General features: G+C 38.3%; 3 protein-coding genes across 3 annotated transcripts; 2 read left to right on the forward strand and 1 right to left on the reverse strand.

The window, feature by feature from the left end:
* Positions 1–37,829: 37,829 nt before the first annotated feature.
* GCSAML (germinal center associated signaling and motility like) lies at positions 37,830–97,421 on the reverse strand. The gene is made up of 5 exons (XM_047731770.1): positions 97,302–97,421; positions 82,617–82,676; positions 74,006–74,055; positions 38,990–39,018; positions 37,830–38,066 (listed from the first exon to the last, which is right to left on the reverse strand). The coding sequence occupies exons 1-5, from the start codon at positions 97,328–97,330 to the stop codon at positions 37,830–37,832; spliced, it is 405 nt and encodes a 134-aa protein (XP_047587726.1). The 5' UTR covers positions 97,331–97,421.
* LOC125101104 (cyclin-dependent kinase 2-interacting protein-like) lies at positions 40,143–41,232 on the forward strand. Its single transcript, XM_047731769.1, has one exon. It carries the CDS (start codon positions 40,156–40,158, stop codon positions 40,600–40,602), a length of 447 nt encoding a protein of 148 aa, XP_047587725.1. The 5' UTR covers positions 40,143–40,155; the 3' UTR covers positions 40,603–41,232.
* Positions 97,422–118,186: 20,765 nt separating the features above from the next.
* LOC125101258 (olfactory receptor 2C3) lies at positions 118,187–119,150 on the forward strand. Its single transcript, XM_047731835.1, is given in 2 exon segments — positions 118,187–118,821; positions 118,823–119,150. Coding segments are annotated over 2 exon segments (963 nt in total).
* Positions 119,151–144,179: the final 25,029 nt, after the last annotated feature.

The following is a 144,179-nucleotide window of genomic DNA, read 5'->3' on the forward strand; positions in this document are numbered from 1 at the left end:
ATTTTTCGTTTTGCTGTTCTGCTTGGGTGCTTTCTATTACCGTGTCTTCCAGATCACTGACTTATTCTGCATCTTGATCTGCTGATGAATCCTTCTAGTGTATTTTCATTTCAGTTATTGTGTTCAACTCTGTCTTTTACTTATATTTTAATTTCTTTTTAAAGTTCTCACTGAGTCCTTTCAGTCTTCTTTCCAGTCTAGGAACGTCTTTATGATCATTTATAATCATACATCTTAACCTGGAATACTGTTCATCTCTATTTCACTTAGTTATATTTCTGAGGTTTTATCTTGTTCTTTCATTTGGAGCATATGCCTCTATCTCCTCAATTTGCTTGCCTTTCTGTCTTTGTTTTTTTTATGAATTAGGTGGTACTGCTATTTCTTCTAGACTTGGAGAAAAGACTTGGAGAAAAGGGGGTCTATAGTCACTCCCTGTTTAAACTGTGCCTGGAGAATTTGGTTGGCTAAATGGAGCTGTGTCTAATATGAGCTGGGGTTCCTGGGGTTTCCAGAGCACTCTATGTCAGAGCTGCTATGGGAGGGTGGCCAGAGGTAAAGTGGGCATAGGCCAGTGTGGTTGCTGGGCTCTCCATGCAGAATACAAAGTAGCAAAACAGCTAAAACTTGTGCAGATGCAAGCTGGGGAGCCCAAGGATCTGCACAGAGGGTACCTGGCAAGATAGCTGAAGGAAATGTGGGTACAAGCTATAGTTCCTGGAATGCTCTATATGGAGCATATGGAGATTCACTGGGGCTGAAGCACAATGTGGGCTAGGGCATCATGAGATGCCTTTTGGGTGGAAAACCCTGCTTAAGTGGCTGGATCCGAGATGGATTAAAGTCCTGGGGGTCCCAGTGCACTCCACGTAGGGCTTTGCCCTGTGGACAGCACTTTATCAAGTGGGTGGAAGCAGGGGTGGTACCAGGTCTCTTCACACAAGGACACCCTGGAAAAATAGCTAACGTTGAAGTGCATGTACACTGTGTTCAGTACAGTGAGTACCCTGGCATTGTGGCTGGTACTGGAATGGGTGTGGGCTGAGTGCATGTGTGGTGCTGGGGGCACCCTGGTATTGTGGCTAAAGCTGAGAGGGACAAAGGTTGGAAATATGTGGAGTGCTCTGAACACTGTCAAGAACTGAAGCAGGCATAAGCTGGGAATTCCCTGAGCACTCTGAGCAAGGGATGCCTTAGAAAGATATTTGGAGCCCAAGGTGCAGGCCTGGAGTGTTTCAGGGTGCTTTGCACGTTTGTCACCTTGGCAAGAGGGCTGGAGCTGTAGTAGGAACTGACCAAGTGTGTCCCTGTATGCACTATGCTAAGGATGGCTGGGGCTGGTGTGGGGTAGTAGTCTGAGGCTTACTGAGGTTGTAGGTGAAATAGAGCATCTGGACCCTGCTCCCATCCATGCTATAGGAGAATGTAAATCCTACCACTCACTGGTTCCTCAGACCCAGAGTGAGTTCCAGCCACTCCCCTGCCATTTAGCAGAGTTTGGGGCTAGTTCCTTCATAGTGTAGTAGTTCTTTTAATCCATGGCTTTTTCTTTCTGTCTTCCAAGGCATCTGAGGTTGCTATGGTCTAGAAGCCTAGAGTTTGTTTATGTGGCATGCTGCCCATAGCATCCAGATCCTGCTCCTGTCTGCACTGTCAGTATGGAAGAGGAACATAAGCCATCATGCTCACCAGCTTTTCTGACCCAGAGAGAGTATAAGTAGCTCCTCTACCATTTGGCAGAATTCTGGAGCTGGGTCTTTTCTTCGTTCAGTTGTTCTTTTAAACCATGGCTGTTTTCTGTGTCTCAGGGGAGATGAATCTGCTCCTATTCTATCAGTACTATCACTCCCCACTGCAGTTTGCAGCAGGAGTGAGCATTCCCTTTGTTCCTGTGTCTCCATCTCTCCTCCTATTCCTTATGCAGTCTCTCTTTTGTTGAGCAGAAGCTGTTCAGTTGATTAGTTCTTCTTCAGGAGGAATTGTTCTATAAATAGGTGTATATTTGATGTTTCCACAGAGGATGTAAATTCAGAGTTTTCCTACATCACCATCTTGGACCAGGATATATTTTTTTTTTCCAATCAGAGTACATAGTTTATAATATCATTTACTTTTGGTGTTGAATTTTGACAAATATATAATAACATTCATCACCATTATAATATTCTGCATAGTAGTTTGCAACCCCCCAAAATCCCATGTTTCACATATACATCCCCCTGTCTCCTTACCCCTGGAAACTACCGATATTTCATTGCCTTAATATTTTTCCATTATATTATGAAATTAGAATCACAGTAGTGGGGGCACCTGGGTGGCTCAGTGGGTTAAGCCTCTGCCTTCGGCTCAGGTCATGGTCTCGGGGTCCTGTGATCGAGCCCCACATGGGACTCTCTGCTCGGCAGGGAGCCTGCTTCCCCCACTCTCTGCCTGACTCTCTGCCTACTTGTGATCTCTCTCTCTCTCTCTCTCAATAAATAAACAAAATCTTTATTTTATTTATTTTTATTATTATTATTATTATTTTTTTGCTAATACAACATTTTTTTCCCAATTTTAATTATTTTATATTTTCAGCATAACAATATTCATTATTTTTGCACCACACCCAGTGCTCCATGCAATCCGTGCCCTCTACAATACCCACCACCTGGTGTCCCCAACCTCCCACCCCCCACCCCTTCAAAATTCTCAGATCGTTTTTCAGAGTCCATAGTCTCTCATGGTTCACCTCCCCTTCCAATTTCCCTCAACTCCCTTCTCCTCTCCATCTCCCCTTGTCCTCTATGCTATTTGTTATGCAAGACAAATAAGTGAAACCATATGATAATTGACTCTCTCTGCTTGACTTATTTCACTCAGCATAATCCCGTCCATGTTGCTACAAAACTTGGGTATTCATCCTTTCTTTTTTTTTTTTTTTTACAGCTTTATAAACATATATTTTTATCCCCAGGGGTACAGGTCTGCGAATCGCCAGGTTTACACACTTCACAACACTCACCATAGCACATACCTTCCCCAATATCCATAACCCCACCCCCTCTCCCAAATCCTTCCCCCCATCAACCCTCAGTTTGTTTTGTGAGATTAAGAGTCACTTATGGTTTGTCTCCCTCCCAATCCCATCTTGTTTCATTTACTCTTCTCCTACCCCCTCAACCCCCCATGTTGCATCTCCTCTCCCTCATATCAGGGAGATCATATGATAGTTGTCTTTCTCCGATTGACTTATTTCGCTAAGCATGATACCCTCTAGTTCCATCCACGTCGTCGCAAATGGCAAGATTTCATTTCTTTTGATGGCTGCATAGTATTCCATTGTGTATATATACCACCTCTTCTTTATCCATTCGTCTGTTGATGGACATCTAGGTTCTTTCCATAGTTTGGCTATTGTAGACATTGCTGCTATAAACATTCGGGTGCACGTACCCCTTCAGATCACTACGTTTGTATCTTTAGGGTAAATACCCAGTAGTGCAATTGCAGGGTCATAGGGTAGTTCTATTTTCAACATTTTGAGGAACCTCCATGCTGTTTTCCAGAGTGGTTGCACCAGCTTGCATTCCCACCAACAGTGTAGGAGGGTTCCCCTTTCTCCACATCCTCGCCAGCATCTGTCATTTCCTGACTTGTTAATTTTAGCCATTCTGACTGGTGTGAGGTGATATCTCATGGTGGTTTTGATTTGTATTTCCCTGATGCCGAGTGATATGGAGCACTTTTTCATGTGTCTGTTGGCCATCTGGATGTCTTCTTTGCAGAAATGTCTGTTCATGTCCTCTGCCCATTTCTTGATTGGATTATTTGTTCTTTGGGTGTTGAGTTTGCTAAGTTCTTTATAGATTTTGGACACTAGCCCTTTATCTGATATGTCATTTGCAAATATCTTCTCCCATTCTGTCAGTTGTCTTTTGGTTTTGTTCACTGTTTCCTTTGCTGTGCAAAAGCTTTTGATCTTGATAAAATCCCAAAAGTTCATTTTTGCCCTTGCTTCCCTTGCCTTTGGTGATGTTCCTAGGAAGATGTTGCTGCGGCTGAGGTCGAAGAGGTTGCTGCCTGTGTTCTCCTCAAGGATTTTGATGGATTCCTTTCTCACATTGAGGTCCTTCATCCATTTTGAGTCTATTTTCGTGTGTGGTGTAAGGAAATGATCCAATTTCATTTTTCTGCATGTGGCTGTCCAATTTTCCCAACACCACTTATTGAAGAGGCTGTCTTTTTTCCATTGGACATTCTTTCCTGTTTTGTCGAAGATGAGTTGACCATAGAGTTGAGGGTCCATTTCTGGGCTCTCTATTCTGTTCCATTGATCTATGTGTCTGTTTTTGTGCCAGTACCATGCTGTCTTGATGATGACAGCTTTGTAATAGAGCTTGAAGTCCGGAATTGTGATGCCACCAACTTTGGCTTTCTTTTTCAATATTGCTTTGGCTATTCGAGGTCTTTTCTGGTTCCATATAAATTTTAGGATGATTTGTTCCATTTCTTTGAAAAAAAATGGATGGTACTTTGATAGGAATTGCATTAAATGTGTAGATTGCTTTAGGTAGCATAGACATTTTCACAATATTTATTCTTCCAATCCAGGAGCATGGAACATTTTTCCATTTCTTTGTGTCTTCCTCAATTTCTTTCATGAGTACTTTATAGTTTTCTGAGTATAGATTCTTAGTCTCTTTGGTTAGGTTTATTCCTAGGTATCTTATAGTTTTGGGTGCAATTGTAAATGGGATGGACCCTTTAATTTCTCTTTCTTCTCTCTTGTTGTTGGTGTAGAGAAATGCAACTGATTTCTGTGCATTGATTTTATATCCTGACACTTGACTGAATTCCTGTACAAGTTCTAGCAGTTTTGGAGTGGAGTCTTTTGGGTTTTCCACATCTAGTATCATATCATCTGCAAAGAGTGATAGTTTGACTTCTTTGCCGATTTGGATGCCTTTAATTTCCTTTTGTTGTCTGATTGCTGAGGCTAGGACTTCTAGTACTATGTTGAATAGCAGTGGTGATAACGGACATCCCTGCCGTGTTCCTGACCTTAGCGGAAAAGCTTTCAGTTGTTCTCCATTGAGAATGATATTTGCGGTGGGTTTTTCATAGATGGCTTTGATAATATTGAGGTATGTGCCCTCTATCCCTACACTTTGAAGAGTTTTGATCAGGAAGGGATGCTGTACTTTGTCAAATGCTTTTTCAGCATCCATGGAGAGTATCATATGATTCTTGTTCTTTCTTTTATTAATGTGTTGTATCACATTGATTGATTTGCGGATGTTGAACCAACCTTGCAGCCCTGGAATAAATCCCACTTGGTCGTGGTGAATAATCCTTTTAATGTACTGTTGAATCCTATTGGCTAGTATTTTGGCGAGAATTTTTGCATCTGTGTTCATCAAGGATATTGGTCTGTAGTTCTCTTTTTTGTTGGGATCCTTGTCTGGTTTTGGGATCAAGGTGATGCTGGCCTCATAAAATGAGTTTGGAAGTTTTCCTTCTGTTTCTATTTTTTGGAACAGTTTCAGGAGAATAGGAATTAGTTCTTCTTTAAATGTTTGGTAGAATTCCCCCGGGAAGCCATCTGGCCCTGGGCTTTTGTTTGTTTGGAGATTTTTGATGACTGTTTCAATCTCCTTACTGGTTACGGGTCTGTTCAGGCTTTCTATTTCTTCCTGGTTCAGTTGTGGTAGTTTATATGTCTCTAGGAATGCATCCATTTCTTCCAGATTGTCAAATTTGTTGGTGTAGAGTTGCTCATAGTATGTTCTTATAATTGTCTGTATTTCTTTGGTGTTCGTTGTGATCTCTCCTCTTTCATTCATGATTTTATTTATTGGGTCCTTTCTCTTTCTTTTTGATAAGTCTGGCCAGGGGTTTATCAATCTTATTAATTCTTTCAAAGAACCAGCTCCTCGTTTCGTTGATTTGTTCTATTGTTTTTTGGTTTCTATTTCATTGATTTCTGCTCTAATCTTTATGATTTCTCTTCTCCTGCTGGGTTTAGGGTTTCTTTCTTGTTCTTTCTCCAGCTCCTTTAGGTGTAGGGTTAGGTTGTGTACCTGAGACCTTTCTTGTGTCTTGAGAAAGGCTTGTACCGCTATATATTTTCCTCTCAGGACTGCCTTTGTTGTGTCCCACAGTTTCTGAACCGTTGTGTTTTCATTATCATTTGTTTCCATAAATTTTTTCAATTCTTCTTTAATTTCCTGGTTGACCCATTCATTCTTTAGAAGGATGCTGTTTAGTCTCCATGTATTTGGGTTCTTTCCAAATTTCCTCTTGTGATTGAGTTCTAGCTTCAGAGCATTGTGGTCTGAAAATATGCAGGGAATGATCCCAATCTTTTGATACCGGTTGAGACTTGACTTAGGACCTAGAATGTGATCTATTCTGGAGAATGTTCCATGTGCACTAGAGAAGAATGTGTATTCTGTTGCTTTGGGATGAAATGTTCTGAATATATCTGTGATGTCCATCTGGTCCAGTGTGTCATTTAAGGCCTTGATTTCCTTGTTGATCTTTTGCTTGGATGATCTGTCCATTTCAGTGAGGGGAGTGTTAAAATCCCCTACTATGATTGTATGATTGTCGATGTGTTTCTTTGATTTTGTTATTAATTGGTTTATATAGTTGGCTGCTCCCACGTTAGGGGCATAGATATTTAAAATTGTTAGATCTTCTTGTTGGACAGTTCCTTTGAGTATGATATAGTGTCCTTCCTCATCTCTTATTATAGTCTTTGGCTTAAAATCTAATTGATCTGCTATAAGGATTGCCACTCCTGCTTTCTTCTGATGTCCATTAGCATGGTAAATTCTTTTCCACCCCCTCACTTTAAACCTGGAGGTGTCTTCGGGTTTAAGATGAGTTTCTTGTAGGCAACATATAGATGGGTTTTGTTTTTTGATCCATTCTGATACCCTGTGTCTTTTGATTGGGGCATTTAGCCCATTCACATTCAGGGTAAGTATTGAGAGATTTGAATTTAGTGCCATTGTATTGCCTGTAAGGTGACTGTTATAGTATATTGTCTCTGTTTCTTTCTGATCTACTACTTTGAGGGTCTCTCTTTGCTTAGAGGACCCTTTTCAATATTTCCTGTAGAGCTGGTTTGGTATTTGCAAATTCTTTCAGTTTTTGTTTGTCCTGGAAGCTTTTAATCTCTCCTTCTATTTTCAATGATAGCCTAGCTGGATATAGTATTCTTGGCTGCATGTTTTCTCATTTAGTACTCTGAATATATCATGCCAGCTTTTTCTGGCCTGCCAGGTCTCTGTGGATAAGTCTGCTGCCAATCTAATATTTTTACCATTGTACGTTACAGACTTCTTTTCCCGGGCTGCCTTCAGGATCTTTTCTTTGTCACTAAGACTTGTCAATTTTACTATTAGGTGATGGGGTGTGGACCTATTCTTATTGATTTTGAGGGGGGTTCTCTGAACCTCCTGGATTTTGATGCTTGTTCCCTTTGCCATATTGGGGAAATTCTCTCCAATAATTCTCTCCAATATACCTTCTGCTCCCCTCTCCGTTTCCTCTTCTTCTGGAATCCCAATTATTCTAATGTTGTTTCGTCTTATGGTGTCACTTATCTCTCGAATTCTCCCCTCGTGGTCCAGTAGCTGTTTGTCCCTCTTTTGCTCAGCTTCTTTATTCTCTGTCATTTGGTCTTCTATATCGCTAATTCTTTCTTCTGCCTCATTTATCCTAGCAGTGAGAGCCTCCATTTTTGATTGCACCTCATTAATAGCTTTTTTGATTTCAACTTGGTTAGATTTTAGTTCTTTATTTCTCCAGAAAGGGCTTTTATATCTCCCGAGAGGGTTGCTTTAATATCTTCCATGCCTTTTTCAAGCCCGGCTAGAACCTTGAGAATCATCATTCTGAACTCTATCTGACATATTACCAATGTCTGTATTGATTAGGTCCCTAGCCTTTGGTACTGCCTCTTGTTCTTTTTTTTGTTGTGAATTTTTCCGCCTTGTCATTTTGTCCAGATAAGAGTTTATGAAGGAGCAAGTAAAATACTAAAAGGGTGGCAACAACCCCAGGAAAATATGCTTTAGCCAAATCAGAAGAGATCCCGAATTGTGAGGGGGGAGAAAGGGGATAAAAAGGAGTTCAGAAAGAAAGAAAAAAAAAAAGAAACTATTAAAAAAAAGAAACTGATAAAGAAAAAATATATAAAGAGGAAAAATAAAATATATATTAGATAAACTATTTAAAAAACGTTAAAAAAAGAAAATGGTAAAAGTTAAAAAAAATTTAGCAGAAGAAGAGAAAAAGAAAAAAAAATTGAAAAAGAAAAAAAAATTAAATGAACTGCAAGGCTAAAAAATCATGGGAAGAAAGCCATGAGTTCTGTGCTTTGCTTTCTTCTCCTCTGGAATTCCGCCGCTCTCCTTGGTAGGTGGTTTAACTTGGTCCTGGCTGGGTTTCCCGTTGATCTTCTGGGGGAGGGGCCTGTTGTAGTGATTCTCAAGCGTCTTTGCCCCAGGCGGAGTTGCACCGCCCTTACCCGGGGCCGAGCTGAGTAATCCGCTCGGGTTTGCTGGGTTTGCTTTCGGGAGCTTTTGTTCCCTGAGCGCTTTCCGTAGAGTTCCGGAGGACGGGAATGAAGATGGCGGCCTCCTGGTCTCCGGCCCAGAGGAGCCAAGAGCCCGGGGCCCCACTCCTCAGTGTGCCCTCAGAGAACAGCGCCCAATGACTCCCGTCACCCTGGCCTCCGGCCGCGCTCCGAGCTGACTGAGCCTGCGACCGGTTCAAGGCAACCCCGAGTTTAGAGCTCACTCCTCGGCTCTGTCTCTGTAGCCGGCTTCCCCGTTCTAATACTGGTAAGCTCTGCGACACTCAGACACCCCCGATCCTTCTGCGACCCTGCGGGACCTGAGGCCGCGCTGACCCCGCCTGGGCTTCACCCCAGTTAAGCCTCTGGAGCGATGTCCCTCAGCGGAACAGACTTTTAAAAGTCCCGATTTTGGGGAAGCCTGGGTGGCTCAGTTGGTTAAGCAGCTGCCTTCAGCTCAGGTCATGATCCCGGTGTCCTGGGATCGAGTCCCACATCGGGCTCCTTGCTCTGCAGGGAGCCTGCTTCTCCCTCTGCCTGCCATTCTGTCTGCCTGTGCTCGCTCTCTCCCTCTCTCTCTCTCTCTGATAAATAAATAAAATCTTAAAAAAAAAATTAAAAAAAAAATAAAAGTCCCAATTTTGTGCTCCCTTGCTCTGCCGCTCGCTGGGAGCCGGCCCCTCCCCCCGCGGTCTATCTTCCTGTCGCTTTGGATTCACTTTTCCGCCAGTCCTACCTTGCAGAAAGTGGTTGATTTTCTGTTTCTGGAATTGCTGTTCTTCTTCTCTTCAATCTCCCGTTGGATTTGTAGGCGTTTGCAATCTTTAGATAAACTATTTAGCTGATCTCCCGCTACCTGAAGTAGTCTCAGCCTGCTACTTCTCCGCCATCTTCTAAACAAAATCTTAAAAAAAAAAAAAAAAAAAGAATCACAGTAGTGTAGCCATTTCAGACTGGCTTTTTTACGTTGTAATATACATTTAAAATTCATCCATGTTTTTCATGATTTGATAGTTACCTAATTTTAGCACTGAATCATGTGCCACTGTTTAGATAAACCACAGTTTATATATCTTTTCACTTACTTGAGGACATGTTGGTTATTTCCATATTTACACTACTAAGAACAAAGTGGTTATAAACATTTCTGTGAAGATTACTCTGAGGACATGTTTTCAACTCCTTGTGTAATTATCAAGCAGCATGATTGCTGGGCTGTATGGTAAGAGTATGTTTACTCTTGTAAGAAACTGCCAAACTGTCTCTCAAAGTGGCTATGCCATTCTGAACTTTCATCAGCAACAAACGAGAGTTCCTATTACTATACATATTCTCACAAGCATTTTGTATCATCCATATTTTGGATTTTGCCATTCTAGTAAGTTTGTAGTGGTACTCATAGGAGTTTTAATTTGCAATTATCAAATAATACATCTAATGATTTTGAGCATCTATCCCTATATTTTCTAGCTACATGCATGTCTTTTTTTTTTTTTTAAAGATTTTATTTATTTATTCCAGACAGAGAGTAAGAGAGATAGAGAGTAAGAGTGGTGGGGGAAAGGACAGAAAGAGAAGCAGATTCCTTGCTAAGCAGGGTCTCTATCCCAGAAATCTGGGATTATGACCTTGATTGGGAAAAACTATACTCCAAGATGGCTGACCAAACAAGCAAGGGAATTCCAGTCCCTGTCTCAAAGCCCTTCCAGGTTCTTCTTTCCTACCCTGTTTCCCCACGCGTGCCAAAAGTACCAAGTATGTGGAAGTAGAAGGGTATAAATCTCCCTCCCTGCTTGTGCTCAGGACTCAGACCTTTGGAGAACAACCCCATCTGAGCCCACTGGTGTTAAATAAACCACTGATCCTCCAATCCTCCAAAGTCTCCAAGTACCGCTTGGTTCTTCCACCAGCATCCAGTCCAGGTTCTGCAACAACCTGAGCCAAAGACAGATGCTTAACCGACTAAGCCACCCAGACACCCCTATCTACATGCATGTCTTCTCTAGTGAGTTGTTTGTTCAGATCTTTTACTAACTTTTTTTATTTGTCCAGGTTTTTATTTTAATTCCAGTTAAATTAAATTAAATTAAATTAATTAATCAGATTTAATTAATTTAAATTTAATTCCATACAGTGTAATATTAGTTTCAGGTGTAGAATTTAGTAATTTAACACTTTCATACAACTGGTGCTCATCACAAGTGCACTCCTTAATCCCCAACTCCTATTTAACCCATCCTGTCAGCCCCCACCCCTCTGGTAACCCTCAGTTTGTTCTCTATAATTGAGACTATTTCTTAATTTATCTCTCTTTCTCTCTCTTCTCCATGTTCATTTGTTGTTTCTTAAATTCCACATATGAGTGAAATCCTATGGTATTTGTCTTTGTCTGTTTGACTTATTTCAATTAGTATAATATTCTCTTACTCATGCACATCATTGCAAATGGCAATATTTCATTTTTTAATGACTAATATTCCATTGTATATACCACATCTTTATCCATTCATCAGTCAATGAACATTTGGGTTCTTTCCATAATTTGCTATTGTTGAGAGTGCTGCTGTAAACACTAGGGTACTGCTTATTATTTTTTTAATTAGGCTGTTCATTGTTTTATTTTGAAAGTTAATGGGATGCCTTGATGGATCAGTTAATTAAGCATCTGCTTTGGCTCAGGTAATGATCCCAGGATTCTGGGATCAAGCCCTGTATCAAGCTCTCTGCTCAGTGTGGGGTCTGTTTCTCTCTATATTTCTGCCTGTCACTCTCCTGATTGTGCTCTCACACACACGCACTCTCTCTCTCTCAAATAAATAAATCTTTAAAAAAAAGAAAGAATGTTAAGAATTGTGTGTGTGTGTGTGTGTGTGTGTGTGTGTGTGTGTGTGTTTTAGAAAGCAGTGCTTTCTTTACCAGATTTGTATTTTGGAATATTTAGAATATTGGCCTCTGACTTATGCCCCCATACTCTTGAAATTACCTTCTACAGAAGACAAGATTTTAGCTGCAATGCCAATCATTTTTTTTCTTTCATAAATCGTGACTTGTTATTTTACCTAAAATGTCATGGATAACCCGAAGTCATCTAAATTTTTTGCCATGTTAACTTCAAGGAGTTTTATAGTTTTGCATTTAATATTTAGATCTATGATCCATTTTGAGTTAATTTTTATAACAAGTATGTCAATCTACATTATTCTTTTTACATATAGGTGACCAGTTTTTCCAGCACTATTTGTGGAAATGACTATCAGTTTCCATTGATTTAGCTATATTTGTATGGGTCTATTTCTGAACTATCTTCTGCTCAATTTATCTATTTTACCTATTCTTTAACCAACACCCAACACCGCACAATAACTCTTTATTACTATAACTCTATATTATGTCTTAAAGTTTTATAATGTGAGTCTGCCAGTTTTGTCTTTTTCCTTCGAGATTTGTGACCTTCCTGGGTCTTTTGTTTCTCAATATCAACTTTAATAGTTTGTTGATATCCATAAAACAATGTGGTGAGATTTTTATTTAGGTTGCTTTTAATATATATACCAATTTGGTAAGAACTGACATCTTGGGGCGCCTGGGTGGCTCAGTGGGTTAAGCTGCTGCCTTCGGCTCAGGTCATGATCTCAGGGTCCTGGGATTGAGTCCCGCATCGGGCTCTCTGCTTGGCAGGGAGCCTGCTTCCCTCTCTCTCTCTCTCTCTCTGCCTGCCTCTCTGTCTACTTGTGATCTCTCTCTGTCAAATAAATAAATAAAATCTTAAAAAAAAAAAAAAGAACTGACATCTTGATGGGCTGGTTCAACCTATTAAAAATCAACTAATACAATGCATCATATCAAGAAGCAAGAGAAAAAGAGTCAAAAAATCATATAAACTGATGCAGGAAATAAAAACACACTTGATAAAACCAAAGACCCTTTCCTAATAAAAACTCTCAGTATACAAGGGATACAGGAAAAAGATTCATTACTTTATAAATAATATCTAAGGATTAAAGAGTCTCTTAATCTCAGGAAACATATTGAAGGTTGCTGGAAGGGAGGGGGATGGCAGGCATAGGGTGGCTGGGTGATGGACATTGGGGAGTATGTGCTATGGTGAGTGCTGTGAATTGTGTAAGACTGATGATTCACAAACCTGTACCACTGAAACAAATAATACAGTATATGTTAATTAAAAAAAAAAAAAATATATATATATATATATATATATATATATATATATATATGGAAAATCTACAGCTAACAGTGTACTTAATAGGTAGAAACAAGAAACTTTCCTACTAAAATTGGGAACAAAACTCTGTTTTAACATTGTACTGGCAATCCTAGGTGATGCAATAAGACAAGAAAAGGAAATAAGAGATGTAAACTTTGGAAAGGAAGAAATAAAACTGTCTTTGTTTGTAAATGACTTAACATCTACCTAAAAAATCCAAACAAATTAACAATAAGAAAAAAATTCAAAAGAAAAAAAGATCCCCCTGGAACAAATAAGTGAGTACAGCAATGTTATAATATGCAGGCTAATATACAAGTCAAACACTTTCCCCTAAACCAGTAATGAACAAATATAATTTAAAATTCAAAAGACAATCCATTTATATTAACACCCCCCCAAAATGAAATACTTAAGTATAAATATAAGAAATATAAACAAGATTTATATTTGGAAAAGTTCATTAATAAAAATTTGTTTTAAGTGTTTTAAAAATGTAAATGGGGGTGCCTGGTTGGTGCAGTTGCTTAAATGTCTGACTGTTGGTTTCTGCTCAAGTCATGATCTCAGGGTCATTAGATTGAGCCCTGCATAGGACTCCACTTAGCACACTCTGCCTAAGTTTCTCTCCCTCTCCCTCTGACCTTCCCCCATCTCTTTCTAAGATAAAAATAAATAAGCCTTTTAAAATGTAAATATAAGATCTAAAACCATAAAACTACTCAAAGAAAACATAAGGAGGAATTTCCTTGATATCAATCTTGACAATTATTTTTTGGTTATGGCTCCAAAAGCACAAGCAAGAAAAACAAATTCAACAAGTGGGACAATGCCAAATTAAAAAGCTTCTACATAGCAAAAGAAAAAATTAACAAAATTAAAAGGCAACCTACAGAATTGGGGAAAAATTTGCAAACCTTGTATCTTATAAGTGGCTAATATCAAAATGTATAAGGAAATCATAGAACTACATGATGAAATAAAGAAATCATTTAAAAAATGGTCAAAGGACCTGAATAGATAATTTTTTTTTCTCAAAGAACTCATCCAAATGGCATATAGGTATATGAATATTTGCTCAACATACTTAATCATCAGAGAAATCCAATCAAAATCATGAGATATGACCTGACAGCTATTAGTATTTCTATCATCATGAAGAATAGAGATAATTGTTGACAAGAATGTGGAAAAAAAGGAAACTTGATGTCCTGTCAGTGGAAATGTAAACTGGTGCAGCCACTATGGAAAACAGTATGGATATTGCTTAACAGAAAGCAAAACAAAACAACAACAACAAAAATTAGAACTACCTAAGATCCAGCAATCCTATGTCTAGGTATTTATCCAGAAGAAATCAAATCATTATCTCAAAGAGTTCTGTACACTCCTAACAAATAGATCATATATATATATATATATATATATATATATATATATATATGCACACACACACATACATATATACATTACACATACACACACAAAACATGTATTTCATATATACAATGGAATAGTATTTCACCATAAGGACAAAGGACATCATGCTATCTGTGACAATATGAATGAACCTTTAGGGCATTATGCCAAATAAATCAGAGAAAGATGCATACTATATGATCTCACTTATTTGTGGAATTTTAAAAATCTGATTTCAGAGTCTTAATTTAAATATTTCACTAAATCAATATAGAGAGGAACTTGGGAACTTGAGTGGGAGGACCCTGAGCTCAACCTGTCCCACATTTATAAGTAGATATCCATATCCAAATCAAGGAACCAGAAAATAATCTGAAGACTGGAAGTACAAACTCCACAACTAAATATAAAGAAGAAGCTGCATTTAAAAGGTAAGGAAGATTGGGGAGCCTAGGTGGCTCAGTCAGTTAAGCGTCTGACTTCTGCTCAGGTCATGATCCCAGGGTCCTGGGATCAAGTCCTGCATCGGGATCCCTTCAGAGGGAGCCTGCTTCTCCCTCTCTACTCTCTCTTTTTCTGTCTCTCATAAATAAATAAATAAATAAATAAATAAAATCTTAAAAAAAAAAAAAAGGTTAGAAAGGTCAGAAATACAAAGGGAGAATGCCTGAAGGAGGGAGCTGCATGCATGAAAAGAGCAGAGAAATGGGCCCTCACACCAGGGAGCTCACTTGGAGAGGATTAATTCCATAACATATGACTTTGAAAACCAGAGGGGTTAAATTCCATGATTTTGTATATCCAGTGGGGCATGGAGCCTGGGCTTTCAGTGTCAGCTGACTCAGCAGTGGGCAAGTAGAGATGGTGACTGAGAGCTAAGTTACCATTCTTAAAAAGATAGCAGCCTGCACAAAGAGGTAACATGCAAGCAGCAATTTATACACTATTGGGAGCAAATGAGAGACAAATCTGTCTTACTGATTTTAGAGCTTGTTGAGGTCTGCTCCAAAAATGAGGGAGAAGGAAGGCATCATTTTGCTTCCCTGCCCCCAGCATAAACACAGGACCATAAGCAGTAAATGGTACTGGACAGACTCTTGCTACCTTTCCTGCTAGCCCTATGTCACATCCACAAGTGTTCCTAGGAACTCAAATACTCCAAGCTTGATAGCCTTGGCCATGGGCTGAGGACAAATTTTGTTAAAGATATGCATACAGCCCAGCTGCCAGGTATACAGATGTCACCACATGCCACACCAAGACTCCTGTGCCAAGCCACCTAGTGTGTAGCTCCCAGCCACTGCAGCACTTCAGAGGATCCAGCATAGTACTGATGCCCCAACACAAATTTTATTAACATTGAAGGCCTTCTTCAAAGTTCCCCAGCAGGCACACCCCCCAAGAGCAGATATAACTCGGTCCCATTAACATCACAAAGGGCAAACAGAGACTGTAACAAGCAAAGAATCAGTGCAGATTACTGCTCTGAAAGAAAAAAATGACTCAGACACAGCAGCAGGGTATAAACAACACACATAGCATACTTTTCTGAAGAGCTAGTTTCTGATCAATAGGAGACACTGCACTACAAAGCACTTCATGACCTCTTCTGCATAAAATCTGAACTTTCGGGAGCAGAAGACACAGTTGAACTTCTTAACACAAAGACACAGAGAGGCAGATAAATAAGGAGACAAATTTATCTTAAATGAAAGAATAAGACAAGGCCATGAGAGATCTAAGCCAAACAGATATAAGTAACAAGCTGACAGAGAATTTAAACCAATGGTCATTAGGATACTAAAGGACTTGAGAAAAGTGGGAGGACATGAGTGAGACCCTTACCACAAAGATAAGGAATAATGCAACAGAGATAAAGGGCTCAATAAACAAACAGAAATAAGCTTGATGGAATGAATAGTAGGCTGGAAGAAGCAGAGGAATGAATTTGTGGTCTAGAATACAGAGCAATGGATGGTAATCAAGCTGAAAAGAATAAAGAAAGAGAAAAAAAATATGTAAAACAAAAATAGAGAACTCAGTGACTCCACCAAGTATAATAACATCCATACTATAGGAGTCCCAGAAGAAGAGAGAGAAAAGGAGGCAGAACATTTATTTAAATAAATGTTTCATGAAAACTTCCATAATCTGGAGAAGAAACTGATATCTAGATTCAGGAGCCACAGAGAACTCCCATCAAAATCAACAAAAGCAGATTCACACAAAGATACATTACAATGGCAAAATGTAGCAATAAAGAAAAAGTTTTAAAGCAGCAAGACAAAAGAAGATAGTAACTTTGGAGAGAAAATCCATAACATAAGGTTACCTGGAGGTTTCTCAACACAAACTTTGAAAGTCAGAAGGGAGTGGCATGATGCATTCAAAATGCTGAATGGGAAAAATTTCCAGCCAAGAATATTCTATCCAACAAGCACATAATTCAAAATGGAAGGAGAGATAAAAAGTTTCCCAGCAAACAGAAACTAAAGGAATTCATGACCACTAGACCAGCCCAGCAAGAAATATTAAAGGGGAGTCTTTGAATAGAAAGGAGAGTCCAAAAATGACAGAATAGAATTAAGAAACACAAAAGAAGTAAAAATAAAAACTTCTGTAAAAAATTAGTCAAAGGACTTATAAAATAAAAGGACATAAAAATAAATGTAAATTAAAATGTTACATATAAATGTTACATATATAAAATATAATGACACATAAACAATAATAAAATAGAAAATAAATAGAAAATATAAAATAAATATAATATAAAATATAAATTATTATAAAATATTATAAATTATTATTATTATATATTTGTATAATGTATATATATGGTATATATATATTATAGTCTTATAATTATATAATTAGATATTTATATATTCTTTATTTATAATTATAAATTATAAACATAAATATAAAATAAATATAAAAAACAACAATAAAATATAACAACACACAAAATGTGAGAAGTTGTAAGGACCCATTTTATATTTTTATTTTAGCCAGAGGTTTCCATGAGGTTTAAACAATAACTTTGTTGTTTACCCTTAATGTCCCTGCTCCCCTTCCCCCAGAAACCAGCTCCAGGTAACAAAGCCCAAGTACAAGGGTGGATAAGGCCAGGTGGAGATATTTAATCAGTGAGGGCACATACTGTCTCCTAGCTACCAAGGTGAAGGGCTAGTTTCCATGGCTACTGTGGGGTGAATTGTAATTCAATTAGCCACCTGTGTGTGGCCAGGCCCAACCACATGAACTTTGCTCTATAAAAGTTAGTCTGGAAAGCAGGGAGGGGTCGTCCTCTGTAAAGGGGTGTCCCCGACCCGTCTGTTTGACTGTCGGTCTGATCTTGATGCTTGGCACGAAATAAAGCTTTGCTTAACCTTCGCTTTGTATCAGTCTCGCTCCTTTAATCATGGACCCATTATTGGGGTACCCATTTTGGGGGGAGTTAACAAGAGGAAGAGTAAGAATGGGTTCCAACTTAAATGACTATCAACTTAATATATACTAATAAACATAAAAAGTTTATGTACAACCTAATGGTTACCATATACCAAAAACTACTCATAAAATATGAGGAATAAAGAGAAAAAAATCAAAATATATCACTGAAGGAAATCGCCAAATATGAAAGATAGAAAGACAAGAAAGAATCAGATAAAATCTTCAAAACTGTAAGGTTTATAAGCGAGATAAACACGACACCAGGCGAAGTGGGTGCAAGGTAAGATTTATTAAAGGCCTCTCCCGCGAAGTTTCAGGGCTCAGGAGAAAGGGAGCCAGGAAAGTTGTGCCAGGAGGAGGTGGACACCCTCAGGCAGGTTCCTCGACTCCAGAAAGGGGAGTGGGGGAAGTCGCACTGGGAGGGAGTTGGTGGGGTCTTTTATCTGTTTCCTGCATAGATATCAGGTTACCTATGGAGGACATGACCTGGGCATACATCCTTTTGGTGGGAGAGTCAAGGGTGAAGGAAAGGGGGGGGGGCCTGGAAGACGGCGGACCCGGTGGTCATTTTTATTTTTTTCTATTGTTCCTCCTGCACTCCCGGAGCCCACGGACCTAACATTCCAACCTTTTTGGTATAATAGGGGTGGCAACTCAGATCTGGCTACTTCCTGCTGGCAAAGGGTGTCGTCATAGGGTCCTTTGGATGTGGGTAGATGGGTATAGGGGATGCAGGAGGAGTTGGTTGACAGTGATCCTGGAAACCTCACGGATGCAATCCTGAATGAAGCGAAGAACACAGGGGGTGATTAGTGCTAATAGGCAGAGGAGAATAAGGGGACTTAGGATTGGAAGGAGCCAGGTCATTAAGGAGGAGAGCCACCATTGAGAGGGGGTTTATTCCAGGGTGATGCCGGCCACCAAGGGAGTCGCAGATTTTTGCCAGGGCACCGATATTGGTTTCGACTATACCGGATTCATATGATATAATAGCAGTATTCTTCAATGAGGAATAAATAGGTTCCTCCATTGTCTGCAGTGAGCAGGTCCAGGGCTCATCAGTTCTGTAGGCTACCTGTCATTGTAGGGATGCCAAGGACTTGGCTGAGGCCATCCACGGCTGTTCAGAGCTGTTTGGATAAATCACGGGTAGTGTCTATGGAGTGAGCTAGGGCCCCAGTGCCCAGCCCTGGTGGCCCCTAGGGAAGATGCCAAGGAGACCTTGATAACCAGGGGGAAGAAGCAACAGCCTTTTTCTGTTGCAGGAGTAGGGTGGAGAGGACAGCCATTCTGCTAGGCCTGGCACCCTCCAGGCTGGCAATCTGTGGTAACCAGCTGACTAGACCATGTGGTGTCCCCATGGGTCCAAGTTTCCACTAGGAAGAAGTGCTACCTGAACCCAGGGTCACCGGAGGAGCAGCTATGGGGGAGGGTAGAAGGAGGAGGGTGAGGAGAAGTGGAGTGGGAAATTCTCAACCACGTGGGCCCCAGGGTTTGGGAAGTCCAGCCATCCTGTTGTGGGGCTGGTTTTAGAGTGGAGATGTGTACCCACGGGTGGTGTCCTAGGAGTTTTGCCACTGTGGGAGTTGTGAGAATAATAGTATGGGGGCCAGTCCACCTGGGCTGTAAGGACTTTGGGTGAAGTTCTCATAGGAGAACTTGGTCCTTAGGATTTAGGGCCTGGGGGAAGTCTCCACCCAGGCTGTTGGGGGAGGGGATGGTTGCCTCTTCATGAGCCCTTAGGAGGGCTCCTAAGAGGGTCAGATAGGGCAGATAAGATAGGAGGGGTGGAGGAGAGGCAGGCAGGTTGTGATTGAGTGGGAAGGGCCTGCCATACAGGAGCTCAAAGGGGCTGAGTCCTGACTGGCAATGAGGAGAGGCCCTAAGGTGGGTGAGTGTTAGTGGGAGAAGGGTTGGCCAAGAGAGGCGGGTTTCAAGAGTGCATTTGGTGAGTTATCCCTTGAGGAGGCCATTGGCCCTCTCAATCTTACCCCAGGACTGGGGGGTGATAGGGGATATGGAGTTTCCAGGTGATGTTGAGGCTCTCGGAGATTTGTTGTGTGATGCTGGAGATGAAGGCCAGTCCATTGTCTGATTGTAGGGTTCGAGGGGGTCCAAACCTTGGGATGATGTGCTCAATGAGAATTGCGGTGAACACGTCTGCTGTTTCCCTAGCGGTGGGGAATGCTTCAATCCAGCCTGTGAAGGTGTCCACAAGAGTTAGTAGGTATCTGAAGGTTTTGTATCAAGGCATGTGAGTGAAGTCAAGTCCAGTCCTCGCCTGGCTGATGCTCTCGGAGCTGGTGGGTGGGTCCGGGTCTGTGGAGGCCACCCTGGGCGTTGACCACAGAACAGGTTCTGCAGGCCTGGTGTACCTCCTTAATGGTCTTTTGGAGGAGGGGGTGGTGAAAGAGAGGTCAGAGAAATTGGTATAGGGCCTTTGGACCGATGTGGAGAGACTGGTGGATGTCAGTAATGAGGGTGTGGATTAGGCTGTTCAGGAGGGCAATTTTGTCCTGGACAAAATACCATCCTTTGTCATCCAACCTGCCACCTAATGTTTTAAGGGCCCGAGTCTCCTCATCAGTGTATGAGGGACTGCGAGGAGTGTTGAGAAACAGGAGAGGGGCTGGAGAGGAGTTTAATGCCATCTGTCAGGCAATAGAGTCGGCCTTGTTGTTCCCCAAAGATATGGGGTCATTGGAGGCCTGATGGCCATGGCAGTGAACAATAGCCACCTCAGTAGGGTAATTGAGAGCCTCGAGGAGTTTGGCAATAAAAGGCCCATTGACTATGGGGGTTCCCTTCGTTGTGAGAAATCCCCTTTCTTGCTAGAGGACAGAGTGAGTGTGGATAATAAGGAAAGCATGTTTGGAGTCAGTATAAATAGTGACCCATTGGCCCTCAGATAAGTGAAGCGCCCTGGTAAGAGCCATGAGTTCTACCTTTTGAGAAGTAGTCCCAATGGGAAGGGGGTCCGCTTCTATGACTGTGTCCATGGTGACCACTGCATAGGCCACATCTTGCCATTCATCTGGAGCTATGAGGGAGCTCCCATCCATGAACAGAGTGCAATCGGGGTCAGGCAGCAGCTGGTCCCAAAGTCCTGGATGGTAGGGAGAGAGTTCTTCCAGGAGTTGAGAGCAGGAATGGGAAGGAATGGGGGTAGACAAAGGTGTTGGCAAGAGAGTGGCAGGGTTTAGGCAAGGGGAGACAGAGAGTGTGACCTGGGGGTTTTCTGTGAACAGCAGGTGGTAGAGTTGGAGACAGGAAGGAGTGAGTTGTGCCAAGGATTCGTGGCTGACTAAGTCCATTAAGCAATGGGGGGAGAAGACCATGACGGGCTGTCCTAAGGTAAGTTTGAGGGCCTCTTTTGTCAGAGAAGTGGCTGCCGCTAGGGCCCTGAGGCAGGGCTGCCATCCCTGGGCGGTGACATCTAGTTGCTTGGAGAGTTAATCTGGATAAGGAGACCCTGCTGTGGGCGGCAGTCGATGATGGGCTTAAGTCCTCGGTGGTGGATTGATACTATAGATCTGAAAATGTCCCATACCTGAGGGTCTATGGAGGGGAGACTGTCTGGGATAGAGGACGAGTCACAGGGAAGTAGAGGAAGGACGAGGTGAGCAGAAGTCAAGGGAGAGAGAGAGAGACGAATGGTGGCCTGAAGTTTGTGGAGGATGTCCCTGCCTAGTAGGGGAATGGGGAACGGGGCAGGAAGGGATAATGAGGAAGGAGTGTGAGAAGGGGAACCCACCCAGGCTGCACGTAAGGGGTGGGGTGGCCTTTGGAGTAGAGAAAGTACCATCAATTTCCATAACTGCAACTGGGGAGGGGCGAGTAGGACACGAGTAGGAAGGGAGGACAGAATAGGTAGCCCCCATGTCCAACAGAAAGGAAATGGACTTACCCGCTACCTGGAGCATGACCCTGGGCTCGGCATAGGTGAGAGGGGTGTCCAAGTCTGGGCTCCATCAGCCATCTTCCAATCCGAGAAGTTGGAAGACAGGACTTACCATCTCAGGGTCTCCCCAGTGTGGAGGCACCAGGAATCCCCTGAGGCTGGGGCTGTCCGATTTCCAGTGGCCCATCATGGGGCATTGAGGGCACGGCCTAGTAGGCACTTTTGGATTGGGGCATTGATGGACCCAGTGTCCCTCGACTCCGTACTTGAAACAGGCCCCCGGAGGGACATGGTTAGGTGCTCCCTTCTGTTGACCCCCAGAACCTGCCAGCCTCAGGGCTGCTACCAGGGCTTGGGTCTGCAGTTGGACCTTCTGTTGGAGTCTAGCTTGGCACTTAAGTTCTGCTGCCTCCTCTTGGAAATTAAAGAGTTTAAATGCCATTTTCACCAGATCAGAAATGGGAGTTTGAGGGCTCTCTTCCACTTTCTTTAATTTTTTTTCCAAATGTTGGCAGCTGACTGAGAAATATAGTGGGTAGTTAAAATGGCCGCCCCTGCTGGAGAGGCCTGGTCTAGGCGAGTGTATTGAGTCAGCGCCTCAGTAAGTCGGTTAAGAAACATGGCCAGGTTTTCATTGGGTTCCTGAATGATTTCCCTTCACAAACCTTCTACAACTTTCCTTTGCATTCAGGTTTTGTCCCAAACAACCATCTCATTTAGGACAAAATTATCTCCTTTTACTTTCAATAAAATGTACTCCCATTCCTTAAATCTTTCTTATATATCTTCTACTTTCCTACATACAGAGTTGCTTCCTTTATTTCCATCAGTCTTACAGTTAGCAGAATTTTGTACTCTTAGAAACACCTTTAGTTATTAACCTCTAGTCAGTTATTAATCAATTGTGAATGGTTATAACAGAATTCTTTAGATGCTAATTTATGAATCAGTTAAGCACAAACCATGCTTACTAACAGATTTAAATATTCTTATTTTCTTTGCTGTTAAGAAGTCAAAAGCAGGGGCGCCTGGGTGGCTCAGTGGGTTAGGCCGCTGCCTTCGGCTCAGGTCATGATCCCAGGTCCTGGGTTCGAGCCCCACATCGGGCTCTCTGCTCAGCAGGGAGCCTGGTTCCTCCTCTCTCTGCCTGCCTCTCTGCTTACTTGTGATTTCTCTCTGTCAAATAAAAAAAAAAATCTAAAAAAAAAAAAAAAAGAAGTCAAAAGCACAAAGCTATGTCAGTAATCAATGACTTGGCATTTTATCCTCTTTGGAAAAGACCTAAATGTCCAACAAATTTAATCCATTTGTCATCCAAGCAAACTTTAAACTTTCAAGTTACCAAAGACTTTGAAAGCTATCTCAGCAATTACCCATTAAAACTTTGAGAAGACAATTAACCATCAGTTTAGTCATTTGTTTGCTAACAGATTTTAACAAATAACAAGAGCTTATTTGACCTTCAGTAAACTTTGATTGAAGTTTCACTTTTACTGCGGATAACTTTGTCCTGAGTTCCGATAGGAGTGGGGAGGGGAAGGGAGAGGGGTAGACGAGGGCGCTGGTTCAGAAATCCTGAACTTAAGGGACCTTGGTCCAATCTGCCTTGGTGTCTGCTGAGGTTATTTAGGTCCATGAAAATCTGATAATTAAATGTGCCTTCTGGAGGCCATTGGGACTGATTGTCTAATTGGTTATTGTGGCCAAGCAACAGTACAGTAACATAGTTTTTCACAGGTCCTGGTCCAGTTACAGGGTTTAAGATTGGCCAACAGGCCTAAAACACCCCCGGGAAGTGTTAAGTTTGAATTTGGATTGGGAGGTCCCCACGATTCGTTGCCAGGAAACCCGAGGGCTGGAGGAAGGCATCCCCTCCTCCACCACTGGGTTGCAGAAAAACTGTGTCGACTGCCATAGAGGTTAGGACATCTCCAATCCTCTCGGAGTCACAGAGTTCACCTGGTGACCAGCGGGTCCACCCTGACGTGGCCGCGATTAGGGCAGGGCTTTCCAGACGGAAGCGCGGAATCAGGGGAAACTCACCATGGCTTCAGAAGTGGTGTTGGGAAAGGCAGGTCCAGGTCTGGCTAGGGAGAGGAGAGAGCCTCCTCACCGGGGTGGGGGCTCAATCTCCTCCAGGGTTTTGGGCACCAAATGTAAGGTTTTATTGGCGAGATAAACACGACACAGGTGAGGGAGGTGCAAGGCAAGATTTATTAAAGGCATTCTCCAGAAAAGTTTCAGGGCTTAGGAGAAGGGGAGCCAGGAAAGTTGCACCAGGAGGAGGTGGGCACCCTCGGGCCAGGTTCCTCGACTCTGGAAAGCAGAGTGGGGGAAGTCGCCCTGGGAGGGAATTGGCAGGGGTTTTTATCTGTTTCCTGCATAGGTATTGGGTTACCTATGGAGACGTGACCTAGGCATACATCCTTTTGGCGGGAGAGTCAAGGGTGAAGGAAAGGGGGGGGAGGAGGCTGGAAGACATCGGGACCTGGCCGTCATTTCTATTGTTCCTCCTGCACTCCCGGAGCCCGCTGACCTAACAAAAACAACCACAAAACAAATAAGAAAATGACAATAATACATATCTATCAATAATACTTTTAATGTAATTTGACTAATACTCCAATCGAAGAAATAAGGTGGCAGAATAGATGGAGAAGAAGAAGAAGAAGAAGAGAAAGAAGAACGAAGAAGAGAAGAAGAAGAAGAAGAAGAAGAAAGAAGAGAAGAAGAAGAAGAAGAAGAAGAAACAACAAACAAGGCCCATCTATATGTTGCTTAGAAGAGGCTCATTTTAGACCTAAAGACATCTGGATATTGAAAATGAGGAGATGGAGAAATATTTATCATAAAAATGTACGTAAAAGAAAGCCAGAGTAGAAATACTTATATTGAACAAAATAGACTTTAAACAAAGACTGTAACAAGGGAAAAGAAGGACACTATAAAATAATAAAGGGGACAATCAAACACGAAGATATAGCAATTGTAATATTCACACACCCAACATAAGAGCGCCCCAAATATGTAAACATTTAATAACAAACATGAACTAACCAATAGAGTGTTAGGGATTTCAACATCTCACTTACATTGATGGACAGATCATCTAAACAGAAATCAACAATGAAACAATAGTTTTGCATAACCAACTAGATGAATGGACTTAACAGATATATTTGGAACATTCCATCCTAAAGCAGCAGAATACACATTATTTTCAAGTGCACACAGAACATTCTCCAGAATAGATCACATATTAGCCTGAAAAACCAGCCCTCAACAAATTCAAAATCAAAGTCATCTCATGAATCTTTTCTGATCATAACACATTGAAACTGAAGAAAAACCACAAGAAAAAATCTGGAAGAAACAATAAATAAATGAAGGTTAAGTATCATACTACTAAACAATGAGGAGTCAACCAGGATATAAAAGAAAAAGTTAAAAAGCACAATGGTCCCCAAACTTGGGATGCAACAAAAGTGGCTCTAAGAGGGAAGTACATAGCAATATCAGTCTACCTTGAGACAGAAGAAAAATCACATGTAACAATCTAATCTTGTACCTAAAGCAGCTAGAAAATATTAACAAACAAAACCCCAAACCAGTATAAGGAAGGAAATAATAAGATTAGAGCAGAAATAAATGATACAGAACTTTTTTAAAAAAATCACGAAACCAGGAGGTGGTTCTTTGAAAAAATTAATAAAATTGATAAGCCTGTAGCAAGATGTATCAAGAAAAAATGAGAAAGAATTTGATTACACATGACAATATGCCAAGAAATTGGCACATTCTTAAAAGAAATGGATAAACTCCTAGGAATGTATAAACTACCAAAACTGAAACAGGAAGAATAGAAAACGTGAACAGATCAATAACTAGCAAAGAAAATGAATCTCCCCAACAAACAAAAATCCAGAACCAGATATCTTCACAGGAGAATTCTAACAAATATTTAAAGAAGAGTTAATACCTATTGTTCTCAAACTGTTCCAAAGAATGAAAAGGAAGGAAAACCTCCAAATTCATTCTATGGACCAGCATTACCCTGATATCAAAACTGACAAAGACTCCACAAAACAAACAACAAACAAACAAAAACTATGGGCTGATAATCCTAATGAACATAGACACAAAATTTCTCAACAAAAAAACTGGCAAATTAAGCCCAAACAATACATTGAAAACATCATTCACAATGATCAGTGGTATTTATTCCTGGCTTGCAGAGGTGGTTCAATATTTGCAAATCAATCAATGTAATATATCACTTCAGTAAGAGAAAGGTAAGAACCATCTGATCATTTCTATAGAGTAGAAAAAGCACTTGACAAAGTATACTATCCATTTATGATTTAAAAAAAAAACACCTCAACAAAGTAGATTTAGAGGAAACATACATCAACATAATAAAGGCCATTTGTGAAAACCCACAGCTAATATCCTCAATGTGAAAGGAATGAGAGCTTTTCCCCTAAGATCAGGAAAAATACAAAGACATCCATTCTCACACTTTTATTCAACATAATAGTGGAAGTTCTAGCTCCAGGAATCAGAAAATACATAAATAAAGGCATCTAAAACAGTAAGGAAGAAGTAAAACTCTCACTTTTTGCAGATGACATATGATATATCACACTATATAGAAAACCTGAAATTTTCCACCAAAAAACTGCTAGAACTGATTAAAAAATTCAGTGAAGTTGCAGGATATAAAATCAATATACAGAAATCTATTGTGGTCCTATACACCATAATGAAGCAGGCAGAAAAAAAAAAAAAATAAAACAATGCAATTGCAAATTGCACCCAAAATAATAAGATACCTAAGAATAAACCTAACAAAAGAGATGAAAGACCTGCACTCTGAAAGGTAAAAAAACATTGATGAAAGAAATTAAAGATGACACAATGGAAAGACTTTCCATGCTTATAGATTGGAAAAAAAAAAATTTTTATTCTATATTAGCCAAAGAAATCTACACATTTAATGCAATCTCTAACAAAGTATCACCAGCATTTTTTCCACAGAAGTGGAATAAACAATTCTCTAAGTTGTATTGATGAGGGAGCAGGAAACTGGTTGAGGACAAAGCAAAAGCTGGTACCTTGCACCCGCTCTCTATCCGCTCTCCCTAGGTAATATGTGTAGCATTCCTCAGGCACCCCTGACTGCCATAAATGATAAACAAATAGTTAACTTGCAGAGATCACAATCCTGCAAGACAGGAGTCTCCCTTGATTTACAAATGTCCTAGAGATCTACAAACAAAGAAGTTACCTTATCAATAGCACAATTTCCAGAGGCAAAAACTCAGTTCCTCAAGCCCTGATGTCACCCTCCCCTCCATAAACAAAACTGAAGGAGGCTGAGGTAGAAGGGAATGTAAATATAGTTAAATCTCTTCTGAACCTAAATCTAACTAACAAAGACACTTGATAGCAGGATGTGACATCCCACCAAGAATCTCCCAACTATTTTGATGTTAATGGCATTTCCTTTTCTTCCCATCTTCCCCAACACTTGTTTTTTCTTGTCTTTTTGATTCTCATAATTCTGACAGGTATAAAGTGTTATCTCATTGTGGTTTTGATTTGCATTTCCCAGATGGAAAGTGATGGTGAACATCTTTTCAGGTGTTTCTATGTTTTTGGAGAAATGTTCCCTCATATTTCTCATATTCCTCATATTTCTGTTGGTGGAAATGCCAGATTGGTGGGCCACTGTGGAAAACTGTTTTTCCACTTGGCCTTCTGTCAATTATCTACCCTTCTTTAATCTCTCCTCTCTGCTAGGGAAATGCCACTCCAGTCAATGAAGGGGAGATGAATGAGGCACAAACAAGTCAGCTGCAAGAGAAAGGGAGCAGGGGACAACAGTAGAAAAGACTGTTTGCCCCGAGCAACTCCTCAGTCCCGCTTTTATTAGATAGAAACAGTAACCAAGAGAAGAGCCAAGAAGGCGAAACATTAGTCACATGCCTTGTAGATAAACAAGAAGGAAGGCAAAATATGTCTATACAAGCAGTATAAAGTTTATAGTTGAACAAACACATTCAAAGGGCTTATCTAGTAGCCACAGGCACTTTTGCAAGGAGAAAGGGGAGATAACGGAAAAATGAAGCAGGTGGCATTAAGCCCTGAGCAGGCCAGGCGTTCCCAGCCTCTCAGCTTCCATGAAGCAGGCAGCATTCACATTGAGTGAGCCAGGCATCCCCAGCTGCTCAGCTTCAAGGCTGTATATCGTGCTCTCCCCAGAGACCTGTTGCCAGTATGTGTTTTTTCTTAAGGCTGTATCTAAATGTGCTTGGTAACTAGTAAAATTTCCCATGAGTTATATTTTAAGTAATACATTGTTCTGAGGGGCAGTTGCAGGAAAGCTGATCCCTATGGACTGTATCTCAGATTTACCTTCTTAGTGATTTTGATTTGGAACTCCTGAATCTAAGCAATTCAAAGCACCAGGAAGACATAAACAAATTTAGAAGGAAAGCCATCAGGATAATTTCTCCCAACTCTGTCTCTGTTTAAATGCATCTCTGAGAGTGGCAACATCCCTATAGTATGCTCAAAGCAGCTCCATCCACAATTCTCTGTAGCCCTCTACATGAATGACTCTTTCTCCTTCCATTTGTCTTTCAGACATTATGGACCATGCTTTCCCCTGAGCCTAATTTCTTGATCCCTTACCATCCCTTCTCTATTCCCAGATTCCCACTCAAAATTGTAGGTATACCTTCATTAGACATTAGATTCATTTTATCTAAACCATCCAGGATGATGTATCTTATATGTAAAGTCCCTCTCCCTTCCATACTTAAATGATTTCTAATGATATCATTGAGCCACCAACCTACCAGACTACTTTTTTTGCCTAAGAAACATAGCCCATCTGACATTTAAACTGTAATTGCACAGATTTCCTCTTCCTTGCACCAAAACTCACTCCACTGTCCTATACAGGTTTTATATTAAATGCAACTTCCTCTGGGAATAAGTTCCTCTCAATACTGTCAGTTTTGCATTGCCTGTAAACCCCCATTGTAATCTCTCTCTCATTTGAATTGTCTTCAGAAGTAGATTGTTCTTTGGTATTCTTCACTGATCATCAGAATTGTATTTCAGAATAATAACAAGCACTTATTAACATTGAAAATTTATGAAAACATAAATAAAATATTTATGAATTGAGGTAAACATTTTAAAATTATTATCAAATAGAGTTTATACAAGCTTTCCAAAGATGAGTCAATCACAGTAAATATAAGAATATAAAGCAGGGAAAAGCACCTGATAGAGTTCAACAGCAACATGTGATTTTTTTAAATCTCAGAAAACCAAAAATGAAGAGGAAATTCTTGTATCTATTAAGAATTCTATGCCAAAACCAACTTTTTTTTTCCCTTTTTTTTAATATATATTTTTTATTTATTTGACAGACAGATCACAAGCAGGCAGAGAGGCAGGCAGAGAGAGACAGGAGGAGGAGGCAGGCTCCCTGCTGAGCAGAGAGCCTGATGCGGGACTCGATCCCAGGACCCTGAGATCATGACCTGAGCTGAAGGCAGAGGCTTTAACCACTGAGCCACCCAGGTGCCCAAACCAACTTTTAATAATATATTTAGTGGAAAAAACTTGAATGCATTAAAGACTTAAAAAAAATAATAAAATTACCTGCCATTACTGCTCCCTACAAAGGCCCAGGTCAATATAAGATAAGGAAAAACATGGTTAATACACAATTCAAAATTATGAAATAATTGAGTTTTACCCTTAACTTTTTATTGCTGACATATAAGGAGGAGTGTGTTTAACATAGCACTGTTATATAGATGATTATTTATGTTAATATAGCATTGTTACCTAAGCAATTTATTGAAGCTAAACATTATTTATTTGAATCATTCAATATTCAGTAAGTATTTATACAGCCTATTGTAAGCAAATGACACTCTTTTAAGTTAGACTAGATATGATGGTAAACTAATTTGAGGAGCATAAGGAGACATATCCATGGATATAATGGTTGATTAGATATGGAAAGTGGGAAAAGAGAGGACTCACAGATGTCTCCTATGTTTCTGGTTGAGGCAGCCAAGCAGAATAAAACTTTAAGTGTTTTTTCTTGCTTTATTGTGTATTTTACAGAGACGTATATAATGGTTTCTATCAGGAGAAAGAATACTTGGTGGGAAAGATACAAAAGGACTTCAGTAATATGTGTAGTCTTCAGAGTTATGAACAGTTCTGAAAGTACTATTTCTATGGAGTAGGGGTATAATTTATAATGGCCACTGCTTATTCTTAGTGGATGTGGCAGATTCCTGTCTGTCAATGATATTACAGCCATTTTATTTTCTACAAAAACAGAGAGGAATGCCTATACGAATTAAGTAGAAAGTAACATAACAGTTTTTAAATCAGGGTGGCTTTTAGTAAAATATATTCATGGAATGTAAAATACAAATTCAGCCTGCCCTACTATGTCCATATAAATCAACTTGATCAGAAAGTTGATTTGTTGAAGCAGATTTTTCAAAAATTTTAATTAAATTTAAATATAAATACCAGGATTGTGATGAGTTGATATCATGATACCAAGAAATAGTTTTAAATGATTATGCATTCATTGAAAGAAGTTTTATAACAAGTACAGACAATCCCTGACTTACAATGATTTGACTTACAAATTCTTGAATTTACAATGGTGCAAGAGTGATTCATAGAAACCATATTTCAAAATATTTCATATTTCAAAACCATCACCAAGGACACATTACAGCTACCAACACAGCCACCAAAACTTATTGGTATTTATCAGGATAACAACATGTGATACATTAGTCTCATGATGCTGGGCAGAACAAGAAGCCAAGGCATAGCCCCAGTCAGCCATGTGATCATGAGGTGAAGAACTGATACACTCACAAACTGTTCTGTATCCATACAATCATTCTGTTTTTCACTTTCAGTGTAGTATCAAATAAACTACATGAGATATTTAACACTTTATTATAAATGGGCTTTGTGTTAGATTATTTTGCCCAGTTGTAAGCTATTTAAGTATTCTGAGTGTGCTTAAGGAATGTTAGGCTAAGTTATGATGTCCAATAGTGTCAATAGGTTAAATGCATAAAGTGCATTTTTTACTTACAATATTTTCAGTTTATAATGGATTTATTTGGGGTGTAATCCATCATAAATGAGGAAGATTTGTGGTTTATTCCATATTTTGAAAATGTTTAGGTAAAGGGAAGATGATATTTTCAAGAAATTTTTTTTTCTGGCTTTGCAAGCAAAGGCCAAATCAATAAGATTGAATTCATACAAAGGCAAATATCCAGCTAATCTAATTAAAAAAATTAATGAGCATATATTTCAAACTGGGGGTATATACCTTGGGAATAAAACAGATTTTGTGGGAATATTGAAACAAACTTGAATGATTACTACTCAAAAGCATTTGACAGGGATTTTTATACTAGATAATAATAGTATATTTTTATACTCTAAAGCCCCTACCGACTTGAAGATTGTTTACATTTAAATAAACTATCTTATCATATGGTTTCACTTATTTGTGGAGCATAACAAATAGCATGGAGAACAAGGGGAGATGGAGAGGAGAAGGGAGTTGAGGGAAATTGGAAGGGGAGGTGAACCATGAGAGACTATGGACTCTGAAAAAAACGATCTGAGAATTTTGAAGGGGTGGGGGTTGGGAGGTTGGGGGCACCGGGTGGTGGGTATTGTAGAGGGCCCGGATTGCATGGAGCACTGGGTGTGGTGCAAAAATAATGAATACTGTTATGCTGAAAAAATAAAAAAATTAAAATTGCAAAAAAATAAAAATAAAAATAAACTATCTAAAACTAACAGTAACCCCTCCAAATTTTATGTAAGATAACTTGTGTTTTATATTTTCAGGTTATAAAACATTACTTTGTCTAACTCCATCTTCAAAATAGACACTCTATTCAATAGGATGGATATTTTCATACCTATTACAAATAATAATGACAATAAAGAAATTACTAGTTGAGCATTGTTATGTAAACTAGTAGATAGTAGAGTGAAGGTAGATGTAGCTAAACTCATTGGTCTATTCCTTGTAAATAAGCTGTAAAAACATAACATTATAAAATGCATTCTGATACAGGAGATTGGCCTACTCAGAAATAAAATAAACTTGATCATTTCTTCAGAATTAAAAACATCTCATGAATCATTTGCATTAACGCAATTCTCCAGTTTCCATCATCTCTTCATACTCCTTTTTGAAAATCTTTCCCTATCATCTTCATTAGTGCCCCCTTTCACATCTTTGTTACATAACGTGTAGATGAAGGGATTAGAGTTGGAAGTGACAATTCCATAGAGTAAGGCCATGAACTTGTCCCGATTCTGGAAGGTATCTTGCAGTGGGCTTCAGGTAAGTGGCCATAACAGTGCCATAGAACAGAAACACCACCACCAGATGGGAAGAGCAAGTCCCTAGGGCTTTTTGGCGACCTTCAGCAGACTTGATCTTCCACACAGCCTGGGCAATGCAGCTGTAGGAAATAAGAATGAGAGTGGAGAGGCACAAAAGTAAAAGTGCACTGACCAGGAAGAGTTCCACCTGATTAAATGTGGTATCCACACAAGCGAGTTTGAGGAGAACTGGTACTTCACAAGAAGACATGATCTATGATGTTCCTTCCACAACGGGGAACCTGTGTGGTGAGCACAGCTCTGTTACCAGTGAGCTAACCAAGCCAGTCACGCCAGGTGGTGGCTGCCAGTTGCCAACAGAGGTGTGGATGCATGAGAACAGTGTAGTGCAAGGCCGGCATACTGCCACATAGTGGTCCACAGCCATGACTGCGAGGAGAATGCATTCTATGAACCCATTGCCAAGGACACATACAGCTGACCAACACAGCCACCATAGCTTATTGTCTTTTCTGGGCCTTGCAGGTTAAACAGCAGCTGGGACTGTGCTGGTGGTATAGCAGAGGTCCATTAAAGACAAGTGGGTGAAGAAAAAATACATTGGGGTGTGGAGCCAGGGATCCAGATGAGCCAGTATAATGATGGCCATATTGTCAAGCAGAGTCAGCAAGTAGGAAAACCACAATGATAGCAAAAAGGGTCATCTCTAGCAGAGGCTGCTCAGAGAAGCCCAACAGGAAAAATCTACCAAAGGAGCTGGCATTAGGAATAACCATTACTTTTCATTGCATCTAGTGAGACTGAATAGAATCTATACCATCATCATCTTTCCTGGGTGCCAACCTAAAACATGCAAAGAGAGCACATTCCTTTCTGAACCATAAATATCAATTAAAATTTAAACCCTCACCCTTCTCTTAGCCTACATTAATATTTTCTTGCTGCCTTCTTTAGAATTTTCACCATTTGCTTATTTAATATATTTCCATTGTCTGGAACCTGACTACTCCCATTTTTGTTACCTTTACCTTCAAACATGCATATCTCTCCCCTATTTGAAAATTGAGAACAGAAATTTTCATTCTGAACTGAGATAATGACTCCATACATGTTGTAGCATGCTTGGAGCTTTGTCAGAAGGTTTCCATCTGTCAGATCCTTATTGCCAAAGAAATTCCTTAAGCATGATCATAATACAGAATAGGCCGAGAATGAAAGTGCATTGGCCACTTAAAATGGATTGGTCGGTATACTCACATGAACATCATCCATATTTTAATTTCCTAAAATTTTTTAATTGGCTTATACTTTCTGAAAATTTAATTGAACTATGTGTTGTATGACACATTTTGTCTACATAATAACATTCATATATTGGAAAAGGACAGAATTATTGAAAATATTTACATGAAATTCAAGTAACATTGCTTTCAAGTTAGCACTTCCTCCATGACAGAGAGTGAACAAATTGGTAGTTTTGGATCTATGTGCAAATAATTCATTCAATTAACTGACATAAGAGAAACATATATCTCTCTGGTAAAATACTGAAAAATAATTGTATTAGCTTCCCTTAAATCTAATAAACAAAGAAAACTTTATTCAATTATGTATTTATTATAAAAGAGCCATAAAAAATATTGCTTTATATTCCATAGAGTCTCTTGTTGCAAGATCAATGAACACATACATATGAAGAGAAATAAGGGCATTGTTACTGACACTGTTACCTGAGGTCAAAAAGCAGACACCAGCAAAGAGAAAATGAGTCTACTCCTGGAGTAGACTCTCCTTTGTCTCTAAAATGAGATATCAAGGAAGTAAGGAAGAGGGATATATAGTATTGTTTACTTGGCTGAGGTCACAGGGGCAAAGAACCACAAGGAAGTAATTAAGATAAGTGCTTCAGTAGTGTGGGCTTCCTTGGCTTGATTTTGTTGGAGGCTCCTGTGCTCCTGGATGTGTGTGTTTCCTTCTTCAGGTTAGGGAAACTTTCAGCTATATTTATTTAAATAATTTTTTTGCCCCCATATGTCTGTCTTCTCTTTCTGGGATGCTAATTGTTATTAGGTTTGATGATGTTACCTACTCATCCCTTAAATTTATTTGTTTTAGTATTTTTTTTTCTAATTGTGCTGTTCAGCTTTATTACTTTCCATTACACCTGCTTTGCAGATCACCAATTTGCTCTTTTGTTTCCTCTAATGTTTTTGTTGAACTCCCTTTAATGTATTTTTTTTAAATTTCAGTATCATATTCTTCTTTCTAGTTCATTTGCATATACTCCTATTGAAGATTCACAAGATTATCCACTCTTAAGTGATATGAGTACATTTCTGACCATTACTTTGAATTATTTATGAGGTATATCCTATTTCATTTTGCTCTTTTGCGTGGCTTTGCCCTATCTTTTATTTGAGACATATTCTTCTTTCTTCATTTTGTCTAACTCTCTTTTCTATGTATTAGGAAGTCAGCTATGTTCCAGATCTTGAAATAGTGTGCCTTATAAAGAATAAATCCTATGGTGCCTGTCATACAACATCCCCTATTCACCAGCTAACTACTTGAGGTGTGTCTCCTTGTAGGTTGTATGTGCTAACTCTTGTGGCTGAGCCATGTTTTATTTCAGTCCAGTTGGCTGCAATAGCCGGACACACTAAGCCGTTGTTTGGTTCCTGTTCTGTTAATGGGCCTGTCTGGAGCCACCATGGGCTTGTAGTTTGCCATATCACCTGTCAGAGCTGATGCCTGCCTCAGCCTGTTTTCTGGGACTGCAGTCACACTGAACTGCAGGCACTCTCACTATGCTGCCCCCTAAAGACTTCTGTGCTGGGCTAATCTAGTAGCCAGATGCTATTGGGACCCATCTATTGGGACTGCAGTCACACCATCTTGCAGATTGCCTTTCCTGATATTGTGCCCTGAAAGTCTTTCATTGCTGAGTGGGACCAGTCAGACCAGATGCCTGCCCCAGTTCATCCACCAGGGCTGCAATTGCACTGATAAGCAGTAGGCTTTCTCTGTGCTGCCAGCTATAAGATTCAGCTGCTTGGACTGCTGGTACACTGGTCTGATTATCTTTTCCTCTCCGCAGAGGCAGGAGTCCCTTCAATGGTGCTGGTCCCTGATTGTGGGTTGCTTCCAAAGGTATGAGTGATATGTGTCAGGTTAGTTCTTTGGAGGAAAGCCTACAGAGTGGGGTGGGTGAATGGAGTGCATCTACAGGGAAGAATGTGGGTAAGGTGCATGGTGTTAGCAAGGTAGGTGGAGAGTATTCCCATTGATCCTCAGAAATGTCTGGCTATCTAGAATATGATGTCTTCTTGTTCTTGGAGAAGTATTTATTTACTGGAGATTAGTAAATAAATCTCCTCTTGTATATTCCAGGCACTTTTCAACTGATTCTTCCCATGCTCTATCTCAGCAGGGCTATTTAAGGGTGGAGACTCAGTTTTCTATTGTCCTCCAGCTCTCCTGGAGCTAAGTCCACTGTTTTTTAAAAGTTCCTGGAGTTAAGGACCACTGATTGCAGAAACTCACAAATTTAAGCCCCACTTGTAATTAAGGCCCAATATCATGCGGGCTGGTCTTAGTGTAGGTCCCCCATACCTGGAGTGCCTGGTGTGGAAGTCTTATCTGCTTGTTTTGTTAGGTCTGTAATCGAAGGAGTGAGACTGATACAAAGTGAAGGTCAAGCAAAGCTTTATTTTGCACCAAGCATCAAGAATCAAACTGACCTGCCAGGGCCATCTCTTACAAAGAGGCGACCCCTCCCAGCCTCACAGACTAACTTTTATAGAGCAAAGGCCATGTGGTTGAGCCTGGCCACACACAGGTGATCAGTGATCAATGAAATTGCAACACACAGAGAAAACTGCACAGTTATGCTAGGTCACACACGGGTGGCCAATTGAATTTCAATTTATCCTAGTAGATATTTGAACTAGCCTATCACCTTGGTCAGAATTGGTGCCCAAAAGGCGGGGCCCACTATCCTTGGTAGCTAGGGAGATAGTATACACGCCCCACTGATTGGATGTCTCCACCTGGCCTGATCTGCCCTTGTATCTGGGCTTTGCTACTTGGGACTGGTTTCCCAGACTTGCTTTTAAGAAAGTTCCTCTGGGGGGTGCCTGGTGTGGCTCAGTGAGTTGGGCCACTGCCTTCGGCTCAGGTCATGATCTCGGGGTCCTGGGATCAGGCCCCGCATTGGGCTCTCTGCTCAGCGGGGAGCCTGCTTCCTCCTCTCTCTTTGCCTGCCTCTCTGCCTCCTTGTGATCTCTCTCTGTCAGGTGGATGGGTGGAATCTTTGAAGGAAAAAGGAGGAAAAGGAATGAGAACGACTGTGGCAAATTATTAAAAAAAAAAAAAAAAAAGGAAGTTCCTCTGGGAGGGGCAGGGTCAATCTAAGTTTACTGCATAAACAACAAAATGGTTCCCTCTGGCTAAGTAGGCCCTTATAGTTTCACCATACTTTTGGTGCCCCCTTTGTTTGTGGTTAGTCTTGCCAGGTACTTATTTCCCAATGTATCTGCCCTTCCTACCTTTTCTGATATGATCTTTTCTTGATAATTAACTATGGAAAATCTGTTTTTCCAGCTTCTAGGTCCTTTCAGAATTAGTTACACTAATGTGTCTATTATCTCAGTGTATTTGTGAAGTGAGGTGATCTCAGGATCTTCCTACACTGCCATCTTCCCAGAACTCCCAATATGCCTGAATTTTTTTTTTTAAAGATTTTATTTATTTATTTGACAGACAGAGATCACAAGTAGGCAGAGAGGCAGGCAGAGAGAGAGAGGAGGAAGCAGGCTCCCCGCAGAGCAGAGAGCCCGATGCAGGGCTTGATCCCAGGACCCTGGGATCATGACCTGAGCCGAAGGCAGAAGCTTTAACCCACTGAGCCACCCAGGCGCCCCCCAATATGCCTGAATTTTAAGACCAAACATTCTTGACAATCCTTCAGTAGAGTTAACTAGTAATAGATTAAATTAACTAGTATGTTGTAAACAAAGTTGTATGCACAAAATTTACTTTTTTGTTTGTTTGTTTGTTTTTACTAATCTTTTAACAGAATCCTCTGATTCACCATTGGAGAAAAAGACAGTGGGTAACTAAATTTGGCACATTTTTTCATTTTTTAATGACTTTCAACTTCCCCTCTCAGGAAGGTCAGTATCAAAACCTATTGATTCTTGGAACTCTTACCACAATTTACAAACAAGAATTACTAATACATGAAAAAAATCAAAATTTAAGTAAAAATCAGGTTAACAAGGGTCTTATATTTTAAAAGTTTATTGAGTAGATTACACCTCAAAAGTGAAATGGAAAATTATGAGTGGAAATATTTGGCATTTGAAATTTGGGGAACTGTGTTGGAATTGGATATTAGGTCATATATCTATGGATGTACATTGTCCTAGGAAGGTTCCACCATCTCCATGTCTTTAAACCTTATAAACAAAAAGATATAGAATACTCTATGTATTTTTGTCAATTTATATGGCTTTTTTTTTAATTTTATTTATTTATTTGAGAGAGAGACAGTGAGAGAGAGCGAGGAGAAGGTCAGAGGGAGAAGCAGACTCCCCATGGAGCTGGGAGCCCGATGTGGGACTCGATCCCGGGACTCCGGGATCATGACCTGAGCCAAAGGCAGTCGTCCAACCAACTGAGCCACCCAGGCGTCCCTCAATTTATATGGCTTAACCCAAACCACAGAGATGTCATGTTCCAAAGGTGCAGAAGCAATACCCTGTAGGTCAGTATTTTGTATCATCTTTATTAGTGTAAAATGATGAAGCATGAGATTTCTAGTGGGGAAGCACAAGTTCATAATCATGCTCGAGGGTACAGGAAGAAGGGCTAGTAACACATGTCATCTTAACAAGGGCATATTCTGTTTCTGACCCATTTCTAAATGGTTTCACTCTTTTTATGGTAGAGTCAATATTCTCATAACCATCATCATTGGAGCTCAGGGAGGGCCTCCGACAAGGTCTGTGGCTAATGATGGAGTAGCACAGTTCCTCAGAACCATTCTCATTTTCCTGCCAAGCACAAAAATAATATTAATAATAATAAATCAAGGATCTAGGACCATCCATCAAATTTGAATTAAGTGACTGCTCCTCCTTTCTTCTTGTTTGACAGTGATTTTACATATCGAGTGTCCAAAACACTTTCTCCAAATCCTGATATCTTACAGACTTCATTTTAGCAAATGTGTACTGTGCTCCAAGCTACTATTCATTATGTTTTCATTTCACTTCAAATAATAAAAGAGAAAAGAAGGATATTATTATCCTTCTGAATATCTAAAAAAAAAGGTAGTTGTTTTTATTGTCACACATATTCAGACATAATATATGCAATAATCATACCTCAAATAAGTAATTTATCAAACTACATAAAAATAAAGTTTTATAAGACAAATTAAAATTAAAATTTTGAGCTTAAATACATTCTCAGCTGCACTGGCCATAAAAGGAAAATGAAAACATTAAGATACTCTACTGTAATTAAATCAATAAAATGCTTGTGATGTACTATTAAAAGGAATAAACATTTTTATGTCTGTTAATTTCCACCATATTTGTAAATATAAATACTAATTCTTGGGCTTAAAAATTAGAAGGCAACATGGAAAACTGAAAAGAATTAATGTTTTATGGTTGTCAAATTATAAGTGTAAATTTATTTAATTTTATTTTTGTTATGATAGTTTTGAAAATTAAAATAATAAACTTCAGTAAAATTGGGTCAACAATAAGAATTTACTCGTCACTAAAATCAGTCAAAATACTGTTTTTAAAAAATTTTCTCTATTTCTCCATTAAAATTATAAAGAAAATTATTTAAAGCATAAAATACTTTGATAAGCTCATTCAGAAATTAAAAGAAATCCTGCAGCTATCCTTAAATTAAATCATCTATATTTTGACATTTATCACATAAATTAGTTTTTTATTACCTGATTAGAAGTAGATGAAGCATCTTTACCTGAAGGATTAAAAAAAAAAACCCTGTTTTTTTTTTTTGTTGTTTTTTTTTTTACTATCACAAGTTGAGGAAAAAGGGGAAAGGGATAAAATACAGTGATAAAACTACAAGGAAGTCCACCATTTAAGTATGTGACATCTCATATTATTATTGACGTTCTCAAGCTGAATGACAAAATCGGAAAGAAGATATGTGAATATATGTAAATATATGTTCAGGAAGCATTAATGTCATGTTTCTGTGTAATTTACTAAAATAAAGTAAATTTGCCAAATAAAAGCAGATTTCAGAATTGAGTAATGAAATTTTCTTCACAAACATGTCATGACTATAAAGTATGGCAAGTTCAAAGGAAGAACAATTACATATGTAATTTAAGATATAAATTCTATAAAGCTATCATAGGAAAGTCTTAATTCTTAAAGACAATCATTACAGAGGTAGATACTGAAGTAAAAGTATTAACTATTTCAAATTAAATACAAATATAAAGATTCAGGTTAATAGCATCTATAAGTGCTAAAGTAAATTATATTTTTGTTGTTAATCTGAAATACACAACTAGTAATTTTAGATAATTATTTATTTGTTAATATCCATTGTTTAAAGTTTATTTTTGTTTTCATTTCCCTTGCCTCAGGAGACATACCTAGAAAGAAGCTGCTATGGAAAATGTCAAAGAGGATAGAAAACTTAGAAGGCATATATGGAATCATAGAAGATATTTGCAAATGACATATTTGATAAAGGGTTAATATTTAAAATATAAGACTCAAAAATAAATAAAAATACTAATCTAATTACAAATGGGCAGAAGATATGAACAGAAATTTTTCCAAAGAGGACATGTAGATGGTCAACAGACACATGAAAAGATGTTCAACATCTCTCATCTTTAGCAAAAAGCAAATAAATACTACAGTGAAATATCACCTCACACTAGTCAGAATGGCTAAAATCAACAACACAAGAAACAAAAGGGGTTAGTGAGGATGTCGAGAAAAGGGAACCTTCTCTCACTGTTGGTGGGAATGCAATCTGGTGCTGCCATTGTGGAAAACAGTCTGGAGGTTCCTCAAAAAGTTAGTCTTCATTTTAAAGTATAAATAAAGTGTCGCCCGGGATATCTGCGGACGCATGGCAGCAAACACTCTTGGAAGTGCAACGCCCAGAAAACCTGTCTTATCTGTCAGAGAAAGAAAAATTAAGGACAATGCAGCTGATTGGCATAATTTGATCCTGAAATGGGAAACCCTCAATGACGCGGGCTTTGCTACTGCAAACGGCATTGCCAACCTGAAGATCCGGTTGCGGAGTGAAGATAAGACAGAGTTACAGAGCAGCAGTCCGGCTTCCAGGGAAGATACGGACAAGACGCTTCCAGAATATAGCAAGGAGCTCGAGACTCTGTGTGAGGAGCTGCAGACCACCTTGGAGGCTTTGGCCAAAATACAGATAAAAATGGAAAAGCTATCCTCGACCACCAAGGGGGTTTATGAGCTAGAGAACTACCATTACCGGGATGGGAGGCCTCGCCCCCCACTATTTCACACATGGCCCACAGCCCATTTCTCTGACATGTAGAATCCCATAGAGCTAACTGAGTGAGAGAGACCGGCTGGTGAAAACTACCTGCAGCCGTCGCCTGTGTTTGCAGACTGAGGATGGGACAGGCCACGGGATTCTTCCAGGCACAAGCACTAGGGTCTGACAACGTCCGCAGCCCAACCCTGGGGGCTCGAGTCTACCATTGGCTTCCCGCAGAACTGTGAGGAACTTGGTGCTACAGCACGGATGGGGTACGTGACCCAGGATGTGGCCCTCCTCTCATGGAGGCTGCAGCGTCCCAGCAACAGGGAAAGAGGCAAATATTCCAGTAAAGACCCTACACGACAGGGATGTCGTTTGGGAGAAAGTGAGCCTACCTCGCTGTGCAAAGTGTTGTGTCAGAAAGCACTGAAAGGCAACACTTCCTAGCGTCTCCTTCCTCTGCCCCTGGGGCACTCGCTGATGGCTCACTACCGTAAAGGCCGCCCCTCACACATCTCACAGCCAGGAAGCCCGCGTTTAGCACGTGGTGGAAAGGGTGTTCTGCTCCAGGCCGCCCTGCCCGGCAGGCTGTTGTCAGGAGCCCCAGAGGCAGGTGGGCAGGACTGGGCCCCCAGAACCACTGGCAGTTTTATGCTTCCGGCATACTTAAAAAAATAAATGCTCTTCAGGGCGCCTGAAAAAATATAAATAAATAAAGTATAAATAAAGTGTAAATATTGTTACTCTGGCTTTCTTCTGACATGCATTTGCATGATAAATGTTTCTCCAACCCCTCACTTTCAATTTCCAGGTATCTTTAGGTCTAAGATGAGTACCTTACAGGCAGCATATAAATAGGTCTTTTGTTTTGGTTCGTTTTCTCACTTTTAGAAACTATTTTCTGTCAACCTTATTTCAATTTTGGCTTTGTGGAGGAGCAGCTTAATACCACCAAGTGTTTCAGTGGCCTGGGCGGTGGGAGGTGCACACCAGTCTTCAGTGGCAGGCTGAGTGCTCTAGTCTTCAGTAGGGAACTGCTGAACAGGAACAGTGGGCACCTGCATGCCTTCAGACCACTTTGGGACCTCAGGATGAGTAGTGATGAACTCAGCAACTGGAGCAGTGTGTTTAACCCTGAAATTCCTCTTTGGTCACAGCCTTTTCAGCAGTGGCCTGATCTTTCTTTTCAATCTCTTCAGAATCTCTGTAAAAATAAAGATCAGGCACGAGCTTCCATGGTGTTCATGGGAAATGGTGCCACACATGTGCAGAACTTCGCCAGGGCCAACATCCCCCACATCAACCCACCTGTTGAGTGAGCTCCACTGTTGTTATAAGGGATGGCAATGTCCACATAGCACAGAGGAGAGTCTGTGTTACACAGGGCAGCTAACATAAGGTACCTCTGTGAGGGGCTTGGTCAGCCCTGGGATCTATAACCACCAGAAGTCTCAGCTCCCAGAAGGCTGTCTGGATCTGGTTAGTGAAAGTTCCAGGAGTGAAGCCACCAGAAATAGAAGTGGCTCTGGTAGCAGCAGCAAACTTCAGCATAGCTCACTGGCCAGTATTCCTGGATGTTAAGACACTGACATCAGCTGGGTTTTCAATGGCAAAATAGGCATGAGCTGCCAGCAGAAGCCTCTTCCATGTTCTCCTCAGATTCATGATATAGATGTCATCACTTTTCCTTTTGTAGATGTACTGTTGCATTTGGAAATCAAGGTTGGTGCCACATAAAAGGGTTCCTGTTACAAGGAATTTGAGGACAACTTCTTTTTTTTTTTTTAATTTATTTTTTTTTTAAAGATTTTTTTATTTTATTTTTTTTATTTATTTGACAGAGAGAGAGAGATCACAAGTAGACGGAGAGGCAGGCAGAGAGAGAGAGGGAAGCAGGCTTCTTGCTGAGCAGAGAGCCCGATGCGGGACTCGATCCCAGGACCCTGAGATCATGACCTGAGCCGAAGGCAGCGGCCTAACCCACTGAGCCACCCAGGTGCCCCTTGAGGACATCTTCTTCATTTATTTTCAGACATCAAGGGCTCTGGACTTTGTGATATTTTCCTTGTAAGTTATGGTGGGAACACAACCAATGCTGTAAGAACCCCTCCCTGGGTACAGTGGAAAGGGATGGGGCTTGTTTTTTGTTTTTGTTGTTGTCGTTTTGTTCTTTCTTAATATTCCAAAACCTATGTCTTTTGATTGGAGCATTTAGTCCATTTGCATTCAAAGTAATTAATCAAAGTAATTAGTGATAGATATGTATTTAGTCCCATTTATTACTTGTTTTGTGGTTGTTTCTGGAAACTTTCTCTGATCATTTCTTGTTTTTCTATTTTTTAGGCTTTGCTGATGTTCTTTAGTGATATATTTGGATTTCTTTCTCTTCATCCTTTGCATGTTCATTAGTTGTCTTTGATATATGGTTGGTATTACATTTGTATACAATCTTTTCTGCAAATAGCAGTCTATATTTAGTTGATTATCATTCAAGTTTGAATCCATTCTTTTCTTATTTACCCACACATTTGAAGTATATATTATTATATCTTATATCTTTTTTTTTTTTTTTTTGGTGTATGTTCCTTAGCTGATTTTTACAGAAACATTTATTTTTACTGCTTCTGCTTCCTGTCTTTATATTGTCACTTCTGATCTTTCCTTTCCGCTAAAAGCATCCTCTTTAATATTTCTTGCAGGACTGGTTTAGTGGTTATGAGCATCTTTCATATTTGTTTGGGAAACTATCTCCTCTTCCATTCTGAATAATAACTTTGTTGTACAGAATATTCTTGGCTGCATATTTTTCCCATTTAGCACATTGAATATATCATGGCACTTGCTTATGTCTTGCCAAGTTTCTGTTGAGAAATATAAAGCTAGACTTATGGGTCTTCTCTTGCAAACTAAGGACGTCTGTCTTGTTGCTTTTAAGATTTTTTTTCTTTGTTGTTATATTTTACAAATTTAATTACAATATGTCCTAGTATTGTTCTGCTGCTTTTGTTGATTTTGAAGGGAGTTCTGTGTGCCTCCTGGATCTGGACATCTGTTTCCTTCCCCAGATTAGGGAAGTTTTCAACTATTATTTCCACAAATAAACTTTCTTTGTCCTCTTCTCTCTCTCTCTTTTTCTTTTGTAAGATTTTATTTATTTATTTGAAAGAGAGTGAGAGAAAGAGCATGAGCTGGGGGAGGGGCAAAGGGAGAAGTAGTCTCCACGCTGAGCAAGGAGCCTGATGCAGGGCTCAATCCCAGGACTCTGGGATCATGACCTGAGCTGAAAGCAGTTGCTTAACCAACTGAACCACCCAGGTGGTCACCCTTTTTCTCTCTTTTCTTCTGGGACTCCTATAAGACAAATAATATGTTTGATAGAGTCACTGAGTTCCCTAGGTCTATTCTCCTTCTGCATAATTCTTCCTCCTCTCTTTTGTTCAGTTTCATTGCTTTCCACTACTTTGTCTTAGAGGCCATTAATTTATTGCTTTGCTTCCTCTAAGCTGCTGATCATTGAATCAGGTTTGTTTTTAATCTAATTTATTGTGCTCATCTTCTCTGACTGATTCATTTTTATGCTTTTTGTCTCTGTGGTAAGGGTCTCACTGATGTCTACTATTGTTTTCTCAACCCGATGTGTATCTGTATGATCATTGTCTTGGATCCTCTATCAGACATGTTGCTTATATCTATTTTACTTAGATCTCTGGATAAGTCGTCACATTGTTCTTTCCTTTGGGATAAATTCTTCTGTCTTTGAATTTTGTCTAATTTTCTGTCTTCTTTTGTTTGTTAGAAAAGCCAGTTATGTCTCCTGCTCCTGAAAATAATGACCTTGAGAAGAAGAGGTCATGTAGCATCTAGAACTTCAGGAAATGTCTCTGGTGTGTGCTGTGTATGCTCTGCTATTCTGTTTTTGGCTGCTGTGTCCTATAGGCCAGTTGCCTGCAGAGGCTTTCCTTGCCTGTTGTGGGCAGTATTTGGTCTCTGACTTGAATATGGTGAGTTTTAACTAGCTGTGCTCTAGTCTGCTTGTGTAATGAGACTTGACACCACCTCCACTGGAAGCGAGGCCCTGCAAAACTCCCTAGTTGGGAGACATGGTGTAGGGAGGGTTTTGCTGGTCTTCTGGGGAAGGGCCCACTGTACTGGAACTGAGGCAAGTATGACTGAGAAGTGCAGTTCCACCAGAGTACAGGTGTATGGGTCTTAGGGTAAGCAAGTTAAGCAGCCTGCATTGGGACTGCTGTGCTTCCCACAGATAGATCTGTATTTATGTTGAGGTGCAGAGGACAGAAATGGCACTGACATGCTCCATTTTTCCCAGAAGGGTATGTCCATGAATGCTCTTTCTCAGGGAAGTGCTAGGAGAGGAGCAAATAATCTCCCACCTGTGTGCCCTAGGTGTTCTCCAGATTGCTTCTTCCATGCTGTCTGCTCCCCAGTTATTTGCCTGCCTTCTCTTCAGGAGCAGCACAGTGTCTGCCAGTCTCTATTCCAGCCTAGACCTGGCCTTTAAAACTCCAAGCTTTAAGCCTTGCTGGTTGCAAGAACCTATGATATTCAGGCACTCCCATTTTCCAAGCCAATGGCTTTGGGGAAACATTCTTTTTGTAGGTTCCTCTATTTGATCCTTTCTCTCTCTTGCCCTTGTCTATGACCATGGCTCCCTCCCTTCCACAGCACCCATGATCTGTTTCTCCCCTAAACTACATCTTTACACTTCCTATCTTCTTAAAGGTGGCTTCTTCCTTCCCTTTAGTTGTTGAATATGTCCCATCAGTGTTCAAGTCTATTTCTGGGGTATTTAAGATGATTTGCTTGTTTTCTAACAATCGAGAATGAGGGTTGTCACAGAACACTAAATAGGGCAAAAATACCAATTTATAAGAGGAATATTGAGTAATTCTGAAATTTACCATTAATAACCTTGATAGTGACCCTCAGTATATACTAGATAAATTTAACAGATTATATAAAACAACAATATGTTAATTTCTCATAACTCACTATTTTTTAAAAATAAAATGTCATGTTCAATGAACCCATTTCATATATGGGACTGACTGATTTATTTATTCATTTACTTATTTATAAATGTATTTATATAAAATGATTTAATTAAATAAAATTTCAGTATTAATATTGTTTTATAACCATAAATTGAAGGATGTTCAATCTCACCTCTTATTCAACATGGTATTGGAAGTCTTAGCTGCAATAGTCAGACAAAAAAAAATAAAGCACATGCAAATCAGTAAGGAAGAAGTAAAACATTCACTACTTGCAGATAATATGATGTTCTACATAGAAAACCTGAAAGACTCACCCAAAAATCTGGTAGAACTAATAAACAAAGTCATTAAAGTTACAGGATACAAAATCAATGTACAGAAATTGGTTGCATTTCTATACATTGATAATGAAGCAGCAGAATCAATCTCATTTACAATTGCACTGAAATAAGATTGCACTGAAAATAAGATACCTAGGAATAAACCTGACCAGAGAGGTAAAAGATCTGTACTCTGAAAAATATAAAATACTGATGAAATAAATTGAAGAGGACACAAAAAAAATGAAAAGACATCCCATCCTCATGAATTACAAGAACCAATATTGTTAAAGTGTCTATACCGCACAAAGCAATCTACAGAATTAATGAAATCCCTATCAAATAACAACAACATTTTTCATAGAACTAGAACAATTTAAAATTTGAATGGAACTGCAAAAGACCCTGAGTTACCAAAGCAATCTTGAAACAGCAAAGCAAAGCTGGAGGCATCACAATTCTGGACTTTGTTGTATCATAGAGCTGCAGTAATCTGAGCAAAATGGTTTGGGCACATAAATAGACACACAGATCAATGCAACAGAACAGAGAACCCAGAAATAAGACTGCAATTATATGGTCGATTATTCTCACAAATCAGAAAGAATATCCATGAAAAAAAAACAGTCTCAACAAATGGTTTTGGGAAACTGGGCAGCAACATCCAAAAGAGTAAACTTACCAGTTTCTTATGTCATACACAAAAAATAAATTGCAAAATGGATTAAAGACCTAAATGTGAGTCCTGAAACCTAAAAATGCTAGAAGATAAGACAGGCAGTAACTTCTCTGACAGTTGTCATAGCAAATTTTTCTAGGTATGTCTCCTGAGGAAGGGAAACAAAAGCAAAAAATAAACTATTGTAACTTCATCAAATAAAAAGCTCTTATACAATGAGGGAAACAATCAACAGAAGTAAAAGGTGATCTACAGAATAAGAGAAGATATTTGAAAATGACACATCTGATAAAGGATTAGTATTGAAAATATAGAAGGAACTTATAAACTCAACACCCAAAAACAATAAGTCAATTTAAAAATGAGTAGAAGACACGAACAGACATGTCTGCAAAGAAGACATCCAGATGGCCAACAGAACAACTGAAAAACTGCTCCACATCACTCAGCATCAGTGGAAGTTCAAATCAAAACCACAATGAGATACCAACTCACACCAGTCAGAATGGCTAAAATTAACAAGTCAGGAAATGACAGATGTTGGTGAGGGATGCAGAGAAAGTGGAACCCTCCTACAACCGTTGGTGGGAATGCAAGCTGGTATAGCCACTCTGGAAAACAGCATGGGAGGTTCCTCAAAAAGTTGAAAATAGAGCTACCCTATGACCCAGCAATTGCACTACTGGGTATTTACCCTAAGATACAAATGTAGTGATCAGAAGGGGGATGTTCACCTGAATGTTTATAGCAGTACTTTCTACAATAGCCAAACTATGGAAAGAACCTAGATGTCCATCAACTGATGAATGGATAAAGAAGAAGTGGTATATATATACAATGGAATAATATGCTGCCATCAAAAGAAATGAAATATTGCCATTTTGCAAGATGGATGGAACTAGTGGGATTATCTGAGTGAAATAAGTCAAATCAGAGAAAGACAATTGTCATATGTTCTCTCTGATATGAGGAACTTCAGAGGGATGGGGGGGTTGTGGTATGTTAGGGAAGGATAAAATGAAACAAGATGGGATCAGGAGGGAGACAAACCATAAGAGGACTCTTAATCTCAGAAAATAAACTGAGGGTACTGGGGGGGTGGGAGAGTAGGGATAGGGTGGTTAGGTTATGGACATTGGGGAGGGTATGTGCTATGGTGAGTGCTGTGAAATGTGTAAGCCTGATGATTCACAGACCTGTACCCCTGGGGCAAAAATACATTGTATGTTAATAAAAATAATTTAGAAAAGATTAAAGCAGAAATTAATGATATAGAAATGAAAACCAACAGAATAGAATAATAAAACTAGGAGCTGTTTTTTTGTTTTTGTTTTTCCTCATTTCTTTTATTTAAATTCAATAAGTTGGAGTGGGATCTCTGAAAGAATTAACAAGATTAATAAACCTCTAGCCAGATTTATCAAAGAGAAAGGACCCAAAAAATAAAATCATAAATGAAAGAAGAGAAATCATAACCCACCCAAACACAAACAATTATAAGAGAATATTATGAGCAATCATATCAACAAATTAGGCAGTCTGGAAGAAATGGATACAGTCTTAGATACGAACTACAAAATTGAAACAGGAAGAAATAGAAAATCAGATCCATAGCCCACAAAGAAATAAATCAGTAATCAATAAAAATCTCTCAACAAACAAGAGTCCAGGGACAGATGACTTCCCAGAGGAATTCTACCAAGCCTTTGAAAAATAATTAATACCTATTCTTCTGAAACTGTTCCAAAAAATAGAAATGGAAGTAAAACTTCCAAACTCATTCTATGAAGACAGCATTACCTTGACCCCCAAATGAGACAAGTCTCCACCAAACAGGAAGAATTACAGATATAATCCCTGAAGAACATGGATTAAAATTCTCACCAAGATATAGCTAATGGGATCCAACAGTACATTAAAAGGATTATTCCACCATGACCAAGTGGGTGGATAAATTTCCTGGCTGCAGGGATGGTTCAACATCCTGAAATCATTGTGATACACCACATAAATAAAAGAAAGGATAAGAACCATATGGTCCTCTCAATACATGCAGTAAAAGCATTGAGAAAAATATAGCATTTTTTTCATTATAAAAACTCTCAACAAAGTTGGGATAGAGAGGGTACGTACCTCAAACACCATAAAGGCCATAGACAAAAGACCCCACAATAAATATCATTCTCAATGGGGAAACCTGAGTGCTTTCCCCTAAGGTCAGGAACATGATAGTATGTCCACTCTCATCACTGTTGTTCAACATAGTACTAGAGCCCTAGCCTCAGCAATCACATAACAAAAAGAAATAAAGACATCCAAATTGGCAAAGAAGAAGTCAAACTTTCACTTTTTGTAGATTACATGATACTTTATACAGAAAACCCAAAAGACCCCAGCCCTAAATTCCTAGAACTGATACAGAATTTCAACAAAGTTGCAGGATATAAAATCAACACACAGAAGTCTATTGCATTTCTATACACCAACAATGAAGAAGCAGAATGAGAAATCAAGGAATTGATCCTATGTACTATTGTACCAAAAACCATAAGATACCTAGGAATAGACCTAGCCAAAGAGGTAAAACATCTGTGCTCTGGAAACTATAGAATAATTATGAAAGAAATTGAGGAGGACACAAAGAAATGGAACAACACATCGTGCTCATGGATTGGAAGAACAAATATTGTTAAGACGTCTATACTACCCAAAGGAACCTACACATTTAATACAATCCCTATCAAAATAAACAGCAGCATTTTTCGAGAGAGCTAGAAATAACAATTCTAAAATTTGTATAAAACCAAAAAATAACCCAAATAACCAAAATAATGTTAAATGAAAAACCAAAAGTTGAAGGCATCACAATGCCAGGCTATCCAACCATATTACAATGCTGTAGATTGTACAAAGCGAACACATAGATCAATGGAACAGAATAGAGACCCCAGAAAGGGACCCACAACTCTATCATCAAATACCATCAAAAAAGCAGTAATGAATATCCAATGGAAAAAAAGACAGTATCTTCAACAAATGGTTTTGGAAAATTGGATGGCCATATGCAGAGGAATGAAAAAGGGAGTACTTTTTCACGCCATACAGAAAAAACAATTCAAAATGTATGGGGAAGACCTAAATTTGACAAAGGCACCCATCAAAATCCTAGAGGAGAACACAAGCAACAACCTTTTTGACCTCAGGTGCAGCAACATGTCTCCAAAGGCAAGGAAAACAAAGCAAAAAATGAACTATTGGATTTCATCAAGATAAAAATCTTTTGCACAGCAAAAGAAACAATGAACACATTAAAAGACAACCTATGGAATGGTAGGAGATATTGCAAATGACATATCAGATAAAGGGCTAGTATCCAAGATCTATTAAGGACTCATCAAAACTCAACACCCCAAAAAACAAATAATCCAATTCAATAAATGGGCAGATGACACAAAGGACATTTCTCCAAAGAAGACATATAAATGGCTTACAGACACATAATAGTTGTTCAACATCACTCATCATTAGGGAAATACCAAGCAAATTAAACCATAGTGAGATATCACCTAACCTCTGTCAGAATTGTTAAAATTAACAAACTCAGAAAACAACAGATGTTGGGGAGGATGCAGAAAAAGGGAAATCCTCTTAACTGTTGGTGGGAATGCTAACTGGTGAAGCCACTCTGGAAAATAGTAGGGAGGTTCTTCAAAAGAACTTCAAAAGTTTAAAATAGAATGATCTTAGGACCCAGTAATTAGAATACTTTGTATTTATCCAAAGGATCCAAATAGTGATTTGAAGGGACACATACACCCCAATGTTTATAGCAGCAACATACACAATAGGCAAAACATGGAAACAGCTAAGATGTCCATCAACAAATGAATGGTTAAAGATGTGGTGTATATATACAATGAAATATTACTCAATCATCAGGAAGAATGAAATCTTTCCATTTGCAATGATGTGTGTGTAAAAATTATGCTAAGGTATTATGGGTATTAATGCTAAGCAGAATAAGACAGTCAGAGAAAGACAAATACCATTTGATTTCACTCATATGTGGAATTTAAGAAAACAGAGGAACATAGGGGAAAGGAAGGAAAAATAAAATAAGATGAAAATAGGGAGGGAGACAAACTATTAGAAACTCTTAACTATAGGGAACAAATTGAGGGTTGCTGAAAGGGATTGGGTGGAGGGAAGAGGTAATTGGATGATGGACATTAAGGAAGGCACTTGATGAAATAAGCACTGGATATTGTATGCAGATGATGAATCACTAAACATTAGCCCAAAATTAAAATACACTATATGTTGAGGAGGAGGGGGAAGATGGCAGAGAAGTAGAAGACTCTGTTTAAATTGCTCCCCTAAACTCAGCTAAATATCAACCAGAACACTCTGAATACCCAGGAAATCAGCCTGAGATGTAAGATTATACACTTCTGGATCTCTATGGGGGCAGAAGACGTCAGTGGAGAGGTAAAGTAGAGAGGGAACACTTGGACTGATATCAGAAGATAAACGGATGAGGAGGGAGCCACCAGAAGTGACCCACTGGAAAGTAATGCATCAATACAAAAGTGCCCTGTGGTTGGGGACCAGTATTAACTTGGAGTATGGTTAAAAGCACTCAAAAAAAGCAAAAGATCTTAAGGGCTAACTGGTGGGATCAGTTGGGGATGGCATGGGCTTAAGCCCACGGACCCAGGATGGCCACCACAGGCAACCACCATGCCAGAGATAGTGTGGCGGAGCCTCTGTGGTGCCTGAGCTCACGGCTTTCTGCTGTTTGCACCACTGCTTGGCTGGGCACACTCCTGCCTGTGCCTGAGAGAGCCTGATGTGTGCACTAGCCAGCAGTCTCTAGGACTGGCCAAGGGTCTGCACACTCCCAGACCATGCCTAAAAGGACCCTGTGTGATCTCTGGTCAGGTTAGCCTTCTTGACCGCATGGCAGCAGAGTCTGAGAGCACCCTGCATGGGCCTGGACTCCAGAAACCAGTCTCGGCAAAGGTGGCCATTGGAAATGGGTTCCCTGAACCAATATCGCTCATGGTTTTAGTGGCACAGGGGTGCAGAGACAAGTGGGCACCTCCAGCGACCACTGACACAGTGACTAAGGGTGTAAACCACCTGTAGGACGTTGTGCCATTCACCAGAGTTTGCAGAGGGGGAGTCTGTATGTTCTGGACCACCCAAAAGAGAGCAGACTGAGGCTTCTCTCTGAGGTGGAGGCTTGGGTGCAGTTTGCTTTACACCAAACCTCCAAAAAGCCACAAAAACCTACCAAAAAACAAAAACCTCCAGGGAATGAAAGCCTGAAAAACTGGTTTCCACATAGCCCAGACCCTTGGGAGGGGACAGGGTGACTCAACCCAAGCAAGACTGACTAATAAAAAATGCAGCAGGACCCTCCCCCAGAAGGCAAGCCAAAAGAACGAGAGGACAACCACCATAGGGTCCCCATAAAACTGTAAAACCCCCAAATCAGGGGGAAACAACGTATTAAGCTCACGGTATTAACCTAAAACCTGTATATTTCATAGTTACAACTTTTTTTTTTTTAAATTCATTCTACAATTGTTGTTCTTTTAATTTTTTTAACCTACTTACGTTACAACTAGAGGTTTAATACAGCATATTCCATAATAACATTTTAACTTGAACTTATTGAATACATACACATGTGTTTTTCTTTTTTCTTTTTTTTTCTAATATACATATAAGCTTCAAAGTAATCCATTTTCCCTATTCAATACTACCCCTATATATAAACCAGTTTTAATCTCCCTTTATCTCTGGAAAGTTGAGTACTTTAACAAAGATATCAAGATACACCCAGGAAGAATCAAAATAACCTTCCTCTCCCACACAAAATTTATTAACACCCTCCCATCTTTTTCTTCTGTCAGTGTTTCTGTGTATACGTTTTTGTTCTGGTATTATATAAATCTTAGTCTTGGGGTTCATTTTGGCTGTTTTATTTTATTTTTTTTTTCTTTTCATTTACTTTTGTCGGTCTTTCTGTTTGTCTGCTTTTGTTTCCATACCTTATAAATCTTACTTTGGGGGCTCATTCTGCCTGGGTTTTCTCTTTCTTTCTCTCCCCCTTTTTCTTTTCTCTTTCTTTTTTGGCGGTGACTTCCAAATGCTCTGAAACTTTCCAGGGTGCACCTTGCCTGGATTGTGATTAATATATTCAGCTGTAGATCCCTTCAACCACCTCTCACCAAAATGCCTCGAAGGAGGAACACCCAACAGAGGAAAAATTCAAATACTGTGCCCTCTGCCACAGAACTAGTGTATATGGACATAAACAGTATGTTGGAAAGGGAATTCAGAGTAACAATTATCCAGGCATTAGCTAGGTTGGAGAAAACCATTAGTGACAGCATAGAATCTCTAAGGGCAGAAAAGAGAGCTGACCAGGCAGAAGTTAAAAACACTATCAATGAGATCCAATCTAATCTAAATACTCTAACAACTAGGGTAATCAAGGCAGAAGATAGAATTAGTGATCTATAGGACAAACTGATAGAGAAAAAGGAACAGGAGGAGGCATGGAACAAACAGTTTAGAAGCCATGAAAAAAGAATCAGGGAAAGAACTGACCCCATGATACATTCTAACATCAGAATTATTGGGATCCCTGAGAGAGTGGAGAAAGAGAGAAGACTAGAAGATATAATTGAACAAATTCTGGATAAAAATTTTCCCAATCTGAGGAGTGAAACAAACGTTCAAGTCCTAAAGGCAAAAAGAACACTCACTGGATCAACGAATCTAGAAAGACCTCAACACATTTGATAGGAAGAATCACGAATCATAATTTTAGACCCAAAGTGCTTCTGAGGGCATCTAGGGAGAAGAGATTCCTTATGTACAGAGGAAGTTCCATCAGAATAATGTCAGACTTATCCACAGAAACCTGGCAAGCCAGAAAGGTATGGCAAGGCATATTCAGGGCACTAAACGAGAAGAACATACAGCCAAGAATACTTTATCCAACAAAGTTGGCATGCAAAATGGATGGAGAAATAAAGAGCTTCCAAGACCAGCAAGGTTTAAAAGAGTATGTGATCATACAGCTGGAACTACAAGAAATATTAAGTGGGATTCTATAAAAGAAGAAAGAACTCAAGAGTAACATAGAACAGAAATTTACAGAGATAATCTATAGAAACAAGGACTTCTCAGGCAACATGATGTCAATAAAAACTTATCTTTAAATAATCACTCTCAACGTGAAGGGCCTGAATGCTCCCATAAAATGGTACAGGGTTGCAGACTGGATAAAATGACAGGACCCATCCATATGCTGTGTACAAGACACATGTAGAACCTAAAGAAACATTCACACTGAAAGTGAAAGGATGGAGAACCATCTTGTACGTCAACAGGCCTCAAAAGAAGGTTGGGGTAGTGATTTTGATAACAGATAAATTAGATTTTAAAATAAAGACTGTAGTCAGAGATATAGAAGGACATTATATCATTCTTAAAGGGTCTATCCACCAAGAAGATCTAACAATTGTAAATATTTATGCCCCCAATATGGGAGCAGCCAACTACATAAGACAACTGTTAATCAAGATAAAGAGTCATATTGATATGAATGCATTAATAGTAGGGGATCTTAACACACCACTCTCAGTAATAGATTATCCAGGCAGAAACTCAATAAAGAAACAAGAGCTTTAATGACACATTGGACCAGATGGACCTCAAAGATATATACAGAACATTCCAACCTAAAATTACTCATTCTTCTTGAGCACACATGGAACGTTCTCCAGAAGAGACTACATACTGGGTCACAAATCAGGGCTCAACCAATACCAAAAGATTGAGATTATTCCCTGCATATTCTCAGACCTACAGTGCTTTGAAACTGGAACTCAACCATAAGAAAAGGTGTGGAAGGAATTCAAACGCTTGGAAGCTAAAAACTACCCTACTTAAGAATGTTTGGATCAACCAGGAAATCAAAGAACTTAAACAATTCATGAAAACCAATGAGAATAAAGACACATTGGTCCAAAACCTATGGGATACAGCAAAGGCTGTCCTAAGGGGGAAATACATAGCCATCAAGCCTCCCTCAAAAAAATTAAAAAATCCAGAATACATAAAATATCCTTTACACCTTAAAGAACTGGAAAACCAACAACAAATTAAGCCAAACATACACAAGAAGGGAAATAATTAAGATTACAGCAGAGATCAATGAGATAGAAACTAGAGATACAGTAGAACACATCAATGAAACTAGAAGCTGGTTTTTTGAAATGATCAATAAGATTGATAAAACATTGGCCAAATGAAGCCAAATGAAAAGAGAGGGGACACAAATTAATAAAATAAATAAATAAATAAATAAATAACTAAATAAATAAATAAATAAATAAAATAACAAAATAATAAAATAAAATAATAAAGAATGAAAGGGGAGAGATCACGACTAGCATCAAGGAAAAATAAATAATTATCAGAAATTATTATCAACAGTTATATGCCAATATGTTAACCTACCTAGAAGAAATGGTTGCATTCCTGGAAACCTATAAACTTCCAAGACTGAATCAGGAAGAAATTAACAACCTGAGTAGACTAATATCTAGTAACGAGATTGAAGCAGTGATCAAAAACCTCCCAAAAAACAAGAGCCCAGGACCTGATGGATTCCATGGGGAATTCTATCAAGCACTTGAAGAAGAAATAATACCTATTCTCCCAAGCTGTTTCAAAAAATAAAAACAGAAGGAAAACTCCCAGACTCTTTTTATGAAGCCAGCATTAGGCTGATCCCCAAACCAGCTAAAGACCCCAGCAAAAAGGAGATTTGTAGACCAATACCTAATGATATTATCTATCTAATATCTAATCTATCTAATGGTATTATCTATCTAATATCTAATTATATCTGATGAATATGGATGCCAAGATTCTCAATTAGATTCTAGCTAATAGAACCCAACAGTACATTAAAAAAGATTTTCCACTGAGTGGGAGGAGATAAGATGGCAGAGAAGTAGGAGGCACTGTTTCAACTGGTCCCCAAAGTGAGCTGATTACCTACCAAAGAACTCTGATGACCTATGAAATCAGCCTGAGATTAGCATTATACACTCTGGATCTCTATGGGGGCAGAAGACACCAGTGGACAGGTAAAGTGGAGTGGGAACATCGACTAATATCTGAAGATATACAAAAGGGGGAGGGAGCCACCAGAAGTGACCCACTGGAAAGTAATACCCCAATATGAGAGTGCCCTATGATTGGGGACCAGTATTAACTTGGAGTCTGGTTGAAAGCACTCAAAAAGAGCAAAAGATCTTAAGGAACAATTGGTGGAATTGGGCGGTTAGGGACAGGGAATAAAGCCCACTGACCCAGGATGGCCAGCATGGGCAGGGAACCAGAGAGTACAGTGAAGAAGCCAGGTCTTGGCCCCTGAGCCACCAGTGTGCCTGAGAGCGTCTGGGTGGCAGCACCTGTGAGGGAGTCTGATGTGGATGCCAGCCGGCACTCTCTAGAACCACAGCCATTTGTGCTCTACACATGTGCTGCGAGACCATGGTCTGAGTTGCACTCCACATTCTCCCCTAAGAGAGGCCCATACAAGCACTAGCCAGTGCTCTCAGGACTGGGAGATTCTGAACACTCTCAGGTGGGCCAGCATGAAAATCTCTGTGTGCTCTCTGGTTGGGACCTCTCTGGTGGTCTGGACTTGCCCAGACAGCCGCAGCTAGTATTTCTTGTAGTTTTGGGTACAAGTGGGTGTTCCTGTGACCCCAGAGACCATGACTGGGGACGTGCTCTGCCAGTGGAAGAGGGGGAATTTATGTGCTCTGGAGCACCCAGAGGGGAATAGACTGAGGCTTCTCTCTCAGAGGGAGGTCTGGGAGTAATTTGCTTTCCTCTAAACCTCCAAAGAACCACTAAAAGCTGCCAAGGAGAGAACCAACCAACCAACAAACAAAAAACCCTCCAGAGAACAAAAACCTGAAAAACCAGTTTCCTCAGAGCCCAGCCCCTCGATGGGGGTAGGAGGACTCAACTCTAGCAAGAATTCCTGAAAACCCTCCCCCAGAAAGCCAGCCAAAACAAACAAACAAACAAACAAACAAACAAACAAAAAACAAGAGGACAACCACCACTACTCATCAATACAACTTTTATTTTTAATTCATTCCCACTATTCTGGTTCTTTTCTTTTCTTTTTAAATATAACTTTTTAACTTATTTAGCAACACAATGAGATGTTCAGTACATCAAATTCCATAATAACCTTTTTTAAAAGATTTTATTTATTTATTTGTCAGAGAGATAGAGAGAGTACAGGCAGGCAGAGTGGCAGGCAGAGGCAGAGGGAGAAATGGGCTCCCCACAGAGCAAGGAGCCCAATGCAGGAATCAATCCCAAGGCTCTGGGATCATGACCTGAGCCGAAGGCAGCCGCTTAACTGACTGGGCCACCTGGGCATCCCCCATAATAACCTTTTAATCTGAAATTCTCTGATATATATACCTGTGTTTTTCTTTTGCTTTCCTATTTTTTTTAATTTATTTTATTTTATTTAATATTCATATAGAGAAAAGCTTCATGGTAATCCCCTTTCCCCAATCAGTGCTAACCCTATATGTAAACCAGTTTTAATCCCCCTTTATCTTAAGAAAGTTCAGTTCTTTAACAACAATATGAAGATACATCCAGGAAGAATCAAAATAAACTTCATTGCCCACACTAAGAATTTATAACCACCCTCCCACCTTTTTTTCTGTCAGTGTTTCTGTGTATTTGTTTTTGTTCTGGTAGTATATAAATCTTATACTTGGGGTTCATTTTGACTGGGTTTTTAATTTTTTTTTCTTCTCTTGTCATCTACTTTTGTTGGTCTTTTTTTTTTTTTTTTTTTTTTTTTGGTCTGTTTTTGTTTGTATACTTTATAAATCTTACCTTTGGGGCCCATTCGGGCTGGGCCCTCTCTTTTATTTTTCTTTCTTTTTTCCCCTGCCTCTTTCTCTCTCTCTCTCTCTGTCTCTTTTTCTTCTTTCTTTCTTTTTGGTGGGGACTCTCGATTACTCAAAAGCATTCCAAAGTACATTTTGCCTGCACCACGGTAGATACATTCAGATACACATCCGTTCAGCCATCTCTCACCAAAATGGCAAGGAGGAGAAATGTTCAACAGAGGAAAGATTTAGAGAATAGGCCCTCTCCATCAGAGCATTTGGATATGGACATAGAAAGTATGTTGGAAAGGGAATTCAGGCTAACAATTATCCAGGCAATAGCTAGGTTGGAGAAAGCTTTTGATGATAAAATGGAATTGATTAGTGCAGGAGTGAAAGCCACCAGGGATGATGTTCACAATGTGCTCAATGAGTTCCAATCTAATCTAAATTCTCTAAAAGCTAGGGTAACTGAGGCAAAAGATAGAATTAGTGATCTGGAGGGCAAAATGAGAGAAAAAGGATAAGGAGGAAGTCTGGAACAAACAGCTTAGAAAACATGAAAACAGAATCAGGGAAATAAATGACACCATGAAACGTTCCAACGTCAGAATTACTGGAATCCCTGAGGGGGAGGAGAAAGAAAGAGTACTAGAGGATATAGTTGAACAAATTCTCCATGAAAGTTTCCCAGTCTGGCAAATGGAACCAGCATTCATGTTCTAGAGGCAGAAAGGTCTGTTCCCAAGATCATAGAATCTAGAAAGACCTCGAGACACCTGATAGTGAAAATGATGAATCATAACTGTAGAGAGGAGCTCGTGAAAGCAGCTATGTCAAAGAAGCTCCTTACGTACAGAGAAAAGCCCATCAGAATAACGTCAGACCTGTCCACTAAAACCTGGTAAGCCAGAAGGGGCTAGCAAGATGTATTCAGGACACAAATGAGAAGAACATGCAGCCAAGAATACTTTATCCAGGAGGACTGACATTCAAAATGGATGGAGAGATAAAGAGCTTCCAAGACCAGCAAGGTTTAAAAGAGTATGTGACCACCAAGCCTGCCCTGTAAAAAATATTAAGGGGAGGAGTGCTATAAAAGAGGGAAAAATCCAAGAATATCATTGAACAGCAGCATATGGAGACAATCTATAGAAACAAAGACTTCACAGATAACACGACATCAATAAAAACATATCTCTCAATAATCACTGTAAACATGAATGGCCTAAATGCTCCCATAAAATGGCAAAGCATTGCAGATTGGATAAAATGACAAGACCCATCCATATTTGTCTATAAGAGATCCATTTTGAACTTAAGGATACACCCAGACTGAAAGTGAAGGGATGGAGAAGCATCTTTCATGCTAATGGACCTCAAAGGAAGGCTGGGGTAGTGATTCTCATATCAGATAAATTAGATTTTAAACTAAAGACTGTAGTCAGAGATACATAAGGACACTACATCATTCTTAAAGGGACTATCCACCAAGAAGATCTAACAATTGTAAATATTTATGCCCCCAATACGGTAACAGCCAATTACATAAGTAAGTTGTTAATCAAGATAAAGAGTTATATTAATATGAATACATTAATAGTAGGGGATCTTAATACACCACTCTCACTAATAGACTGATCATCAAAGCAGAAAATCAACAAAGAAACAAGAGCATTGAATGACACATTGAACCAGATGGGCCTCATAGATACATACAGAACATTCCACCCTAAAACAACAGAATACTCATGCTCCTCAAAAGCACATGGAATGTTCTCCAGAATAGACCACATACTGGGACACAAATCAGGGCTCAACCAATACGAAAAGATTGAGATTATTCCCTGCATATTCTCAGATCATAGTGCTTTGAAACTGGAGCTCAATCACAAGGAAAAGTTTGGGAGGAATTCAAACACCTGGAAGAGAAAGACCACCTTGATTAAGAATGCTTGACTCAACCAGGAAATCAAAGAAGAATGTAAACAATTCATGGAAACTAATGAGAATGAAGACACATTGGTCCAAAATCTATGGGATACAGCAAAGGCTGTTCTAAGGGGGAAATACATAGCCATCCATTTCTCCCTCAAAAAAATTGAAAAATCCAGAATACACCAGCTGTCTCTACACCTTAAAGAACTGGAGAATCAAAGGCAAATTAAACCAACACCACACACAAGAAGGGAAATAATCACCTTAGAGCAAAGCTCAATGATATAGAAACTAGAGATACAGTAGAACGCATGAATGAAACTAGAAGCTGATTTTTTTGAAAAAATAATCAGTAAGATCAATGAACCATTGGCCACACTAATCCAAAAGAAAAGAGAGAAGGCCCAAATTAATAAAATTATGAATGAAAAGGGAAAAATCACAACTAACACCAAGGAAGTAGAAACAATCATCAGAAATTATTATCAACAGTTATATGCCAATATTTTAAGCAACCGAGATGAAATGGATGCATTCCTGGACAACTATAAACTTCGAAACTTGAACCAGGAAGAAATTGACAACCTGAATAGACTGATATCTAGTAATATGATTGAAGCAGTGATCAAAAACCTTCTAAAAAACAAGAGCCCAGGACCTGACAGATTCCCAGGGGAATTCTACCAAACTTTCAAAGAAGAAATAATACCTATTATCCAGAAGCTGTTTCAAAAAATTGAAGCAGATGGAATACTTCCAGACTCTTCTTATGAAGCCAGCATTATCCTGATCCCCAAACCAGGAAAAGACCCCACCAAAGAGAATTTCAGACCAATATCACTGATGAATATGGATGCTAAGATTCTCAACAAGATCCTAGCAAACACGATCCAACAGCACATTAAAAAGATTATCCACCATGACCAGTTGGGATTCATCCCTCAGTTTCAAGGATGGTTCAACATCTGCAAATCAATCAGTGTGATAGAACAAATCAATAAGAGAAGAGAGAAGAACCACATGGCCCTCTCAATTGATGCAGAAAAAGCATTTTACAAGATACAGCATTTGTTCCTGGTTAAAAACGCTTCAAAGTATAGGGATAGAGGGAACATTCCTCAACTTCATAAAATCCATCTATGAAAAACCCATAGCAAATATTATCCTCAATGGGAAAAAGCTCATAGCCTTCCCATTGGGATCAGGAACATGACAAGGATGCCCACTCTCGCCACTCTAGTTCAGCATAGTATTAGAAGTCCTAGCAACAGCAATCAGACAACAAAGAGAAATAAAAGGTATCCAAATTGGCAATGAAGAAGTCAAACTCTCTCTCTTCACAGATGACATGATACTTTATATGGAAAACCCAAGACTCCACCTCCAAACTACGAGAACTCATACAGCAATTCAGTAATCTGGCAGGATATAAAGTCAAAGTACAGAAATAAGGGTGCTTTGTTATGCACTAACAATGAAAATACAGAAAGGGAAATTAAGGAATCAATTCCATTTTATATAGCACCAAGAACCATAAGATACCTGAGAATAAGCCTAACCAAAGAGGTAAAGGATCTGAATTTGAGGAACTACAAAACACTCATGAACAAAATTGAAGAAGACACAAAAAGATGGAAGACCATTCCGTGCTCATGGATTGGAAGAATAAACATTGTTAAAATGTCTATACTGCCTAGAGCAATATAAACTTTCAATGCCATTCCAATCAAAATTCCACCAGCATTTTTCAAAGAGCTGGAGCAAAGAATCCTAAAATTCATATGGAATCAGAAGAAACCCCGAATTGCTAAGGAAATGTTGAAAAAGAAAAACAAAACTGGGGGCATCACGTTGCCTGATATCAAGCTTTACTACAAAGTTGTGATCACCAAGACAGCAGAGTACTGGAATAAAAATAGACACATAGACCAGTGCAACAGAGTAGAGAGCCCAGATATGGACCCTCAACTCTATGGTCAAATAATCTTCTACAAAGCAGGAAAAAATATACAATAGAAAAAAGAAAGTCTCTTTAATAAATGGTGCTGGGAAAATTGGACAGCTGTATGTAGAAGAATGAAACTCAACCATTCTCTTATGCTGTACACAAAGATAAACTCGAAATGGATAAAAGACCTCAACGTGAGACAGGAATCCATCAGAATCATAGAGGAGAACACAGGCAGTAACCTCTTCAACATTAGCAACAACATCTCCTTTCACGACATATCTTCAAAGGCAAAGGTAACAAAAGCAAAAATGACCTTTCAGGACTTCATTAAGATTCAAAACTTCTGGGGGTGCCTGGGTGTCTCAGTGGGTTAAAGCCTCTGCCTTCACCTCAGGTCATGATCCCGGGGTCCTGGGATCGAGCCCCACATCAGGCTCTCTGCTCAGCCAGGGCCTTGGTTTCCCCTCTCTCTCTGTCTGCCTCTCTGTCTACTTATGATCTCTTTCTCTCTGTCAAATAAATAAATAAATAAATAAATAAATAAATAAAATCTTAAAAAAAAATCCAAAACTTCTGCACAGTAAAGGAAACAGTCAACAAAACAAAGAGGCAACCCACAGAATGGGAGAAGATATTCAGAAATGACACTACAGACAAAGGGTTCATATCCAAGATCTGTAAAGATCACCTCAACCTCAACACCCAAAAAGAGATGATCATGTCAGAAAATGGGCAGAAGGCATGAACAGACATTTCTTCAAAGAAGACATGCAAATGGCTAGTGGACACATGAAAAAAATGTTCATCATCATTAGTCATCAGGGAGATTCAAATAAGAACCACATTGGGTGCCACCTTACACAAGTTAGAATGGCCAAAATTAACAAGAGAATAAACAACGTGTGTTGGAGAGGATGTGGAAAAAGGAGAACCCTGTTACACTGTTGGTGGGAATGCAAGTTGATGCAGCCACTTTGGAAAACAGTGTGGAGATTCCTTAAGAAACTAAGACCCTTCAATTGCACTACTGGTTATTTACCTCAGTGACGCAGATGTAGTGAAAAGAAGGGCCATCTGTACCCCAGTGTTCATAGCAGCAATGGCCACAGTCACCAAACTGTGGAAAGAACCAAGATGCACTTCAGTAGATGAACGGATAAAGAATATATGGTCCATATATACAATGGAATATTATGCCTCCTAAGAACAGATGAACACCCAACATTTGTATCAACATGGACGGAACTGGAAGAGATTATGCTGAGTGAAATAAGTCAAGCAGAGAGAGTTAATTATCATATGGTTTCACTTACTTGTGGAGCATAAGGAATAACACAGAGGTCATTGGGAGGAGAGGAGAACGGTGTTGGGGTAAATTGGAGGGAGAAATGAACCAAGAGAGATTGTGGACTCTAGAAAACCAACTGAGGGTTTTTTGGTGGGGGTGGTGGGGTGGGGGGTGGGGTGAGCTTGGTGGTGGGTATTAAAGAGGTCTTTTATTGCATGGAGCACTGGGTGTGACGCATAAACAATGAATCTTGGAATACTGAAAAAACAAAGTTAAAAAAACAAAATACACTATATGTTAATAAGCTTTAATTTAAATAAAACAAGAGAATTAATTTAATTAATTAATTACAAATAGTTAACATGCTAATGTGTTCTATTGGTTTCATATATATGATACAGTGATTCAAAACTTCCATTCAACACCTGGTGCTCATCACAAGTACACTCCTTACCCCCAACTTCTCCATTTAATTTCCCCTTTTGGACAGTTTCACAAATTTATTTATTTATTTTTTTTTAGTTTATTTTTTTAAATTTTATTTTTAATAAACATATATTTTTATCCCCAGGGGTACAGGTCTGCGAATTGCCAGGTTTACACACTTCACAGCACTCACCATAACACATACCTTCCCCAATATCCATAACCCCACCCCCCCTCCCAACCCCCCTCCCCCCATCAACCCTCAGTTTGTTTTGTGAGATTAAGAGTCACTTATGGTTTGTCTCCCTCCCAATCCCATCTTGTTACATTTATTCTTCTCCTACCCCTTCAACCCCCCATGTTGCATCTCCTCTCCCTCATATCAGGGAGATCATATGATAGTTGTCTTTCTCCGATTGACTTATTTCGCTAAGCATGATACCCTCTAGTTCCATCCACGTCGTCGCAAATGGCAAGATTTCATTTCTTTTGATGGCTGCATAGTATTCCATTGTGTATATATACCACCTCTTCTTTATCCATTCGTCTGTTGATGGACATCTAGGTTCTTTCCATAGTTTGGCTATTGTAGACATTGCTGCTATAAACATTCGGGTGCACGTGCCCCTTCGGATCACTACGTTTGTATCTTTAGGGTAAATACCCAGCAGTGCAATTGCTGGGTCATAGGGTAGTTCTATTTTCAACATTTTGAGGAACCTCCATGCTGTTTTCCAGAATGGTTGCACCAGCTTGCATTCCCACCAACAGTGTGGGAGGGTTCCCCTTTCTCCGCATCCTCGCCAGCATCTGTCATTTCCTGACTTGTTCATTTTAGCCATTCTGACTGGTGTGAGGTGATATATCATTGTGGTTTTGATTTGTATTTCCCTGATGCCGAGTGATATGGAGCACTTTTTCATGTGTCTGTTGTCCATCTGGATGTGTTCTTTGCAGAAATGTCTGTTCATGTCCTCTGCCCATTTCTTGATTGGATTATTTGTTCTTTGGGTGTTGAGTTTGCTAACTTCTTTATAGATTTTGGACACTAGCCCTTTATCTGATATGTCATTTGCAAATATCTTCTCCCATTCTGTCAGTTGTCTTTTGGTTTTGTTCACTGTTTCCTTTGCTGTGCAAAAGCTTTTGATCTTGATAAAATCCCAATAGTTCGTTATTGCACTTGCTTCCCTTGCCTTTGGTGATGTTCCTAGGAAGATGTTGCTGTGGCTGACGTCGAAGAGGTTGCTGCTTGTGTTCTCCTCAAGGATTTTGATGGATTCCTTTCTCACATTGAGATCCTTCATCCATTTTGAGTCTATTTTCGTGTGTGGTGTAAGGAAATGATCCAATTTCATTTTTCTGCATGTGGCTGTCCAATTTTCCCAACACCATTTATTGAAGAGGCTGTCTTTTTCCATTGGACATTCTTTCCTGCTTTGTCAAAGATGAGTTGACCATAGAGTTGAGGGTCTATTTCTGGGCTCTCTATTCTGTTCCATTGATCTATGTGTCTGTTTTTGTGCCAGTACCATGCTGTCTTGATGATGACAGCTTTGTAATAGAGCTTGAAGTCCGGAATTGTGATGCCACCGACTTTGGCTTTCTTTTTCAAAATTCCTTTGGCTATTCGAGGTCTTTTCTGGTTCCATATAAATTTTAGGATTATTGGTTCCATTTCTTTGAAAAAAATGGATGGTACTTTGATAGGAATTGCATTAAATGTGTAGATTGCTTTAGGTAGCATAGACATTTTCAAAATATTTATTCTTCCAATCCAGGAGCATGAAACATTTTTCCATTTCTTTGTGTCTTCCTCAATTTCTTTCATGAGTACTTTATAGTTTTCTGTGTATACGTTCTTAGTCTCTTTGGTTAGGTTTATTCCTAGGTATCTTATAGTTTTGGGTGCAATTGTAAATGGGATTGACTCCTTAATTTCTCTTTCTTCTGTCTCATTGTTGGTGTAGAGAAATGCAACTGATTTCTGTGCATTGATTTTATATCCTGACACTTGACTGAATTCCTGTACAAGTTCTAGCAGTTTTGGAGTGGAGTCTTTTGGGTTTTCCACATACAGTATCATATCATCTGCAAAGAGTGATAGTTTGACTTTTTCTCTGCCAATTTGGATGCCTTTAATTTCCTTTTGTTGTCTGATTGCTGAGGCTAGGACTTCTATACTATGTTGAATAGCAGTGGTGATAACGGACATCCCTGCCGTGTTCCTGACCTTAGCGGAAAGGCTTTCAGTTTTTCTCCATTGAGAATGATATTTGCGGTGGGTTTTTCAAAGATGGCTTTGATAATATTGAGGTATGTGCCGTCTATCCCTACACTTTGAAGAGTTTTGATCAGGAAGGGATGCTGTACTTTGTCAAATGCTTTTTCAGCATCTATGGAGAGTATCATATGGTTCTTGTTCTTTCTTTTATTAATGTGTTGTATCATATTGATTGATTTGCGGATGTTGAACCAACCTTGCAACCCTGGAATAAATCCCACTTGGTCGTGGTGAATAATCCTTTTAATGTACTGTTGAATCCTACTGGCTAGTATTTTGGCGAGAATTTTTGCATCTCTGTTCATCAAGGATATTGGTCTGTAGTTCTCTTTTTTGATGGAATCTTTGTCTGGTTTTGGGATTAAGGTGATGCTGGCCTCATAAAATGAGTTTGGAAGTTTTCCTTCCGTTTCTATTTTTTGGAACAGTTTCAGGAGAATAGGAATTAGTTCTTCTTTAAATAAATGTTTGGTAGAATTCCCCCGGGAAGCCATCTGGCCATGGGCTTTTGTTTGTTTGGAGATTTTTGATGACTGTTTCAATCTCCTTACTGGTTATGGGTCTGTTGAGGCTTTCTATTTCTTCCTGGTTCAGTTGTGGTAGTTTATATGTCTCTAGGAATGCATCCATTTCTTCCAGATCGTCAAATTTGTTGGCATAGAGTTGCTCATAGTATGTTCTTAGAATTGTATTTCTTTGGTGTTCGTTGTGATCTCTCCTCTTTCATTCATGATTTTATTTATTTGGGTCCTTTCTCTTTTCTTTTTGATAAGTCTGGCCAGGGGTTTATCAATCTTATTAATTCTTTCAAAGAACCAGCTCCTAGTTTCGTTGATTTGTTCTATTGTTTTTTTGGTTTCTATTTCAATGATTTCTGCTCTGATCTTTATGATTTCTCTTCTCCTGCTGGGTTTAGGGTTTCTTTCTTGTTCTTTCTCCAGCTCCTTTAGGTGTAGGGTTAGGTTGTGTACCTGAGACCTTTCTTGTTTCTTGAGAAAGGCTTGTACCGCTATATATTTTCCTCTCAGGACTGCCTTTGTTGTGTCCCACAGTTTCTGAACCGTCGTGTTTTCATTATCATTTGTTTCCATAAATTTTTTCAATTCTTCTTTAATTTCCTGATTGATCCATTCATTCTTTAGAATGATGCTGTTTAGTCTCCATGTATTTGGGTTCTTCCCAAATTTCCTCTTGTGATTGAGTTCTAGCTTCAGAGGATTGTGGTCTGAAAATATGCAGGGAATGATCCCAATCTTTTGATACCGGTTGAGACTTGACTTAGGACCTAGAATGTGATCTATTCTGGAGAATGTTCCATGTGCACTAGAGAAGAATGTGTATTCTGTTGCTTTGGGATGAAATGTTCTGAATATATCTGTGATGTCCATCTGGTCCAGTGTGTCATTTAAGGCCTTGATTTCCTTGTTGATCTTTTGCTTGGATGATCTGTCCATTTCAGTGAGGGGAGTGTTAAAATCCCCTACTATTATTGGATTCTTGTCGATGTGTTTCTTTGATTTTGTTATTAATTGGTTTATATAGTTGGCTGCTCCCGCGTTAGGGGCATAGATATTTAAAATTGTTAGATCTTCTTGTTGGACAGTTCCTTTGAGTATGATATAGTGTCCTTCCTCATCTCTTATTATAGTCTTTGGCTTAAAATCTAATTGATCTGCTATAAGGATTGCCACTCCTGCTTTCTTCTGATGTCCATTAGCATGGTAAATTCTTTTCCACCCCCTCACTTTAAACCTGGAGGTGTCTTCGGGTTTAAGATGAGTTTCTTGTAGGCAACATATAGATGGGTTTTGTTTTTTGATCCATTCTGATACCCTGTGTCTTTTGATTGGGGCATTTAGCCCATTCACATTCAGGGTAAGTATTGAGAGATATGAATTTACTGCCATTGTCTTGCCTGTAAGGTGACTGTTATTGTACATTGTCTCTGTTTCTTTCTGATCTACTACTTTAGGCTCTCTCTTTGCTTAGAGGACCCCTTTCAATATTTCCTGTAGAGCTGGTTTGGTATTTGCAAATTCTTTCAGTTTTTGTTTGTCCTGGAAGCTTTTAATCTCTCCTTCTATTTTCAATGATAGCCTAGCTGGATATAGTATTCTTGGCTGCATGTTTTTCTCATTTAGTGCTCTGAATATATCATGCCAGCTCTTTCTGACCTGCCAGGTCTCTGTAGATAAGTCTGCTGCCAATCTAATATTTTTACCATTGTACGTTACAGACTTCTTTTCCCAGGGTGCTTTCAGGATCTTCTCTTTGTCACTAAGACTTTTAAATTTTACTATTAGGTGACGGGGTGTGGACCTATTCTTATTGATTTTGAGGGGGGTTCTCTGAACCTCCTGGATTTTGATGCTTGTTCCCTTTGCCATATTGGGGAAATTCTCTCCAATAATTCTCTCCAATATACCTTCTGCTCCCCTCTCCGTTTCCTCTTCTTCTGGAATCCCAATTATTCTAATGTTGTTTCGTCTTATGGTGTCACTTATCTCTCGAATTCTCCCCTCGTGGTCCAGTAGCTGTTTGTCCCTCTTTTGCTCAGCTTCTTTATTCTCTGTCATTTGGTCTTCTATATCGCTAATTCTTTCTTCTGCCTCATTTATCCTAGCAGTGAGAGCCTCCATTTTTGATTGCACCTCATTAATAGCTTTTTTGATTTCAACTTGGTTAGATTTTAGTTCTTTTATTTCTCCAGAAAGGGCTTTTATATCTCCCGAGAGGGTTGCTTTAATATCTTCCATGCCTTTTTCAAGCCCGGCTAGAACCTTGAGAATCATCATTCTGAACTCTATATCTGACATATTACCAATGTCTGTATTGATTAGGTCCCTAGCCTTTGGTACTGCCTCTTGTTCTTTTTTTTGTTGTGAATTTTTCCGCCTTGTCATTTTGTCCAGATAAGAGTTTATGAAGGAGCAAGTAAAATACTAATAGGGTGGCAACAACCCCAGGAAAATATGCTTTAGCCAAATCAGAAGAGATCCCAAATCGTGAGGGGGAGAAAGGTTTAAAAAGGGGTTCAGAAGAAGGAAAAAAAAAAAAAGTAACTATTAAAAAAAGAAAGCCAATAAAAAATAAAAAAAGGAAAATATATATATATATTAAACTATTTAAAAAACGTTAAAAAAAGAAAATGGTAAAAGTTTAAAAAATTTAGCATAAGAAGAGAAAAAAAATTGAAAAAGAGAAAAAAAAAATTAAATTAACTGCAAGGCTAAAGAATCATGGCGAGAAAGCCATGAGTTCCATGCTTTGCTTTCTTCTCCTCTGGAATTCTGCCGCTCTCCTTGGTATTGAAACTGCACTCCTTGGTAGGTGAACTTGGTCCTGGCTGGGTTTCCCATTGATCTTCTGGGGGAGGGGCCTGTTGTAGTGATTCTCAAGCGTCTTTGCCCCAGGCGGAGTTGCACCGCCCTTACCTGGGGCCAAGCTGAGTAATCCGCTCGGGTTTGCTGGGTTTGCTTTCGGGAGCTTTTGTTCCCTGAGCGCTTTCCGTAGAGTTCCGGAGGATGGGAGTTAAGATGGCGGCCTCCCGGTCTCCGGCCCAGAGGAGCCGAGAGCCCGGGGCCCCACTCCTCAGTGCGCCCTCAGAGAACAGTGCCCAATGACTCCCGTCACCCTGGCCTCCGGCCGCGCTCCGAGCTGACCGAGCCTGCGACCGGTTCAAGGTAACCCCGAGTTTAGAGCTCACTCCTCGGCTCTGTCTCTGTAGCCAGCTTCCCTGTTCTAATACCGGTAAGCTCTGCGACACTCAGACTCCCCCGATCCTTCTGTGACCCTGTGGGACCTGAGGCCGCGCTGACCCCGCCTGGGCTTCACCCCAGTTAAGCCTCTGGAGCGATGTCCCTCAGCGGAACAGACTTTTAAAAGTCCTGATTTTGTGCTCCATTGCTCCGCCACTCACCGGGAGCCGGCCCCTCCCCCCGCGGTCTATCTTCCCGTCGCTTTGGATTCACTTCTCCGCCAGTCCTACCTTGCAGAAAGTGGTTGATTTTCTGTTTCTGAAATTGCTGTTCTTCTTCTCTTCAATCTCCCGTTGGATTTTTGGTGTTTGCAATCTTTAGATAAGCTATTTAGCTGATCTCCTGCTACTTAAAGTAGTCTCAGCCTGCTACTTCTCCGCCATCTTGACTCCTCCCCCAGTTTCACAAATTTAAATGGGAAATTCAATCACATTTACTATTGTGAATGGGTGTGTTTACTCGACTAAAGTAATATAATGACAGACATCTAAGATGCCTTTATTTTACAGGAAGAAACACAAGCACAGCTACCATAGTGTTTTTCAGGGCATTGTCCATTTCTCTCTCTCTGTCAAAATCTCCTTTGCAGGAATATTGATCATTTCATATATCCACAGGACATAGTAATGGTCTACTACACGGAGATCATATACTAAGTCCAGGTGAACAGCAAGGAGCAGGATCCCTAGCCTACTTAAACACATAGCATGTCTAAGGAAAATTAAAGTGTCAGCACGTCAGTGAAGTTTCAGATTTAGTAGTCTGAGGTATTTCAGGGTAGATCCATCCAAATCAGTTTGCACCTCCTTTTCCTGTAAAACAGCACAGTGTTTGGGGAATCTCTTAGAATTTGAGTAAGCCATATACCAGTTGGAGTTGTACCTGAGAAGAGATTCTCCTATGATAGAGAACTAAAATAATCAAAACTTGATTCTGTAAAAATATGAATGAAGTGAATGAACTCTAGCAAGACTGATTAATTATAAAATAGAAAACACACACACACTCACACACATGCATTCACACACAGAGAAACAATGTTAGGAATGAACAAGAAGGCACCACTGTAGACCCTCAAAACATTAAATACATTCAGGGATATAATGAACAATTTTAAGGCTTAACACTTTAAAATTTTAATTGAAAAGAACAAATTTAATGAGAATTGGAACTTGTGAAGTTGGCAAGATGAAGCAGAAAATGGTAATTGTTTGTAACTAGAGAAGTATTTTCATTTGTATATTAAAAAAATTCTTTTTTTTAAAGATTTTATTTATTTATTTCACAGACAGAGATCACAAGTAGTCAGAGAGACAGGCAGAGAGAGGAGGAAGCAGGCTCCCCGCCGAGCAGAGAGCCCAGGACCCTGGGATCATGACCTGAGCCGAAGGCAGAGGCTTTAACCCACTGAGGCACCCCGGTGCCTCTAAAAAAAATTCTTAATAAATGTCATCTCCCGTAGATAGCCTTACCAGAAAATCTTGTTAGAGATTAAAAGAAGAAAGATTAATCAGACACAAATTCTTTAGGAAAGTAGGAAAAAACCCAAGGCTGGATTACTGAGGAACACCAGCACTTTAGGTGTCTGCCAAAAAAAGGGCAAGTCAGATATCTGAAAGGTGGCTGTGACCTGGGACATGAACAGTAAAGTATAGAAGTCAAAGAAATGGAGAAAGAAACACTTTTTGGAAGGAGATGTTGAACAACATTCGTAAGTGCTAGAGACAGGGTAATTAAAATTAAGATTAACAATTGTCCTTTAGAGTCTGTGGTTACATTTTGGCAGAGGTGTTTTTATTTTTGTTTTAAACTAAACCCACAGTTAGAAATATATTTTCTACCAGGCTTTAGTACAATAATATTCACATAATACAATAAAACAATCAATATAATTGTCTTATGTGACAATTTAATGTGCAATAAGCTATGACACTTTTAAAATATATTTTTCTGTTTGTGGAGGTGATGATGTTTGGTGAAATACCTTTACTGCATGGCCCATGAAATGTGCTCAATGAAACCATAGTGCCAGAAGCAATCCACCATGAGATGAGAGGTGATAAATGCAAAGTTCCAAATAATGAGGCTACACAATTTTTTCAATACACTTTGCTGTAAGAAGATAAGAAGAGAGCTTCTTTCATATATGTCTGTCCCCAGGGAACAAGCACTGCTGTTCATAATTGTTCATTCTGGGTAGGAACATGATTACTACACCTGGTGACTATGTAGAAAAAAGGGGGGGAGTGCTAGAGCAGGAAAAAAAAAAAAGAAAAAAAGAAAAAGAATAAGGAAAGGAAAGGAAAAAAGAAAAGAAATAATTTACACAGCTAATTTTCAAAATGGCCCTATTTATTTATTTATTTATTTATTTATTTATGATTTTAAAATTTTTTATTATGTTAGTCACCATACAGTATGTCATTACTTTTTGATGTAGTGTTCCAAGATCACGTGTTTACATTTAACTTCCAGTGCTCTGTGCAGTACATGTCCTCCTTAATCAAAACTTCTGTATAAAAATTTTTATTTATACAATTTATATTTAAAACATCTATATTGAAACTTAAATAAGCAGTATTTGGATTAATTCCTTCCATGGGAATTTATAAAGTGTTGCTCAAAATAAATCACATACATTAGTTTAATTTTTCTTGTTTCCTTTGCCAAATAAGACATATCTTTAGGGATGCCTGGGTGCCTCAGTCAGTTAAGCATCTGCCTTCAGCTGAGGTCATGATCCTGGGATCCTGGGATCAAGTCCCCCATTGGGCTCCTTGCTCAGCCAGGAGCCCGCTTATCCTTCTCCCTGCTCTGCCTGCTGCTCCCCTGCTTGTGCTCTCTCTCTGACAAGTAAATAAATAAAATATTTTAAAAAATGCTTCTACAACTGATATCAAAGAAATTACTGCCCATGTTTCCTTGTAGGACTTTTATGTTTCAGGTCTCACATTTAGGTGTTTAATTCATTTTTATCTTTAACTCATTTTGATCTGTGTATTGGGGGTGGGGTGTAAAAAAATGTTTCAATTTCATTCTTTTGCATGTTGCTGTTCCATTTTCCAGGCACAATTTCAACATTTGTTGAAGAGACTTTTTCCAATTACATATTCTTGCCTCCTTTGTTATAGATTAATTGACCATAGAGTTGTGGATCCATTTCTGATTTTCCTATTCTGTTCCATTGATCTTTGTGTATATTTTTGTGCTAATACCATGCTGTTTGGATTACTATTGCTTGAAGTACAACTCAGAATCTGACATTGTGATATTTCCGGTTTTGCTCTTAACTTCTCTGCTCTCCTGCTCAAAATTTCTCTGGCTCTTCAGAGTCTTTTGTGGTCCATGCAAATTTTAGGATTATTTGTTCCAGTTCTGTGAAAAATGTTGGCATATTGATAGGGATTGCTTTGAATCTGTATACTGCTTTGGATAGTATATAAATTTTAATAAACTGTTTCTTGCAATCCATAAACATAGAATATATTTCCATTTATTTGTGTTGTCTTCAGTTTGCTTCATCAATGTTTTATAGTTTTCTGGGTACAGGTTTTTCACCTACTTGGTTCAGTTTAATCAGTATTTTATTCTCTTTGATGCAATTGTAAATGAGATGATTTTTAAAAAATTTCTTTCCTCTACTTTATTATTTGTGTATAGAAATGCCACATATTTCTGTATAGTTTTTGTTTTGTTTTGTTTTGTTTTTCAATTTTGCTAAGTTCATTTATCAGTTCTAATAGGTTTTTGGTGGAGTCTATAGGGTTTTCCATATATAGTATTATGTCATCTGCAAATGAAAGGTTTTCTTCTTACTTACCACGTTGATGCCTTTTATTTCTTTTTCTTTTGGTTGTTGTGGCTATGAATTCCAGTACAACGTTGAATAAAAGTGGTAAGAGTAACTATTGGGACTACACCAAAATAAAGTTTTTGCAGAGCAAAGGTAACCATTAGCCAAACAAAAATGAAGTCTATTCAGTAGGAGAAGATATTTGCAAATGATATATCTGCTAAGGAGTTAATATTCAAAATGTGTTAAGAACTTACACAGCTCAGAACATTATTCAGCAATAAAAAAGAATGAATCTTTCTTTTGCAATAACATGAATGGAACCACATAGTATACTGCTAAGCAAAATAAGACAGTCAGAGGAAGATAAGTATCATATGATTTCACTCATATGTGGAAGTTAAGAAACAAAACACCTCAACAAACTGATGGTTCTGAGAGAGAAGTTGGAAGGGGTTGGGTGAAATAGGTGATGGGGATTAAGGAGTGCATTTGTGAGGAGCACTGAGTAATGTGTTGAATTGTTGAATCACCATATTATACATCTGAAGCTAATATAACATTTTATGTTAACTATATTAGAATTAAAATAAAAACTTAATAAATAAAAAAGTGTAATTCACAAGAAAAAAAGAAGAAATTCAGGCTATCCAAGAAAGAATGAAATATTTCTAATAGGACAAATAGCTAAGAATCTAGCTTCTTTCTTTTTCTGTATTTTACATGTCACCTGGTTAACACTCTATTGAGTTATTAGATTTTTTAACAAGATAAATAAATTATTACCTTTAACAAAAAGTGAATAATAAACTTGTAAAAACTTAAAAATTTAAGGAAAATGAAATAAATCACACACAGATATTACTTTCATGCAAAAAGTAATGAGATCAATTTTGTTAGACAAAAAAAATGAAGGACTAAGACATCCCTATAAGGGCTTAAAGCTGTGTTTCCTTCAAACCTAACATAGTATCAGAACTAATTTAGATGTTAAATTTGCAAATTCCCTTGTATGAAAAATATTATGAAGCAGTGACTTACTTTTCTTATCCTGTACTTGATTTTGTCTCTCAAATGTAGTCATTTCCTGCCTGCAAAGGAAAGAGATAATAACATGACACAGCCCAGTCATCTGAAGCTGAAAACACACTTGAAAGATTTTATTGCTATTAACCTAATGTCATTCATAGACTTGCATTTCAAATATTAATTAAAATTAAAAGCCTCCTTACTCAAGTTGTTTCCGAAAAACCATGAAATATAGTTGATAACACTGTGGGAGTCAACCTGATGAGGGGGATTCTACTCACAAAATATACATATAGCACCACATGCACCTTAAATATTTTAAAATTTTATTTGTCAATTATAACTAAATAAAGATGAAAAAACAAAAATCTAGAAAAAGAGGGGTGCTTGGGTGGCTCCATCAGTTAAGTGTCCAACTTGATTTAACTGAGGTCATGATCTCGGGGTCATGAGAGGGAGGCCTGCAGTGGGTTGGATGTGAGGCCTGCTTGAAATTCTCTCTTCTTCTCCCTCTTTCCTTCCCCCCTTTCTCTCACATGTGTGCACTCTCTCTTTAAAAAAATCTAAGAAAATAATAAGAAGCAGAGAATAAAATTCCATATTTTATGAAGCTGAAGGAATTACTAGATTATCACACTATGTACAATACCATGTGTATGAAGAACAGATGTGCAACATAGTAAAATTTGGAACAATTTACTTTTTAAAGATTTTAATTATTTATTTGACTGGGAGAGAGAGAGTGTACTCACAACCGGGGGGAGCTACAGAGGGGGAAGGAGAAGCAGGCTCCCCATTGACCTGGAAGCCCTACATGGGGCTTGATCCCAGGACCCTGGGATCATGACCTGAGCCAAAGGCAGACACTTAACTGACTAAGGCACCCCTAAAATTTGGAACAATTTAATGGAGAATATTGAAAGTCAATTTATTTTTCTGCTGCCCTTGATGAGGGTGTCTATATCTTTAAAGGTAAATGAGAAAATTCCAAAAATTTTGAACACAAATTTACAGTGACCAATATTATTAAGTGTAGGCTGGCGATGAGAGAAATAGAGATTATCTCTACAAGAACACAATTCTACACCACAACAGCGAGTAAGTGGTTAAGAGAAGTTGGAGTAGTCAACATGTCAGCTTTTATTTCCACATCCCAGAACCCCAAACTTGAGCAGAAAGATAGACAAAGAATCTTCTAATGGCCTGCACACATCAAAGATGGCAATATACATGGAAAAGAAATGTTCCCACTGCAGAAGGAAGACAGTATTCAGTGAGGAGGCAGTCTGAGACAACACACCAAAAGCAAAACCTGAATCTTAACTTATATTCTTCTCCGTATCTTCCCCAAACAAATATACAAAGGTATGAACACACCACTTTATCTCATCTACTTCCAGTCAAAGTACTAAGCACAAAGTTGTAAACAAGAACTAGATTAAAAAATAATAATATACAAAACAGAAAAATGTATTAAAGTTATATAGATGCAATCATCTGTTAATAGTTATTGTTAAAACTAATAATAAATGGAGAAAGAAAGTGGCTATCATTAGGCAGGAAAACAATGGAAAGGAATGATTTAATCTTCAGTGATTAAAACAACATTAAAAGCATCCAATCAATTCTTTCTTTCTTTCTTTCTTTCTTTCTTTCTTTCTTTCTTTCTTTCTTTCTTTCTTTTCTTGGTTAGTTTAGAAGTAGAATTTAGTGATTCATCCGTTTCATAAAACACCCAGTGCTCATTAATTCAAGTGGCTGCCTTAGTGCCCATCACCCAATCACCCCATCTCCCCACCATCTCCCCTCCAGCAGCCCTCAATTTGTTCCCTATAGTTAAGAGTCTTATGGTTTGTTTCCCTATTTTTATCTTGTTTTATTTTTACTTTCCTTCATGTATATCCTTCTATTTTGTTTCTTTTAAATTCCACATATGAGTGAAATCAAATAGTATTTGTCTTTCTCTAACAGACTTATTCACTTAGCATAATAACCTCTAGTTCCCTCCATGTCATTGCAAAGGGCATTTCTAAAAAGCTGGAAGCATGTAATACATGCTGGAAGTGAGCACTAAGTGATAGAAAATCAGAATGTAGTATGGTTAGAGAAAGAATAATAAAATGGAAAGAAATCATCATACACAAAGTTGTTAATCTTGGAGATGAGAACTGCATAAATGAAACAAAAGTATTGAAAGGTGTAATAAGATATCTGAAATAAAGACTTCTTTTTTTTAAGATTTTTTTTAAATTTATTTGACAGATTACAAGTAGGCAGAGAGGCAGACAGAGAGAGAGAGGAGGAGGAGGCAGGCTCCCTGCTGAGCAGAGAGCCCAAATGTGGGACTCGATCCCAGAACCCTGGGATCATGACCTGAGCCGAAGGCAGAGGCTGTAACCACTGAGCCACCCAGGTGCCCCTGAAATAAAGACTTCAATCTGAAAATGTGTTTTATGGGGGAAAAACCCTACAAATCACATGGAACCTTGAGATATGTAATAGCTTCTGAACTTCAAGAATAAATAATAAATTCTAAAACATCCATGAAGAAAACACTTACTGTGAAACTAATTCATCAATGAGCTGAACTTAAGGTAGCCCAGACTTCCCATCTGAAGCCAAGTCCACAAAGTGGTGAGGAAAATAGGATGACAACAAGAATTCTATGACTCACCAAGAAGTGAAAATGTACTGTCAAGGACATTAGTACCAGGGATTATAAAACCTATGAGTTCTTTATGGAAAAGAACAAATCAGAAGATGACTGTAAACTTCATTTGAATATTAGAATGCAAAGTCGTGTTACAAAGAAGTTGGTGCATGATGAATCTAACTTGCTCAGCCAGCTCTGTCTTTGGTGATCTGGTCATAAAATCCAAATCTCTCTAAATCCATGCTCTGGATTATCACTATCTACTACTGACTGCCTGTCTTAAACACAGTGAGATAGTTTTGGGAATTGTGGCTAGCTGTAACTTGCAGACTTGAAATATCCCTGGATTGATTCTTTCTTTCTTTCTTTCTTTCTTTCTTTCTTTCTTTCTTTCTTTTTTTCTTTATTTCCTTCTTTTCTTTATTTTTCTTGCTTGCTTTCTTGTTTTCTTTCCCTGTTGTTGTTGTTATTTACTGACATATGTTATGGATTTAAGGGTGTATTCCCCCCAGATTAATGCCTAGTATCTTGGAATGTGACTATTTTTGGAGACAGGGTCTTTACAGAGGGAATTAAATTAAAATGAGGCTGTTGAGGTGAGCCCTCATCTAATTTGAGTGTTGCCCTTATAAGATGAAATTTGGACACAAACAGGCATAGAGTAAGATGCAGAGAGAAGACAGGCATATAAACTTATGTGAGAGAACTCATAAGAGACCCACTCTGCCAGCACTTTGATCTTGGACTTAGATCCTCCAGAATTGAAAGAAAATAAATTTCTGTTAAATCTTCCAGTCTGTGGTACTTTGTTATGGCAATTGAAGGAAACCAATGCAGCCTTATATGTAAAAACTAATTCAGACAATATTATGTTATTATGTTAATCACCCTTATTCTCTTTGCTTCCTGAAGGGGAGTTGTCTGCCATTCTCCCACCTATCTTGACCCTTCCACCACATTGGTCTTCATACACATTAGAAGATAAAGACTAACAAATTTCCCTCCTCTCATTTCAGAACAAAGATGGACAGGAGATGACATGATAAAGACAAAACCACAAATGCCTGCAACTCTTATGAAATGTTATTTACTGAAATATTTAGAATCAATATGAAGCAAAGAAAAAAATGAACATTAACTCAAATGAAATAGTAGATTAATTTCTCTCAGACAGTAACAAAAAATAAGAAAAATAAGGACATAGAATATCTAAAACACATAATTAATCAGGCTTCCCTAATAGATAAATTTCAAATTATGATCCTTAAAAAATTATCATGGAATTTCCAAAGTCTATGGAACATAATAGACAAATTGCTAGCTTACACTTATTAAATTCTGGTTGCATCCAAGGATGTGCTAAGGTTTGATTGTTAATTTTTAAAATGTTTCCTTTACAACCACAATCTAAAGTTGCAGTATTTTTAATTGTAAAACTATTCTCCATAAGAAGAAACAACAATTTAAAGACTATAAGTAACTTATTTCAAAGTTGATGCACAATATATGAAAAAAAAACACTTCAATAAAATTTACAAGCAGAAATAACATAGATACTGATACTGATAATAATGCAATAAAATCAGAATTTATTATAAAAAATATTTTTTAGGTGTTTGGAGTTAAAAACAGTTCAAATCCAAGCACACATAAAATACAAAGTAACAAAATATGGACAATAATACTATTTCCTTTAACAATACATGGGATAGAGACAGAATGGATTACTACTCACCTAGCAAAAAGAATGAAATATTGCCATTTGCAACAATGTTTCCAACTGCCACCCAGGAGGAAACTGTGCCATTTGGAGTTGTGCAGAACCCACAGAGCAGGAAAAACCTGCATGCTCCCATGAGGTCACCCCCAGTATGGGCGCCCCCCAGGACCACCAACCAGGGACCTGACTATCCTCCAGACACCCGCCCTCCACTCAGCCATTGGGGGAGCCTGCCTCAGCCCTGGCAGATCAGAGCTGTCATGTCCCTAGGCCTTAACCCTAACCCTAGGTTGGATTTTCTAGCTTCCATCCCCAGAGGCTTAGCCCCCAAGCCCTCCAGATTGGGGATCCCTGATTCACAACCCAGGACTCTGGTTGCCACCTAGGAGGAAAACGTGCCATTTGGCACTGTGCCGAACCCTCAGAGTGGGAGAAACCTGCATGCCTCCTGACTAGAACTGGAGAGTATTAAGGTAAGCAAAATAAGTCAGTCAGAGAAAGACAAATGCCATATGGCTTCACTCATATGTGGAATTTGAGAAACAAAATAGAGGAACATAGGGAAAAGGAGGGAAAAAGAATAAGATAAAAACAGAGAGGAAGACAAATTATAAGAGACTCTTAACTATCGGGAACAAACTGACGGTTGCTGGAGGGAAGGTGGGTGGGGGAAGGATTAATTGGGTGACAGGCATTATGGAGGGCACTTGAACTAATGCACACTGGGTGCTGTATGAAATTGATGAATCATTAAATTCTACCTCTGAAAGTAACAAAAAGAAAATAAAGACTTGGTTGTACTTATTGATGCTTTCAATGTTGTTTTAATCTCTAAAGATTTTATCATTCTTTTCCATTGTTTTCATTCTTTATGCTAGCCACTTCCTTTTTTTATTAAGTATTTTTAACAATAATTATTAAGAGATGATTACATCTATCTGACTTTAATAGATTTTTTCTGATTTTTGTATTATTATTTCTTTTAATCTAGTTCATGTTTACAACTTTGTGCTTGGTACTTGAATGGAAGTAGATGAGATAAAATTTTTAATGTTATAGAGTTACACTATAACCCAACAATTGCACTCCTAGGTATTTACCCCAAGGATGAAAACATAGTAATTTGAAGGGGCACATGCACCCCAATGTTTATAGCAGCAAGGCCCACAATAGCCAAAACATGGAAAGAGTCCAGATGTCCATTGACAGATGAATAAATGAAGAAGTAATATATAGTGGAACATTACTCAGCCATAAAAAGAATAAAATCTTATCATTTGCAACAATGTGTATGGAACAAGAATGTAGTATGCTAAGCAGAATAAATCAACTAGAGAAAGACAAATATGTCATAATTTCACTTATATGCAGAATTTAAGAAACAAAACAGATGAACATAGGGGAAGGGAAGGAAAAACAAAATAAGACAAAATCAGACAGAGAGAGAAACCATAAGAGACTCTTAACTATAAGAAACAAACTGAGGGTTGCTGGAGGAAGGTGAGTGGGGGTATGGGACATTAAGTGAGTGGCAGTAATGGACATTAAGGAGGGCACTAGATGTAATGAGCACTGGGTGTTATATGCGACTGATGAATCACTAAACTTTACCTTTGAAACTAATAATACACAATGTGTCAATTAAATTGAATTTAAATAAAAAAATTAAAAGAGAAACGCTATTGGAGAAAAAGTTATATTTTTACATGTCCCCATTTTTAAATAAGAAAAAACTGGAAACACAAAAATTAAGTTTCAATTTAAAGTAATTAGAATAGCAACAATGAAAAAAATCTAAGGACAGCAAAAATAAGAACATAATAAACATAAAAGCAATGATACTGTGACATCCTGGAAAAAAAAAAATCAGATCAGTGGTTGCTAGGGGTTGTCAGTGAGGGAAGGGTGAAAAAATATTCCATATCTTAATTGAGACAGTGGTCACATGACTGTATGTTTTTCTAAACCTATGAAATAATTTACCTAAAATGGATGAATTTTGCTGTGCTATATGTCTATAAACCTAAATTTTAAAAAACTAAATGACTTGAAAGAGCTCACACAATAACTTTGATAAATATGTTTAAAATCATGAATTAATTGATAATATTCCAGTGAAAATGAAATAACCAAAATTGACTCAGGAAAATGTAGCAAAAGTAACTTTATTCAAAGAACATGATCTGATCAAATTAGCCAAAATGAAACTGAATTTAATTCTAGCCCATGTATGTCTTACATAATATTATTGATTGCAATTGACTCAGGTAGTCAGAAGAGTTGAGTTTTTCCTCACCAAACTAACTGGTTAAAGATCTGTGAGTCCCATTCATAAAATTAGCAGCCACTGGGGGAAAACAGTATGGAGATTCTTCAAAAAGTTAAAAATAAATCTATCCTATGATCCAGCAATTTTCACCGCTAGGTATTTACCCAAAGGATACAAAAACATTAATTCAAATGGATAAATGGATCCTGGTTTATAGCAGCATTATCAACAATAGTCAAATTATGGAAAGAGCCCAAATATCCATCAGTTGATGAATGGAAAAGGAACTGGTATATATACACAATGGAATATTACTCAGCCATCAAATAGAATGAAATCTGGCCATTGCAATGTTGTGGATGGAACTACAGTCAGAGAAAAACGCATATCATTATGATTTCACTCATATGGAATTTAAGGAAGAAAACAGTGGTGCCTGGGTGGCTCAGTCAGTTAAGTCTCCAACTCTTGATTTCAGCTCAGGTCATGATCTCAGTGTTGTGAGATTGAGTCCTGGGTCAGGCTTTGTGCTGGGAGCCTGCTTCAAATTCTCTCTCTCTCTTTCCCCCTCTGCCCCTTCCCCACTGCTCATGCTTTCTCTGTCTAAAACAAATGAAATAAAATAAAAATTGTTTAAAAAGAAGCAAAAAAAAAAACAAGCAAAGGAGAAAAAATGAGAGGAACCAATATATAGCGATAAATATGGGCCTTCCCTTCAATCCCTCACCCTTTCACACTTAGAGAGGAATGACCATCTCAGATAAAAAAACAGTTCTTGAGATGCAATGATTAGGAAAGAGGTTGAGTGCAAATATGGAAATCCCACAGTCAGCAAGCAGGGCAGGGTTTATCTAAGCTGGGGTAAGATATCAGTGTCCAGATAGCTATTGTTTTTCCGCTCTTTTTTTTCTTTTTCTTTTTTTCCATTGAGTATCTTTTAAGGGTTGGGCAACAGATAGGCAAGTCAAGCTGTGGTCAGAACCTCAAAGACCACACAGTCTATAAAGGAAGATGGACTATAAAATGCTAAACTAGGGGCGCCTGGGTGGCTCAGTGGGTTAAAGCCTCTGCCTTCGGCTCAGGTCATGATCTCAGGGTCCTGGGATCGAGCCCCACATCGGGCTCTCTGCTCAGCAGGGAGCCTGCTTCCCTCTCTCTCTCTCTCCCTGCCTCTCTCTGTCAAATAAATAAATAAAATCTTTAAAAAAAATAAATAAAATAAAATGCTAAACTAATATAAAGTTACTAGATCATAGACATAGTGGGCAGTGAAGGAAATCCATGGGGTGTGAAAGCAATGTTTTCATATTGTGTACTCAGGGATATTTGCTGGTGGAGACTGTGAGAGTCAGAATTTCCAGGAAGAGATGCTATGAAGCACAAGCATGGAGAATAAATATCATGAGTGCTAAAAGAGCAGTGCGCACTAGGGCACTGAGTTCAGCCTGAGCTTAGTGGCTTCAAGAACATGAAATGACAGCAGAATTCCTGGAAGATGGTGAGTGAGGGTGGAGGGTGTGGAATAAAATCAGAGAAATATGCAAGGGTCAATCCTTTCAGGACTGTAGTCCCCAGGGAAGTTTGGATTTTTTTCTGAATGCACTGGAGAACAACTGAAAGGTCTCAAGGGAAAGACATGATGAGATTTATATTTTCCAAGGATTATGCTGTGAGGAATAAGTTGGAGGTGTGGCCATTGTACACAGCCAACCTAAAATAAGCATCCTTTATTTCACTTATAGGTTTGTACATGTATTTTACATAACCATGAAGCAATGAAACATGTGCACTAATAGCCTTTTTCTTTTATTTAGAACCTCCAACTAACCTTCTCCCAAGTCTTAGAGGTAATCACCAAAGAATTCTGTGATTGTACCTCTATGAGTTCTAAAATAAGATGCTAGCTCTTATGAGAGATTCTCAGTCCTTGTGAGACGGAGGTAAACTCAGAGAAAAATGCTATGATACACTGTGTGCTTACCATTTTCTTTCTACATCTTGGTTTACTTTCTTGAGCTTCTTTTGGTTGTTTCTCAGGTAACTGGATGGAAAAAGAAAAGAAAGTCTTATTTCCTTCACATATTTTTACCCCCTTTTCTTGTTCTCCTTACCATTAAAGCAAAGACTGCTTTTTCTTTTTGCCAAACTTCTCTGTCCTTCAGAGCTGACAGGCAGTCACAAATATAGAAGCAGTTCAGAAATTAACCATAGAGACCAGGCTCACAATGGTTTGGAATACCTATACTTTGACTTTTCCAGAAGAGGTGGGAGGGGTCAAGAATAGAGAAAGATCTTAACAACAAGAAGGTATGGCTTCTCCAGTGAGCCCAGAAGAGACCAGGAGCTCTCATGCATCCATCCCCATGGAATACTTGTCTCATCAACTTTGGACCTCTGAGCCAGAGCAAGATTGTCCCAACCCTGCTGTTTGACCATCCATGCACATATTGAACACTATAACCCACACCTACATTCAGAGAAGTTTGTTGTGCATATTGCTCTTGGTATTGTCCCAACAATTATTACCTTCCTTATAAGAATCAAGCAAGCACTGAGTGATGGAATTAAGGTTAGAGAAATAGGGGGCTTTCAAGATTATACAATAGTGAGCTACAGACCCAAGTGCATGATTGCATTAATCAAATTTGTCACTACACTGGTTATCCAAACAGTAATTTTTTGAGTGTTATTTTTCTTCTATTATTGCATTCCCAACATTTGTCTATTCTCCTGCTTCTATGTAGGACTGCATGCAAAATATCCTGACTATGAGCCTCACTTTTTCTCACCATCATTATTTGGAGAAGACATTTCCTCAGTGTTGGTGTTTACAAGTTCAAGAACACAGTTAGATATTGACATATTGGGCCAGGAAGGAAAGAAAATAATTTGCTAAATACAAATTAAATCAAATTTGAGGAGGAAGGGTCCTTTATGGAGATAAGTTCAGATGCAGAGATTTCTGGATAATATTCACAAATGATTAAATTTGGATGTAATGATTACTTCATAGCATAGATTTTAAATCGAGCAAAATTTAATTTCAGTGTCCCATGTGTTCTCTTCTGGTTCCCTAGCATCCACTTTTCTCAATATTCAATTTTTCTAAACTGGTCAATGAAAACAGAATATGCTAAAATAATTCTCCTTGAAGTTATTGATTCACTAACTTCCCCTTCAAATGGATGTTTGTATTTTAAAGTTAAAAGCAGGAACATATGGGGCACCTGGGTTGCTCAGTGGGTTAAGCCTCTGCTTTCAGCTCAGATCATGATCTCATGACCTGAGGGTCATCTCAGGGTCCTGGAATTGAGCCCCACATCCGGCTCTCTTCTCAGCAGGGAGCCTGATTCCCCACCCCCCTGCCTGCCTCTCTGCCTACTTGTGATCTCTCGCTCTCTGTTAAATAAATAAATAAAATCTTAAAAAAAAAAGCAGGAACACAAAATCCTTAACATTAGCAGGAACCTAATTGGAATTCCATGTCATTATTACTGAACATAAATGGACACTAAATTCTGCTGCACACAAAGTAATTTTTTTAATCAGGCAGAACTCAAATAATGTCAGGTCATAGGTGATGTACAAATATTTGTTGGCTGAATTAATGTATCATCTTATATTCTATCATTAAGAAAATAGACATTAAATGAATCTTAAAAATGTGTTTTGGCCAAGGTGTTGAGATCATGGGTGATTTTTCCAAACTTCCTGTTTTTTTTTGTTTTTTTTTTTAACTTCCTAAGTATTTGGAATTAACTTAAGACACTACAAATTCACAAAGGAAATCTAAATACCAAAAAATCAACGGTTTACATTCTATTTCTTTATCAAGTAATAAAACTGAAAATTAACAGTGAAATACCTAAAAATGCACATATGTCTAGACATTAAGTAATATAATAAGTAAACTTTATTTTAAAGAAAGGAACATGAAGCAAATATCCTAAAACACTAATAAAATGATAGTGAAAGCCACAGAAGATTATTTCCAAGATGTAGATAAAGGGAAATGTGAAGAAAATGAGTTGTTTTCATAAGAAAACACAAATGATTGGTAGTGACAAAGTAAGCAGATATCTCTGCTTGGGAAAAAAAAAAAAAGGAAACAAAGAAAGTTATGGGCAGCAATGAATGTGAGAACCAAATATTAGAAAAGAGTAATATTGGCAAGATGGGCAAAAATCTGGCAGGAACATTCAAGTAAAAAGAAAAAGGGAACAAATCTAACATCAAAACAAATTTCAGAGTAAGTATTACAAAGATAAGAAAAAAACAAACAAGTACCATGAAGAGTTATATAATAAACCTGATGACTTAAAATCTGACAAAAACAAAATGCAAAAGTTGTCACTTGAATATCATCCATACCTCAAAATATTCTAGCCAACATGTTCCCATATAAAGTCTTACCAAACTTCATTGACAAATATATCCTCTTATGAAAGGTGTTTCAGAAATAGAAAAACAGAAAACGATGTCAAATCCACTTAATGAGATTAGAAGACTCTTCAGTGCAAAATTAAATAAGTGGGAGAAAAGAATTACAGGTTCAATTTACTCATGAAAATAGACACAGTACTCCTCAATATGAATTAACTAATTCTAAAAGTTCAGTAAAAATAACACACACATAGCAACTGAGTGGGTTTTATCCCCGAAATTAAAAGATAGCTCATCAACAACAACAACAAAAAACCCATTGCCATGATTTGCCACCTTAGAGGTCTAAGAGAAAAATTATAAGGTTATCTTAATAGTTTCCAAAAAAATGTATTTGAGGATATCTAGTCCCATTAAAAATAAAAATTAAACAGTGAAACTTATTATAAGATGAGATTTCCTTATTGTGATAAGATCAATATACCAAAAACATACAGCAAACTTAATGGAACAATTCAGAAAAAAAAAAAAATCTAAGATTATTTACAAGGACACCCAAAAATATTGATAGCTTAAACATAATAATGACATAAGACAAGAAAAAAGGTAATAGTTGTAAGATGAAAAAGGAGAGAAAATTTTTTATAGAAAATATATTAACTATGTAGAAAGTCCAATAAAATTAACAAAGTATTAAAAGAAATGAGGTCAACAAGGGTGGTAGATGCACAATAATATTACAAAATTTAGTAACATTTCAACAACAGCAGTAAAACACTTCATAGACGGACTGATGTAAGTGACTTCTAGGAATCAACCTAACAATGCAAGACAAAAATTATCACCCTACGAAAATACATGGGGGGAGACTTGAATAAATGCCATTAAATAATTGTTTTTGTTGAATAATGTATTTGCGTATTTATAGCATTTTTCCCTCAAAATAATCTGTCTAGTCGATGTAATCCCAATCAAATGTTAAGCTTGTACTTTTGATAAAATCAACAAATTCAGTTTTAAATAAATGTGGGAAGGTAAAGTCCTCAAAGAGCTAAATTAGTTTTGAATCAAAGAACAAAGAAGCATGTTCTGGAAACTGTTAACAGGCAATGTCAATGTCCATTCCACGCTCTTTCTGGTCAGAGAGGAAAGCAACAGCTAGCTAATTTTCTCCGACTCACTTGCAGCCAATATTCAGGCTGCAAATTAGGTGCTGTCTAAAGTACCCCGAGGACTTTTGTGGCTTTTCCTCTGACAATCAGGCTCAGAGGTGGGAAGTTTTTCTGCATCAGCATTCTGTTGTCCATTCTCCAAGCTTGCAGACATTGCTGGTGGTGAATTCTTGAATGTGGAGTCACTCAAAAAGCCTCCCAGGCAGCAGTAGCTTCCTAGATCAATTCTGTAGGTTGAGGATATCTTTACAAGAGTCCAGCCTCAAACCCTCACCTTCAACCATCCCAGCGATTTTGTAACCACCTAATTCTTTATATTGAAACCATCTTACTTTAAAAAAAAAAAAAATTCTGCCATTGTTTATATCTCCTGTGCCAAGCCTCTGTGATATCATAGAGGATGACAACACACCAGATACCAAATGATGTACAAAGTCATAATAATAAAAACAGTATGCTGCTAGTAAAGACAAGAAACAGGTCAATATAAAGAAACTGAGTACAAAGAAACAGATCTATTTGCATATATCTATATGTAAAAACTTGATATATAATAAAGAAGTAACCATAAATCAATGGGAAAAGAGTGAATTTTTAATTGATGAAGTTGTAAAGTCTGACACACTATTTGGAGAGCAGGGAAAAAAAGGAAAACCCCTACTTCATGCTATATTCAATGAATATGGGGGATAAAAATCTAACTAAGAAAGTCAGAAAAAAATTTAGAGAAATATCTTTGTCACATAACAGTAGAAGAAAATATAGGAGCCTTCACAAGATGATGGAGACCCAAAAAACTGACCACAGCAGAAAATTTTCATACCTTTTAGACAAAGAAACAATAAATTTGTGAAGAATGGACAAGGCAGAGCGGTTTGCACTAGCCGTGGTAAATGCTGAATTAACAAGTTTCATTTATACAGCCCTCTCAACCCTAAATTACCTATCTCTGGTAATGAGGATGTCTCCTCTCCTCCTGGTACAGGAAGAACCCCCTTTATGTGGGAGATTTATTATCTGTTTTCAGGGAGAGGGATGAGAGGCTAGGGAGATCAGAGTGACCTTTCTGCTTCTGCCATTTTCTCAAACTCCTTTGGTGTAAGATATTCAGTACAACAAGGCACCATATTTTGGGGTAGTGGATCCTGAAATCCATCAATGGATATATGGAGAGAAGAATTTATGCATTCTACATGTGTAAGGGCCTGCCCCTCCCAGAGGAACTTACTTGTAAACCCCGGATATAGGGGTGGGCCAGGCCGAATGGAGCCATCCAATCAGTGGGGCATGCATATATTTACTGAGGTGAGTTGAAATCCCATTGGCCACCTGTGTGTGGGCAGAGCTCAACCACCTCTATAAAGGTTAGTCTGTGAGGCTGGGCTGGGGAGGAGTAGTAGGAGTAGTAGGAGTATAGGAGGAGTTAGAGCCTTTAGTTGGGAGAGCCCTTAGGATAGCGGTCAGGATAGCCACTGTAGTGATAGTTGTTGGGAACCCCGCCGCCCCTATTGCCAGGGAGCAGCCTCGCCACCACTGAGCCATGGCCCCGCCATGAATGGCCTCGCCGCCATGAGCGGCCTTGCCGCCCCAAGCCACGAGCGGGCCTCACCGCCCCAAGCTGCAGCCCCGCCATGAGGGGCCTCGCTGCCCCGAGGCATCCCCCGGCTGGGAGTGGCCTCGCCAGAGTGGCATCATTCCTGGCAGCCTCATCGGCGTGTGGCCTTGTTGTCCAGTGGCCTCGTCCAGAGCGGCCTCATCCAGAGAGGCCTCATCTTAGGAGCGGCTTCGTTGGTAGTGGCCTCGTCTGGAGCGGTGGCCTCCTCTGGGGAGCGGCCTTGTCAGAGTGGCATCATGGGGAGCAGAGTCTGTGTCATTGGGTTGTCATCCTCGTTGTCATTGTCGCTTTTGTCATCACCTCTTTGTCATCGGGAGCAGCCTCGTCCAGAGTGGCCTCTTCTTGGGAGCAGCCCCATCTGGGGAGCAGCCTCATTCCAGGGAGCAGCCCTGTCCCGGGAGCGACCTCATCAGCAGTGGCCTTGTCTGGAGCAGCCTCGTCCTAGGAGCAGCCTCATCCAGAGTGGCCTCATCTGTGGAGCGGCCTCATCCAGAGCGGTCTCATCCGGAGTGGACTTCTTGGGAGCAGCCTTGTCGGGGTCATCATCGTCCTCTCTTCATAAGAGATGGCCCCTACCAGCCAGTTTCATTTTTGATGCATGGTGTGAAATAAAGCTTTGTTTGATTTTTTGCTTTGTGTCAGTCTTGTTCCTTTGATCACAGACCCTAACACATGTAATGTGTATACAAGCTATAGGTTTCTGGAAGAAGGAACACTTCCCATTATTCATTTAGTGTTGAATCCCACAGATGAGCAGGAGTTAGAATGCTGCATTACATCCCATCAATCCCCTTTGAGAACAACTAGAAGGTCCTGGGTACAGCATGGGCTCACTTTTAACATGGAAAGGAGTCCTATAGAAGACCTCCTTTAGTAAATAGAGAAGGCCAGTGAGCTTTGGAGTCTTGCTTGGTTCATGTCTAGTGATTTAAATTACCTTTTCTTACTGTGAAACCACAATCTTTTAACCTAAATTTCAAAACTTGTAAAAATTGGAATAACAATGTCTCCTTTATAGTATCATTAGGAGGATTAAAGCCAACTACATAACATGCTTGGCACCCTTAAATAGATTCATAAATGTCATTTCTCTTCCCCAGTAATTCCACTGGACTGGAATGACTAAGAATAAAATCTAGAGAGTCTTTGGTACAAGTCTTGTGGCTCTTTTGTTGCTTGGCTGACCCCACAGGGGTACTAGGTTAAGTACTATGGTTAGGTCTGGAGACAGTGAAATGTTTTATCATAGTAAAGGAAAGTGACTTGTGATGTAGAGTGATTGTCTATTTCTTTTCAGTTCTGTTTCCTCCATCTGGTATACTTGTTGAGGATCTGATGGCCAAGGAGGAAACTGGGAATTTCCCAACTCAGTATCACCTCACATAAAACCCATTCCTGCTTTCCCTGCTTCTGTGTCTCCTCTATCTCCATATAAGTGCAGTATATTACAAGATTCTCTAACAATGGAGAGCTCTCTGGGAGATAACAGGAGTAACTTTAAATTTCATTTGGGGAAATAATCTTAACCTTCTCTTATAGCACATCTGTGATCCAAATGACAAACATCAAGATGAATCATTGGAAATGTGTTTACTTTTACTGAACCTTTTTTTTTAATTAACATATAATGTATTATTTGTTTCGGGGTACAGATCTGTGAATCATCAGTCTTACATAATTCACAGCACTCACCATAGCACATATCTTCCCCAGTGTCCATCATCCAGCCACCCTATTCCTGTGCCCACCCATCCCCCAGCAGCCCTCAGTTTGTTTCCTGAGGTTAAGAGTCTCTTATGGCTTGTCTCCCTCCCCAGTCCCAACTTGTTTCATTTTCCCCTCCCTTCCCCCCATGACCCCCCACCTTCCTCTCAAATTCCTCATATCAGAGAGATCATATGGTAATTGTCATTCTCTAATTGACTTATTTTGCTTAGCATGATACCCTCTAGTTCCACCCATGTCATTGCAAATAGCAAGATTTCATTTCTTTTGATGGCTACATAGTATTCCATTATAGATGTGTGTGTGTGTGTGTGTGTGTGTGTGTGTGTGTGTGTGTGTATACTACATCTTCTTTATCCATTCATCTGTTGATGGACATCTAGTTTCTTTCCATAGTTTGGCTATTGTTGAACTTTTTTTTTTTCATTTTGGTTGTTCCTGCCACATCTCAGCTTTTTACAATCTATTGCTTATTATATTTTAAGTTTCTTAACTTGTCCATTTTTGTCTGCCATTCCATCTAATGCACAGAGAACAGATATTTCTCTCTAAAATATGAGCCACGTTACATCTTTCTCCAATTCACAAATATCCACTGAATCACAAGTTCCTTTGGGCCTTTGAAGACTACATCATCAACCAAACCTCATTTCCATCTGCTTTTTTCCTATTGGCTCTATTCTTGAATAATATGCTTGGAGCCACCAGATATTTCAAACTCTTATACATTTTCACATATTGTTCCTTCAGTTTGGAAAGTCTTTTCTGAATTTTATTGGTTTGTTAAACATTTGCAGCACAATCCATACAGCAATTCCTCAAACATGACCTTCCTTTAAGCTATTCTGGATCAGAATTGCACTCATTTATTTCCTTTTGTTTCTATACCACATTCTTTACACTTCTACCTAAAATACATTAACTTCCTTTTTTTTTTTTTTTTTTTTTTTGCCCTTCAAAAATTGTATTTGTTTATTTGAGAGAAGAGAATAGAGAAAGCATGGCAAAAGGCAGAGGGAAAGGAAGAGGAAGAGGGAAAGAATCCCAAGCAGAATCTGTGCTGAGCATGGAGCCCAACCCTGGACTCAATCTTGGGACCCTAATATCAGGACCTGAGCCAAAGAAACCAAGAGTTGGATGCTTACCTGACTAAGCAAACCAGGCATCCTGTGCCTTGCTCTTTAATCTTACTACATCTTTCAAAGAACAGAAGTTTCAAATTTTGCTTGTCTCAATTATCTATTTTTTTATGGGTGACGAGCATTAACACATTAACTTCTGCTCTATTTGAAAAAGAGGCTATTGTGGTACAGTGGCAATGACACATGACCTGACATCAGAAATTTTACCCCCATACTCAGTTTATAGTATATCACATATTATGTTAAGTCATCATGCCATAAACCCTGAAAAAAAGGGAAGACAGAAATTACACTGTAACTTCATCACTTAATAGAAAAAAGACCTTGATAAGTTTTTATCTTCTCTTAACTATGTAATTTTTCTTAAGCTACAGCACAGTGATTAAGTGCAGGGTCTCTTAAATGGGCTTATTATTATTATTATTATTATTATTTTAAATCAACATTCACTGAAGTCTATTCTAAGTTTAATTTTTTCCTTAATGCAAAGAGTGCTCATATGGACTTTCCAAAATTATTGATTAAAGCCTTTTCCATAAAAATGCATGCTTGAATTCAACTCTTTTTTTAAAAAGATTTTATTTATTTATTTATTTGACAGAGATCACAAGTAGGCAGAGAGGCTGACAGAGAGAGAGGAAGGGAGGAAGGGTCCCCGCTGTGAAAAATCCTGATGCGGGTCTCGATCCCCAGACTCAGAGATCCCTGGAACCTGGGATCATGACCTGAGCCAAAGGCAGAGGCTTTAACCCATTGAGCCACGCAGGTGCCCCTGAAACCAACTCTTTAAGCAAAATTATGTTGTTTCCCCTCCATCTCCAAGGAAGACATACAGATAGATGGCCAACAGGTACATGAAAACATACTCAACATTAATAATTACAAGGGAAATGCAGATTCAAACCACAATGAGTTATTATTTTAAACATTTTAGGAGGGCTTCCATCCAAAAATTTAAAAAAAAATTAAAAGAATGGGTGTTGAATGGGCAATGGTATGAAGGAATTAAAATTCTTGTGCACTGTTGGTAGAAAGGCAAATGGTACAGGTACTATGGAAAATGCCATGAAGCCTCCTCAAAAATTAAAAATAGAATAACCATATGAACTAGCAATCCTGCTCCTGAGTATATATCCAAAGCATCAAGATCAAGATCTTAAAGACCTATCCACATGCCCATGTTCACTATAGCATTATTTACTAATAGCCAAGATGTAGAAACAAACCAAATGTCTTTCCAAAGATAAATGGATAAAGAAAATATTGCATAGACATACGTTGGAATGTTAGTCAACCATAAAAAAGAAGGAAATACTACCATTTGCAACTACATGAGTGAACCTTATGGATATTATGCTTAAATGAATTAATTCAATAACTGGAGAGCAAATACTGAATTACCTCACTTATATGTCAAATTGAATATAATCAAACTCTTAGAAGCAGAAAATGGAGTGGTATCTACCAGGGACTAGGGAGCTGTTGCCCAGTGTACACAAAGAATTTTATGTTGCATGAATACTTTCCAAAGATCTGTTACATAACATAGTACCTACAATTTAGAATACTGTGCACTTCAAAATAAGTTAAAAGGATAGATTTCATATTGAGTGTTCTTATCACACACACACACAGACACACACACACACAGACACACACACAGAGACACACGCAAACACAAGGAAATTGAAAATAATGGATATGTTTAGGACCTTGATTGTGGTGATTATGTCACAGGAGTTCACATATGTCTAAACTCAACAAATGTATACTTTAACTATGAGTAATTTTTTGTCTGCCAATTATATCTTAATAAAACTTAGAGGGAAAACAACAACAACAACAAAAACAAGATAACCAGCTGTAGGTTGTGGAGTTGCCAAGTAGTGAACCAACTCATTTCATTAACCTCATGTACTCTTGTCCTTTTTGTCCCACTACACTCCATGCTCAGACCCTTCTCAGGGTCTTTACACATGATCTTTTGTCTGGAAGCTAATCTCACAGATCTTTGCCTAACCTACTCACTTAATTATACACGTCTTTCCTCAGAAGTCAGGTATCCATAATATCACACCCTTCTTTCTGCTTTATTTTGTAGTGCTTATGACCAACTGAATTACATGATTTATAGAACTTTTTGCAACTCCTTCATCCTGCTAGAATAAGTTCCATGAGGTGGAATTTTTCCATCTTGTTCTCATTCATATCTACAGTGCATTGAGTGAGGTTCCATGAGAACCACATAATTCCTATGAGTGGTTCATTGAAATAAAATATATAGTTCAAGAACCTGAAAACAAGCTCAACTTCAGAGCACTATAAGTAGTTAAATAACAGCTAATACTGATTAATCACCTACCATATTCTTGCTAACATAAATATATTGTTTCATTTTAGCTTCACAAAATCAAGGATCTGGAAATATTCATATCCTTACTTAGGGCATGGGAATATGGAATCAGAGAAACCAAGAAATGTATCCAGTGCTACAGGAAAAGCAGGCTGAGACTTCCCAGGTGAGCTTTTAATGGAAACTATCCATTTCCCTTTTATCTAATTGTATGAGCTCCAAGCAATGCTGCTAACCTGCCTTCCAAAGTTCACCAATAGTTTACTCAAAGAAATAATCATCATTTGTTATTATCAATGCAAGTTGAATATTGTGTTCAGCCCTGTGAATTCTTTGAGTGTCACTGAATTTGACTGCTGTAAAGTGTGTGGAAAATGCTGGACACTGGAGGTTTCATTCACAGATACCCACAGTGAGATTTCCTGAGTCAATGTCCTCCTCTTTCCTCTTTGTGTCTGTATAGATTTTAAAATAGAACTGAAACTGATATCATACTGTATGTTAACTAATAAAATTTAATTTAAACAAATTAAATTGAAATAAATAAAATTTTATTTATTTATTTAAAATAAATAAAATATATTTTAAATAAATAAATAAAATATATTTTATTTATTTTAAATATATTTAAATAAAATATTTAATATTTTATTTAATTATATCATATTAATTATATAATTTTATATATTATTTATATATTATTAAAATATTTAAATAAAATTTAAATTTAAAACTTAAATAAAAACTTAGAAAACAAATAAAACCAAAACGCATCAAATGGACTTTTCCAGAAAATCAGGCCTAGAATTCTAAGCAAAGAGCAATGGCTAAAGAGCAGAATGAGAAGAGGGTCTTTGCAAGTGAAAATGTGACCAAACCAAAACATTTCCATCTCTCTGAGTCTATATGGCTTCACTACAGCATGGTTAAATTGAAGCAACATCCTCTTACTGCTTTAATATTTATAAAGTAAAAGTCCATGACTGTTTCCAAAGACTGTCATCTCTATCAGAATATGGTAGCAGATGTATGTCAGAAAACTTAATCAATTCAAAAAGGGATATAATTAAAAATGGAAAGTTCCTTTAAGTCTCAGTACTACAAAGCAGATCATTTTGACCTCTACTTCCTCAAATAAGAATTACATATGCTTCTTTGTAATAGCAAAAAACCATTTATAGAGAACTTTATTTCCATAGAGCATAAGCACAAGTTTCAAGGATGCTCAAGTTTTAAAGGTACTGTCATTGTAATTGAAGGATCAATAATCTAAAAGACTTGTATATAAGTAATCATGACACTAGGTAGAATGTGGCTAGTGTCATAAATGCATATAAACCATTTATAACTCATAAAAATGTGAAAGAATAATTTCTGGCAAAGATCAGGAAGATGTCACATTAGGCCAGGGCATTGCAGAATGAATATTTTGACAAGTAAAAATGGTTGGAAAAGTACTCAGGAGTAAGAGTTTTGATAGCCAGTGCACACAGACTTGAAATCAAAAGATGAATCAGTGGTCAATTTGATAAGGGTATAAAGTCCATACAACATATTTACGGTAGAAAGGGCAGAAAAATATATTTAACCAAATTAATTTTACTTTATTTAAATCCCTACTTTGCGTTAAGTTCTAGGGAGACATCGGGACTGCAAAAATATATTCAAGACAACAGTTATCCTTGAGAGAATCTTTACTAAACTGAAATAATTGATCAGAGGCTCATTGCTAAGCCATGCAGTGAAGGCAATGCCCCAAGTGAAAAGAGAACAAGATGGAGGGAGTTATTGTTATTATTATTATTATATTTTATTTCATTTGTCAGGGAGTTATTAAAACAGAATGTATAAGACCTTAAATTCCAAAATAAGTGGTCTACACTTTACATGTTAAGTAGTGGGAAATGGATGTATCCTGAAACACAGGAGTAATGTGAATAGAGCTCTGTCATGAGCAGATGAATCTAGTTGTGTTAAAGAACATAAATGAATAGCCAAAAGGTATACCAAAAGGTGTTCAACATCACTAATCATCAGGGAAATGCACATCAAAACCACAATGAAATATCACCTGGTGCCTGTCAGATGGCTATCATCAAGAAGAGAAGTGGTATGAAGTGTTGGCAAATATGTAAAGGAAAAGGAAACCTTTTACTATTGGTAGAAATATAAATTGATCTAGCCACCATGGAAAACAATTTTTAAATTAAAAATGGAACTACCATATGATCCAACAATCCCACTTCTGGGTATACAGCCAAAGGAAATGAATACAAGATATCAAAGAGATATCTGCACTACCATGTTTATTGCAAAATTACTCACAATAGCCAAGATATTGAAACAATCTAAGGGTCTGTCAATGGGTGAATGAATAAAGAAGATGTTGCAAATAGATGATAGATAGAGCAGATAGATGTTAGATTGATAGATAGATAATAGAAAGATAGATACAGATGATGGATAGAATATGTCCATATATACTATTCAGCCACAAGAAAAAAGAAATCCTGCCATTTATGACAACATGGCATGGCATGGACTTGAGGGCATTATGCTAAGTGAAACAAGTCAGACAGAGAAAGACAAATATCACTTCTATTGTGGAATTTTAAAAAGGTGAACTCTTAGGAACAGAGAGTAGAATGGTGGTTATCAGGGCTGGAGGTGGATAAATTAGGGAGATATTGTTTAAGGGTACAAACTTGCAACTACTAGATAGATAAGTCTTGGAGATCTAATGCACAAAATAGTGATTATAATCAACAACATTGTATTGTAAATTTCCAACTTGATGAGGAACTAGATCTTAATTATTCTAATCACAAAAAAGAAGTGATAATTTATGTAATGTGATAGATGTGTTTGGCTAATACTATGGTAGTAATCATATTGCAATATATGAATATACCAAATCAACAAGCTGTGCACTTTAAACATATACTGTTATATGTCAATTATATCTTGCTTTTAAAAATCTTGTCTTACTATATAACATAATATAATAAGATTGGAAGGAGTTAACGTAAGTAGGTGGAAAAGTGGGGTGCTATAAAAACAGTCCTTTAAGATTAAGCAAGCTGTAGTGAAATAAGTCAATCTGAGAAAGACAACTATCATATGATCTCCCTGATATGAGGAAGTGGAGATGCAACATGGGGGGGCTAAGGGGGTAGGAGAAGAATAAATGAAACAAGATAGGACTGGGAGGGAGACAAACCGTAAGTGGCTCTTAATCTCAGAAAACAAACTGAGGGCTGCTGGGGGGGGGGGGTTGGAAGAGGGGTGCGGGGTTATGGACATTGGGGAGGGTATGTGCTATGGTGAGTGCTGTGAAGTGTGTAAACCTGGCGATTCACAGACCTGTACCCCTGGGGATAAAAATACATTATATATTTATAAAAAAGAAATTAAGCAAGCTGTAAGCAAAATAATGTCTTGTTATCCATATCTATTCTACAACTTCAAAAGCATTCAAGGTGCACCTGGGTGGCTCAGTCAGTTAAGTGTCTTCCTTTGGCTCAGGTCATGATCTTCCTAGGATCAAGCCCTACATTGGACTTCCTGCTCAGGAGGGAGTCTGATTCTCCCTCTCTCTCTGCCTGCCACTTCTCCTGCTTGTGCACTCTCTCTCTCTCTTTCTCTTGTCAAATACATAAATAGATAAATACATAAAATATTTTTTAAAAAGTATTAGAAGGTGAAGAAGGCTAAAAATCACCAAGAGAAGGTACTAGTTAATTGAAAAGCATTTGAGTACATTATTTTGCATCCATAATTTTCAAGAACCTGTTTGTTCTCATCCAGACCCCATGAAGTTGAAGAATGGGAAGATAAACTGTATACCCAGATGAGGATAAAAAGGTATAGAAAAATTCAAGTGACTACAGACTAGGGTTTCTGGATAAAATGCAAAATGCAGTTAAATTTGAATTTCATTTAAACAGCAATTCTTTAGTATAATTATGACAGTGCAATAATGTTCCAATATTGCATAAGGCATATTCACACTTAAAAAAATTGTTTTTCTGAAATTAAAATCTAACTTGAAAACCTCTATTTTTATTTTCTAAAACTGGCAACCTACCATGGTTCCAAAGAAGGTAAAAGGGCTGAGTAAACTGAGGTGGTGATGGGACACTGTGTGTTCTTAAAAATGCTGTTCAAAGAGGTTCAAACCTCTTAAAGCATCACTGTGTCACTGTTCCAAATGCATACATCCAGTCTACCCCTCTCTGTTTTTCCAAAAAGGACCCTGGCCCAGCTTCAGACTCACCTGAATTCTCTCAGGAGATAATTCCCCATTCTTTCACTGTGACTCTGCTTTTCAGCTCCTGAGTTTCACTCCACTTTTGGCAATGATGGACACAATATGAGACAGGATGTTGCATCTGACCACGGGCTTGTGCTCCTACCAAACATGAGCTGCCAAGGGATGGGCATGGTAGAGAAGGCAGGAAACATTCTGAAGGGGAGGGGAAAAGAAAGGCACATGGGGAAAAAAAAGAGAGAGAGAGAGAAAGAATAAATCTAACACTCTGGGTTCACTTTGCTTTCAAGGAAACTCCAGGATTGGAAAATCAGAAGAGACAGGGACTTTCTGATTCTTCATAAATCTTTGATCTCCAGAATACCAATATTTTGTCCTTTCCCAAACACACAAAAAGAAATCTTCTTGTAGAGAACCTTAAAAAAAAAAGTTAGAAATAAAATGTTTTTCCCCAGGTTATAAACATTAAATCAAGTGTAAATGTCTCTCCTAAAATGTCTGATACTTCAAATAATAATAATAATAATAAAATGGGAAAGAAAGAGAAAAAGAGTATGACAATAGAAGAGTATTGATGTTATACAAGCTAGGTAAAGGACTAATTGTTCTTCCTGTTGTTGTTCCAAGGCTACCGTTGCAATGGGGAAGGAGATGGGGCCTGACAGACCCATCTCCACCATCTGGTCCCCCACTTCCTCCCTTACACTACCCACCAGAGCCACAGAGGGCAAGGTGGCCTCAGTGATAATTTCATGCAGGCGATTAGCTGACTGCTGACCCTGAGTTGTTGCTGTTAGGGGAATGAAACAGTTTATTCATATTGTCTCTCACCCAATGGAGTACAGAACAGATTAAAACTTCTTCACTTTTCATCCAACATGAAATTGATTTGCTGAAGTCAGAAATTATATGTTTATCTCTCCCATTGTTTGTTTTGTTCTGTTTTTAAACCAAATGGAGATACCAAGCCTGAGGAAGTTTGTTAGTGCTCAGGGGTTTCAAATGCTTTGCAGTCATTTCTGAAATCTGTATTACTATTTTATGTTTAATCATAGTATGGGAAAAATATTTGGAGCAGGATTGTCACAAAACCATGCTGGGTTTAAGATTAATCTAATTCATATTTGAGAATCTACATACTAAAACCTTGTGTCCCAAACTTTCACACTTTACTGATCCTCATGGGATTCTGTTAAATGCTAATTCTCAACATTCTGCCTTTCTAACAAGCTCTCAGGGTATACCACTCCTGCTCTTCCTTTGAGTAGCTAGACACTAGGCCAGCCATCCTTAAAGCACCATCCCAGACTGTCATCATCAGCTTCACCTGAACTTATTATAAGTACAAATCATCAGGTCCTAATTCACCCACACCTACTGAATTAGAATCTCTGGGAGCAGATTCCTTCTGTTGCCTGTTAAAATTTGAGAAGCACTGCAATCAGCTTTCTCTTGTTCTGATTACTCATGAATAAAGTCATTAATCCACAAAAGCTCAGATAAGTAGGTTCCTGTTGGATCTAAGACACTAAATGACAGAAATATGTTACTCAGAACATTTCTAGTTTCTTCATCCTCTTCAACTCCCCTTTCTGCTCACACTAGCATGAATCTATCTGGAAAAGGACAAAACGTTAATTCCACTACCAATGTCTAACCAGTGGACATCCTGGAATTCATCTTCTTCTGTAAGATAGATAGGATATAAGGAAGTGGGTTTTAGCAAACTGAAAGTATTCGCAGGGATTGTGGCAGTGACTATTCATTAACCACAATAGACAGGCACATGTCCAACTTCATTTGAACTCTCAGTGCCTTGTAGGAGGAAATGTAGTACTTTCAATACCAGTGTCTCATCCTACTACTGGATGCAAGAGTTTTGTATCTCTACAGGAGCTCTCTGCTAATACCCTCTACTTGTTTGCTATCTATTTCGTCTCACTACTTAGCCTTCTGCCTATCAACAAGTTCAGGTTTTACACAAAATACTATCTGGTGACTCTGATACTCAAAGAACTATCATCTCAGTTTGGGCTTTTAAAGTCAGGAATTTTGAATGGGAAAAATCTATAGCCAAGAATACACTATCCAGCAAAGCTGTCATTCAGAATAGAAAGAGACGTGAAGAGTTTCCCAGGCATACAAAAACTAAAGGAGTTTGTGACTGCCAAACCAGCCCTCCAAGAAATACTAAGCAGACTCTGAATGGGAAAGATAAAAAACAATAAAGACTACAAAGGAACAGAGAAAGCCTGCAGAAACAATGACGAAACAAGTAATAAAATGACACTAAATATGCATCAGTAATTACTCTGAATATAAGTGGACTAAATGCCCCAATCAAAAGACACAGGCTGTCAGAATGAATAACAAAACAAGGCCCATCCATATGCTGCCTACAAGGGATTCAAGTTAGACCTAAAAATCTTAAATAAACAACCTAACTGTGTACCTAAAGGAGCTGAAAACAGCAACAACAAACACCTATGGACAAGAGCAGAAGAAAAATAAAAAAGATTAGAACAGAAATAAATGATATAGAAATAAACAAAACTAACAAAAAACCTACTGTAGAAGAGATCAATGAAACCAGGAGCTGGTTCTTTGAATAAATAAATAAATAAAGATAAACCCTAAGCCAGACTTATCAAAAAGAAAAGAGAAAGCACCTAAGTAAATAAAATCACAAAGGTGAAAAGAGAAATAACCAATACCACAGAAATACAAACAGAATATTATGAAAAATTATATGCAAACAAATTTGACAATTTGGAAGAAAGGGTTAAATTCCCAGAAACATATGAACTCCCAAAGCTGAAACAGGAAGAAATAGAAAATATGAACAGACCAATAACCAGCAAAGAAATTGAATCAGTAGCCAAAAATCTCCCAATAAATAAAAGTACAGGACCAGATGGCTTAACAGGAGGAATTATACCAAATATTTAAAGAGTTAATACTTATTCTTCTCAAATTGTTCCAGAAAACAGAAAAAGAAGAAAATTTTCCAAATTCATTCCATGAGGCCAGCATTATCTTGACACCAAAAAACAAAGACTCCACTAAAAAAAGAGAACTATATCCTAATGAACATGGATGCAAAAATTCTCAATAAAATACTAATGAATCAAATCAAACAGTACATTAAAAGACTTATTTACCATGATCAGGTGGATTTATTCCTGGGTTGCTTGGGTGGTTCAATATTCACAAGTCAGTATGGTATACCATATTAATAAAAGAAAGGATTAAAAAAACCATATTAGCCTCGCAACATATGCAGAAAAAGCATTTGACAAAATACAACATCCATTAATGATAAGAATCCTCAACAAAGTAGGAATACAGGGAATATACTTCAATATAAAAAGGTCATATACAAAAACCCAGAGCTATAATCATCCTCAATGGGGAAAAACTGAAAGCTTTTCCTCTACAGTTAGGAACAAGACAGAGATGTCCACTCTCGCATCTATTAGTTAATATAGTACTGGACGACCTGACCTTAGCAATCAGACAACAAAGAGAAATAAAAGGTATCCTAAATGCAAGGAAGAAGTCAAATATTTTGCAGATAACATGATACTCTATATAGAAAACTCAAAAGACTTCATAAAAAAATTGCTAGAACTGATACACAAATTCAGTAAAGTCACAGAATACAAAATCAATGTATAGAAATCTGTTGCATTTCTATATAACAGTAATGAAGCAGGAGAAAGAGAAATCAAAGAATTGATCCAGTTTACAAAAGCACCAAAACCATAAAATAACTAGGGAAAATAAAACCTAAACAAAGGAGTAAAACATATGTACTCTGGAAACTATAAAACACTGATGAGGGCGCCTGGGTGGCTCAGTGGGTTGAGCCACTGCCTTCGGCTCAGGTCATGATCTCAGGGTCCTGGGATCGAGTCCCGCATCGGGCTCTCTGCTCAGCAGTGAGCCTCCTTCCCTCTCTCTCTCTCTCTCTCTCTCTCTATCTGCCTGCCTCTCCATCTACTTGTGATCTCTGTCGAATAAATAAATAAAATCTTAAAAAAAAAACACTGATGAAAGAAATTGAGGCTGACACAACAAAATGGGAAGATATTCCATACTCATGGACTGGAAGAACAAATATTGTTACAGTGCCTACACTACCTAAAGCAATCTATACATTTAATGAAATCCTTAACAAAATATCACCAGTATTTTTCACAGAGCTAAAACCAACAATCCTAAAATTTGTATGGAACCACAGAAGACCACAAATAGCCAAAACAATCTTGGAAAAAAAAAAAAAAAAAAGCAAAGCCGGAGGCATCACAATTCCTGACCTCAAGCTATATTACAAAGCTGTAATCATCAAGACAGCAGGGTATTGGCACAAAAACAGACACATAGATTAATGGAACAGAATAGAAAACCCAGAAATCACAACTTTATGGTCAACAAGTCTTGGACAAAGCAGGGAAGAACATCTAATGGGAAACTGTCTCTTCAACAAATGGTGCTGGGAAAACTGGACAGCAACATGCATAATGAAACTGGACCACTTTCTTATACCATACACAAAAATAATTTCAAAATGGATTAGAGACCTAAATTTGAGACAGGAAACCATTAAAATTCCCCCTTCTGTTCTCTCTCATCTCAAATAAATAAATATTTTTAAAAAATCAGAAGACTTTAATAGACATTTTTCCAAAGAAAACATATAGATGGCCAACAGACACATGAAAAGATGCTCAACATCACTCAATATCAGGGAAATACAAATAAAAAGCACAATGAGAGACCACCTCACACAAGTGAGGAAACAACTCAGGAAACAACAAATGTTAGTGAGGATGCAGAGAAAAAGGAATCCTCTTACACTGTTGGTGGTAATGAAAACTGATGCAGCCACTCTGGAAATAGTACGGAGGTTTTTCAAAAAGTTAAAAAATAATGGGTAAAAGACATGAACAGACACTTCTCCAAAGAAGACATACAAATGAATAGCAGACACATGAAAAAATGTTCATCATCATTAGCCAACAGGGAGATTCAAATCAAAACTACACAGAGATATCACTTTACACAAGTTAGAATGGCCAAAATTAACAAGACAGTAAACAAAATGTGTTGGAGAGGATGTGGAGAAAGGGGAACCTTCTTACACTTCTGGTGGGAATGTAAGTTGGTGCAGCCACTTTGGAAAACAATGTGGAGATTCCTTAAGAAACTAAGAATAGAGCTACCTAAGACCTTGCAATTGCACTACTGGGTATTTACCCCAATGATAAAGATGTAGTGAAAAGAAGGGCCATATGCACCTCAATGTTCATAGCAGCAATGTCCACAATACCAAACTGTGGAAAGAGCCAACATGCCCTTCAACAGATGAATGGATAAAGAAAATATGGTCCATATATACAATGGAATATTATGTCTCCATCAGAAAGAATGAATACCCAACTTTTGTATCAACATGGACGGGACTGGAGGAGATTATGGTGAGTGAAATAAGTCAATCATGGGGCGCCTGGGTGGCTCAGTGGGTTAAAGCCTCTGCCTTCAGCTCAGGTCATGATCCCAGGGTCCTGGGATCCAGCCCTACATCGGGCTTTCTGCTCAGCAGGGAGCTTGCTTCCCTTCCTCTCTCTCTGCCTACCTTTCTGCCTACTTGTGATCTCTGTCTGTCAAATAAATAAATAAAATCTTAAAAAAAAAAAGAAGTCAATCAGAGACAGTCAATTATCCTACGGTTTCCCTTATTTGTGGAACATAAGGAATAGCATGAAGGACATTAGGAGAAGAAAGGGAAAAATGAAGGGAGTGGAAATCAGAGTAGGAGATGAACCATGAGAAACTATGGACTCCAGAAAACAAAATGACAGTTTTAGAAGGAGGTGGAAGGGGAATGGGTGAGCCTGGTGATGGGTATTAAGGAGGGCATGGATTGCATGGAGCTCTGGATGTTATAACAAACAATGAATAATGGAACACTACATCAAAATCTAATGTAACATAATGACTAATGTAACATAATTTTTTCTTTTAAAAGTTAAAAATAGAGCTACCCTCTCACCCATCAATTGCACTACTGGGTATGTACCCAAAAGATACAAAAATACTGATTCAAAGGTATATATGCACCCTGATGTTTATAGCAGCACTATCAACAGTAGTCAAATTATGGAAAGAGCCCCAATATCCATCAACTGATGAACAAACTGATTGTTACCAGAGGGGTGGGGGATGGGTTAAACATGGGATGGGGATTAAGGAGGGCACTTGTGATGAGCACTGAGTGTTATATGTAAGTGATGAATCACTAAATTCTACTCCAGGAACTAATATTACATTGTATTTAACTTACTGGAATTTAAATAAAAACTTGAGACAAAAAAAAAAAAAAGAAGGAAAAGAGGAAGAAAATAAAAATATAAGACCAGTTTGTAAGATAGCCTGCCATGTGTATTCCTAAAAATGCTTTCTAGCTTTAGGAATTTTCTGAAATTTTTCTTTCACATTTTAAATTATTACAAAAGCTGGGGCACCTGAGTGGCTCAGTCAGTTAAGCATCTGACTCTTGGTTTCAGCTCAGGTTATGATCTCAATATTGTGAGATCAAACATCACATCTGGCTCCAATATGCAGGGAGTTGGGGGTGAGAAAAATAGGTGAAGGGAGTTTTGAACTTTTTGAGGAACCTCTACAGTTTTCCAAAGTGGCTGCACCAACTTGCATTCCCACCAACAGTGGAAGAGGGTTCCCCTTTCTCCACATCCTCTCCAACACACGTTGTTTCCTGTCTTGCTAATTTTGGCCATTCTAATTGGTTTAAGGTGGTATCTCAATGTGGTTTTAATTTGAATCTCCCTGATGGCTAGTGATGATGAACATTTTTTCATGTGTCTGATAGCCATTTGTATGTCTTCATTGGAGAAATGTCTGTTCATGTCTTCTGCCCACTTTTTTGGCATGATTATTGGTTTCTTGGGTGCTGAGTTTAAGAAGTTCTTTATAGATCTTGGATATCAGCCCTTTCTATGTAGTGTCATTCTCAAATATCTTCTCCCATCCCATGGGTTGCCTCTTTGTTTTATTTAATGTCACTACTTTAAGGAGCAGAAGATGTAGCTGACTTCTTTACACAATGAAACAGACACACAGAGGCAGACAAAATGAAGAGATATAGAAATGTATCACAAATGAAAGAACAGGACAAGGCCATACACAGAGATCTATGAAAAAAAAAAAAAAACAACAGATATAAGTAATATGGCTGATAGCGAATTTAAAGTAATGATCATAAGAATAGTCACTGGAGAGGAGGAGTCAAGATGGCGGAGAAGTAGCAGGCTGAGACTACTTCAGGTAGCGGGAGATCAGCTAAATAGCTTATCTAAAGATTGCAAACACCTACAAATCCAACGGGAGATTGAAGAGAAGAAGAACAGCAATTCCAGAAACAGAAAATCAACCACTTTCTGCAAGGTAGGACTGGTGGAGAAGTGAATCCAAAGCGACGGGAAGATAGACCGCGGGGGGAGGGGCTGGCTCCCGGCGAGCGGCGGAGCAATGGAGCACAAAATCAGGACTTTAAAAAGTCTGTTCCACTGAGGGACATCGCTCCAGAAGCTTAACTGGGGTGAAGCCCAGGCGGGGTCAGCGCAGCCTCAGGTCCCACAGGGTCACAGAAGGATCGGGGGTGTCTGAGTGTTGCAGAGCTTACCGGTATTAGAACAGGGAAGCCGGCTACAGAGACAGAGCCGAGGAGTGAGCTCTAAACTCGGGGTTACCTTGAACCGGTCGCAGGCTCGGTCAGCTCGGAGCGCGGCCGGAGGCCAGGGTGACGGGAGTCATTGGGCGCTGTTCTCTGAGGGCGCACTGAGGAGTGGGGCCCCGGGCTCTCGGCTCCTCCGGGACGGAGACTGGGAGGCTGCCATCTTCGACGCTTCTCTAATGAAGACATACAAATGGCTATCAGACACATGAAAAAATGTTCATCATCACTAGCCATCAGGGAGATTCAGATTAAAGCCACATTGAGATACCACCTTACACCAGTTAGAATGGCCAAAATTAGCAAGACAGGAAACAATGTGTGTTGGAGAGGATGTGGAGAAAGGGGAACCCTCTTCCACTGTTGGTGGGAATGCAAGTTGGTGCAGCCACTTTGGAGAACGGTGTGGAGATTCCTTAAGAAATTAAAAATAGAGCTTCTGTATGACCCTGAAATTGCACTACTGGGCATTTACCCCAAAGATACAGATGTAGTGAAAAGAAGGGCCATCTGTACCTCAATGTTTATAGCAGCAATGGCCATGGTCGCCAAACTGTGGAAAGAACCAAGATGCCCTTCAATGGACGAATGGATAAGGAAGATGTGGTCCATATACACTATGGAGTATTATGCCTCCATCAGAAAGGATGAATACCCAAATTTGTAGCAACATGGATGGGACTGGAAGAGATTATTCTGAGTGAAATAAGTCAAGCAGAGAGAGTCAATTATCATATGGTTTCACTTATTTGTGGAGCATAACAAATAACATGGAGGACATAGGGAGATGGAGAGGAGAAGGGAGTTGAGAGAAATTAGAAGGGGAGGTGAACCATGAGAGACTATGGACTCTGAAAAACAATCTGAGGGTTTTGAAGGGGTGAGGGGTGGGATGTTCGTGGAGCCAGGTAGTGCATATTAGGAAGGGCACGTATTGCATGGAGCACTGTATGTGGTGCAAAAACAATGAATTCTGTTATGCTGAAAAGAAATTAAAAAAAAAAAAAAGACTGAGATCATACCATGCATATGGAATCTCACTAGAAGTCAACCACAAGAAAAAATCTGGAAAGACCACAAATATACAGAGGTTAAACAACATGCTTCTAAAGAATGAAGGGGTCACGTAGGAAATCAAAAAAGAAAGAAATACATACATGGAAACAAATGAAAGTGAAAACACTACCATCCAAAATCTTTGGGCTGCAGAAAAGGCAGTCATAAGAGGGAAGTATATTGCAACACAACCCTACAGCAAGAAGCAAGAAAAGTCTCACATACGTACTTAATGTTACACCTAAGGAGCTAGAAAAAGAAAAACAAAGCCTAAACCCAGCAGAAGGGAAATAATAAAGATCAAAGCAGAAATGAATGATATAGAAACTAAAATAAGGGCGCTTGGGTGGCTCAGTTGGCTAAGCAACTGCCTTCAGATCAGGTCATGATCCTAGAGGTTCTGGGATTGAGTCCCACATCAGGCTCCCAGCTTCACGGGGAGTCTGCTTCTCCTTCTGACCTTCTCCCCTCTCATACTCTCTCTCACTGTCTCTCTCTCAAATAAATAAATAAAATCTTTGAAAAAAAAAAGAAACTAAAATAAAAAACGCACACAAAATAGAATATTATCAATTAAAATAGATTAGTGCTTTGAAAAAATTAATAAAATTAATAACCACCAGATAGACTTAACAAGAAATCAGAAAGGACCCAAATAAATAATATCACACATTAGAGAAGAGAAATAACAACCAAAACTACAGAAATACAGTTATAAGAAAATGTTATAAAAATTGATATGCCAACAAATTGGACAACCTGAAAGAAATGGATAAATTCCTAGAAACGTTTAAACTACCAAAACTAAAATAGGAAGAAATAAAAAAACTTGAGCAGACTGATATCCAGCAAAGAAAAAAAAAAATTGAATCCAAATTTAGTAATCTCCCAGCAAACAAGAAAGAATGCAGGGCCAGATGGTTTTGCAAGGAAATCCTACCAAACATTTAAAGAAGAGTTAATACTGGGATGCCTGGGTGGCTCAGCTGATTAAGCATCCAACTCTTGATTTCAACTCAGGTCACATTTTCAGAATCATGAGATCAAGCCCCAGGTGGGGTGGAACCTGTTTAAGATTCTCTCTCCCCCTCTCCCTCTTCCCCTTCCCACACTCATGCTTTTCAAAAAAATAATAAAAAGGGAAGAATTAATATTTATTCTTCTCAAACTATTCCAGAAAATATAAACAAAAGGAAAACTTTAAAAGTCATTCCATAAGGCCAGCAATACCCTGCTACCAAAACCAGATAAAAAAAATCCACTAAAAAGAGAACTATCAGGTACGCCTGGGTGGCTCAGTTGGTTAAGCAGCTGCCTTCGGCTCAGGTCATGATCCCGGCGTCCTGGGATCGAGTCCCACATCGGGCTCCTTGCTTGGCAGGGAGCCTGCTTCTCCCTCTGCCTCTGCCTGCCACTCTGTCTGCCTGTGCTCACTCTCACTTCTCTCTCTATGACAAATAAATAAATAAAATCTTTAAAAGAAAAAGAGAACTATCAGCCAATATCTTTGATAAACATAAATGAAAAAATTCTCAATGAAATTCTAACAACCTGAATTCAACAATATATTAGAAACAATTTTTCAACACAGTGAAGTGAGATTTATTCCCAGCTTGCAAGGGTGATTCAGTATTTGCAAATCAGTCAATGTGATACATCACATTAATAAAAGAAAAGATAAGGATCATATGATCCTCTCAACAGATACAGAAAAAAAAATTTGACAAAGTATAATACACAGCCATGGTTAAAAAAAAAAAAACAAAAAAACCCAAAAACCAAAAAAACCCTCAACAAATGCAAGATAATAGGGATATGTCCTTAAATTGTTCTCTAACCTTAACCTTAACCATTATTTTAGCCCTAACCCTAACCTTAATCCTGGCTCTGAGAGGAAAAAAAAAAAAAAAAGACTTGATATAATGCAATATTCCTCAGCCATAAGAAAGAATGAAATCTTGCCATTTGCAAATAAGGATGCAGCTAGAGAGTTATTATTCTTTTTTTTAAATTTTTTTTTATTTTTTCAACATAACAGTATTCATTATTTTTGCACCACACCCAGTGCTCCATGCAATCTGTGCCCTCTACAATACCCACCACCTGGTGCCCCCCAACCTCCCACCCCCCACCCCTTCAAAATTCTCAGATCGTTTTTCAGAGTCCATAGTCTCTCATGGTTCACCTCCCCTTCCAATTTCCCTCAACTCCCTTCTCGAAGTAAGTCTGTCAGAGAAAGACAATTTTCATATTATTTCATTCATATGTGGAATTTAAGTAAGCAAAGGAGCAAAGGGGGGAAACAAGAGAGAGCAAGACAAACCAAGAAACAGACTGTTAACAATAGAGAACACACTGGTGGTGACCTGAGGGGAGTGGGTAGGGGGATAGGGGAAAACAGGTGATGGGGATTAAGAAGAGCACTTGTGATCAGCTGATGAGCACTAGTTACTGTATGGAAGTATTGACTCACTATAGTGCATACTTGAAACTAATATTATAATGTATGTTAACTGACTGGAGTTAAAATTAACAAATTTTAAAAATAAAATAAAATGTTCTACCCCAAATTCCCCCACCAAAAAAATAAATAAAGTATACAACTTGATGATTTGATATACATACACATTGTGAAATGATCACTAAAATGAAGTAAATTATCACATCTATCACTTCATGGAGACTTTTTTTTTTTCGTAATGAGAACACTTCAGATTTACTTTCAGCAAATTTCAAAAATACAGTGCAGTATTACTAACAATAGTCACTGTGTGGTGTGTTAGATCCTCAGAAATTAAATATCTAATAACTAAAATTTTGTACCCTTTGACCAGTATCTCCCCATTTTTTCCCACTCCCCAGCCCCCTGAAAACCATCATCCAATGCTCTGTTTCTAGAAGTTGAGTTTCTTTCTCTTTCTCCCTTTTCTTTCTCTTTCTTTCTTTTTTCTTCTTTCTTTCTTCCTTTTTTCCTTCTCTCTTTCCTTCCTTTCATTTATAGATGAAATGATGTAGTACTTTTCTTTCTCTGTATGACTTATTTCACTTAGCATAACACACTTCAGTTTCACCCATGTTTCAAATGAAAGGATCTCATTATTTTTACTACTGAATAATGTTCCATTGTATCTTTATCCATTCATCCTTCAACAGACACCTTTTTTTTTTTTTCCCATATTTTGGCTATTGTGAATAATGCTGCAATAAACATGGAAGTACAGGTATTAGCCAACGGGCACATAAAAAGGTGTTTAATACCACTAGCCATCAGGAAATACAAATAAAGACCACAATGAGATGTCATGTCACAATTTTCAAATGACAAAAGATAACAAAAGACAGTAAGGATTTGGAGAAAAGGGAACCTCTGTACACTATTGGTGGGACTGCATATTGGTATAGCCACTGTGGAAAACAGTATGGAGATTCCTCAGCATTCTTAGTTTAAACCTCAATTTATTCAATAGAACCTTATTAGTTAAGTAAAGCAATAAAAATAAATAAATAATACATACATACATACATACATACATATATACATACATACATAAATAACCAAGTCATGTAACGTCCTGCTTTTGTTTTTCCCAAACTGCCAAGTTGCTCTGATGGGATTTGTGTTATGAATTTTACTTTTTTTTTTAAAGATTTTATTATTTTTTTTTATTTGACAGAGAGAGAGAGAGACAGACAGACAGAGTGGGAGGGGCAGAGGGAGAAGCAGATTCCTGGCCGAGCAGGGAGACCGATGTGGGACTCGATCCCAGGACCCTGGGATCATGATCTGAGCCAAAAGCAGACGCTTAACTGACTGAGCCACCCAGGCACCCCTGAATTTTACTTTTTTTTTTAAAAGATTTTATTTATTTATTTGACAGAGAGAGAGATCACAAGTAGGCAGAGAGTCAGGCAGAGAGAGAGGAGGAAGCAGGTTCCCCGCTGAGTGGAGAGCCCAATTCCAGGCTCTATCCCAAGACCCTGGGATCATGACCTGAGCCGAAGGCAGAGGCTTTAACCCACTGAGCCACCCAGGTGCCCCTGAATTTTACTTTTTTAAGACTTTATTCATTTATGTGAGAGAGACAGCAAAGCAGGGGAAGCAGCAGGAAGAGGGAGAAGGAGAAGCAGGATCCCCACTGAGCAAGAAGCCCTATGCCAGCGCTGGATCCTGGGATCGTGACCTGAAACAAAGGCAGACACTTAATGACTGAGCTACCCAGGTGCCCCCTGTGGTATGCATTTTAATGTGTATTTCAAAACTTTTCTAAGTTCTTTTGTATTTTTGTAGGTAGACTGAATCAGTCAGCCTGAATCAGTCTTAATAGTCAGTTATTAAACTGTTTCAGCAAGTGTGTTTCAGTATGTATATGTGTGTGTGAGCATATGCAGCTGTTCACAAAGATGTCATGCATCTTTGCCTAAGCAAAGTATCAGGAATGGCTCTGGAAGGGATGTAAGAGGTGACAGGCTAGCCTGCAAGATGCTCTTTGTGACTCTGTTTCTGTATTGCAGAAAAAGGAGTTTTAGATCTTGTCAGAGCTAACTGAATTAAGGGTATAAGCATTCAGCTAGAGGATTAATAAGTTCTGGGGAAGTAATATACAACCTGGTGACTCTAGTTAACAATACTGTGTTATATACTCAAAATGTACTAAGAGAATAAATCTGTTCTCACCACACGCAACGGAAGAAAGGTGAGGTGATGGACAGGTTAATTAGCTTAATTGGGGGCATTATTTCACAATGTATACATAAGTAAAAAAATCACTGTGTACATCTTAAATATATACAATATTTGTCAATCATACCTCAATAAAACTAAAAAAAGAAGGAGTCAGGGAAGAACTTAAGTGAGTTCTTCCCTGTTAGGGCATTGACCATAGTTCTGAACTTTCAGAATAGAAAAATCACAATGCTATGGACTGAATTATGACCTCACCCCATTCATATGTTGAAACCCTAATTCCATTACCTTAGAAAGCATATTTGAAGATAGGCTCTTCAAAGCAATAATTTTTTGCTTTAAAGCAATATTGCTTTAAAGCAATAATTAACTTAAAATGACGCCATTAGAGTAGGCCTGTTTCAAAATGACTGGTGTCATAAGAAAAGGAGATCTGAATACACAGAGAGACACCAGGGATGCACAGACATGTGAAGACACAGAAGGCTACATCTACAAGCCACAGAGAGATGCCTCAGGAGAAACTAACCCTGATGGCACCTTGATCTTTACAAAACTATATCCTCCAGAACTGTGAGAAATAGATTTCTTTTATTTTAGCTACGCAGCTGTGTTGCTTTTTTTGTTTTGTTTTGTTTTGTTTGTATTTTGCTATATCAGCCTTAGCAAACTAATACATTTGTTTCCATCACAACTTGCCACACACACATTCATTAACAGGAACAAATGCATGAAAAAAGAAAAATTAAAAGTATATATCTTTCACCTGTTGCGGGGAGTCACATTGGGGATTAAGATTTCAACATATAAATGGAGAGGACACAATTCTGTTCATAACAGTAGAGGCAAATAGCTATAGAAATCTGAACTTTGTGATAGAGGTGCTGACCATAGATATAACATGGAAAGTCTTCAGGATTTAGTATTTTAACCCATTGGACTAGAGGAGGTCAATAAGGGAATGTGTGAAATAGGAAAGGAATGTTACTTAGTAGCAGAAAATAAATGCCATCCTTGCCCTGCCATTTTGTAGACATGACCTTGAGCAAACCCACTCAAAGCCCTACTGACCTCCTAAGGTGGCACTCATAATAGCTCTTTACAGAGTTAATTAGGAGTAATCTTCATAATTCAGGGATAATTCAAAATTTAGATAAAACTATAATTGGTGTAAAATGACTCAAATGTCAAATACATATTCCAAAGCCTGCATCCCTATGTTATATCAAAAGCATTATATACTCATAACAGAATAGATTTGAAATCATTCATTCATTGAATAATAATGATAATAATAATAATAAATATGTATTGAATGGTCTCAACATGCCAGGTATCATATCAAGACATATATTGGGACAATGGAGAATATAATAGTTACCAGGATAGACACAGACCTTACCTTTACTGAGATAAAAATTAGAATGATATTCTGAAAATCTTTTAATGTGCATATTAAAAAATAGAAGATAAGTAAATTTAAGAGACTTGACAATAGCTAGAACTAGCTAGTTCCAGTGCAATGTGCAAACTTGGTCTTGACAAATTTCAAAGGCCAAATTCTTAGTAATTACGCTTGCCCAAATCTTTACACAAATTAAAGAGTAAGTTAATCATGGCTCAATTAGGGACCAGTGCTAGAGGAATAAGAAATACTATCTAGTGAAGTTATTCTAGAATATATGTAAAAATGTACAGCTGTTAACTAAAGACACTGAAGGAAAGAAAATTGCAGATCAATATACTTTGTGAATATAGATACAGAAATCATCCAAAAAATGCAAATCAAATCCTGCAGAACATATTAAAAGCATTATACATGATGACAAAGTGAGATTTAGTATAGGAATGCAAGGACAGTTGAGCATACAAAAATCAATTTCTTGTAATTCAAGAAGGAAACTGCTTCAACACAGTAAGGTGGTATAATTTTAAAAACCCACACCTAACATCTCAATTGTGAAAAACTAAGATTACTCCCTAAAATCTGGGACAAGTCAACAGCATCCACCTTTACTACTTCTATTCAACATTATGCTAAAGTTCTAGCCAAAGTAATCATGCAAACAAAAGAAATAAAAACTCTCAAAATGAAAAGGGGGTAGTAAAAAGATCTCTATTCACAAATGGCATGATTTTTAATGTATATAATCCTGAAGAATCCACAAAACTGTTAGAGCTAATAAATTAATTGACCAAAGTTGAAGATGTTTAATCAAAACACAAAATACAGTTGTATTTTTGTACATTATCAATAAACATCCCAAAAGGAAATTAACAGAGTAATTCTATTTATAATAGCATTTATAAGAAAGAACATACTTAGGAATAAATTTAAGAATGTTTAAAACTTACACACTGAAAACAATAAAATATTAATGAAAATATTGAAGACCTAAATAAATAGAAAGACATCAATGTCTCTGATTGGGAAGACCTAATACGGCTTAGATGGCAGCATTCCCCAAAGTGATCCATGGATTTAATACAATGCCTATCAAAACCCCAATGTTTTTGTTTTCATTGTCATAAAAATAGAAAGGCCAAATCTCAAATTCATTTTTAATTACAAGGGACCCAGAATACCCAAAACAATAATGGGGGGAAAAAACAAATAACAGACCTCATATTTTCCAATTTCAAAACTTACTAAAAATCTACAGTAATCAAAATTGGTCCTAACATAACAATAGATCAGTGCTACAGAATTGGAAGTACAGAAATAAACTCATACATCTGTGGCAATTGATTTTAGACAAGGGTGTCAAGACTATTCAATGGGGAAAGAATAGTTTCCTCAGTAAATGTTCCTGGAACAACTGAATATGTACCTATAAAAGAATGAAGCTGAACTGCTATCTAATACCATATTAAAACATACATACATACATGGTCAGGGACCTTATTACAAGGGCTAAAATTATACAACTCTTAAAAGAAAATACAGAAAGAACACTTCATGAGTCTGGATTTGGCAATGGTTTCCTAAATGTGATACCCCAAACAAAAGAAACAAAAGATAAATACACTGGACTTCATTAAAGAAAAATTTCTTTGTCAAAGGACACTATGAAATATGAAAAAAGTGAAAAAAAAAAAAAAACCAGCACACAGATGAAAGAAAATATTTGCAAATGATCTGGCTGTAAGGGATCTAATAATCAGAATATATAAAGAACTTTTTTCTTAACAACAACAACAACAAACAAATAATGCAATGAAAAGTGGATAAAGGACCTGAATAAATCCTGCTCCAAAAAAGATCTCCAGAACTGTGATTCTCCAGAATCACAAAAGTACAAAAAAATCCAAAAGTACATAAACACATGCATAATACCATCAGTCTCTAGGGAAGTACAAATCAAAACTGTGAGGAAATATGTCTTCATCAGCAAATGAATAGGTAAATATAATATAGTGAAGGCACACAATGGAATAGTATGCAGCTACAAGAGTGAGTGAAATACTGACACATGTTACAAGGTGGATGAAGAAGACAGTATGCTAAGTGAAAGAAACCAAACACAGAAAGCCACAAAATGCATGATTTCATATATGTGGAATATTCACAATAAGTAGATTCTTAGAGAGAGAAAGCAGATTAGTTGTTGCCAAGGCCTGGAGAAAGAAAGCAAATGAAGAGTGACTATGTAGGGGGTACATCTGGAGCGATGAGAAAGTTCTGTAACTAGATGGTGATGGTTGCAATATTTTGCGAATGCACTTAATTTCACTGATTTGTATATGTAAAAATTATTATGCTAAATTCATTGTGTGTATTTTAATACGACAAAAATAAGTTCATTTTAAAGAAAAGATGTTAGTTCATTGCTGTGTTGGACACCAGTAATTATATGATTGAATTTTGAAGAAAATCTGTGAGCACTGGGTGATATACTCAACTAATGAATCATTGAACATTATATCAAAAGATAACGATGTATTATATCTTGGATAATTGAATTTAAATAACAAAAATTAAAAAATAAAATTCTTAATGTCTTCTTCTCTCTTGAAGAAAAAAGAAGAAAATCTATAGCAACATGTACCAAAATTACTGTAATGAGCAAATATTTCAGACTCTCTTCCACTGCATGATAAATCTTTGAGTAGAGACTTGATTTCTATGTTTTGTAAGCAGTGTTTAGCAGTATAAAAACTTAAAAGGGTGTTTTATTCATAAAAATAACCATTTATTTGATTACAATGAAATTATAATTATTCAAAAGAAAAAAAAATCTCCAAAGCTTTCTTCCCACCAATTTCACTCCCCTGATACATACATCACCTTCTGTCTCCCTTCTGAATGCTCTAAAGGATAAAATGAGTGTCTTGTGATTACACAGGCTTTATAACACACTAGGTCCTTTGAGAGTGGGTATATATTTCTCATTCTGGAAACACTATGAGCCATCCTCATTCTTTTTGCTAACAGTTTTCATAGGAAAAAAATAGTGTTTCTCTCTAACTAAAACCTATTCTGATTTTAAAATTTAAGAAAGTGGTCTTTAGACATACATTTGAACAGAATCTAACACGTCTGCTACCAATGACTTGGAGATTTCCAATATTTTCAGGGCTTCTCAAATCCCATGGCTACCTTCCTACTTTTTAATGTCATATCCATTGAATTCATGGGTTTTTAACAATATTTGAAATAAAATACTCCGCATTATTTGATATTTCCACCCTCCATACAGGGAGATGCTGCTGCTAGCTCACCATCAGTAAGTGACATTCTTAGGTTTGCTTATTTGTTTGTTCATTTGTTTGTTTTTTATGGTATTTAAGATGAACTGGGATCACAAAGTTTCTGGTAATTCCAGTTAAGTTCGATGAATATGGATGCATTTCAATAATCTGACTTGCTCTTCTTGAGGTCTTTGGTATTTTGGCAGGTTACCTACAGCCAGGAGTAGAGTTTATTACTGCATAATTGATTTAAAATTTGAACTCAAAACGTTTTCACAAATGTCTCCATGCTATCTTTCTTTGTCATGATGTCACAGGACTTGGGGTGAGATCACATTTTCAAGAATGATTATTTACTGTGACAGTTTTGGTGAATCTCTGAGAATGAGAAAACCTCCCCCTTTACTTAAAGGGAATGTTATTTTTGTACTAAGAATCTGAATGCCTTGGGTGTAGCTCCAGTGCCAGCACTGAGCAGCTCTTGGACTTTGGGTAAACCACTGAACATTTCTAGAAATAGATCAGATCACCACAAAGGTCTCTACTTCCTCAAAAATTCTACTGAACTATTACCTCATGACTGACCTTATGGCTGCCATCTCTTGGTGACATTCCTACATTTTCTTCATATGTGAGCCCACAAAATGTACATATCTCCAAAGAGGGGATGCTTATATCCATAGGGGACAATATGGTTTTGGGTTTTGCCTTTCACTTTTCTTTGTCCTCATCAGCTCATCTGAGATGACTCTCTATATGGGGTAATCACCTCATTGTGTCATGACTCAGTTGCTCATATCTGCCCTCATTCACTTCTCCTCTCTCACATCCACATTTTGAAGCCACCCATGTCCTTGCAGCTCCCCATGTTTCCCCAGGTTACAGGAGGTCAGAATTCATTTCCCAGATGCTTTTTCAGAGCATTAGTGCTGCACTGCTCTGCTACATGCAAAGCAGACAATTATCTCAGCATTGTGGCTCAGTGTGGTCCACACTGGCATAGAGTCTATGTATAAATTTTGGCAAATGTCTGAAGCCCTCTGAGCCCCATTTTTACATATGCATGATGGAAACTCTACACATATTTTGAAAATCTGTGAATAAACATGTGTGTTCAAGTCTATTTTCCTTGATCAACTTCCCATTTTAGAGATGAATGAATTACACTCCCTGGGATTTAGAAAGGCAGACCTTTGAGTTTATAGCTGCTCTGTTCTTCGCACCTGGATGGGTTCTAATTATGATGGATTTATTCTTTGCATGACTCTGACAGTCCCAAGAGTTCTTTCCTGATACCACTGCTATGAGATTACACTGAGCATTCCTTAACTATGCCTTTATATTGTTCTGCTCCATGTACCCATTATAATGACCTTTTTCACATTTTGCTCATTCAGTGACTGTTGATTAAAGGATTTTTGTGTACCAGACATGAGCTAGTCACTGGGGACTCAGAAACAAAGTAAATAGAAAGCTAGGAGTCCATGGAATTTAAACTCTAGCAGAGTGAGACAGTTACAAACATAGTAACTTAGTATAGCATATTTGTTCCTTAGTGATAAGTACTATGAATAAAAACAAAGCTGGAAAGGAAGAGAAGGGAGTTCAGAGGGGTTTCAATATTAAATAGCGCATTTGCTTCAGTGTATGGAAGTGTTCAATCATTACACTGTAGGTTAACTAACTGGAATTTAAATAAGCACTTTAAAAAATACCATTTTTTGTTTAGTGAAAGATGACTTCTTTTTTTTTTTTAAAGATTTTATTTATTTATTTGACAGTCAGAAATCACAAGTAGGCAGAGAGGCAGGCAGAGAGAGAGGAGGAAGCAGGCTCCCTGCTGAGCAGAGCGCCCGATGTGGGGCTCGATCCCAGGACCCTGAGATCATGACCTGAGCCGAAGGCAGAGGCTTTAACCCACTGAGCCACCCAGGCGCCCCTGAAAGATGACTTCTGAACAATAACCTGAAGGAGGTAAGAATTGAGTTTGTGGATGGATGTCTTGGGGAAAAGTCACTGAAAGACTTGCTATAAGACAACAGGACTATTAAGAGCAGTATGATCATATTGTATCCTAAGATAATCTTCTAGCTTCTGTGTTGGGAACATGCTGAAGGGAACTAATGGGGAAAGCAAGAAGGCAAGTTAAGATATTAGAACAATAATCCAGGTGATAAATGATGGTGACGTATGCCAGGATGGTAGCAAGGAGCTGCAAGAAGTGATGAAAATAGAATTTAATGTTAAAGCAAAAATTTGCTGATTGTGGGATTTAAAAGGGAAATATCATGGTGGACTCCATGTGGCCATTAACTAAAAAAGGGAGTAACACGGTAATGATTTTATTGCCTCTGCAGTGTTTCATCGCATGAAATCTTTTACCCAAGAAAATCTCACCACTAAACATTCAGGCTGACTCCAGATGTTGCTACTATAAGTAATATTTCAACAAAATAATCAGTACCAAGAACATTGCATGAATGTCCGTTTTCCCCAGGCTATGTATAGTCTCATGCTTCTCCAAACTGGCCTTCAGGAAGATGATGCAACATCATCCATGGAGCAGTTGAGTACATGCTTTCAAGAAAATGGGTATAAAATTATGTCTAAAGTCTGCTAACTGATATAGTCACTTGAGGCCCCATATTCTGTGCCCCCCACTCACCACAGGTGGTCTTTTTGTCCCACTCCTGGCTACACATGATGATGGAAATAGACAATGTAAGTTCTCCAGAAGTTTTTGTACTCCTGGGTTTCTCCACACAACCCTCACTAGAATCTCTCCTCTTCATCCTTGTCTCAGGTTTTTATGTGGTGTCTATCTTGGGCAATGGCATCATCATTCTGGTTTCCTGCATGGATGTGCACCTCCATACCCCTATGTACTTCTTTCTTGCCAACCTTTCCTTCCTGGACATTAGCTTTACCACAAGCATTGTCCCACAACTCCTGGTCAACCTCTGGGGACCACAGAAAACCATAAGCTATGGACGGTGTGTGGTCCAATTCTATATCTCCCACTGGCTGGGGGCAACTGAATGCATCCTCCTGGCAGTCATGTCCTATGACCGCTATATTGCCATCTGTAGGCCACTACATTACACTGTCATCATGCATCCACAGCTTTGACTCAGCTTGTCCCTTGCCTCATGGCTTGGGGGTCTGACCACCAGCGTGGTGGGCTCCACACTTACTATGCTCCTGCCACTCTGTGGGAACAATCACATTGACCACTTCTTCTGCGAGATGCCCTTCATTATGCAACTGGCTTGTGTGGACACCAGCCTCAATGAGGTGGAGATGTATGTGGCCAGCTTTATCTTTGTTGTCTTGCCTCCTGGGTCTCATCCTGGTCTCATACAATCACATTGCCAGAGCTGTGATGAAGATTGGGTCAGCAGAAGGATGGAGAAAGGCCTTCAACACCTGCTCTTCCCATGTGGCAGTTGTGGCTCTGTTCTATGGGAGCATCATCTTTATGTATCTCCAGCCAGCCAAGAGTAACTCTTATGAACAGGGCAAGTTCATAGCCCTCTTCTACACTGTTGTCACCCCAATGCTGAACCCCCTGATTTACATGCTATGGAACAAGGATGTAAAGAAGGCTCTCAGGTGCATTGTGTTAGAGAATTGTTGTGGCCTTGCAGGGTCAAGGGGGAATATTTAGAGACTTTAGTAATTTGTGAGGAGAAAGAAAACATTGAAAGATACCAAAATTGATTTGAGGGGCAGTATACTTGGGAGGTAGTTTCTCTTCCAATATTGCTTGAGTTCAAGGTAGGTGACAATCTGACATGAATGTGCTCATGCATCATTTTTCAGGCCGAGGTAAAAAGAAAGTATTTTCTGTTTTGTTTTTTGCCTATTGTTTTGCTAGTTGTTCATATTGATATATACATGTAATATATATGCTGTCTTATTGTTAATTGGTTGTATAGTCAAATACGTTAGTTATTATTTTTTTCATTGTTTAGAGTAATTGCCTTTGGAAATGATCTGTGTGAAGTCTTTTACATTTTTTCCCTAATATGTATAACTCCATAAGGCAAATATTATTAATCTCATAAAGGTTAACCAATTATAAAACTATTAATATTTTATACTGAGATTTAACTCTAGATCTATCTATCCATACACGTATTCCCCATTTGCCTGTGACTCCTAGTAATATAATAAGGAATATATATAAATTCACTCTTTTTGCCTGATGGCACAGAGTTTCTAGGACTCTTGGGATTTCCTGAGTGACATGGGTGAGAGGTACATCTTTTGTTATTCACAATGAGGCCATTTCTACCATATCTGATTTATATCAATGAGCCCTCAAACCTTGGCGGGGGGGTCTGTGCTAACTCTGAGTATTAGTGTCAGAATTTCATTTAATATAGGTATCCAGAGAGTTGGAAAGTTAGTTTTTGGTGGGAAAAGTCTCACACATTTAGTGTCGGAGGTGTTTGGAGTAAAACAGTTCATACTACGTTCAGAGGAGGAATTGGAAAATACAAGCATCTCAAGAATAGAACTGCAATCAGATTTCAAGCAAATCAGTGGTTTCATCAATAATATGCCACACTGATTTATCTCTAATTACTGAAATATTGATTTTCCTGTTCAACCCTAGGCTTTCCTTTTTAGGATATATAAAGATGATTTCATTCACTCACTGGTACATTTGCTTACTTTTCTCTTACGTCCAAGCATGCATGCATTCATTCTTTTCCTTTTTTTTTTCTTTTTAAGATCTATTTATTTATTTGAAAGAGAGCAGGCACATGGATGAGTGGGAGGTGGTGCAAAGGGTGAAGGAGATAAATAATCTGAAGCAGACTCCCTACTGAGCTTGGAGTCTGATGTGTGGTTTGATCCCAGGACCCTGGGACACCATAGCTGCTTAGTATTGCCAAGCACATTTCTAACAAAATTATCTGGCTTCACTCACTTAATTTTCACAGTGAAGTTATTGATTAGGCACCATCATTGACCCCATTTTATAAATGAGGGAACTGAGGCCAAAATCAACAGAGCTTGGATACAGGAGGCTCATATTTTAATCCAGACATCAGTTTCAGAGTGCCCTGCTGCTTCTTAAGTACTTTCTACATTAAATGACATAAAAATGTTCATACTGACAGAGTCTCATGATGTTTTTTGAAAATAATGTGCGACAATCTAATCAGTAGGTATTTTTTAATTTCCAGCTCTTTCTACTTGTAGACATTCTGGCTATTTTTATTTTATGTTTTGTTGTTATGGAATGTATGCAGGTTTCTTTTTTATATTGAATCATTTTCTTCAAATACTCTACAGAATATATATCGTGGGGAAAAATATTACAAGAATTGTATTGTTTTTACAAACATTGCCCACACACTAGCAGTTGGGGAGGGAAAGAGATTGTTGATACAATTCAATTTATTTTACAAATCTGCCTGAAAAAATGAAATCCACCTGCATATCAAATATTACATCATACTCATTTGTTTTCATTGATCCTTTATTTCATATTGTACTACCTTACACTTCTCTATAAAGCACTTCAGGTACAAGACTCAGGAATGGTACTCAGGTACTATTTCTCCCTCTGAAATGAAGACAAGGGTGTGTACTCCTCTTCCTTAAGTTAATAAGGTAATGGAAACCAAAATGGTCTCCCAGCTAACCTGGCAACTGCCACCCCACCACAGCTATGAGGAAGAATGGAAAAGAGTCTGGATTTGAACCAGAAGAGCTGGGTTTATAATTAAACTTGTCAACCAATTACAGGCAAGTTATATTAATCAGCCTCTCATCGAGGAACAGATATAAAAGTGGGGCAGTTTGAATAATATTTAATAAAGAGAAAATCACCTACATTGTGGACAGACTAAGGAACGTTCCAGGGGTAGTCCCAGTGGGTATGATTGCTACTTGTGGACAAAGGCAAGAGGAGAGGAGCAGTTACAGGAACCTGAAGACAGAAGGGCTGTGTGGGGACAGATGTTCAACAGTAGGGTTTTTTTGTTTTTGTTTTTGTTTTTTTTAGGGGAGAGAAACATCCAGATGCACTCCTAGGAAGAAAAAACAGGGGTCAAGATGTTGACCTAACTCTACTCCATCCTTACTACCTCCTGGCATGGCCCCCCATTTGGATGAATGCAACCACAGAATAAAAGCTGAATGCAACCACGGAATAAAGGCTTGTCCCTGCAGATGCAGCACAGAGGAATTTGGAGAAATTAGAGAGAAAATCTACTGGGGCAGAGTCCATATTCATTGCTTTCTATCTCTATCCTGGTCTTTTGGTAAAAGTTCACATCTCCAACTTCAGGGACATAGAAACTCCTATTGGCTACCATATCACAAGAAGTGATATCAATTTAGGAATAAGCTCTTTGAGATCTAAAAGGTTAGCCACCACCATTGGTTTTATTACATAAATTAGTAAAATAGAAGGGGGGCAATAACTTAAGATAAATCATAGCTGCTAACAATTCCCATTACTCTTAATAAGTATGAGATAAGAGCTTTTAATCACAACTATTTACTTCCACCATACCATGTCCCCCTAACCTATTTCCAGCATCTGAACTGGAAGGGGATTCTTTACCTGGTGAGGTGAACCATACCTTCATCCTTCTTAATTCCTTTGAGATTTGAGTATATGAAGTCATTGGCCATTGGTAATTGATTCAACCTCCAAGCACTATACCCACCCCAGATATCAGGGCTGGGGTGGAGACTGAAAGTTCCAATTTTCTGATCATGTGAGTGAGTCACCTGGAAATGACACTGATCTGGTGTTTGTCAAGAGTTTTTTTTAAAGTCATTTCATTATCATAAGCTCAAGTGTGGTTGAAAGGGATTTTTTAATATAAGTAACAAATGACAGCCATTGAACTTTTACCACTGTAAATATTTCAAGAACCAAGGGTAAAAACAATTTCATAATGAAAGATCATTTCTCTAATCACTGAGGAAATTACAATGGTTTGAAGAGTTATATTCTAGGAATTGTGGACTATAGACAAAGACCAATATATATGCTTCTTATCACATCATAATATCACAATTTCATTCATCTCTCTGACACCCTTGGGCCATAGCTCTTAGTTATGGTCAAATCCATCTTTGCCCTTGCCCTGCATCCCTGCTCTTAGGGATCACAGACCAACTCCCTTAGTCACAGGTGCTGCCTTGAGGATACCCACACTAAGGTGTTTTCCTCAATCTCAGTACACAGCAAATTGTCTTCCAGCTAGGGACAGAACAGTGGGTAAAGTGTCAGGAGGCAAATGGTATCAAAAATTTGAAGGTTAAAAATTATAAGCACACTCAGCATAGAAAGCTTGTCATTCCAAGAGGGGAACACAAGAATTGAGAAACCAAACCAGAGAAGAGCAGGTTGAGGACCTCCTGGCAATTTTGGTTCTGACAAGATCATAGATGTATTTTTCATATCAATTTATGTTGTGCACATGTATCCTGAAAACCTAATTACCAAGGGCATTTTCCCATTTTCACAATTACAAATGAAGCTGCACATGTTAAAATCCTTGCAAACTTAACTACTAGTTCTAGAAGAGGGATCTTAGAATACTAAAGCAAACAATGTTCATATATTTTGTAGACATCTTTAAATTTTCCTTCAGAAACCATAAATTTACACTTTTACCAACCACATTTAGAAAGACATATAGTCACAATTTCAGTAACATTGGATTGTAGATCATTTCAGTCTTTGGTTGTCAATCTTACATATTATCAATTTACTTGATCAAGGGTGAGTTTTAACACTTTCTGAAATGTTCTGTGGTTATTTGTACATGATTAATTTCTTTTCTTTTTTCTTTTTTCTTTTTTAATTTTTGCTGTATGAATCTATTCTGCTATGTCATTGTATAAGCAATGAATAATCTTTCCAGTGGGATGTTTATCCTTTGGTTATTTTTGTTTTATTTACTTTGTGGTACAAAAGTTTTGATTTTTATGCATTAAACTTTGTCACTCATGCATGTGTGACTTTCTGTGTTCTTTATTTCATTCAATTCAGTGAATTATTATTATTTGAACATATTTTATGTATGTGGTTTGTCTGGAGATGCAAGAGCAAAGAAATGATGTCACTGCTTTTCAGAGATGTACAAATTTCACCAAGTAAGCAAGCCGATGGAGAATAGAGGTGAAGAAGACCAACAGTCTAAAGGGTGAGACTAGAGGAAGTAACAAGAGATCTGGGAGCTGCCATGTAAGCTCTCCCTGATGAAATGAGGGAGAGAGACACACAACTTGGGTGTAGAGGAAATCACAAGAGGATGGAGTGCAAAGGGTTTAGAGGAAAAAGAGATTCATATGTGGAAAGGTCTGGTATGGCTGGGAGGTAGTGAAAAGAAGAGTGGTGGGAAGTGAGTTCTGAGGGATCCCAGAGGTCTTAGATAATAAAGGGTCTTAGAGACCCCAGATGAATAATGTTTTGTGTTTTTAGACTCTTTGGGAAAGGACATGATTTTATAGATTGATGTCTGAAGATATACTTAGAGATTATGTTTATCTTTTTCCTTTATAGTTTTCTGTTTTATGCTTAATTTTTTAATCCATTCCATCTACAATGACTGAGAGAAAGAAGAGATAATTTATAATATTTCCGAATTTTACTGAAGAGTTCCCAATTAATTTTATTAACTATATTTCCCCATTGTCCTGAAATTATACCTTTGCCACATACTAAATTTCCAATGTATATACATTTATTTGGGAGAACATAAATTCTGACCATGGAATATTTGTTAGTTTCTATATGGGTGACATGCTTTTAGTAACTTAGTGGATTTATAGGATATTTTAGATTTATAGGATATTTCATCATTTAGTAGATCAAAGAATGGATCATTGTTCTTTCTTCTTTTTTTTTTTCTTTTTTCAATTTAGACTTTTTGTGGTAGTTACAATGTTTTGTTTTACCAGATTAAATGTCGTAACAGGATGCCTTACCACTAACCTCAAAAATATTTCACTGGGACTTTGATTTGTTGTACTAAATTTGTAAATTAATTTGAAGAGAATTCACAGTTTTATATGACCAAGACCACTGTGTGCATAATGAAAAAAGGCCATGGAGCATAAGGCTTGGGAGTATGGCATCAGGTCAGGTCATACTTGCTGTGAAATCTGGCTCTTTAGTGACTATGTGTTCTCAGTTAATAAATCCACCTTGTTGAACCCTGTTATCTTCATCTTCAAAGTGGGGCAATAACACCAGCCTCATAGGATTGCTGTAAAGAATTAAGTAACGAGAAGTGGGTAAACAACTCAATATAGTGTATGACAAAGTTTAAAAAAAAGTGATTATGGTTTTCTGTAAATGAATGTAGTCCTTTATTTCTTTGGAAAATGTTTCTTCATCTAGGTTTTTATTAGTATTTAAGATATAAGTTGCACTGCTGATAAGAACAGTAAATGGTTCAAATTTGATAAAGTTTGAGTTTGTACAGGTGGAAGGGGTGTCTCTGATGTACAAGGTTGAGAGCCACCAAGTGCAGAGCAAGAACTACTGACAAGTAGTAGATGTAGATTCCTTAACTGGCAATTAACACTATTTCTAAAATACAAACTTAGATGTGACCACAGTCAGAATACTCTTAGTCTCTAGGAAAGATCACTTGATTCTTGTCTAGATCATATACTTGACATTTCACTCACTCCACACTTCATGCTCCCACTTTTTTGGGTTTTCCTTAATGCCAGGCCCAAATATTATGTGGTTTGGGTGACTAAGAAAGAAAAGAAGGAAAAAGAAAAGGCAATGAAAGAAAAGGAAAGAAAAAGAAAAGAAAAGAGGAAGAAAAGAAAAAAAAGAAAGGAAATGAGGGGGAAGAGGAAGGGAAGGAAGAAAATAAAAGAAAGGAAAGAAAAGAACAGAAAAGATGTAGTAATAAGCAAACCTTGTCCCATGAACACACCTAGATATTAACCATATTGGTGCAACTAACCCAGGAAACAACCCAAAGATTGAGAGAATAGAACCTCCAAGATTATCACAGAGAGGAGGCCACACTGGAAAGGGTAAAAGGAGGAGCAGAGACCCCATCAGGAGCCAAACTAACCTGTAAGACTAACCACAAATGGGAGGGTCACCACAAGCATGGAGAAGAGAAATTGTCCCCACAGCAGGTGCACCAGCCTCAGAACCCCTGCACTGGAAAGAGAGGTCCCCATAACCTTTGGCTTTGAAAACCAATGGGGCTTAACATCATGAGTTTTTTACAACCACCTGAGCTTAAAAAACCAAGTACTTTTAAAAAGTACTTTAAAAAATCCAAAGTAGCAGTTAGGAAAACATCTGGGGTATACATAAAGATTTATTACTAATTTTCTACATGCTGGAGGGACAGAGATTTTTAGGAGACCTTTTTTTTTGTTTGTTTTTTGTTTCTTGTTTTTTAAACTTTAATTTATTTTCAGTGTAACAGTATTCATTGTTTTTTGCACCACACCCAGTGCTCCATGCAATCGGTGCCCTCTCCAATACCCACAACCTGGTTCCCCCAACCTCCCACACTCCACCCCTACAAACCTCTCAGATTGTTTTTCAGAGTCCATAGTCTCTCATGGTTCATCTCCCTTCCAATTTCCCTCAACTCTAGCATTGGTGGTATAGTGGTGAGCATAGCTGCCTTCCAATTTCCCTCAACTCCCTTCTACTCTCTAACTCCCCTTGTCCTCCATACTATTTGTTATGCTCCACAAAAAAGTGAAACCATATGATAATTGACTCTCTCTGCTTGACTTATTTCAATCAGCATGATCTCTTCCAGTCCCATCCATGTTGAAACAAAAGTTGATATTCATCCTTTCTGATGGAGGCATAATACTCCATAGTGTATATGGACCACATCTTCCTTATCCATTCATCCGTTGAAGGGCATCTTGGTTCTTTCCACAGTTTGGCGACTGTGGCCATTGCTGCTATGAACATTGGGGTACAGATGGCCCTTCTTTTCACTATATTTGTATCCTTGGGGTAAATACCCAGTAGTGCAATTGCAGGGTCATACAGAAGCTCTATTTTTAATTTCTTAAGGAATCTCCACACTGCTCTCCAAAGTGGCTGCACCAACTTGCATTCCCACCAACAGTGGAAGAGGGTTCCCCTTTCTCCACATCCTCTCCAACACACATTGTTCCTGTCTTGCTAATTTTGGCCATTCTAACTGGTGTAAGGTGGTATCTCAATGTGGTTTTAATTTGAATCTCCCTGATGACTAGTGATGATGAACATTTTTTCATGTGTCTGATAGCCATTTGTATGTCTTCATTGGAGAAGTGTCTGTTCATATCTTCTGCCCATATTTTGATATGATTGTCGGTTTTGTGTGTGTTGAGTTTGAGAAGTTCTTTATAGATCCTGGATATCAGCCTTTTGTCTGTACTGTCATTTGCAAATATCTTCTCCCATTCCTTGGGTTGTCTTTTTGTTTTATTAACTGTTTCCTTTGCTGTGCAGAAGCTTTTGATCTTGATGAAGTCCCAAAAGTTCATTTTTGCTTTTGTTTCCTTTGCCTTTGGAGACATATCTTGAAAGAAGTTGCTGTGGCTGATATTGAAGAGGTTACTGTCTATATTCTCCTCTAGGATTCTGATGGATTCCTGTCTCATGTTGAGGTCTTTTATCCATTTTGAGTTTATCTTTGTGTACGGTGTAAGAGAATGGTTGAGTTTCATTCTTCTACATATAGCTGTCCAGTTTTCCAGCAGCATTTATTGAAGAGACTGTCTTTTTTCCACGGGATATTTTTTCCTGTTTTGTCGAAGATTATTTGACCATAGAGTGGAGGGTCCATATCTGGGCTCTCTACTCTGTTCCACTGGTCTATGTGTCTGTTTTTATGCCAGTACCATGCTGTTTTGGTGATCACAGCTTTGTAGTAAAGCTTAAAATCAGGTAACGTGATGTCCCCAGTTTTGTTTCTCTTTTTCAACATTTCCTCAGCAATTCAGGGTCTCTTCTGATTCCATACAAAATTTAGGATTATTTGCTCCAGCTCTTTGAAAAATACCGGTGGAATTTTGATCAGAATGGCATTAAAAGTGTAGATTGTTCTAGGCAGTAGACACATTTTAACAATGTTTATTCTTCTGATCCAAGAGCATGGAATGGTCTTCCATCTTGTTGTGTCTTCTTCAATTTCTTTCATAAGTGTTCTGTACTTCCTCGAGTACAGATTCTTTACCTCTTTGGTTAGGTTTATTCCCAGGTATCTTATGGTTCTTGGTGCTATAGCAAATGGAATCAATTCTCTAATTTCCCTTTCTGTGTTTTTGTTGTTAGGGTATAAGAAAGCCACTGATTTCTGTACATTGACTTTGTATCCTGCCACGTTGCTGAATTGTTCTATGAGTTCTAGTAGTTTGGGGGTGGAGTCCTTTGGGTTTTCCATATAAAGAATCATGTCATCTCCAAAGAGAGAAAGTTTGACTTCTTAATTGCCAATTTGGATACCTTTTATTTCTTTTTGTTGTCTGATTGCTGTTGCTAATCCTTCTAACACTATGTTGAACAAGAGTGGTGAGAGTGGGCATCCTTGTCGTGTTCCTGATCTCAATAGGAAGGCTGCAAGCTTTTTCCCATTGAAGATGATATTTGCTGTGGGTCTTTCAGATATAGATTTTATGAAGTTCAGGAATGTTCCCTCTATCCCTATACTTTGAAGTGTTTTAATCAGGAATGGATGGTGGATTTTGTCAAATGCTTTTTCTGCATCAATTGAGAGGACCATGTGGTTCTTCTCTCTTCTCTTATTAATTTGTTCTATCACATTGATTGATTTGCGAATGTTGAACCATCCTTGTAGCCCAGGGATAAATCCCACCTGGTCATGGTGGATAATCTTTTTAATGTGCTGTTGGATCCTGTTTGCTAGGATCTTGTTAAGAATCTTAGCATCCATATTCATCAGTGATATTGGTCTGAAATTCTCCTTTTTGGTAGGGTCTTTGCCTGGTTTGGGGATCAGGGTAATGCTGGCTTCATAGAAAGAGTCTGGAAGTTTTCCTTCTGCTTCAATTTTTTGAAACAGCTTCAGGAGAATGGCTGTTACTTCTTTGAAAGTTTGGTAGAATCCGTCAGGCCCTGGGCTCTTGTTTTTTGGGAGGTTTTTGATCACTGCTTCAATCTCGTTACTAGATATCGGCCTATTCAGGTTGTCGATTTCTTCCTGGTTCAATTTTGGGAGTTTATAGTTTTCCAGGAATGCATCCATTTCATCTAGGTTGCTTAGCTTATTGGCATATAACTGTTGCTAATAAATTTTGATGATTGTTTCTACTTCCTTGGTGTTAGTTGTGATCTCTCCCTTTTCATTCATAATTTTATTAATTTGGGCTTTCTCTCTTTTCTTTTGGATAAGTGTGGCCAATGCTTTATCGATCTTATTGATCCTTTCAAAAAACCATCTTCTAGTTTCATTGATATGTTCTACTGTATCTCTGGTTTCTACCTCATTGATCTCAGCTCTAATCTTGATTATTTCCCTTCTTATGTGTGGAGTTGGTTTGATTTGTTGTTTATTCTCCAGTTCTTTAAGGTATAGAGACAGCTGCTGTGTTCTGGATTTTTCAATATTTTTGAGGGAGACTTGGATGGCTATGTATTTCTCCCTTAGGACCGCCTTGCTGTATCCCATAGGTTTTGGACCAAAGCGTCTTCATTCTCATTGGTTTCCATTAATTGTTTCAGTTCTTCTTTAATCTCCTGGTTGATCCAAGCATTCTTAAGCAAGGCGGTCTTTAACTTCCAGGTGTTTGAGTTCCATCTGAACTTTTCCTTGTGATTGAGCTCCAGTTTCAAAGCACTGTGATCTGAGAATATGCAGGGAATAATCTCAGTCTTTTGGTATCGGTTGAGTCCTGTTTTGTGACCCAGTATGTGGTCTATTCTTGAGAAGCTTCCATGTGCACTTGAGAAGAATGAGTATTCTGTTGTTTTAGGGTGGAATGTTCTGTATATATCTATGAGGTCCATCTGTTCCAATGTGTCATTCAATGCTCTTGTTTCTTTATTGATTTTCTGCTTCGATGATCTGTCTATTTCTGAGAGAGGTGTGTTAAGATCTCCTACTATTAATGTATTCATAATAATATGACTCTTTATCTTGATCAACAGTTTTCTTACGTAATTGGCTACTCCCATATTGGGGGCATAGATATTTACAATTGTTAGAGCATCTTGGTGGATAGTCCCTTTAAGAATGATGTAGTGTCCTTCTGTATTTCTGACTATAGTCTTTAGTAAGATCTAATTACCTGAAATGAGAATCACTACCCCAGGCTTCTTTTGAGGCCCATTGGCATGAAAGATGCTTCTCCATCCCCTCACTTTCAGTCTGGGTGTGTCGTTAGGTTCAAAATGGGTCTCTTGTAGACAACATATGGACGGGTCCTGTCGTTTTATCCAATATGCAACCCTGTGCAGTTTTATGGGTGCATTTAGGCCATTCACATTGAGAGTGATTATTGATCGATACGTTTTTATTGACATCGTGTTACCTTTGAAAGCTTTCTTCCTGTTGATTGTCTCTATATTTCTGTTCAATGCTATTCTTAGGATTTTTCCTCTTTTATAGAACCCCCTTAATATTTCCTGCAGTGTTGGCTTGGTGGTCGCATAGTCTTTTAAGCCTTGCCGGTCTTGGAAACTCTTTATCTCTCCATCCATTTTGAATATCAGTCTTGCTGGATAAAGTATTCTTGGCTGCATGTTCTTCTCATTTAGTGCCCTGAATATATCTTGCCAGCCCTTTCTGGCCTGCCAGGTCTCTGTGGACAGGTCTGACGTTATTCTGATGGGCTTTCCTCTGTAAGTAAGGAGCCTCTTTGTCCTAGAGGCTTTCAAGAGATTATATCTGCAATTATGATTCCTCAATTTGACTATCAGGTGCCTTGATGTTTTTTTGGAATCCATAATCTTGGGTGGAGACCGTTCGGCCTCTAGTACATGAACACTGGTTCCATTAATGAGATTGGGAAAATTTTCATGAAGAACTTGTTCCACTATATCTTCTAGACTTCTTTCTTTCTCCTCCCCTTTAGGGATTCCAATAATTCTGATGTTGGAACGTTTCATGGCATCATTTATTTCCCTGATTCTGTTTTCATGGCTTCTAACCTGTTTGTTCCAGGCTTCCTCCTGATCCTTTCTCTCTATCTGTTTTTCCTCCAGATCACTAATTCTATCTTCTGTCTCAGTTACCTTACCTTTGAGAGAATTTAGATTAGATTGGAACTCATTGAGGGCATTGTGAACCTCATCCCTAGTAGCTTTCAGCTCTGCCCTAACATTGTGAACATCATCTCTGGTCGCTTTCACTTTGGCTCTAATCAATTCCTTTTGGTCATCCATGACTTTCTCCAACTTAGCTATTGCCTGGATAATAGTTAGCCTGAATTCTCTTTACGATATATTGTCTATGTTGATAGCAGTTAGCTCTGTTGCAGAAGGCCCACCCTCTGTATTTTTCTTCTTTTGGGCATTCCTCCTCCTAGTCATTTTGGTGAGAGATGATTGAACGGATGTAGCTGGATGTATCGACCATGGTGCAGTCAAGGTGTACCCTGGAACACTTCTGAGCAATCAGGATTCCCCACCCAAATGAGAGAAAAAAGAAAAGAAAAAGAAAAAAAAAATAGAGAGAGAGAGAGACAGGAAAGAAAGGGAAGAGAAAAGAGAACGTTTAGCCCAAATGGGCCCCAAGGTAAGATTTATGAAGTATACAAACAAAAATAGACAAACAAAATGACTGATAGAAGTATATGACAAGAGAAAAATATATATATATATAAGCAATAAAGGGAGAACCTCGTCAAAAATAACCCCAAGTGTAAAATTTATATACTATCAGGACAAACACAAAAACACAGAAACACTGCCCACTGGTGTCTTCTGCTCCTGTAGAGATCTAGACATGTATAATTCTGATCTCAGGCTGATTTCATGGGTGGTTGGAGTTCTTTGGTAGGTAATCAGCTCACCTTAGGGTACAGGTTGAGAAAAGCAGGGGACGTTTTTAAGAGGAAAAAAACCTGGTACTGTCATTTCTCCTCCTACCTTAGCCTAGATACCTGGACCTGTAGGAACCAGCACAAACCCTCCCCATCTAACTTGCTAATACCTCTTGCTCAGTCCCTGCTTTGTCCTATGGGTCTACCCCATCCAACCCACTCACTTTGCAGGAATCCTTCCAAAGCACCTTCTGACACACCTCATCCTGCAAGCATCCCTGACAGTGAGTAGCAGCACTCCAAAGTGACAGCTGCTCTGTGGGGAGGGAGAAATAACTACACGCACCAGTTTGATTGCAGTCCCAGCAGTGGGCTGGAAGCAGACATCTGATCTGACTGCTCAATATACCTACCAACAAAAACCTCACAGTGGGAGGGAGACAAGATGGTGGAAAAGTAGAGCAGGCACCATTTCAACCTGTACCCTAAAGTGAGCTGATTACCTACCAAAGAACTCTGATCACCCATGAAATCAGCCTGAGATTAGAATTATACACTTCTGGATCTCTACGGGGGCAGAAGATGCCAGTGGGCAGGTAAAGTGGAGTGGGAATGTTGAATTGATATCAGAAGATAAACAAAAGGGGAGCCACCAGAAGCAACCCATTGGAAAGTAATACCCCCATACGAGAGTTCCCTGCGATTGGGAACCAGCAATAACTTGGAGTCTGGTTGAAAGCTCTCAAAAAGAGCAAGGGATGGTGGGGGAAATTGTGGGAATCAGGGTGGTTAGGGACAGGAGCTTAAGTTCGTCGACCCTGGACAGCCACCACTGGCGCTGAGCCAGAGAGAGTGTGGCAAAGAAGCCAGGTCTTGGTCCTTGAGTCGCCTGAATGCCTGAAAGTATTTGGGTGGTGGCTGCCATCACGGTGAGGGAGCCTCTCAAGCCAGCAGAACCACAGCTTTTTGCACTCTCCAGTCAGGCACCATGCTACCAGAGTCTGAGTTGCGCCCCACACCCTCCCCTGAGAGAAGTGCCTGCAGGCACCAGCTGGTGCTCTCTTGGACCCCAGAGAGTCTGAGCACTCCCAGCCCGGGCCAGTGGGAAAATCTCAGTGCTCTATCGCTGCTTGGGACCTCTCTGGAGATCTGGAGCTGCCCAGACAGCCTCAGCTATCACAAGTGGGAGTTCCTGTGACCCCAGAGACCGTGACTGGGAATGAGCTCTGCCAGCAGCAGAGGGGGAATTTATGTGCTCTGGAGCACCCAGAGGGAGCAGACTGAGGCGTCTCTCTTAAAGGGAGGTCAGGGAGCAGTTTGCTTTTCTCTAAACCTCCAAAAACCATCAAAAGCTGTCAAGGTGAGAGAAAACAAACCAACAAACAAAAAAACCTCCAGAGAACAAAAGCCTGAAAAAAATGGTTTCCTCAGAGCCAACCCCCTTGATGGGCACAGGAGTACTTAGCTCTAGCAAGAGTCCCTGAAAACCAACACAGCAGTCCCATTCCCCAGAAAGCCAACCAAAAAAAAAAAAAAAAAAAAAAAAAAAAGACAAGAGGACAACCACCACTGTTTCATAGATACAACTTTTATTTTTAATTTGTTCCCAATATTCTGGTTCATTTTTTTATATATATAACTTTTTAACCTATTTACCATCACAGTGAGATATCCACTACATCAAATTCCATAATAAACTATTAACCTGAGCTTTTTGATACATTTACCTGTGTTTTTCTTTTGCTTTTCTAGTTTTTAATTTTTTTAATTTTATTTTATTTTATTTTAGTTTATTCTTTTTTTTTTTAATATTCATACAGAGATAAGCTTCAAGGTAATTCCCTTTCCCCAATGCTACCCCTGTAGGTAAACAAGTTCTTAATCTCCCTTTATCTTAGGAAAGTTGAGACCTTTAACAAAGATATCAAGATACATCCAGGAAGAATCAAAATAACCTTCTTCCCCCACACTGAGAGTTTATAACCACTCTCCCAACTTTTTCTTCTGCCAGTGTTTCTGTGTATTTGTTTTTGTCCTAGTAGTATATAAATCTTATACTTGCGGTTCTTTTTGATGAGGTTCTTTTTTTCCCCCTGTCATCTACTTTTGTTGGTCTTTTTGTTTGTCTGTTTTTATTCATATACTTTATAAATCTTACCTTGGGGCCCATTTAGGCTGGGCTTTCTCTTTTATTTCTTCTTTCCTTTTTTTTTTTTTCCCCTGTCTCTCTCTCTCTCTCTCTCTCTCTTTTTTTTCTTTTTTCCTTCTTTTTGGTGAGGACTCTTGATTGCTCAGAAGTGTACCAGGGTGCACCTTTCTTGCACCATGGTCGATACATTCAGCTACACATCCATTCAGCCATCTCTCACCAAAATGACTAGGAGGAGGAATGCCCAACAGAAGAAAATTCAGAGACTGGACCTTCTGCATCAGAGCTATTGGATATGGACATAGACAGTATGTCAGAAAGGGAATTCAGGCTAACAATTATCCAGGCAATAGCTAAGTTGGAGAAAGCCTTTGATGATAAAATGGAATTGATTAGTGCAGAAGTGAAAGCCACCAGGGAAGATGTTCACAATGTGCCCAATGAGTTCCAATCTAATCTAAATTCTCTAAAAGCTAGGGTAACTGAGACAGAAGATAGAATTAGTGATCTGGAGGACAAACAAATAGAGAAAAAGGATCAGGAGGAAACCTGGAACAAACAGCTTAGAAGCCATAAAAACAGAATTAGGGAAATAAATGACACCTGGAAACATTCCAATGTCAGAATTATTGGAATCCCTGAGGGGGAGGAGAAAGAAAGAAGACTAGAAGATGTAGTTGAACAAATTCTCCATGATAATTTTCCCAATCTCGCAAATGGAACGGGCATTCATATCTTAGAGGCAGAAACGTCTGTTCCCAAGATCATAGAATCTAGAAAGATCTCAAGACACCTGGTAGTGAAAATGACTAATCATAACTGTAGAGAGGAGCTTGTGAAAGCAGCTAGGGCAAAGAAGCTCCTTACGTACAGAGGAAAGCCCATCAGAATAATGTCAGATTGTCCACAGAAACCTGACAAGCCAGAAACAGCTGGCAAGATTTTTTCAGGGCACTAAATGAAAAGAACATGCAGCCAAGAATACTTTATCCAGCAAGACTGATATTCAAAATGGATGGAGAGATAAAGAGTTTCCAAGACCAGCAATGTTTAAAAGAGTATGAAACCTCCATGCTGACACCGCAGGAAATATTAAGGGGGTTTCTATAAAAGAGGAAAAATCCTAAGAATATCATTGAACAGAAATATATGGAGACAATCTATAGAAACAAAGACTTCGCAGGTAACACGATGTCAATAAAAACCTATCTATCAATAATCACTCTCAACATGAATGGCTTAAATGTTCCCATAAAACGACACAGGGTTGCAGATTGGATAAAATGACAGGACCCATCCATATGTTGTCTACATGAGACCCATTTCGAACCTAAGGATACACCCAGACTGAAAGTGAAAGGATAAAGAAGCATCTTTCCTGCCAATGGGCTTCAAAAGAAGGCTAGGGTAGTGATTCTCATATCAGATAAATTAGATTTTAAACTAAAGACTGTAGTCAGAGATACAGAAGGACACCACATCATTCTTAAAGGGATTATCCACCAAGAAGATCTAACAATTGGAAATATTTATGCCCCCAATATGGGAGCAGCCAATTACATAAGAAAACTGTTAATCAAGATAAAGAGTCATATTGATATGAATACATTAATAGGAGGAGATATTAACACACCACTCTCAGCAATAGACAGATCATTCAAGGAGAAAATCAACGAAGAAACAAGAGCATTGAATGACACATTGAACTAGATGGACCTCATAGATATATACAGAACATTTCACCCTAAAACAACAGAATACTCATGCTCCTTGAAAGCACATGGAACGTTCTCCAGAATATACCACATATTGGGTCATAAATTAGGGCTCAACCAATACCAAAAGATTGAGATTATTCCGTGCATATTCTCAGACCACAATGCTTTGAAACTGGAGCTCAAACACAAGGAAAAGTTTGGAAGGAACTCAAACACCTGCAAGCTAAAGACCACCTTGCTTAAGAATGCTTGACTCAACCAGGAAATCAAAGAAGAACTGAAACAATTCATGGAAACTAATGAGAATGAAGACGCTTTGGCCCAAAACCTATGGGATACAGCAAGGGTGGTTCTAAGGAGGAAATACATAGCCATCCAAGCCTCCCTCAAAAAATTGAAAAATCCAGAATACACCAGCTGTCTCTACACCTTAAAAAACTGGAGAATCAACAACAAACTAATTCAATTCCACACACAAGAAGGGAAATAATCAAGATTAGAGCTGAGATCAATGAGATAGAAACTAGAGATACAGTAGAACGCATTATTGAAGCTAGAAGCTGGTTTTTTGAAAGAATCAATAAGATCTATAAATCATTGGCCAAACTAATCCAAAAGAAAAGAGAGAAGGCCCAAATTAATAAAATTATGAATGAAAAGGGAGAGATCACAACTAACTGGAAGGAAATAGAAACAATCATCAGAAATTATTATCAACAGTTATATGTCAACAAGTTAAGCAAACTCGATGAAATGGATGCATTCCTGGAAAACTATAAACTCCCAAAATTGAACCAGGAAGAAAATGACAATCTGAATAGACCAATATCTACTAACGAGATTGAAGCAGTTATCAAAAAGCTTCTAAAAAACAAGAACCCAGGACCTGACAAATTCCTGGGAAATTCTACCAAAGTTTCAAAGAAAAAAAACAACACTTATTCTCCTGAAGATGTTTCAAAAAATTGAAGCAGAAGGAACACGTCCAGACTCTTTTTATGAAGACAGCATTACCCTGATACCCAAACCAGGCAAAGACCCCACCAAAAAGGAGAATTTCAGACCAATATCCCTAATGAATATGCATGCCATTATTCTCAACAAGATCCTACCTAATAGGACCCAACAGCACATTAAAAAGATTATCCACCATGAGCAGGTGGGATTCATCCCTGGGTTGCAAGGATGGTTTGACATTTGCAAATCAACCACTGTCATAGAACAAATCAATAAGAGAAGAGAGAAGAACTTCATGGTCCTCTCGATGCAGAAAAAGCATTTGACAAAATCCAGCATCTATTCCTTATTAAAATGCTTCAAAGTATAGGGATAGAGGGAACATTCCTGAACTTCATAAAATCTATCTATGAAAGACCCAGGGCAAATATCATCTTCAATGGGAAAAAGCTCACAGCCTTCCTGATGAGATCAGGAACATGACAAGGATGCCCACTCTCACCACTGCTGTTCAACATAGTATTAGAAGTCCTAACAACAGCAATCAGAAAACAAAGAGAAATAAAATGTATCCAAATTGACAATGAAGAAGTCAAACTCACTCTCTTCACAGATGACATGATACTTAATACGGAAAACCCAAAAGACTCCACCCCCAAACTATTATTAACTCATACAGCAGTTCAGAAATGTGTCAGGCCACAAAGTCAATGTACAAAAATCAGTTACTTTCTTATACACTAGCAATGAAAACACAGAAAGGGAAAATAGAGATTAGATTGCATTTACTATAGCACCAAGAACCATAAGATACCTGGGAATAAACCTAACCAAAGAGGTAAAGGATCTATGCTCAAGGAACTACAGAACACTCATGAAAGAAATTGAAGAAGACACAACAAGATGGAAGACCATTCCATGCTCTTGGATCAGAATAATAAACATTGTTAAAATATCTATACTGCCTAGAGCAATCTGTACTTTTAATGCTATTCCAATCAAAATTCCACCGGTATTTTTCAAAGAGCTGGAGCAAATAATCCTAAATTTTGTATGGAATCAGAAGAGACCCTGAATTGCTGAGGAAATGTTGAAAAAGAGAAACAAAACTGGGGACATCACGTTACCTGATTTTAAGCTTTACTACAAAGCTGTGATCACCAAGACAGCATGGTACTGGCATAAAAACAGACACATAGACCAGTGGAACAGAGTAGAGAGCCCAGATATAGACCCGCTACTCTATGGTCAAATAATCTTCAACAAAGCTGGAAAAAATATGCAGTGGATAAAAGACAGCCTCTTCAATGAATGGTGCTGGGAAAATTGGACAGCTATATGTAGAAGAATGAAATTCGACCATTCTCTTACACCGTACACAAAGATAAACTCAAAATGGATAAAAGACCTCAACATGAGACAGGAATCCATCAGAATCCTAGAGGAGAACATAGGCAGTAACCTCTTCGATATCAGCCACAGCAACTTCTTTCAAGATATGTCTCCAAAGGCAAAGGAAACAAAAGCGAAAATGAACTTTTGGGTTTTCATCAAGATCAAAAGCTTCTGCACAGCAAAGGAAACAGTCAACAAGACAAAAAGGCAACCCACGAATGGGAGAAGATATTTGCAAGTGACAGTACAGACAAAAGGCTGATATCCAGGATCTATAAAGAACTTCTCAAACTCAAAACACACAAAACAGATAACCATGTCATAAAATGGGCAGAAGACATGAACAGACACTTCTCCAATGAAGACATACAAATGGCTATCAGACACATGAAAAAATGTTCATCATCACTAGTCATCAGGGAGATTCAAATTAAAACCACATTGAGATACCACCTTACACCAGTTAGAATGGCCAAAATCAGCAAGACAGGAACAATGTGTGTTGGAGAGGATGTGGAGAAAGGGGAACCCTCTTCCACTGTTGGTGGGAATGCAAGTTGGTGCAGCCACTTTGGAGAGCAGTGTGGAGATTCCTTAAGAAATTAAAAATAGAGCTTCCTGTGACCCTGCAATTTCACTACTGGGTATTTACCCCAAGGATACAAATGTAGTGAAAAGAAGGGCCATCTGTACCCCAATGTTCATAGCAGCAATGGCCACAGTCGCCAAACTGTGGAAAGAACCAAGATGCCTTTCAATAGAAGAATGGATAAGGAAGATGTGGTCCATATACACCATGGAGTATTATGCCTCCATCAGAAAGGATGAATACCCAACGTTTGTAGCAACATGGACGGGACTGGAAGAGATTATGCTGTGTGAAATAAGTCAAGCAGAGAGAGTCAATTATCATATGGTTTCACTTATTTGTGGAGCATAACAAATAACATGGAAGACAGTGGGAGATGGAGAGGAGAAAGGAAGTGGAGGGAAATTGGAAGCGGAGATGAACAATGAGAGACTATGGACTCTGAAAAACAACCTGAGGGTTTTGAAGGGGCAGGGGGTGGGAGGTTGGGGGAGCTAGGTGGTGGGTATTAAGGAGGGCACGTATTGCACAGAGCACTGTGTGTGTTGCAAAAACAATAAATACTGTTACGCTGAAAAGAAAAAAAAAAGAAAGGATGAATACCCCACTTTTGTATCAACATGGACGAGCTGGAGAGATTATGCTGAGTGAAATAAGTCAAGCAGAGAGAGCCAATTATCATATGGTTTCACTTAGTTGTGGAGCATAAGAAATAACACGGAGGACATGGAGAGATGGAGAGGAGAAGGGAAATTTTAAGGGGAGATGAACCATGAGAGACCATGGCCTCTGAAAAACAATCTGAGGGTTTTGAAGGGGCAGGGGGTGGGAAGTTGGGTGAGCCTGATATTGGGTATAATGGAGGGCACGTATTGCATGGAGCCCTGGTTTCGGTGCATAAACAATAAATTCTGTTACACTTTAAAGAAATTTAAAAAATTAAAAATTAAAAAAAACATAAACTCACATTGGGCAACATAAATAAAGTGTCCTATAGTTTGGAGTCAGTGCAACCCCAACAGATGAATTAGAGGCACACATCTGGTCTAACTGCAGAAACTGTCCATCAGTGAAAGCCTCTCAGGGGACAACTCAGGGATAGTTCCCTGCAGTTCCTTGTGACTTCCACCAGCAGAATAAATAGGCTGAGGGCAGGTATCTGTTCTGACCCAGCTACAAGCCCAGTGCTATCCCAGACTGGCTCCTTAACAGCACAGGTCCAAACCCTGCCCACAATAGACAAAGAGAGTCATTGTAGCTGATCAGACTGAAGACACTAGGGTGCACACAGCACACATAGGAGACACTTGCTGAAATGCCAGGCTCTGGTGAACAAGGAACATTGAACTGCCAGGCACTATAGGATCTCTTATAGGACACTACTTTCAAGAGAGGAGATAGCTGACTTTCCCAGCATATAGACACATACAAAAGATTTAGAAAAAGTGAGAAGACAGATGAATATATCCTGAATGAAAGAAGAAGAAAAAAACACAGCAAAAGAGCTAAATGAAACAGAATTAAGCAAAAGTCCTTATAAAGAATTCAAAGTAATGATTATAAAGATATTTGTTGAACTTGAGAAAAAAAGTGGAGAATTTCAATGAGACCGTCAACAAAGAAAACATACAAAAGAACCAATAAGTTGTGAAGAACTCAAAAATTGAAATTAAAACTACACTAGAGTGAGTAAATGGTATACTAGAGGAAGTTAAAAAAAAAAAGGTTCAGGGAGCTGGAAGACAGAGTAATGGAAAGCAAGAAACCTGAACAGAAAAAAAAAAAAAAAAAGCAGAAGAAGAAGTAAAAATGAGAATAGGCTAAGGGAACTCAGCAACATCATCAAATATAGTAACATTTGCATTACAGGAACTCCAGAAGGAGGAAAGAAAAGGCGGCAGAAAATTTATTTGAAGAAATAATAGCTAACAATTTCCCTAATATGGGGAAAGAAACAGACATCCAGATCCAGGAGGACAGAGCGTACCCCAAAAAATTGACCCAAAGAGGTCCACACCAAGACATATGATAATTAAAATGGCAAAAAGTAGCAATAAAGAGAGAATATTAAAAGCAGCAGAAAAAACAAACAGTTATGTACAGGAGAAACCCACAAACCTCTCAGCTAATTTTTCAGCTATGTAAGACAAAAGGGAGTGACATGATATAATCCCTGTTAAAAGGAAAAACAAAAACAAAAACAAAAACAAAAACACCTGCAACTAAAAATACTCTATCCAACAAGGTTACCATTCAGAATAGAAGGAAAGATCAACATTTCCCAGGCAAACAAAAGTTAAAGGAATTCGTTACCATTAAACCAGTCTTACAAGGAATATTAAAAGAAATTCTTTGAGTGGAAAGAAAAGACCATAATCAGGAGTAAGAAAATTAGAATTCACAAAAATTCCACAGTAAATGTGAACATAATAAATGTAGTAGGTTAATAACTTATAAAACCAGTACAGAGTTAAAGCATAAAAGCAGTAAAATCAATTATAATACAAAAACAGCCAAAGGATTCATAAAATAAAAAGACATAAAGTATAAAATCATATATGCAAAATATGTGGCAGGGAGTGAGTAAAAATTTAGTGTTTTTAATATGGGTTCAAACTTAAGAAACATCAACTTAATACAGACTTCTATATGTAAAGGAGAATATATATATATATACATATATATATATATGTATATATATATATATATATATATTTTTTTTTTACTGGTAACCACAGATTAAAACCTGTATGGGTATACAAAAAATAGAAGGGAATCTAAACATAACATTAAAGAAAGCCATCAAACCACAGGGGAAGAGAACAAGAGAAGTAAGGAACAGAGAAGAACTGCAAAAACAACTATAAAAAACCAACAAGAGTGATGCCTGGGTGGCTCAGTCAGTTAAGCTTCTGCCTTCAGCTCACGTCATGATCCTGGGGTCCTGGGATTTAGCCCTTCATCTGGCTTCTTGCTAGCGGGGAGTCTGCTTCTCCCTCGGCCTCTGTTGCTCTCCCAGCTTGTGTGCTCTCTCTCTCTGACAAATAAATAAATAAAATATTTTAAAAGTCACAAAATGGTGATAAGAACATACCTATCAATAATTGCTTTGAATATAAAGAGAGAAAATTCTCCAATCAAAACATATTGGATGAAAAAAAAAAAGACATAGGATGACTAAATGGATAAAAATCAGGTCCAACCTATAAGCTGTCTAATGGCACCTGCAGATTGATAGTGAAGGGATGGGAAAACACTTTTTGTGCAAATGGAAGTGAAAAGAAAGCAGGGGTAGCAATACTTATATCAGATAAAATAGACTTTAAACGCAAACTAAAACAAGAGAAAAAGAGAAAAAGCAAAACCTGAATTCGGTGTAAAGAAGGAAATAATAAAGATCAGAGTAGAAATAAATGAAATAAAGATTAAGAAAACAATATAACAGATAAATGAAACCAGAAAGTGGTTTTTGAAAAGATCAACAAAATTGATAAACCTTTAGTCAGACTCATAAAACAGAGACACAGAGAATAAGAGAGAGAGAGCTCAAATAAAATCAGAAATAAAGGAAGAGAAAAAAAACAACTGACACCAGAGACATATAATATCATGAAAAATTATATGCCAACAAACTGGACAGCCCTAGAAGAATGGATAAATCTGTATAAACACAAAAGCTTCAAAAACTGAATCAGGAAGAAATAGAAAATCTGAACAGACTAATTTGAAGTTGAATCAGTTATCAAAAAACTCCCAACAAACAAAGTCCAAGACCAGATGGTTTCACATTTAAAAAGAGTTAATACCTATTCTTCTCAAACTGTTCCAAAACATAGAAGATGAAGGAAATTTTGCAAAGTCATTCTATTAGGCAGCATTACCCAAATATCAAAACCAGATAAAGATACCACAAAAAAAAAAACAAAAAACAAGACCAATATCTTGTGAACATAGATGTAAAAATCTTTAACAAAACATTAGCAAACCTAATCCAATAATTCATTAAAAAGTCCTTCACCACAATCAAGTAAGATAATTTCCAGGCTTCCAAGCAGATTTCGATATTTACAAATCAGTCAATGTGATCTACTGCATTAACAACAGAAAGGATAAAAAAAAAATGATCATCTCAACAGGTACAGAAAAAACATTCGATAAGATTCAACATCCATTCATGATAAAAACTCAGCAAAGTGGATTTGGAGGGAAAATACTTCAACATAATAAAGGCCATATAGGAAAAACTCACAGCTAAGACTATATATTCAAGGCTGAAAATCTGAGTCCTTTTCCCCTGAAGCTAGGAACAAGATGAGGATGTCACCTCAACACTTTTATTCAACTTAGTACTAAAAAGAAATGAAAAGAAAAAAAGAAAAGAAAAGAAAAGAAAAAAAGGAAAGTAAGGGAAGACATCCAAATTGGTAAGGAAAAAGTAAAATTTTGCTATCTACAGATGACAGCTGGGGCAGCCACTCTGGAAAACAGTATGGACATTCCTCAAAAAGTTGAAAATAGAGCTACCCTATGACCCAGCAGTCACACTACTAGGTATTTACCCTAAAGATACAAATGTAGTGATCCAAAAGGGCACGTGCACCTGAATGTTTATAGCAGCAATGTCCACAATAGCCAAACTATGAGAAGAACATCGATTTCCATCAACAGATGAATGGATAAAGAAGATGTGGTATGTATACACACACACACACAAACACACACACAATGGAATACTATGCAGCCATCAAAAACGAAATCTTGCCATTTCCAGTGACATGGATGGAACTTGATGGTATTATGCTACGTGAAACAAGTTAATCAGATAAAGAAAATTATCATAGGATCTCTCTGATAATTTATCATATGATCTCTCTGTGAATTTGAGAGGCAGAGAAGGGGGCCATGGGGGGTAGGGAGGGAAAAAATGAAAGAAGATGGGACCAGGGAGGGAGACAAACCATAAGAGACTCTTATTCTCAGGAAAAAAACTGAAGGTTGCAGGAGTGGAGGGGGAGGGAGGGATGGGATGGCTGGGTGGTGGACATTGGGGAAGGTATTTGCTATGGTGAGTGCTGTGAATTGTGTAAGACTGATGATGCACAAACCCTGAAGCAAATAATACATTATATGTTAATTTAAAAAAGTAATAAACTTGGTGAAAAGAAGAAAATATATTGCATTTCTATACACCAATAATGAAGCAGCAGAAAGAGAAATTTATAAAACAATCTTATTTATAATTGCAGAAAAATAATAAAATACCTAAGAATAAACTTAACCAAGGAGATGAAAACTTGTACTGTGAAAACTATAAAACACTGATGAAAGAAATTGAGGATGACAAGAACAAATAGATACTTCATGCTCATGAATTGAAAAAATACCAAATACTGTTAAAATGTCTATGCTAACCAAAGCATTCTATTGATTTAAGCCAATTCCTATTAAAATACCAACAACATTCTTCTTCAGAACTGGAACAAATAAGCCTAAAATTTATGTGGAACTACCAAGGACCTCAAATAGCCAAAAAAAAAAAAAAAAAAAAAAATTTAAAAAGAACAAAACTGGAAGATCACAATCCCAGATTTCAAGACATACTACATATAACTCTAGTAAATCAAAGCTCTAGTAATCAAAACAAATGGTACTGGCACAAAAATAGACACATAGGGCAACTGAATTGAACAGAGTGTCCAGAAATTAGCCCATGCTTTTATGGTCATTCTACAAAAACAGAAGCAAGAATACAATGGAAAAAAGTCTTTCCAACAAATGGTGTGGGGGGAAACCGGGCAGCTACATGCAAAGAATAAAAGACCACTTTCTTTTTTTTTTCCCTAAGATTTTATTTTTATTTATTTGACAGACAGAGATGACATGTAGGCAGAAAGGCAGGCAGAGAGAGGGGGAAGC

The sequence above is a fragment of the Lutra lutra genome, chromosome 5 (genome assembly GCF_902655055.1).
Source record: "Lutra lutra chromosome 5, mLutLut1.2, whole genome shotgun sequence".
NCBI classification, from domain to species: Eukaryota; Metazoa; Chordata; class Mammalia; order Carnivora; family Mustelidae; genus Lutra; species Lutra lutra.

Excerpts from the sequence above, each read along its gene's own strand:
- GCSAML (XM_047731770.1), bottom strand. The coding sequence starts at position 97,330 with ATGGGGAATTATCTCCTGAGAGAATTCAG. Across the intron at positions 82,677-97,301 it reads TATCTCCTGAGAGAATTCAG|TTACCTGAGAAACAACCAAA; the intron begins GTGAGTCTGAAG and ends TTTTCCATCCAG. Across the intron at positions 38,067-38,989 it reads CTTCATCTACTTCTAATCAG|GAAAATGAGAATGGTTCTGA; the intron begins GTAATAAAAAAC and ends TGTGCTTGGCAG.
- LOC125101104 (XM_047731769.1), top strand. The coding sequence starts at position 40,156 with ATGGCAGCAAACACTCTTGGAAGTGCAACGCCCAGAAAACCTGTCTTA.